Below are 111382 nucleotides of genomic sequence, written 5' to 3' on the forward strand. Positions count from 1 at the left end.
GTCCTCGTCATTTTTTCCTCTCCCACGTGGCCATGCAAGTAAACCTGGGGATTTATAATCTATAATGGGGAATTGTAGCTTGTAAATCAGCCCTCTTCATCCCTTTTTACCCCCTTCCTCTCTACCTGGGATCTCTGCTCTGTTATTTTCTGTTACTTTCTCCGATTTCTCTTCCCTTCCTACCTGAATAAATTACTGGCCTAACTCACCTACCATGTTCTCGAAATTCGTTTTTGCAGCATAGCCAAGAACCTAGATAAAACCCAGTAATACATTTACCCCACTCCCCACACTCCCCACTCCTCTCACATCAACAATTAATTTCATTAGTGTGGTACATCCATTGCATATGATGAGTACGTTTTGGAGCATTGCTACACAGCATGGATTATAGTTTACGTTGTAGGTGACACACTCTCCCATTCCATTCAGTGGGTTTTGGTAGGATAAATAATGTCCTGCAGTATCATTCAGGACAACTCCAAGTTGCAAAAATGCCCCAATATCACACCTCTTCCCTTTCCCTGCACTCAGAAACTTCCTTGGCCACCGTCTCCACATTAATGATATAACTTCTTCCATTGGTTAAGCTTCAGTTTGCTGATGTGGGTTTTAGCCTGGGGGACTCCATGTAGGGCCTACTTTATTTAACAATTACTCCCATTTTGATTTGACTTTCAGCCATTGAGAGTTGTGATCAAATTTAAAGTGTTGAGCACAATTTTCAGTTACTGCCTAAGGTATTGTAGAAGTACTTGCAGATTGTTTGCATGTTGGGCTCATAGGTGCTCATGATGTCAATTTTTCCTTGATTACCATTTTTTTGTCATCCCAGAAATAAATCATTTGTTGGTTCATAAGCAGATGGTGACACACATTCAAAACTCTTGGGAGAAAACAGTGAACCAGGGAGACTATAATGAGTACTATAAATGATAAAATGCCCAATGCCCACCTCATAGTATGGTCCTAAACCCAGGCCCCCATGATTTGAACCAACTGAAATCAAAGTGATCAAATCAGGGCCTACGGAAAACCTTACCTGTTTAAGCCATGTGGCTTTTAAAATTATTGCATGCAGTCACATCTTAGCATACCCAGAAGTGTTTATCCAAAGAAAACACAAATGCACCCCTTTTCAGCTAATAGGTAATCCAGTACAGCAATGCTATTGTCTAAAATAAGTTTATCTAATAAATATAATGACTTGCTGTGCAGCTATGGCTCTAGTAGTAGATTCAGTATTTTCTCCTATTGTGACTGATTTTTTTAAATCAGATTTTCATTTGTGTTAACCCCAAGCCAAGGTAGCAATAATCTGCCCAAAGAGGCAAACCCAGAATCATTAACTCCCTGGGTAAATCCTGTTTTGCCTAACAATGTAGATTGAGGGGAGTAGTCCAGTGAGAGTTTCAGATTGTTTATAAACTCCTAAGAGGCTGTGAGGAAACCAAGTGTACATTGTCCAGACATTTACCAGCTATTAAGGCAATTTACTTTCCAGGCAAATATCTTTATCAAAACCTTCACAGTAAAAATATACCCTGGCAGAGCAATATAACTGCAACCAAGATGATGATGCTTATAGATCCACTATTAGGAATACTGTCATTTGTCCTTAGTATCCAAAGGTCTTTGATATTCTGAGTACAAATTAGGAGCAAACCAAAATGTGTTTGTGCTGTCAGTCTTTTGCAGAGGCAGGGTCTTAAACCTGAATGTGAACATGCATTGTTAAGGTAACCTGTATTTTGTGGAGGCATGTGGACTACTGTAGTAAGGTCTCCAAGCTCTTCTATGGTATCTGTATAATAATCTAGACCAGTCTGCAGTGAAGATGATACTGAGCAAAAGCAGGTTCTTTCCCCCCAATGTAATTTTTTTAAACCTTATTTTTAAAGAAATATTAGATTATAGGAAAGTTACATAAAAAATATAGGGTTTTTCCATATACCCCATCCCCTCCACCTTTCACATTTTCTACCGCTATTAACATCTTACATTAGTGTGGTACATTTGTTACAACTGAATAAGTATTGAAGGATTGCTACTAACCATGGTCTATAGTTTACATTGTGGTTGATCTTATATCCTACCACTTTACTGAACTCATTCATCAGCTCTAGAAGCTTTGTTGTATATTTTTCAGGGCTTTCTACAAGTAGGATCATGTCATCTGCAAATAGTGAAATTTTTACTATTTACTTTCCAATTTAAATGCCTTTTATTTTGTTTTCTTGCTTAAGCTCAAGCAAGTACTTCTAATGCAATGTTAAATAAGGGTGGTGACAATTGGCCACCCTTGCTTGTTCACGATCTTAGAGGGAAAACCTTTAGTATTTCACCATTGAATATGATGCTAGCTGTGGTTTTTTCATATATACCTTTTATCATCTTGAGGAAGTTTCCTTCTCTTCCTATGTTCTGAAGTGTGTTTATCAAGGTTTCCAAGCTTTTCTGTGTATCTGTATAATTCTCTAGGCCAGGTGTGTCTATAGTGAGGTTGATACTGAGCAAAAGCAGGTTCTTTGCTCCCAATGTATTCTAAAGACCAATCCCTGAAACACCAGGGTTTCAAAGAAAGAAAGAAAGTTTATTTCTAGTTTAGCAAAGGAGGTCAGTGGTCTAAAGCCTAAAAATCTGCTCCCTAATTTTGGGGAGTTTAGGGTTTTTATGAATGTAGATGAGAGTGGCAAATAACCATAAGTAACCATCACCAAATCAGTCAAGAATAACCATAACAATAGTAGGTATATACAAGGGTGAGCCAAGTTTGAAATAATGATAAACAAGGGTGATGTTGATATGGCCAGTTTCATTAATTTCAGGCATTAGCTTTGGCTCTTCTATAATATACTCAAAAATCAGAAAAAAAGCATCTAGATAATAATTCAGTAATCATACTCTTTTATTTCTTAAGTCTTGGTTTCAAGGTCCATGAAAGTTTATAGCAGAGTAAAGAGGATGTTGGGTCTAATATTCATAATTGATTTGAAACAAATGATGCAGTTTGTTCCAAAGAGACAAGCATTTAAGATAAGAAAGAAATTTGTTATCAGTAGAAAAATGGGGTCCCCTGCAATGTGCCTAGATCATGGGTATGTCCCTTTGAAATATCTTCAGAGAAGTGGACAGTGACCTTTCCAGGCCAGTGCAAGGACCAATTATAGGGAAACAGAAAGGATTTAATGTATTATAAGTGTTAGTAAGGTAAAGTCTGTGTGAAGATTTGATCTGCCACCTTGGAAAGAAGAGGTCAGCCTCATGACATTGTCTCTTTCACTTCCTGACTAATTTGATTTTTAAGCTTCCAGAGTTTAGAACAAGTCCAGGAGTTTGATGGAGCTTTTTTTAGGTGAGTGATGTGGACCCATGGCTCAGCACCTTGTAATTTTAAGTTGCAGTGTCAGAAGTTAGGAGTACTTTACAGGGTTCCTTTTAATGAAGATCTGGGGCCATCTCTTGTCTGTGTCATTTCCAGTAGATCCATTATCCGGGTGCCAGATCATGATTAATGGGATGTCTGTTAGAGTCAGGAAAGGTGTACTTTACCTGTTGAAGATTTGGCATAATGCATTAAGGATTTGCAAATTGGGTCATGTCACACAGTGTGACAATAAGATCAGTTCCCATTTTTATTTCCAGAGACAGGCCTTCTAGTAACAAATTTATATGGGGGGAATTTGTGATTCCCAAAGGGAACATTAGGACTAAAAGTATAATTTTGATAGGTTCTTCTATTAATTTAGATGGTTTAAGGTTATAATCTAAGGTGTTTTCACATGAAAATATGCAAGGGCATTTTTTAAAAACATTCAGGCTCAGATCTATTTGTATGAGCACCTATCTTAATGATGGCAACCATAATGGGAGAGAAATGGGTGGAAGGAGATAATTTACTTGTCCACCATTTTCTATTGGCATACCAGAAGGAGTGAGCAACCACCCTCTTTGTTCCCATAGCATGCTGGCTGAAGTCATGAATTGTACCAAAAGTATACCTGTTAACATGATGCATGTTAACATAATTTCCTTCAATAAAAAACAGACTTGGGCAAGAGCATAGATTTGATCCTTTATGGCAGAAAAAAGTTTGGAAGCCTCTCACATTCAATTGTTCATATTATGTGGTAACTGCATAGCCTAATTGGCATTTATCATTGACGTTTCTACTATGATAACTATTAACAAATAGAATGACATTTGGGTTGATCATAAGAGCATATATGGAGTCGTACATTTTGTAGTTCCAAGTTTATAGTCATTGAGTTTGCCCTCATCAAATAGGGGTAGCAGAGTAGCAGGGTTAAGACCACTGTAGTATTTAGGTAAAGATTAGGAGGTAAAGTAGGAGGGTGTCATAAGAAGTCAGTTTTCTGGAGGAAAATGTTGGATCTGCTCAGAGTTAGGTTTGCTGAGGCTTTAACTAATTTGGCAGCTTCTGCTATAGAATTAACACAATTTGGGTAAACACAGGCAACTGTATCAAGATGCGGGCTCTAATACACAATAGATTTGGAATTTCCCCTGTGTTGTTAACACTCTTAAGACTTGCTTATATAACCATCAGCTCCAATTTTTTCCTTTTAACAAGGAAGACAGTTCCTGATTGAATATATGCAAGTAATAATGTTTCTGTAAATATAAGAATATTCAGTAAGAGTTTTCACATTCTGGACAGGTCAGACAGAGATAAAGATGAATGCTTTATGAACTTGAGATAGCTAAAGGTAGTAAGGGACTTGTATCTAGAAAATAGAACAATAAAACATTAGGAATGACCCAAACAAAACTGTAATCATTCTTTATCGGTTCATATAGCCCTAGGTAATTAATCTTTGTTTCATTAGTTCTTCTGTTAGAAATCCCATGAACCTATCAGCATCTTCACTAGAATTCTGGAGATCTTGGTTCACTCCAGTGGTATGCTGTCAGTGTTCTTTAAGGAATGTCATTAGAAGCTGGTGCCTCAGAGAACTTGGCATAGTCCTTTCCATAGGTCTCTGAGACAGTCGTTTTAGTTGAAGATGAATCACACTTGCCTATAGCTGATTAGAAGTGTTTTCAGAGAAGCATAAGAAGAAAAACTATTTGTAGACGACAAAAAACTTAAAATAGCCATGATCAACATATTGCTGTTTTACAAAAGTGAGAGATCTGATGAGAGTTCATGAAACATTATTTTGAGAACAACTGAAATTATGGTGAATAACACTACTTTTTCCCCCTAATATCAGACATATCAGTACTTGGCACAGCTCATGGACAGTGAGAATATTGACAAGTTTCTAAGAACTTTATATAATTTCTGAACTATTTAAATTAACAATATTTCATCCTATAAATTTAACCAACAGAAATTTACAAAAGCCTTTTTAATTTGGTAATACTTCCTATGCTACTGATAACATATGAAGTAAAACAACTTTTTGTACCTCTTTTTTTACAAGTGAAAGAAATGATCCTTTGTGATTTTCCAAGGTCCTTCTGGAAAATCCCAATGAGAGCTCGAGAGGAAGAAGATGTCTTTTATGGTTCAATTTTGGGAAGCAAAGTGATAAAAGTCAGATTTTCACATTTTGTTAGATAGGATCATGGGTAACTAAAACAATATTTAGTTCCCTACTTAATGAAAGTAACAATACTAGATAATAGATTTTAAAAGTAAAGAGAGAAGGTCATGTTACATTAAGAAAAATGCTTAATTATTGAAAAAGTGAGAATACTTGTTTTCTAAAACAATACAGATGGTAAGGCCAATATAAACACAGGAGATTATTCTGATTAGATACAGAATCTGCTTTCTAAACAGGTTACTCAAATGGTTATGAAATAGCTTTTATAAATTCTTTAGAACATCTCAATAATCTAAGAATACTTTGCCATTTTAACAGAAGGAAAACAAAATACTAGTTTTGCATGAAGATAAATGATAAGACTACTCTTTAAAATTGTATAAGCCTATCAAATCCCAACCAGCCTTGTCCATGGCAAATAAAATGCCTTTTCTACAAACCTACAACTTTCTATATCCATTCAGGATTGTCTGCCGTATTCCTGTTTCTCATTCTGCAAAAGTCATTTTACCTTAAGACAAAACTGTTTTCTTTCCCTTAACAAAATACATCCTGTATACCTTTTATATTTATTATAAGAAAGATCTTGGAAACTCTTTTAATGTGCTGTTGGATTCTATGTATATATATTTTGAGAATTTCATTAGAGAGATTGGTCTGTAATTTTCTAGTAGTTTCTTTATCTGACCTTGGTTTTAGTGTGATGTCGGTGTCATAAAATGTACTGGGTAATTTTTTCTCTCCTTCAATTTTTTTTTGGAAAGGTTTAAACAGGATTAGTGCTTATCCTTCCAGAAATGCTTGGTAGAATTCACCATGAAGCCAAATGGTCCTGGACTTATCTTTGTTGGGGGATTTTTAATAATTGACTCAATCTCTTTAAGTGTGATTGATTTGTTTAGTTTTTATATTTATTGCAGAGTCAATGTAGGTTGTTTGTGTGTGTTTAGGAATTTGTCCATTTCATCTAGTTTGTCTAATTTGTTGACATACAGTTTGTCGTAATATCCTCTTACGATAATTTTTGTTTCTGTGGGATCAGTTATAATGTTCCCTTTTTCATTTCTGATTTTATTAATTTACATCTTCTCTCTTTTTTTCTTTGTTAGTCTAGGTAAGAGTTTGTCAATTTTACTGATCTTCTCAAAGAGTCAACTTTTGGTTTTATTATCTCTTGTTTTTTTTTGTTCTCAATTTTATTTATTTCTACTCTAAACTTTTTTATTTCTTTCTGTATGCTTTGGGATAGGTTGCTATTATTTTCTTGTTCCTCCAGGTATTCACTTAGGTTTTTTTTTTAATACTATTTTTTTTTTAAGATTTATTTATTTATTTATTTCCCATTTCCCCCACCCCAGTTGTCTGTTCTCTGTGTCTTCTTTTGTCCGCTTCTGTTATTGTTAGTGGCATGGGAATCTGTGTTTCTTTTTGTTGCATCATCATGTTGTGTCATTTTTCCGTGTGGGTGGCGCCATTCTTAGGCAGGCTGCACTTTCTTTGGCACTGGGCAGCTCTCCTTACGGGGCGCACTCCTTGTGTGTGGGGCTCCCCTGTGCGGGTACACCCCTGCGTGGCAGGGCACTCCTTGCGCTCATCAGCACTGCACATGGGCCAGCTCCACGAGGGCCAAGGAGGCCCGGGGTTTGAACCACGGACCTCCCATGTGATAGACGGACGCCCTAACCACTGAGCCAAGTCCGCCGCCCACTTAGGTTTTTGATTTTAGGTCTCTCTTTCATTTTTATATTTTTATTTTTTCAGTATCTAATTTTTTTGTCTTTATTTATTTTTAATGTTACATTAAAAAAATGAGGTCCTCATATACCCACCCACCCCCCTTACTTCTCTTTTAATAAAGGTTAAGTTCCCTCTCAGCACTACCTTCACTGTATACCATGAGTTTTATAAGTTGTGTTCTCATTTTTTTTAACAAATCAATTTTATTTTTACATGCTAATAAAGCCTAAATCCATCCAAAGTGTACAATCAGTGGTATTCAGTATAATTACTTAAATGTACATTCATCACTTCAGTCATTTTTAGAGCATTTCCATTATGCCAATAATAATAAACAAAATGAACAAACAAAAAACTACCTCTCAATTTCTCTATGCTTCCCCTGCTGTTCTGTTCTTGTTTCATCTCCCTAGTTTATTTGTATTTATATTTTGTAAAAACATGCTTATATATATAATATCACTATTCATATTTCACATGTGGTTTCACTATGTTATATATTTCCATGTTACAATTTTTAGCTTTCCTTCTAGAAATATACATGACCTTACATATAACCTTTCAACCAGTGTCATACCCATATAATAACTCTGCTAATTTTAAACACTATGATGTGCTTTCACCATTTCTAATCATTTCCAAAGATTTACAAACAACCTTTTTACCAATTCTGCACAGATTAACCCTCATGTTTCCATTCTTTACCCTCATTTTATTTTCTGGTGACCTATATTCTAATTATTAATTCCTTGGGTTTACACAATATTATTTAGTTCATAATAGCACAGTCATACAGTATTTGTTCTTTTGTGCCTGACTTGCTTGACTAGACATAATGTCCCCCAGGTTCATCCATGTTGTCATGTTTCACAATTTCATTTCTTTTTAGCATTGCATAATATTACATCATGTGTTTATACCATAATTTGTTTATCCACTCATTGTTTGATGGACACATGGGGTGTTTCCAACTTTTGGCAATCATGAATAACACTGCTATGAACATCTGTGTCAGATGTCTGTCTGTATCACTGCTGTCAGTTTTTCCATATTCATTTTCTTTTTTCATAGTATATTTATCTGGATTTTGTATTAGGTTGATGATGGTTTCAAAGAATAAATGTGGTAGCATTCTTTCCTGTTCAATTTTTTGGAAGAGCTTGAGCAAGATTGGTATTGAATCATCTTTTAATGTTTGGTAGAATTCACCTTTGAAGCCATCTGGTTCTGGACATCTGGGAGGTTTTTGATGACTGTTTCAACATTACTTATGATGGGTTTGTTGAGGTCTTTTATTACTCTTAGGGTCAGTGTAAGAGGTTCTGGGAATTTGTCCATCTCATCTACATTGCCTTGTTTTTTTGGCATATAGTTGTTCATAGTATCCTCTTATGATCTCTCTTATTTCTGCAGGGTCAGTCATAATGTCTCCCCTCTCATTTTTTATTTTATATATTTGCATCTTCTCTCTCTTTTACTTTGTCAGTCTACCTTAGTTTTGTTGATTTTGTTGATCTCAAAGAATCAGCTATTATTGATTTCCAGCTTCATTCCATTATGATCTGAGAAGCTGCTTTGTATAATTTCGATTTTTTATATTTACTCTGTCCTACTTTGTGACCCATGTGCTCTATCATGGGGAAAGATCCATGAGCACTTGAGAAGAATAGATAGTCTTCTGGTTTAGGATGCAATGTTCTATTTATGTCTTTTAGTTTTAGCTCATTTATCATATTGTTCAAGTTTCTGTTTCCTAGTTTATCTTCTGTCTAGTTCTATGTATTGATATGAGCGACATGTTAAAGTCTCCAACTGTTGTTATAGAGATGTCTATAACTCCTTTCAGTTTTGCCAAAATTTGCCTAATGTATTTTGAGGCACCATGGTTAGTTGCATATATATTTATGACTGTTACTCTTTCCTGGTGGATTATCCCTTTTATTTTTATATAGTGGCCTTCCGTCTCTCATAAAACTTTTTTGCATTTAAAGTCTTATTCTTCCAATATTAATATAGCTATCCCTGCTGGGTTTTTGTTTGGTTACTCTTTGTGTGAAATATCTTTTCCCAATCTTTAGTTTTCAGTGTTAATGTGTCTCTGGGTCGGTAAGTCTCTTGTGGACAGCATATGGATGGCTCATTTAAAAAAAAATCCATTTTGCCAACCTATATCCTTTGGAGAGTTTAATCCATTCACATTAAATGTTATTACTATAAATGCCTTATTTACTTCCATTTTCTCTTTTAGCTTTCATATGTCATATCTTATTCTCCTCTGTCCTTTTACTCTTTTTACTCTTTTGAGTATCCTTTCTGATTGTCTCCACTTCTATACTCTCCTCTAAGCCTCTTTCTCCTTCCTTTCCTTTTGGGCTGTAGAACTCCTCTTAGTACTGCCTGCAGAGCTGGATTCTTGTTTACAAACTTTTTTAGTTTCTATTTATTTATATTTTTAATTCACCTTCAGATTTGAAGGATGATTTTGCCAGATAAAGAATTCTTGGCTGGCAGAACCCCAACAGTTTACCATACAGAAATAGGAAACTCAGTTACTAAATTTATTAGGAAGGGAAAGGGAACCTGAAAAAGAAGAGGGAAGTAGCAGGACTTACACTTCCTGCCCTTGAAATGTATTACAAAGCTACAGTGGTCAAAACAACAAGGTATTAGTGTAAAGATAGACACATTGATCAGTGGAATAGAATTGAGAGTTCAGAAATAGAACCTTATCTCTATGGTCAACTGGTTTTTGACAAGCTTACTAAGTCCACTTTCCTGGGACTAAACAGTCTCCTCATCAAATGTTGCTGGGAGAACTGGATATCCATAAACAAAAAAATGAAAGAGAACCCCTCTCTCATGCAACTCAAAATAGATCAATGATCTAAATATAAACTCCTAGAAGATAAAAAAAAAAAATCTTCAAGATATTATGGTAGATGGGGTCTCTTAAACCTTATACCCAAAGCATGAACATCAAAAGATAAAATAGATAAATGGGACCTTCCCAAAAATAAATACTTTTTGTACCTCAAAAGATTTTGTCAAGAGGCTAAAAAGGCATCTGACTCAATGAGAGAAATATTTAGAAACCACATATCCAATAAGGTTTGATTTACATGTTATATAAAGAGATCTCACAACTCAACTTCAAAAAGTAAATGACCCAATTTAAAAAATGGACTAAAGAATTGAATAGATATTTTTCCAGAGAAGAAATAGAAATGGTGAAAAACACATGAAAAAATGTTAAACATCTCTAGCTATTAGGGAAATGCAAGTCAAAGCTACAATGAGATACTATTTCCCACCTATTAGAATGTACACTATTAAAGTGACAGAAATCTACAAGTGCTGGAGAGGATGTGGAGAGATAGAAATGCTTATTCACTATTGATGGGAATGTAGAAGGGTCCAGGCACTTTGGATGACTGACAGTTTCTAATGAAGTTAAATATAGATCCGCCATGTGACCCAGCAATACTACTACTAGGTATATACCCAGAAGAACTGAGAGCAGTAACACAGACATCTGCAAACAAATGTTCATGGCAGCATTATTCACAATTACCAGAATATGGAAATATCCTGGGTGTCCATCAACTGATGAGTGGACAAATAAACTGTTGTGTGTGTGTGTGTGTGTGTGTGTATGATGGATTATTATTAAGCTGTGAGAAGAATTTAGTTGTGAAGCAACACACCATGGATGAACCTGTAGGACAGAATGTTTAGTGAAGCAAGCCAGACACAAAAGGACAAATATTGTATGATTGTGCTATTATGAATTAAATATAATGAGCTAACTCCTGGGATATAGGTCCCCCCAGAAATGGAATGAGTATAAATAATAGAAAGCTGAGTTTTAATCTGTGCAGAATTGGCTAAAAAAATGTTGTTCATAAATCTTTAGAAATTAATTGAAATGGTGAAAGCACATCATATTGTTTGTAACTAGCAGTGCTAATGTATGGGTGTGATAGTGGTGGAAGGGGAAGGTTTAAGGCCCTGTATATCACTAGATGGTAAGCTAAAAATGAAATATGGTACTGTATAGCATAGCAAACACTCATGTGAAAAATGAGTATGGGTAATATTACATATATAGGTCTTTTTTTGGTATCAGAATAAATGTACATTAATATCAGATGACATTAATACCAGGGTGATAGTTGGGCAAAAATACAACCAAAGCAAACTATGAACAGCAGTGTATAGTGATATATTAATAATCTTCCATCAATGGGGAAAAAAGGTAATATGCTAAGTGAAAGAAACTGGACAAAAGTCCTACATATTGTTTGACTCCATCTATACAAAATATAAATACAAATAAATTGCAGAGACAGAACTAGAATCACAGTTATATATGGCCGGGGCAGGAGAGATTGAGAGGTGGCTACTAAGGAGTAGAGGTTTTTTATTATTATTATTGGAGTAATGAAAGGACTCTAATATTGAAGTGATGAAAGCATAAATGCACAGCTTTGTGATTATACCAGGTATTATTTATTGTATACTTTGGATAGTTGTATTCTTTATGAATATGTCTCAATAAAACTGATTTAAAAAAATATTTTGGACACCATCTTATCCGAACATCCTGTGAAACACAATTTACGTTTTTGATCATCTTAAGGATCTAGTAGATATAATGCTATATTATTTGATTAGAAAACCTATATAAGTTTAGGAAGAACACACTCAAGTAGAATAAAACTGTATGATTATATTGTACTTCATATTGTTAATTCCAAAGACATAGCTATTTTTAATTTATTTATAAAATTAGTCCTCTTTGCCTAGGGTTTACCTGAATTATGTCAAATTTAATTTTCTTCAAAATTTTGGATTTAGTTCTATGAATACCTGTACTTGAAATAGTAGAAGTTTGGTTTCCTTAATTTCTGAAACTATATAATTTACATATACGTGCTTATTTATCTTTAAGCCAACTTACACAAAGCATCTTTAAGGAGTTTCATAATTTAATTTGTTAATATTCAGTGGTAGGGAAATATTATACACCAAACACACAGGCACAAATAGAGAGCTTATATGTTCAATTAAAAATAATTTAGCCATTTGTCAGATATAGAAACAGAAATAAAGATAATATAAATATTGCATCCTTTGATGAAACTATTTTTTAATCTTGCATTTTCTTAGTAAACACTGAGTACCAATTAAAGTACGTATTCCACTCAGCTGTTTAGTTTGGGAGCCGCTTTTCTGGAGTGACCAGTATTGTTGTCTAATTGTATGCTCTTCAGAATGGATACTGAAATTCCTCATTGTCTTTGGTGAAATTTTTGCCATTTTGTTAGATTGGCACAGCTTCCAGCCCCATAAAGCTTGAAGATGTAATATGCCAGAGCACCAGCGTGTAGAGAGTCAAAGTTTTTAAATAAAGAAGAGGAGCCCATCTTTATTTTTTCACTTCTTGCCTTGTGCACAGGACACTGAAACCAGTAGTAGCAGAAATGAAACTGGTCTGTACCAAATGGCTCGGGACTTAGGCTCAAATTTTTAACTTTCTTGTCAGTAAGATTGACCCACCAACTTTGGACCGAGAACTAGTGAGATCAGAAAGCTCAAATTCAAAAATAATGGTCCTCAGATCTGAGAGAGACTCATCTTTGAGCCTTGGAGATAGTGGGGAAGAAGGAGAGCTCTATGTGTCCAGCAGGCACTTTTGTCTGTCTTCTTATCTCTAGAGTCATCAGCAGTCAACTTCAGATCCTGTACTCATAGCCTACACTGCCAAAAAAAACACAAAAAACCCCAACAAACAAAAACCAAAATCCAAAAGAAATTTTTTTCTGAAACTCACAGCTTTATTAACTGATTCATGATTCATGAATAAAGCAACAGTCAATCCGTAAAATGGAGGGGAGCTCAGAAAAGCAAGAGCAAGAAAGCTTCCATAGGCAAAGCAAGGTAATCTTAAAGAAATTGTTCTTATTGATTGATACAGGATAGTTTTCCTTACCTGGCTTAGCTTTGACTTGGAGAAGCTACGGTACAGAAGAAAAAGGGAGCTGGTGAGTTATGATTGGCTGTTTTCATGTTTCAGGTTCTGGGATAGGAGCACTTAGTGAAAAGAACTTAGTTAAGCTTTGGTTTGCTGACATGGGGCTTAGCAAGATGGAATCCATGTAACTTATTTATCATCTGTTAGACTATATCTCTTCTTATTTTGACAATAAAATTTCTTACTAATTTCTCAGAGAAGTAGAAAAACTTCAGTTATTGAAAAAAATATATACTAAAGTACCACATCTTGCAAAAGAAATTCTACCTTTAAAGAGCTTGTGGACCCACTATACAAATATTTCATACAATAGGATAGAGGAAAACCTCAAAAATTTGAAAGGGATAAACAGTATTTCCAATTCATAGGGAAATGAAACCAGAAAATAATGACAAATATGGAAAATATAACATATGAACTGAAAATTAATGGGGAAAGCTCTTCTAAATAACCTTGTCAAGAATTAAAAAAATGTACATTATGAAAACAGCCGTAATAGTTAAATACATTACCAGATTCACAAATCTAAACCAATATTCCTGAGAAAATTTTTGGTCTTATACTATGAAAAATACTTACATAATTAAAATAAATGATTAAATGATATAGGCACCTACATTAAAAAGTATAAAAGATACAGTAAAACATTATTTGAGGAAAGATGTAGAAGGGAATTAATAGGCAAAAGATCACTTATAAATGGAAAAGATTTGAAGAACTATATAGGATTCAGATCAATATGATTAATAGTACTCGCAGCAATGATTATAGTGTTCTGTATCTGCACAGTCCATTATAGAATACACTATCCACATGTGGCTATTGGGCACTTGAAATTTGGATAGTGCTACTGAAACACTAACTTATTTGTTTTATATAATTGAATTAATTTAAATTTAATAGTCAGATATGGCTGTTGCTTTCAGTATTGAACATCAAGTACTTAGACTCTTGGAGGAATCAAAAGTAAGGAAATAGATTCAAAACAAAAATGGATAAAGGGTGCAAATAGTTAAAAATAAGAAATGAGTATGGTGAGGCAGAAGTTCCACAGTATGGAAGACATTTTCTTTGGTATAGAAAAATGTCTGAATATAGACAGGACTTATAAAAGTGCAAGTAAATTAGGCCTGCTCACATCTATTGTTTGGAGAACTCAACAGAACCCCAAATTGGAAGACATGGGAAGACCAGGTAGGTTCCAAAAGAAAGGAGGACTTTGCTTACGTCCCAAAGTCTGCCCCTGTTCATCTTCTAAAGGTGAATATAACCTATTTTTGCATAACGTTTTTTTAAATCGTATTTTTTTGAAGATATATACATCACACAAAAAAAGTTACATGAAAAAATACAAGAGGTTCCCATATGCCCCCTCCCCACCCCATTCCTCCCACACCAACAACCTCCCTCATCTTTGTTCACACTCATCGCACTTGGTGAACACATTTTGGGACACTGTTGCACTACACAGATAATAGTTTACCCTGTAGTTCGCACTCTCCCCCAGTACGTTCAGTGGGTTATGGCAGGATATATAAAGTCTAGCATCTGACCCTGCAATATCATTAAGGACAACTCAAAATCCCCAAAGTGCCCCCACATCACATCTCTTCTACCCTCACCCTGCCCACAGCAAGTACTGTGGCCACTTTCTCCACCTCGATGCTAAAATTTCTTCTATTACTCATCACAATAGTATTATAGTAGAATATCAGTATGTCTGCTCTAGTCCATATTTTGTTCCTCCATTCTGTGGTCCCTGGGATGGTGATATCCTCTCCACCTCTAGATCAAGAGGGGGCTTAGATTCCACATGGATGATGGATGCAATTCCTCTGCTTACAATTGTAGGCACTCTTGATTGCCTGGTGTGTGGTTGGCCATCTTCACCTCCCTGTTAACTGATCTGGGTAAGACCAAAGAACCAGAAAATAGGAGTCACCACTCTGCTGAGGCTCGGGGCCCAGCTGGTACATGGCCAGTCCAGAGATTGAAGTTTCCTGAGTATAGATGATCCCTAGCGCCAACCACAGGTTCAGTAAAAGTGTCAAAAGAGGCATGTGTGGAAAAGTCACACTGAGTCCAGCTCCATCACACTCAGGAGCACAACTTCCAAAGTAGGGCCCTCTGACATGGCACAGAGTTCCAAATCCATCTGCCATGACTATATACCCTGTGGATCTCTGGAGCCTTCAGGAGAAAAAGTACCTAGGATTGTATCTACTTTGGCTTTTTCTGGGATCCTGCTGAGGTGTGCATAAGCGCGACCCCTTTGATGACCTCCCGACTCTTTTTGGAAGACTCTTAGCCATATCAACTCATTTGTCTTTGCCATTTCCCCCTTTTATTCAAGGTCAAAGAGCAGTTTTTAATACTTGATCCAACTTGTAGGCTGAGATATTCTGCTGGTCTGAGTTGACCATTTTATTCGAGGTCTCTTTCTAGTTGCTTCTCCAGTTAGTAATTGGTAGTAATCCCTTGGCGCCAGGGAGGCTCAAAAGAACTGTATTCCAGAAGTCACACCCTAATTACATAGATAATAAAATTAGTCAGGCTTTATTCTGTGGGATACACACTGTTCATCTTGGTTGGATTTACCATATGATTTCAAAATTATAACCCTCAGATGATTTTGGACATGTAAGGCTATTGTGATGAAGAATAATGAAGAGTCATTCATTTCTTTATTCATTCAAAATTTCTTTTGATTGCATTATGTATACTAGGAAATATTCCAGGTCCTGGAGATACATCAGGAAATTATAATAACACACTAGTTCTCTATAGATAAAAGGCTGAAATTCTCTGAAATAATCTGAAAATAAAAATAAATGGAGGATAAATAAATATCAATATTTTCAGCAGGCCTACTGATGTGACAAAATGTAACAGGGTAGGGACATGTAGAATGGGGGATGGTAGTGGTAGGGTAAAAGCTACATAGTGCTCTAGAACAGGGTAAATATCTGAATAAATATTGAATGCCAATTTTATACTTGTTTTTGGATAAGAGGAAGTTATGTAAAAAATTATGGCACATATCACAGTACGGACATAATTTTGTCATTTCATTCACAATTGAATTGTGTAACTATGTACTGTTTGAGAGGACATTCAACACTAATGTTTGATAGGAATTCAAGGGTTTCCTTTATTGTACAGTGAATATGGTATCACTTATGTGTGAAAAATATGAGAAAATAAATGTTCATTAAAATTATAACTATTAATGATTATATTCACATTTATACATTAAAATATATGTTTTAGGTTTTAGAGAAAATTTGATTTCTTTGAATAAAACCATGCAATTTCTGTGGTGGACATTACCTGCACACTTGTTATTGAGGTGAAATTCACATAACAAAATTAACCACTTAAAAAGGAGTAATTGGCATTTAGTACATTCACAAAACATCAGCTTTATCTAATTTCAGAGACTTTTTTTTAAGGAGGTAATGGGGTTTGAACCCCGGGACCTTGTACTTGCAAAGCAGGGGCTCAGCCTCTGAGCTACATCTGCTTTGCATAATTTCAGAACATTTTGACCATCTCTAAAGGAAACCTCATTCTCCATGTTCTCCACTAATCTTATTTCTGTCCTTATAGATTTACTTATTCTGGATATTGCATATAAAATGAATCTTTTTAAAAATGTGACCTTTTGTATCTGGCTTCTTTCATTTAGCAGGTTTCCAAGATTTTTTCCACTTTATAACTTATACCATTACTTCATTCCTTTTCATGGCTGAACAAAATCCCAGTGTATGGACACAACATATTTTGGTTATTCATTCATTAGGTAACAGATATTTGGGTTAACTCTACCTGTTAGATATTGCAAATAATGCTGCTAAGAACATTTGTGTACAATTACTTGAATATCCCTCTTCAGTTTTGGGGTGTATATATCAAGGAAGAGAACTGCTGGATCATCTGCTAGTTTTGTGTATAACTTATTGAGGAACTTCTCAAATATTTTCTAAATTGTTTCACCATAGTACATACCCACCAGCAATGTAAAATGATTCCAATTCCTATATATCCTCACCAACAGTTATTTCAGTTTTTCAAAAAAGTATACCCACCCTGGCAGGTATGAGGTGGTGTCTTGTTGTGGTGTTGATTTGTGTATCACAAAAGATGAAAGATGTTGAGCATCATTTCATTGTCTGTCCAAATGCATATATTTCTTGAAGAAGTGTATATTTAAATACCTTGCCCATTTTTAATTAGATTGTTTTTTGTTAAGTGCTGCAGGACATATATATTTATATATATTCTGGGTATTAAGCCTTTCTCAGATTGGCAAGTATTTCCTCCCATTCTGTAGATTGTTTTTTTACTTTATTGAGAGGGAATTTTGATGAACAATAGTTTTTAATTTTTGTAAAATACAATTTTCTTTAGTTTCTAGTTCTTTTATTGTCATATCTAAGCATCAATTGCCATATCAAGAGACATGAAGATTTATCCCTGTATTTTCTTATGAGAGTTTTATAGTTTTGCTCTTACCTTTATCTCTAAATGAGTTAATTTTTTGTAAATGTTGTAAAGTAAGGATCAAAATTCATACTTTGCATGTACATAGCCAGTTGTTCCACCAACATTTTATGAAGAAGCCATTCTTTCCTGCATGGAGGATCTTGGTGCCATGTATGTTGAAAATTACTTGACCATAGCTGTAGGATTTATTCTTGGAGTATCTGTTGTATGCCATTTTTTATATGATTCCTTTTTCTTCTTTTTCAATATAATTTTAGATATTCAGGGTCTCTTAAAATTCCATGATTTTAAGGGTGAGCTTGTACATTTTTTTTAATGGCCTAAGGGATTTTGATAGGTATTGCATTATATCTCTAAATCATTTGAGAAAGTAACACTACCTTAATTATGTTAAATCTTCCATTCTAGGGGTACATGGGAGGAAGTTCACCTGGGGCATATCTATAAGGCATATAAATGTATTCAAGTGTTCATGGGGCATTGTTACAGTGGGTGGAGATTCATACAATAACTGAAAGAATATCAAATTCCCATCCTGGGGAGCTCTGCCACATTCTCTAATGGAACAGCAAGAATCGCCCAAGTATAGGAACAATGACCAGTGGAGGAGGATGGACCACTGATACTGGGCTCTTGATATTGATGACTGTACTTATGAACCTTTAGTTTTGAAATAGAAACTTATCCTAGTATTATAGGATGCCTAAGTGTTACCTGCTGAGAGCTTCCTTGTTCCTCAAATGTGGCCTCTCTCTAAGCTGAACTCAGCATATAAATACATTACCTTTCCCCCAGCAAGGGACATGATTCCCAGGGATGATCCTCCCTGGCACTGAGGGATTGCTACCAAGCACCATCTAGCAATGTAACTGGAAAAAAGACCTTGACCAAAAGTGGGGAAAGGCATAGACAAATGAGTTTATGTGGCGAAGAGACTTCAAAGTGAGTCGGGAGGTCATTCCAGAGGCTACACTTATCCACATGCCAACAGGATCTCATTGACTGCCAAAGTGAATTCTACCTCCTCAAATAGCAGGACTCCTGAGGGCTCTGAAGACATCCAGACAGTACAGGCATGGCATCCAGCTCAGGAGTTTGGTGTCCTGCCAGTGAGCCCTGCTTTGGAATTTATGCTCCACACTGTGACAGAATTAGACTCAGTTGTGGTTTCTCTACACATGGCTCTTCTGCCTCTTCTAGTTGAACCTGTAGTTGGTACTAGAGTTGACAGGTGTATGTCCACGAGATTTCGATCTTTGCTTTCCATGTGCCATCTGGGCCCCAAATCTCAACAGTTGCAACACCTCTCCAATTCATTGTACTCACCCAGGACAACTAACAAGAGGATGATGATGGACAATGCCCATCCCAAGGAACAGAGAGAGTCTGCAACTGCAAGGAAGATAGTTCCATCCATCTCCCCCATGGGATCTAAGCCCCCACTTGATTAGAGGTGAAGTGGCATCACCATTCCAGAGTCCTCAGGATTGGAGAATGATGGACTAGAATAGATTTACTGTTATTCTACTAGGAACTTAATGTGATTCTAGCAATAGAAGAACCTATATTAATGATATGGAAGCAGTGGCCACTGGAGGTTCTGGGGGAGGGAGAGGGAAAAACAGGTTTAATATGGGGGAGTTTTTGGGACTTGGGAATCATCCTGAGTGATATTACAATGACAGATACAGGCCATCATGGATATTGTCATAACTTGAAAGACTGTGTGGGAAAGAGTATAAGCTGCAGTGTAAACTATAGTCCATTCTTTATGGCAGTGCTCCAAAATGGGTTTGTCAGTTGTATGAAATGTATCACACTAATGAATGATGTTAACGTGGGCAAAATGGTGTGTGAGAGAACTGATTTGGGTATCGGTTGACCAGGAGAGTGCTCCTGACAAAACAGGATTTAGGACAACTAGTCAATGACAAACAGAAATCTCCTAAATCAATTCAGAGTTATGACTAAAGAGATGCAGGCTATTATGAAGACACTGGATGAGTATAAAGAGCAATTTGTATGCCTGCAAAGAAAAGTAACAGAGCTTACGGGAATGAATTACACAATGGGTGACACTAAAAACACATTACAAAAGGCAAAACAAAACAAAGCAAAAAAACAACAAAATTACAGGCATATAGCAATAGGCTTGAATTGGAGAACAGAATTGGTGAATTGGAGGACCAAGCACCTGAAATTGAAAAGATAATGGAAAAAATGGAACAGGGTCTCAGGGAATTGAATGACACTGCAAAAAGCACAAACATAGTGCTCTTGGTGTCCCAGAAGGAGAAGAGAAAGGAAAAGGATCAGAAAGAATACTTGCAGAAATAATAACTGAAAACTGTCTGACACTTGAAAGATATAAATATCAATATCCAAGAAGGACAAGGCACCCCAAACTGAATAAATCTTAATAGATCTACTCCAAGACACCTACTGTTTAGAATAACAAATATCAAAGATATAGAGAGGATTTTGAAAGCAAGAAGAGAAAAGCAAACCATCACATACAAGGGAACCTTAATAAGACAAAGTGCTGATCTCTCATCACAAACTGGAGGTGAGAGGAAAGTAGTATGATGTATTTAAGGTACTTTTAACTGAAAAATGGCCAGCCATGAATTCTTTATCCAGCAAAATTGTCTTTCAGAATCGAGGATGAGTTTAAAGTCTTCACAGACAAACAGAAACAGAATATTCTACCAAAAGACTGGATTTACAAAAGATACAAAAGGGGGGGGGGGGGGGTGGGGTGGACGACTACAGCCTGAAAGGAAAAGACAAGGGTGAGAGACTTGGAGAAAAGTATAAAAATGTTATTATTACGGGTAACTTAAATGCTTAAATGGTAAAAAATAGACAATAGTAAGGTATGACAGTGGAAAGCCAAAGGATAAAATGAACAGTAATAACATTGATTGCTAATGGATTGAATTCCCTAATTGAAAGACATAGACTGACAGTAAGGATAAAAAATATGAGTCATCTCTAGGCTGTCTACAAGAGACCCTCCTCAGATATATAGGCACAATGAGGCTGAAAGTGAAATGTTGGGGGAAAAAAATTCCATGCAAATAGTAACAAAAGATCTGTAGTAGCAATGCTAATATCAGACAAAATAGATTTAAAATGCAATACTGTTTTAAGAAGTGAAGGTAATTATATATTAATAAAATGGGAAATTCACCAAGAAATAACTATAATAAATATTTTTGCACCTAACCTAGGTACCCCAAGATACATGATGCACACACTGACAAAACTGAAGGGAGAAATAGATGTCTACAATAATAGTTGAAGACTTCAATATACCACTCTCATCATTTGTAGGACATCTGGACAAAGGATAAATAAGGAAACAGAGAGCTTGAAAAATAGGATAAATGAACTAGATTATCAGACACTTAGAGAGTACAACACCCCAGTAGAGCAGGATATATACATACTTGTCAAGTACTCATGGATCCTTCTTCAGGATAGATCATATGTTTGGACCAAGATGGGTCTCAATAAATTAAAAATTTTTGAAATTATATAAAACACTCTCTTTGATCATATGGAGTGAAGCTAGAAATAACAACCAATGGGAACAGGAAAAACTCACAAATAAATGGAGATTATATCAACACACTCTTAAATTATCAGTGGGTCAAAGAAGAAAGTGCAAGAGAAATCAGTAAATATTTTGAGATGAATGAAAACAAGAATACAACATATGAAAACTCTATCAGGGGGGAATGGATTTGGTTCAAATGATGGACACCTTTCTATCATATGGGAGGCCCTGGGTTCAATTCCTGGGGCCTCCTGGTAAAGGCAAGCTGGCCGCGTTGCAGCCCACACTGCAGAGAGCTAGCACAGCAAGATTAACAAAGGGAGATGAATGGACACGGCAGACAGTGAGCAGACACAAAATTTTTTTTTAAAATACTATGGAATTAGGGTGATGTAAGCATGATAGAATGAGTTAGGCAATATTCCCTCCACTTCTGTTTTTTGGAAGACTTTAAGCAAGATTGGTATTAGTTCTTTCAGGAATGCTAGGTAGAATTCACCTGTGAAGCCATCTGGTCATGGGCTCTTCTTAGTTGGAAGGTTTTTGATAACAAATACAATCTCCTTATTTGTTTGGTCTGTTGAGTTCATCAATTTCTTCTTTCATTAATGTAGGCAGCTCATATGTTTGTAGAAATTTGCCCATTTCATCTAAGTTATGTATCTTGTTGGCATACAGTTTTTCAAAGTATCCTCTTATGATATTCTTTATGTCTGTGGGATCAGTGATGATATCCCCTTTTTCAAATTTTAATCTATATATTTGCAACTTCTCTCTTTTTTTTTTTGTTAGTCTAGCTAAGGGTTTGTCAATTTTATTAATCTTCTCAAAGAACCAGCTTTTGGTTTTATTAATTTTTTCTGGTGATTTTTTTTCTCAATTTCATTCATTTCTCTAATCTTTTCTATTTTGTTCTTTCTGCTTGCTTTGGATTTGATTGTTGCTCTTTTTCTAGTTTCTGCATATGTGCAGTTAGGTCTTTCATTTTAGCTCTTCTTTTTTAATATAAGAATTTATAGCTATAATTTCCCTCTCATCACTGCTTTTGCTGCATCCCATAGGTTTTGATATGTTGTGCTCTCATTTTCATTTGTTTCAAGATAGTTACTGATTGCTTTTGCAATTTCTCCCTTGACAAGCTGATTATCTAAAAGTGTGTTGTTTAACCTCCATATCTTTGTGCTTATACTATTTTTCTGCTCCTTATTAATTTCCACCTCATTCTCTTGTGGTCTGAGAAATTACTTTGTATAATTTCAGTCTTTCTGAATTCATTGATACTTGGTCTGCCAAGCATGTGGTCTATACTGTAGAATGATACATTTGTACTTGAGAATGTATATCCTTCTGTATTTGGATGTAATGTTCTGTATGTATTTGTTAGGTCTAAATCTGTTAATTGTTCAAGGTCTCTGTTTCTTTGCTGACCCTCTGTTGAGATGTTTTGTTTAATGGTGATAATGAGGTATTAAAGTCCTCCACTATAATTGCAGAGGCATCTATCTCCCCTTAATTTTCCCAGTATTTGCCTCATGTGTTTTTAGGCACTTTGGAAATGGAGGGAACATTGTCTAACTTATTCTATCATGCCAACATCATTCTAATACTAAACTCACATAAAGGTGCCACAGGAAAAGACAACTTCAGACCAGTCTTTCTAATGAACTGAGATACTAAAATCCTCAACAAAATATTTGCTAATTTTATACGACAACATTTCAAATGAATTATACACCATGATCTAGTGGGTTTCATCCCTGGTATGCAAGGATGGTTCAACATAAAATCAGTGCAATACACCACATTAACAGATTGGGGGTAAAAATTACATGATCATCTTGATGCAGAAAAAACATTTGACAAAATACAGCACCCTTTCTTGATAAAAAACACTTCAAAAGAGAGGAATAGAAGGAAATTTTCTCAACACAATAAATGATATATATGAAAAACTTATAGCTAGCATCATATTCAATGGTGAAATGCTAAAGGCTTTTGCTATAAGATCTGGAATGAGACAAAGATGCCCACTGTCACTGATCTTATCTAACATTGTGTTAAAAGTACTTGCTCAAGCACTTAGACAAGAAAAAGAAATAAAAGGCATCCAAAGTGGAGAGGAAGAAGTAAAAGTCTCACTGTTTGCAGATGACATGATCCTTTATATAGAAAGCCTTGAAAAATCTACAGCAAAGGTTCTAAAGCTGATAAATGAGTTCAGTAAGGTGACAGGATATAAGACCAATGTGCAAAAATCAGTAGTATTTCCATACACCAATAATGAATGTTCTGAGGTGGAAATGAGGAAAAATTCCACTTATAATAGCAATTTAAAAATTACACAACATTGTAAAAAGGAAATCAAAGAAGACCTAAATAAATGGAGGAATATTCCATGCCCATGGATTGGAAGACTAAACAACATTAAGATGTCTGTCCTACCCAAATTGATTTACAGATTTAATACAATACTAATAAAAATGGCAGCATTTTGACTGAATTGAAAAACCTAATTATGAAATTTATTTGGAAGGGCACGGTGCCCCACATAGCTAAAAAAATATTGAAAAAGAAAAACAAAATTGAAGGAGTCATGCTACCTGATTTTAAAGCATGCTACAAATCAACAGTGTCAAAACTACATGGTATTGGGACAAAAATAGACATACTGACCAATAAAACAGAACTGAGTATTCTGATATAGATCCTTGCATATATGGTTAACTGATATTCAACAAGGCCACCAAGCCCACAACTAGAACAGAATGGCCTCTTCAACAAATGGTGCTTGGAGAACTGGATATCCATATTCAAAAGAATGAGAGAGGATCACAATCTTATGCCGTATATGAAAATCAACTCAAGATGGATCAAAGACCTAAATATAAGAGCCAAGACCATAAACCTTCTAGAAGATAATGTAGGGAAGCATCTGTGAGATCTTGTAGTAGCAAATGGTTTCATAAACTTTACATCCAAAGCATGAGCAATGAAAGATAAAACAGATGAATCAGATCCCCTCAAAATTAAACACTTTTACTCTTTAAAGAAGTTTGTCAAGAAAGCGAAAAGGCAGCCTACTCAATAGAAAATAATTGGTAACCATGTATTTAAAAAGTGCCCGATATCCAGCATAAATTTAAAACATATCCTACATCTGAAAAATATGACAAACAATACATTTAAAAAATGGCAAGAGTTTTGAGTAGACAACTCTCCAGAGAAGAAATACAAATGACTAAAGAGCACATGAAAAGATGTTCAACATCATTAGTTATTAGGGAAATGCAAATCAAAACTACAATGAAATACCATCTTGTACCTATTAGACTGCTGACTATTAATAAAATAGAGAACTACAAGTTTTGGAGAGGATGTGGAGGGGAGAGAACACTCATCCACCACTGGTGGTGCCATTGTGGAGGTGCTGCCATTGTGGAGGACAGTGTGGTGGTTCCTCAGGAACCTAGCTATAGAATTAGGATCTATAGGATCCAGTATTCTCACTGCTGGGTATACACCCAGAAGTACTGAAAGCAGGGACGTGAACAAATATATGTACACAAATGCTTATAGCCATGTTATTTACTATTGCCAAAATTTGTAAGCAACCCAAGAGTCCATCAACAGATGAATGGATAAGCAAATTGTGGCATATACAAACATGTAATATTACTCAGGTGCAAGAAGGAATGCAGTATTAATACACAGGATAATGTGGATAAATCTTGAAGACCTCAAGACCTCAACATAAGTGTTGAGTGAAGTAATCCAGGCACTAAAGAACAAATATTACATGACCTCATGATATGAAATAAGCAAATTGAGCAGACTCACAGAGCTAGAGACTTGGAAATAGGGTATCAGGAGACAGACGGGATAGAATGTGGTGCACCTGCTCAATATGGGTAAAAGCTATGATGAGGTGGGATGGAGTCGTTGTGCAGTGGATGGGCGTGATGTTGGTGCAGGGATGTGAGGGGGGTCAATGATGCTGGAATGTGAGTAGAGTAGGGTAAGGGCATTTGGTTGGACTCTCCATGGAACTGGGGAGAGCACAGGAGGAAGGAACACATGGACTCTGGTAATTTGTAGGTATGTGGATAAAACTACAATGATGGGAATGCTCTTTTGACAAATATGGCAGGGGAGGGTTACTTGTGCAGAGTGTTAGGGGTGGGGGAATATGTGGAATAGGGCACACCTGGGTATGTTTCTATGTAATATGAAAAGTTTTGCCTTGTCATAGTGTGTTATCTCAGTGGGTGGCAGCCCACACAATACACATGAAGATAATAAACTCCCATGCTGGGGAGTACTGCTGTCTTCTCAGAGGGGCAAGAATATTTTGAGAATATGGGCAGTGCCTAATAACAGAAAACAGACCAATATGTTAAGTCCTCAATATTGCATGCAACTATGAACCATATTCTTCAAAATTTGAAATATACTGGTTACCATAGGTTCCAAGGTGAAGAAGAGGAAATAATAAAATAGATGCAACACAGGGCATTTTTAGTGCAATGGAAGTGTTCTGCATGATCTTGTAATGACAGATAAAGGTCATTTTAAAATTTGTCAAAACCTATAAAAATGTTCTGTTCAAAATCCATAATGTAAACTATTGATCATGGCTAGTAGCAATTCTTCGATATTTGTTCATCAATTGTAACAAATGTTCCATACTCATGTAAAATGTTATCAATAGGGAAAATGTGAGAAGGGATGCAGTAGGGTTTAGGAGAATCTACTATATTTTCTATGTGACTTTCCTGTAACCTAAAGCTTCTTTGAAAATAAAGGGAAAAAATAAGACACTGGGAATTATTCTGAATGATATTGTAATGATGCATACATCACTATACATTATATATGTTGTCAAAACCTACAAAAAGATACAGTATAAAGTGTGAACTATAAGGTAAACTATTGACCATTGTTAGTAGCAATGCTTCAATATGTATCATCAATTGTAACAAATGTACCACACTAATCAAAGATGTTAATGGGGAAAAGTGTGGGAGGGATAGAGGGTGGAGTATATGGGAATCTCCCTATATTTTCAATATATCATTTATGTAATTTAAGCTTCTTTAAAAATAAAATCTAAAGTATGGGATACAGCAAAGTCAGCACTGAGAGGGCAATTTATATCCCTCAGTGCTTCCATTAAAAAAGAAGAAAACTAGAATTGAAGATCTAACTGCACACTTGGAGGAACTTGAAAAAGAATAGTAAACTAATCCCATACCGAGCCTAAGGAAAGATATAAGACCAGGGCAGAAATAAAAGAAATGGAGTAAAAGCAAACAGTAGAGAAAATCAATATACCAAAAGTGGATTATTTGAGAAGATCAATAAAATCAACAAAACTTTAGCTAGACTGAGAAAGAACTGAGACTGAGAGAAGATGCAAATAAGTGAAATCAGAAATGAGAGGGAGTACATTAGAACTGATTCCACAGTATAAGAGAGATCATGTGAGGATACTAGGAATAACTGCCAAGAAAGTAGACAATGTAGATGAGATGGATGAATTTCTAGAAACAATGAACCTGCACTGACCATAGAAGAAATAGAAGACCTCAACAAACCAATCACAAGTAAAGACATTGAAATAGTCATCAGAAATCTCCTACAGATAAGCCCAGAATCTGATGGCTTCACAGGTGAATTATACTAATCATTAAAAGATGATCTAATACCAATCTTTTCAAACTCTTCCAAAAAGTTGAAAAATAAAGAACACTACCGGACTCATTCCATGAAGCCAACATCACTCTGACAGCAAAACCAGATAAAGATACTATGAAAAAAGAAACTTACAGACAAATATCACAATTAATATAGATGCAAAAATTCTCAACAAGTACTTGCAAACCAAATAAAAAAAATATTAAAAGAATGATACACCATGATCAAGTGGGTTTTATCCCAGTGCAAGGGTGGTTCAACACAAGAATATCAATTACTGTAATAAACCCAACACATTGTAGAAGAAAAATCACATGATTCTCTCAATTGATGCAGAAAAGGCATCTGACAAAACACAGCATCCTTTCTTGGTAAAAATACTACAAAATATAGGAATAGAAGGACACTTTCTCAACATGGTAAAGTATACATATGAAAAACCCACAGCTAACATTGTACTCAAATATGAAAGCCTGAAACCCTCCCTCTGAGATCAGGAACAAGATATGGATGCCTACTGTCACCATTGTTCTTCAATATTGTGATAGAATTTCTAGCTAGAGCAATTATGCCAAGAAGAAAAAAAAAAAGACTCAAATAGAAAAGGAAGAATTAGAACTTTTGCTATTTCTTGATGATATTATCCTATATCTAGAACATCCCCAAGAATATCCACAACAGTTACTAGAAATAATAAACTAGTTCAGTAAAATGGCAAGATACAAGATTGATATGCAAGAAATCAGTAGCATTTTCATACACTACTGATGAACAATTGAGGAAATCAGAACAAAATTTCTTTATAATAGCAACTAAAACAATCAAATATTTAGGAATAATTTTAACTAAAGACATAAATAACCTATATTGAGAAAACTATAAAACATTGCTATAAGAAATTTTTAAAAGACCTAAATAAGTAGAAGGATATTCTGTGTTCATGGATTGGAAGACTAAATATTAAGATGTCAGTTCTATTCAAACTGATTTACAGATTCAGAGCAATCCTAATAAAAAATCCCAACCATTTTTGCAGAAATGGAATAGTCAATTACCAAATTTATTGGAAGGATAAGTGGTCCAGAAGAACTAAAAACGTCTTAAGACAAAGTTGGAGGACTCTAATTTCCTGACTTTAAATCATATTACTTATGTACAGTGGTAAAAACAGCTTAGTACTGACATAAATATAAACATAGTGACCAATGGAACTGAATCACAGACTCAGAAATTGACTTTCACATCTATGGTCAAGTGATTTTTGACAAGGCTGTCAAGCCCACCCAACTGGGTCATAACAGTCTATCTATATGGTCCTGGGAGAATTGGATATACATATCCAAAATAATAGAACAGTATCCCTATCTCACACTGCGTAGAACAGTTAACTCAAAATGGATCCAGGACCTAAATATAAAAGCTACAACCATAAAACTCTTAGAAGAAAAGATAGGGAAATATCTTCAAGATCTTTTGGTAGGTAGCTGTTTCCTTTCTTAAATTTTTAATTATGAAAATTTTATTGAAGTATTAATATATGAACTTACATAAAAGATAAGTGTATAAAAAAACTTGTTAACTTAAACAAATGTGTATATCATACAGGGCTCCCATACATCTCCCTACCAACAACACCTTCTTTGTTGTATAACTTTTGTTACAAACTATGAAAGAGTATTATCAATATATTACTGTTAACTATAACTCATATCTTATATATCGTGTATTTTTCCCTCAACCCACTTGATTATTAACCCTCCATTATTATTATATGTTTGTCATCATTCATGAGGGAACATTCTCATATTTATCCTGTTAACCAGAGTACATCTTCTACCAATGGTTTCCCTGTGTTATACATCCCCATATTTTGTATAGTGCATTCAATGTGTACAGTCAGTGGCTCTCATCATCACAGAATTGTGCTGCCATCACCTCAGTCAATTTTAGAACATTTTTATTACTCCAAAAGGTAAAATCCCATACCCTCTTATATCCCCCTATTTTTGTCCCTTAGTGTACATATATATATATATATACTCTCTCTCTTTATATTATATACTATATATATATAAATAAATAAAGATTTATTTATTTCTCTCCCCTTCCCCCACCTTCCCCCATTGTGTGTCCATTTGCTGTGTGTTCTGTGTCTGCTCGTATTCTCATCAGGCAGCACTGGTGATCTGTGTCTCTTTTTCTTGCATCATCTTGCTGCATCAGCTCTCCATGTGTCTGGCACCACTCCTGTGTGGGCTGTGGTTTTGTGTGGGGAGGCTTTCCTTGAGCGGGGTCCACTCCTTACATGAGGGAAACCCTTGTGGGGGCATCCCTGCATGGGCCGACACTCCTTGCACAGCAGCACTGCAAGTGGACCAGCTCACCACATGAGCTCGGAGGCCCTGGGTATCAAACCCTTGGACCTCCTATATGGTAGGTGGATGCTCTATCTGTTTAGCCACATCCACTTCCCTGAAATTATATATTCTTGCCATTGCTTCAAAATATTACAATATTTCTATCATCCATAAATTATATAAGTTGTAATTTTCCCATGTGTTACCATATTCTTAGGACTTTGTAAAAGAAAAGCATTCTTATATTCACACTATTAATCCCGATCTTCATCCACCACTGAAATCACTGTTATACATCCCCTATTATTCCCTAGCTTCCTTTCAATTGATATTTATGTCCACAGACTGTCCCTGTCAGCCACAATCACATTTATAAATCACCCATGTTACTTATACTCAATTTAATGTGTTACCATCAACTCTATTCATTTCCACACTATTACAGTAAACATTATTAAAAATTCTACAGTAGTAGTAGTATTTTCTTAAACCTTACACTGAACTCATGAGCATTGTAAATAAAAATGGATAAATGTGACCTCCCCAAAATTTGATGCTTTTGTTCTTTAAAAGATGTTGTGAACAGGGTAAAAATGTAGACTATCCAATGGGAAAAAATATTTGGAAACTGCATATTTGATAAGGGTTTGATATCCATGTTATGTAAAGAGATTGTACAACTCAAAAAGACAAGCAACCTAATTAAACAGTGGGCAAAATACTTGAATAGACATTTTTCCAAGGATGAAATTCAAATGGTTTGACATTTTAGCTATTAAGGAAATGCAGATCAAAACCACAATATACCGTTTAACACCTTATAGAATGCCCATTATTTTTTTAAAAAACAGAAAAGTGCAATTGCTGAAGATGATGTGGAGAAATAACACTTCTTCATTGTTGGTGGGAATGTAAAATGGTGCAACTTCTCTAGAAGACAGTTTGGTCGTACCTGAAGAAGCTATATGTATAAATGTGTATTGTATAATCCAGCAACCCCATTACCCTGAATGTATTCAGAAGAATGGAAAATAAGAATGTAAACTAATTGCACAGTGATATTTGCTAAAACATAGAAACAGCCAGTGTGTCCATGAACCACTGAAGGGATAAACAAAACATGGTATGTACATACAATGGAACACTATTCAGGTGTAAAAAGAAATGAAATCAGGATGTATATGACAACATGGATGAAACTTGAAATTACATGGAGTGAAATAAGGCAGATGCAAAAGGAAAATATTGGATGGTCTCACTAATATAAAGTAAATACTTAAAGTAAACTCACAGAGGTAAACTCTAGAGAATAGATTACTAGGAGATAAAATGTGGATTGAGAATGGGAGCTGATGCTCAATGTATGCAGAATTTTTAACAATGCTTATTGTAAAAGTGTTGAAAATAGTTGATTGTAACAGATTACAGAGTATAACTATGCTTGCTTATAAAATGTGATTTTAGCTGAAAAGAGTAGTCTGTGAATGTAAATATTATTTAAAAGGAAGCCAAAGAATAACCTAGGGACTGTATAATGTGGTGATTTCAGTGGTGGATGAAGATTGTGGTTAACTATTAACAAGTATAAATAAATATAATAATATATAAATATTAATAAGAATGTTAATAAACATAAGAATGTTCTTGTACAAAGTGTTAAGAATATGGTGATAAATAAGAATTTACTTGTGTCTTATGGACAGTAGTTAATATTAATATTTAATAATTTTTGCAGCAATGGCAAATAAGATATAGAAATACTAAGACAAAATTTGGGGGCACGAAAGGAGGTATGAGATTTTCTTTTGGAGTAATGAAAACATTCTAAAATTGAGTGACATGATGATAGCAGAACTGTGATGAAAATGAGAGCCACTGATTGTACACTTTGAATGCATTGTACAAATCGGGACTGTATTAGCTAGTGAATCTTGTGGTGGAATATGGACTGTGCCTTACAAAACAAGTGAAAACATTCTCTCATGAACTATAACAAATATATAAAACAAATACAGAATTTTAATAATCAGGTGAGTTGGGGAAAATAAACTATAAGATATGGGCTATAGTTAGTAATATATTTTGATGCCCTTTCACTGTTTCTAACAAATGTTTTATAAAAATATAAGGTTGAGAAGTGGATGTGGCTCAACCAGATGGGCTCCCATCTACCATATAGGAGGTCGAGGGTTTGATATCCAGGGCCTCCTGGTGAAGGCAAGCTGGCCCATGTGGCGAGCTGGCCCGTATGGAGTGCTGGCCTGTTTGGAATGCTGCCCCATGAAGGAGTGCTAGCCTGCACAGGAGTGCTGGCCCATGTGGAGAACTGGAGCAGCTAGATGATGCAACAAAAGGAGAAACAGAGGAGAGAATAAGAGGTGAAGAATATGGGGAGCTGAGGTGGTGCAAGAGAATGATCGCCTCTCTCCCACTTTGGAGGGTCCCAGGATCGGTTCCTGGAGCTGCCTAATGAGAATACAAGCAGACTCAGGAGAACATACAGCAAGTGGACACAGAGCAGACAATAGAGGGAAGGAGGGGGAAGGAAGAAATAACTCTTATAAAAAAATTCAATGTGTTGGTGGTGGAGTGATGTATGGGAGTCTTGTATGATACACATTTTTGTTTTGTAACTTCACAACTTTTACTATATACTTGTTTGTATTTGTGTATGTGTATGAATTATATATACAATAAAAATTTTTAAATGGAAAAGATTTCCATCTAATATCTTTTTAAAATACAGTTGCAAAAATTCTCAACAAAAGTACTAGGAAACTAAATCCAACATAACATTAAAAGAATTATACATCATGATCAAGTGGGATTTATCCTAGTCCTGGTTTGAGTCTTTTGTGGACCTCAGAAAATTATATTCCTGTGCATATGAAAGTGTTGTATGTGGTGAAATCTTTTGGTTAGACTCAATTTAGGGACCTTTTGACTAGATCACTTTTCATTAGATCCTTTCAGTTAAGAGCTTTTGATTAGATTATTGGTGTGGGGCACTATGATTGGATTGAATACAGTTGGGGCCCTTTGATTGGAGTACTTCAGTGAGGCAATGACCCAGGGTGAGTCATATCACTCTTGCTGGAGTCTTTTTTAAATAGTAGGAGAATTATCCAGAGACATACAGAGAAAGGGAGCTGCCATTTATTCCTTGCATGTGAGAAGGGACTCCATGATTGCCTACAACTGCATAACGACAGAAAAACCCTGAGATCCTGAGAGACGCTGAGAGAAGCCCCAAAAGGCTGAGAGAGAGGCTGAGAGAAACCCCAAGAGACTGAGAGAGGCTGGAAACTAGAGTAAGTGGAGTAGCTCTTAGCAAGGATAAGAGAGAGATGACCCACGTGCCTGATCACCCACAGCTCAGCTTGGGAAGAAAGTGAGTCTGGAGGGGAAGGCAGAGACCTTGCCAGAGAATGGCCTCCATTTTGACTTGTCACATATCAGGATTCCAGGATCACCAGTAGCTGGCTTTGGTGAGAAAGCATCTCTACTGATGGTTTGATTTGAATATTTTTGTGGCCTCAGAATTGTAAGCTTTTACCCTCAAAAGTCCTTATTTTAAAAGTAAATTCATATCTGGTATTTTGCTCCCAGCAGCTTTAGCAAACACTCAACTGTGCACGTGTGGTTCAACATGAGAAAATCAATTAATTCAATATATCACACTGATAGAAAGAAGGAAATAAAGACCACACAATCATCTCAGTTAAGACAGAAAAAGCATTCGACAAAATCCAGCACCCCACTTGATAAAAATGCTTAGAAAACTTAAGAAGAAGAAAACTTCCTTAGCATTATATAGGGCATATATGAAAAGCCTATACCTAACATCCTACTTAATGGTGAAAGACTGAAAGTTTTCCCTCCACAATCAGGAAAAAGACAAGGATGCCCACTGTCACCACTGTATTTGACATTGCACTGAAAGTTCTTGCCAGAGGAATTTAGCAAGAAAATTTAAATAGACATCCATACTGGAAAGGAAGACTATAGCCATTCCTATTTTTAGAAGACATGATCCTCTATATAGAAAGTCCTGAGAAATCTACAATGAAGCTACTAGAGCTAATAAACAAGTTTGGCAAAGCTTCAGGATATAAGACCAACTTGTAAAAATTAGTGATAGTGTTCCTAAACACTAGTAATAAGCAATCTGAGGAGTAATCAAGAAAAGAATTCCATTTACAATGGCAACTAAAAATAATCAAATATCTAGGAATAAATCTAACCAGAATATAAAGAACTTGTACATAGAAAACTACAAAGCATTGCTAAAAGAAATTAATGAAGACCTAATTAAATGGAAAGAATTCCGTGTACATGGATTGGAAGACTGCTTGTTGTTAAGAAGTCACTTCCACCCAAAACAACTTACAGATTCAGTGCAATCTTAAAATTCCACCAGTCTTCTTTGCAGAAATGGAAAAGCCAAACATCAAACTCATATGGAAAGGCAAGGGACCCCTAATATCCAAATTTATTTTTAAAAAGAAGAATGAAGTTGGTAGGAACTCATATACTTCCTGATTGTAAAATTTATTATAAAGGAACAGTAATCAAAACAGCATGGGGGAAACGGACTTTGGCCCAGTGGTTAGGGCGTCCGTCTGCCATATGGGAGGTCCGCGGTTCAAACCCCGGGCCTCCTTGACCCGTGTGGAGCTGGCCATGCGCAGCGCTGATGTGCGCAAGGAGTGCCGTGCCACGCAAGGGTGTCCCCCGCGTGGGGGAGCCCCACGTGCAAGGAGTGCGCCCGTGAGGAAAGCCGCCCAGCGTGAAAAGAAAGAGCAGCCTGCCCAGGAATGGTACCGCCCACACTTCCCGTGCCACTGACGACAACAGAAACGGACAAAGAAACAAGACGCAGCAAATAGACACCAAGAACAGACAACCAGGGGAGGGGGGGGAATTAAATAAATAAATAAATCTTTTTAAAAAAAACACAGCATGTTACTGGCACAAGGACAGACTTATAAACCAATGGAATTCAATGGAGAGCTCAGGAATCATCCCTCCCATTTATGTTTAACTGATTTTTTATAAGAAAGCCAAGTTCATTCTGGGGAAAGAATAGTCTCTTCAAAAATTGTGCTGGAGAAACTGCATCTCCATTTGCTGAACAATGAAAGGGGACCCCTAGCTCATACCTTATATAAAAATCACCTCAAAATGGATCACAGTCTTAAATATAAGAGCCAGAACTAGGAAACTGGAAGAAAATATGGGGAAGCACCGTGTTAGGCAATGTTTCCTTAGATTTTACACCCAACCACAAACAATGGAAGAAAAAATAGATAGAAAGGACCTCATGAAAATTTAAAACTTTTGTGCATCAAAAGTTTCATCTTAAAAACAAAATTAAAATAAAATAAAAGTTTTATCTTGAAAGTGGAAAGACAGCGTACCAATTGGGAAACAATATTTGGAAACTGTATATTAAATAAGGATTGATATCCAGAATATATTTTTAAAATCTTTCAACTCATCAGTAAAAAGACAACCCATTTTAAATATGGATAAAGTATTTCAAAAGATATTTCTATAAAGAATTTAGATGTACAAATGACTTAAAAGGACATGAAAAGATGCCCAACATCATTAACCGGGTAATGCAAATCAAAAACACAATTTGACGCCATTTCACACTCACTAGAATGACTATTTAAAAAAAAAATTCCAAGTATTTGAAAGGATATGGATAAATAGGAACACTCAATCATTGCTTTTCGGAATTTGAAATGGTATAGCTGGCATGGAAGAGAGATTAGCACTTCCTCAGAAAATAAGTACAGAATTACTATATGATCTGGAAATCCTACTAATAGCTATATACAAAAAAATAATAATTAAAAGAGGGCCTTGAAGAGATATTTTCACACCAATGATCATAACAACATTATTCTCATGTCAAAAGATGGAAACATTCCAGGTTCCCATCAACTGATGAATGGGTAAAAAATGTAAATACAACCAATGAAATATTATTCACCCCCAAAAATCAAATTATAATACATATGACAACATGGATGAACAATAAAGACACACTGAGTAAAATCTCAGACACAAAAGGACAAATATTGTATGATCTCACTGATATGAAATAATTAGGAAAAGAAAACTCAAAAAATTAGAATCTAGAATATAGTTTAATATGAAATGGGGTAACGGTAAGGAATTAGAAGTTAAAGCTCAATTTGTTTGGAGTTTTTATTAGAGTTGATTGTAAAGTTTTGTTAGTGGATTATGGTGATACTGTTACAACATCATGAATGTAATTAACAGCTCTCTATATGTGTATGTGGTTAAATGGGAAATTATAGATTCTATATATACAATTGGAATAAACATTTAAAAAAACACAGGACAGTACAACAGAATCTGTGAATCCTATTGTGAATGATGGACTATATTTAACAGTACAGTTTTTCAAATGTTCTTTCATGAATTGTAATAATTCCAACACTCATGAAAGGTGTTAACAATAGGGTGATATATCCGAACTCTTTGTTTTATGCATGATTGCTTTCTAAACCCACAACTTCTCTAATAAAAATAATTTTTAAAAAATTAAACTTGGACAAATACTAAGAGAAAGTTAAGGCATTCCCACAAAATTAAAAGTTGTGGGACTTTGGGACCACTATACCATTCCGAAAGAAATGCAAGAGAAATTTCTTCAAGTTCAAAGGAAAGGACAGTTGATAATAGATTGAAGTTGAGTGAGAAAATAAAGATGTCCAGTAAAGGAAACAACATGAATAAAAATAAAAGCCATTACTATTTTTTTCTTGGTGTTTTATAATTCCACATTTTACACACTATAGGATCTAAAATGCAAATGCATGAAAAGTAATGACAAATCAATGGTTTTGGACTAAGAATATATACATATATCAGTAATTTGTGTCTGTAACTGCTTACAGGATAGAGAGGTATAGAAATATATCTTGTTTAATATTGATGTTGAGTTGGTATAAAAACAAATGAGATTGTTGTAGATTTAGGATGTTCAATTTAAGTCCTGTGGTAACCATAAAGAAAATAGTGAAAAATCTGCACAAAAGTAAAGAGGTTTTCTAAAATGTTCACTATTAAAGTGGGTTAAGGACTAAAATAGACATTTATATGTAAAGGATGTACAGATGGCTAAAAGCTTATGAAAAGGAATTCAATGTTTTTGGCTAATGGGGAGATGCAAATCAAAGCCACAGTGAGATACCACCTCACACCCAAGATAATGACTATTATTAAAAAATCAAAAGTAACAAGTGCTGGTGAGGACACAGAGAAATGGAAACCTTGGTGAGAGCAGACTGACCAAGTTAAAATAAGCAGATCAGAAATTTCACATACATACCTTGCACAGGAGAAAACTCAGCTTCAGATTCACCTTCACACAAAGTGCAGTGTCTGTCCATGGCATAAATGTCGCTCAGAACCCCAATCCTCCTTCCTCCAGGAAAGTCCCTGGGCAGCTGCTAGGCATGGAGCTGAGGGATCCAGGGAAACCCCACAACCAGTAAGACGTGGATCAGGGCTCTCCACAGGGCTGCATCCCAGAGCAGTATGGCTCTTGGCAAGCTTGCCAAATTGTTACCATAAGCATGGCTATTTCTTATAGACAGGCCCTCCCAATCTGGTGCTATAAAGGACAAACATACCTCTCAGTGAGAAGGTGATTTATTGTGAGTGCACTAGCAAGGAACTGGGGGAATTTTCCCAAATCCAGTTCAAAGTGAGAATAGGAGTTAGGATTTTTAAAGGTAAAAAAAGAAAGAAGGGGGGTAGTTGAGAAAAAAATAAGTGGAAAAAAAAAAAAAAGACAAATGATGCCAGGCATCTTGTGAGTATGGTATGTGCAATTTTTCAGTCTGTGTTATCTCAAGCATGTTCACCTTGTGCTTGGTTTCAGGGACTGATAAGCTACAGTTTAGATAGTGTTGTGCAGGTGCATGTTCTCCATGGCTATTTCCCAGCCAACTGCTCAAGCATATCCAACTTTTTGTCTCTGAGAAAAATTATAGGTTTACACCATTCTGTCTGGTTTTGCTTTGAGATGTTATCTTCTTCCTATAAGCAAAACTGAGAAGGCCAGGTTAATATCTTTCAGGGAACTAAGTGTAAGGAGTAAACTTCTAAAATTAGATTGATAGAAAACCAGCTTGATTAGTTTTAGAATTTTCAGAGCTGCTTAAGGGAAGAAATTTTTATAACTGCATTTTCTAGCTATCTGAAAAACAGGATTTCAATTGGAAACATTCAGCTTAATCAAGTATAACATGACCTTTCAGTGAGATAGAAGGATAACTAGTAGGCATGAATGTGGGAATAACTGTAGAGATTATAGTGCTAGAGTGAAGTCATTTGTAAAATTATATCATTCATTGATAATTACAAGGTTATCCAATCTGGTAAAAGCAATGTGAAATGTGATATTATGTAATATTCAAAACTATGGAACTTGAAGTGATTATGAAACATATGAGAGTGATTCAATTATCAAGACATAGTCAGTTTGCCAGGTATATTTTATAGCACTAGTAGTCCTGATTCTGCATTTAGTCCTAAACGAATAACTTAGTAATTTATTGTGTCAGATATAGCAATGAATAAAAGACGAATTAGAGTCACCTCCTATGAGGGCAGATGTGGTAAGTAGTCAGATATTTATTGATAAATGGGATAATTACAGCAACATCAGGAATGTTCATGGGATGTATATTCTGAAATGAGTGTGCATGGATTACACTGGGCAGTAACAAGGTGAGATTGAAGCTGTGGTTTGGGAAGCAGATTCAATGCAATGGAGGTTTCCTTGTGATAGCAGAAACTGGGTATAGGGTACAATTGTGTGAACAAAGTATAGGAAGATATAGTTCTGACAGGAAATTTAAGACTGATTATTGAAATGAGAAGTGACATTCCAGGTAAGAACTAGGGGTAGCATGTAACTCTTTAGGAATTTGAGATTGGATGAAAGAAAAAAATCAAATGCTAGCTGTGTCTTTTTCTAGCCATGCAATTTTCTCTCTCTAATTTTACTAAAGCTTTCTGAACCTCTCTTTGGAACATTTGTTAAATGAGCAGGAAGATTAAATTAGTGGGAAGATTAAGTTTTTTAAAAAGTTTAATTGTCCCAGCATATTTTTTTTCTTTTTTTTTTTTTATTGACTTTGTAATAATATTACATTAAAAATATATATGTGAGGTCCCATTCAACCCCACCCCCCCCACCCCACCTCTCCCCCCCCCAGCAACACTCATTCCCATCATCATGACACATCCATTGGATTTGGTAAGTACATCTTTGGGCACCTCTGCACCTCATAGTCAATGGTCCACATCATGGCCCATACTCTCCTCCATTCCATCCAGTGGGCCCTGTGAGGATTTACAATGTCCGGTGATTGCCTCTGAAGCACCATCCAGGGCAGCTCCATGTCCCAAAGACGCCTCCACCTCTCATCTCTTCCTGCCTTTCCCCATACCCATCAGCCACCATGTCCACTTTTCCCAATCCAATGCCACCTCCTCTATGTGGACATTGGATTGGTTGTGTCCATTGCACCTCTATGTCAAGAGGAGGCTCAGATTCCACATGGATGCTGGATGCAATCCTCCCACTTTCAGTTGTAATCACTCTAGGCTCCATGGTGTGGTGGTTGTCCTTCTTCAACTCCATCTTAGCTGAGTGTGGTAAGTCCAATAAATCAGATTGTAGGTGCTGGAGTCTGTTGAGGCTCAGGACCTGGCTATCACATTGTCAGTTTTTCTTCCTGGACTTAAGGTACAAAGGGCTAAGTTAATCCTAGCTCTTTTTATGATACCGTATCTTAATTGCCCATGAAATGGTTATAATTAGTAATGATATTTTAGAGGAGAATTTACAGTATAGACATTCTTACACATAAATCATGAAATGTAGGGAGGTTAGAGCTGATGATCATTAATATAGGACAAGATTTCAGCTACCTTTTCACTAAAATATCAGACAGTTCAAACAGATTTTTCTCTGAAATCCCTTCATTCTGTATCTTCTGAGCCTCCTGATCCTATGAGGATTGTGGAACATGACAATGATATGACCCATACACTTCTATTTTCTGAGGCAGGGGATTTTCATTACTAGATTGGCATGATGGTAGCCACTGACCCTTCCAATTATTCAAGACCTTGACTCTATCCTCCCCATTATAAAATATATGCTTAAGTTTCTTGGTTTATAAACAAATCCATTGGGGTGATATCTAGAACTCAGTATTGAGGGACCTCATGTGTGCAAGAATCAAAATGATTTAGAATAAGTGTATCCAGAAGGTCAGATTTAGGGTAAAGCAGGAAAGAAGAGTCCAGAAGACAGGGATAGATATTGGAGAATCAGTGCTAGTGCAAAAACCAAAATAATTATATCTGAGAAATTCCAGACTGCTTTCTCTAATGGTAGAGATTGATTTCTAGATGTGACATAGATTAAGGATTCCTGTGTTTTGGAATCAGGGATGAAATTGAAAGTCTTTGAACATTATGGGCTAATTAATGAAATTCAATGATTTCCATGTACTTACCTGTACAGTGAAAGTATTCATATCACCTTTATTTACCACAGAAGCAAGACTTCTGACCTCTTTTCCCTGGGAGAGGAGAGTCTTTCCCTATTTCTCTTGGAGTGCACACCATTTTCCTGTTGATTGGGCGGGGTTGCTTCCATGTCAAGGGTTTGGGATTGATGTCTGGAAATTGTGGTCAACACTTGAGTTTGATGGCTTCTTTCTCCAATCTCAGCTTTGGTCACGAGTAAAAATCCAGAGGAAGACAGTTGTCAGGGGAACCATTGACAGCCTAGAGATGAAGGTTCACTTTTCCTTTTTATGATGTTTCTGGCTATTTAGAACTCCTTACCCCTCCAAATAAATTTAATGATCGTGTTTTCAGTTTTTTCTTTAATGCTGGTGGACTTCTTATCAGGATTGCATTAAATCTCTATATCATTTTGAGTAGAATTGACATCTTAATGATATTTAGTCTTCCAATTCATGAGCTTGGAATGTTTTTCCAGTTATTTAGGGCTTTTTTGATTTATTTTAACTTTGAGTTGCAGTTTTCTGAATAAAAGTGCTTTACATCATTTGGTTAAATTTATTCCTGACTATTTGAGTTTTATCTGTCATATTATTTTTACCACTCTTTTGACACTTTTAGTTCCTTTTATTGATATAATCTTCATTTCTAGACCCTCTTCCAGGCCCGTCTCTCCTGTCTTTTCTTTTCAGGCTCTAGCACACCCTTTAGTATTTCTGAAATTCTGGTCTCTTGCTTAGAAATTCTCTCATTTTCTGTTTATCTGTGAATATTCTAATTTCGCCTCCATTTTTGAAAGACGGTCTTGCTGGATATAAGATTCTTGGCTGGAATTTTTTCTCTTGTAGTATCCTAAATATATCAGACCACTGTCTTCTTGCCTCCATGGTTTCTGGTGAGAAATCAGCACTTAATCTTATTGGATATCCCTTACATGTATACATTGCTTTTCTCTTGCTACTCTCAGAATTCTTTCTTTGTCTTTGGCATTTGACATTCTGATTAGTATGTGTCTCTGAGTTGGTCTATTATTTGGATTTTTTCAGATGGGAGTATGTTGTGCTTCTTGGACAGGGATAGCTATGTCCTTTAATAGGGTTGGGAAATTTTCTACCATTATTTCTTCAGATATTCCTTCTGCACCTTCTCCCTTCTCCTCTCCTTCTGGGACCCCATGACATGTATGTTTGCATGACTTTTGCTGTCATTTAGTTCCCTGAGACCTTGTTCAATTTTTTCCATTCTTCATCTGTTCTTTTTTTATATGTTCACTCTCAGAGGCCATTTCTTCAAGCTCACCAATCCTTTCTTCTGTCTCCTCAAATCTGCTATTAGATGATTCCAATGTTTTTGTGTTTTTTTTTTATTTCATTTATTGCACCTTTCATTCCTGTAGGATCTGCTATTTTTCTATGTATACTTTTAAATTCTTTTTTGTGGTCATCCAATGTCTTCCTAATATCCTTAATCTCTTTATCCATCTCATTGAATTTATTAAGGAGATTTGTTTGAACATCTCTGATTAGCTGTCTCAACTCCTTTATGTCATCTGGAGGCTTATCTTATTCCTTTAACTGTGCCATTGCTTCCTGTTTCTTGGTGTGGATTGTAATTTTTTGTTGGTGTCTTTGCATCTGGCTTACTAGAGTATTTTTTTCGGGGTGCAGTTTTTCTCTTTAGTTTAGGGATTCCTGTCGTTTTTCCATTACTGGTTGTGCAGTAGGAGCCAAGCATGTAGTTGGTGCTGTAAGTTGTGAAGGCTCGAGCTGCCCTCATTGCACCAGGGACCAATGAAGCTTCTTCCAACTTTCTCCTTTGCCAGGGATAGGGACAGAGTCACAGCTGTGTGGAATAATCCAAGTGCAGGCCTAGACTCTAGTTGCCCAGAGAGACTGATGAAGCTTCACATCCCTCTGTTCTTTCCGTGGGGCGGGATGGAGCTGCAGGTGTGGGCAGCAATCTATGTGGTATGGGTCCAAGATGACTGCAGTTGCCCTGGTAGACTTCTGATTTTCAGTCTATGCCAGCCAAAGTTATCTGCAGTAAGTTGTATAGGCTCCTCACCCTCCTCCCTGCCAGAGGCAGGGCTGAAGCCTAGGCTATGGCCGCAGGCTGATATGTGTGAAAGAAACTGGTTCCTGTCGACCACTGAGAGTTTCAGTCGGCCCGGCTTCCTGTCAGGCTGGGGGTGGAGTCAGAATGGTGGCTACTGGCCTCTTTCTAACTTGGACTGGTTCACACCACAGCTATTCCCAGCGTTATATCTTAGACAGCAAAGTGTACCAATCAGTAGCCGAAATCGGCAGCCAACCATCTCCTCCCCTGTTTCTGGGAAATGGAGCTTCCAATTGCAGCCACAGAACAGCTCCTGGGGTGCCTCGTGTTGCCAGAGTAGGATAATCACTGGCCTCCGTGGCTTGGCTGGTAATTTCCAGCAGAGGCTGGTGCAGGTCCCTGCAGCTTTCTCCCTGCTGGGGGTGGCACTGGGACCTAGGCTAGAGATGCAATATGATCTGGATGGAAAGAAGCCAGCCCCCACCAGCACTGGGATTCTCATTCTGCCCCACTTCCCCTCAGGCCATGTGTGGAGTTAAGATGGTGGCTCCTGGCCTCTTTCAGTCTTGGACAGGCTCAAACTTAAGCTGTTCTCAGGATTATACTTTCGCCCACTGAATTTACTCATCAGTAGCTAAAATTGGTGTCCAGCCGTCTCTTCCTCCCCCGTTTTGGGGAAGTGGAGCTTTCAATTACAGCCACGGAACAACTCCCAAGGTGGTTTATGCCACCTGTGGAGGATGGGCTCGGCTTCCGTGGCTTGGAGCGCTCTGCTTATGAGTCTTCTCTGCAAATAGGCAATCGCCTCCTTCCATTCCTTCAAGGATGTTGCAGGATGCTCTTCTGGTTTCCTGGAGCCCCCAAACAGGTGCTTCAGCTAGCTCCAGAGAGCTCTGGGTGTTTGCTAACAGCCCTGTAGCAGGAGCTGACTCTAGGAGCTCCTTACTCCACTGCCATCTTGCTGGTTCTCCCCTACTTGTTCATTTTTAATTGGAGTATCAGAAGATATGAGGAAACCTTTTTGTTTCCATAGCAAGCTGATTATGGATTGTACCAAAAGCATATCTGTTATTGTATAGATATTTTTTTCCCTCTCTTTATTTTTTTTAAATGTTACATTCAAAAAATATAAGAGGTCCCCACATACCCCCCATCCCCCTCACCCCAGTCCTCCCAAATCAACAACGTCTTTCATCATCATGGGACATTCATTGCATTTGGTGAATACATTTTGGAGCACTGCTGCCTCACATGGATAATGGTTTACATTGTAGTTTACACTCTCCCCCAGTCCACCCAGTGGGCCATGGCAGGACATACATTGTCCAGCATCTGTCCCTGCAGTACCATGCAGGACAACTCCAAGTCTTGAAAATGCCCCTTCATCATATCTCTTAACAGATATTCCTTCAGATAGGAATTCAGGTGCAGGTAAGAGCATAGAGGTCATCGTGTTGGGCAGGAGAAAATTTTGGAGAGCTACCTCTTTCATTCGGTCCATAGTGAGTGGTAACCACATAACTAGATTGGAATTTACCATCAGAATATCTATCATAAAAAACAATAACAAATAGAACAACTTCTGAGTTGGTTAAAAGAGTATGTATGGCATCATTAAATGTGAAGTTACCAATTTACAGTCATGAGGATCCCCCTCATTGGCTGAGGAGATCAGAGTAGCAGGGAAAAGAACATTGCAGCACTTCAGGTGATGATTAACTGAAAGTAGAAGGATCTTACAAGTTTTTCATTTTGTGGGGGTAAAATGTTTCCTTTGCTCAGAGTTAAGTGTGCTGAGGCATTAACAAATTTGGCAGCTTATAGCTTTTATACAATTTGGACAAGCACAGGCAACTGCATCAAGCTGCAGACTAAATGAGATAATAGGTTTGGAATTTCCTCTGTGTTCTTGACTTATCATTCCTAAGTCTTGGTTATTTAATCAGTGCCTCCAATCATTTCCTGTTTTCAAGCAGATCAGATTGTGATTAAATTTCTTTGAATAATTATATTTTCATAAAAAATAACAGTAAGAGTTCTCCAATTCTGGAGGGATCAGGCATGATCCCATGAATATTTTATGACTAATAGCTTAGGGGAAAAGTGTAAGGGATTCCTTTTATCTAGAAAAGAGAACAGTAAAACATCAGCAATAATCCAAGGAAAACTATAATCATTCTTTACCAGGTCATTTAGTCCTACATAATTAATCCTTGTTTCACTTGCTCTTGTGTTAGCAGTCTCATATCCCAGCAGCTCTTCACTTGGTTTCTAGAAATCTTGACTCAATCCAGTGCTATGCTTTCAAAGTTATTAAATCAATGTCATTAGAAGCTGGTGGCTCAGAGAACATGGCATAGTCCTTCCAAAGGTCTCTGAGATAGTCCTTTTTGTTGAAGATGCAACACACTCACCTGTAGCTAATTGCAGATGTTTTCAAGGAAGCATCAGCCTATCTGTAAAACAAAACCACCTATAGATGACAAAAAACTTAAAATGTCTGTGGTTAAGATATTGCTGTTTTACAAAAGTGAATGATCCGATGAGAGTTCATTAAACATTATTTTAAGAGTAACTGAACTTAGGAACCATAATACTATTGCTGTTCAATATCAGGCTTTCATAAGTACTCGGACATCTCATGAACAGTGAGGATATTGATAAATCTCTAAGAACTTTATGTAACTTCTGAAATGTTTTTATTAAGATTTTTCCTATAAAATTAACTAACAGATGGTTAGAAAATCCTTTTTAACTTGTTAAACTACTAACCATACAACTGATAGCATATGAAATAAACCTAACTAGTTTTAGTATTTCTCTTTTTACAAGGTGATTTTCCAGGGGCTTTGTGATTTTCTAGGGGGCTCCCTTGAAAATCCCAACAGTTTAAGTTCAAGAAGACATCATTTTGGGTTCCATTGTGGGAAGACATTATGTCAAAAGCTATCAGAATTTAACATTTTGTTAAATAGGGTTGTGTGACACTGAAGCAATATTTAGGTGCCTAATTAACTAAAGTGGCACTAAAATATTTTAAAAGTTAAGAGAGCAAGTAACCTGATTTTTAAATATGCATAATTATTTCAAAACTGAGAATACTTATACTCTAAAGTAGTAAAAGATGATACGGTCAATTTAATTTTCTTATTAGAGAAGCTGTGGTTTTGTAAAACGATCATACATAACATAGAATTCATTCACACCACTCATGGCAGTTTGAGATTTATGAACCCCCAAAAAAGATAAGGATTATGTTTGTAAACTGGTCTGCTTTTTTGGGCATGATACCCTTTGTATTAGATTCAGCTGGCATGTATTGATTATATTACCTGTTAAGATTAGGGCTTTGATTCTGCCACATCGGTTTGAGTCCTGTCACCTTGGTGGGCTGATATAAACGGATACCCCCTCAAGAAGACACAGGAAGAGAGAGAGCTCCATAGACCCAGAAGAGGAGAGAGCTTTGTCATGTTTGATCCTGGGGCCCCTGGAAAGAGCCTGAGCCATTCATCTGATAGTTAGCACCTGAAGAGTATGGAGGCTTAAGAGGAAGAAGGAAGGAGAGACCAGGCAGAGATCGCCTACCATCTTGCTTCAACAGTGGCAGCTGACTTTGGTGAGAAAAGAGACTTGAGTTGGACTCTTTAGGGCCTTGTAACTCTTAAGCATTTATCCCAAATAAAAGCCAATAGATTTCTGGTACTTAGCATCAGCACCCCTTTGGCTGACTAGGACACCACCCCACCACCAACACCTTGCTTTAATGTTGAACATTTGTTATAATTGATGATAGCCTTTTTATAATTTTACCATTTTTTAATTAATTACCTTTGTTATATAGATGACATATTGTTAAAATATTACTGTTAATTATTGCCCATACTGTACAGAAGATATATTTTTCCCCATATAACACCCTATTATTAACACCTTTTATTAGTGTCATTTGTTGTAATCCTTGAAAGAACACTCTTGTACTATTGCTATAGCCCATCATCTACAATAGGATTCACTGTGTTGTATAGTCCTATGTTTTATCTGTCAATTTTTACTCTAGTAACAAATGACCAGAAGTTCCGCCTTTAATCACATTCACCTTTATAATTCAATACTGTAAATTACACTCACAATATTACGTTACCATCACCACTATCCATTTCCAAACCTTTACAAACAACCTAAATAGAAATTCTGTATCAATTAAGCGTCACTACCCCATTCTCTAAAGCCTCTCTGTCCCCTGGTAGACTATAATGTAGATTCTAACTGTATGAATTTACTTATTATGATAAATTTGTATCAATGAGTTCATACAATATATGTTCTTTTGTGTCTGGCTTATTTCCCTCAGCATGATATCATCAATGTTCATCCATGTTGTTACATCCATCAGGATTTCATTTTCACAGCTGAATAATATTCTATTGTATGTATACACCATATTTTCTTTATGACTGATGGACACTTGGGTTGCTTCCGTCTTTTGATAGTTGTGGAAGGTGGTACTGTGAACATCAGTGTGCAAATATCAGTATGAATCTCTACTTTTAATTATTCTGGGTATATTCCTAGTAGCAGGATTTGCCAGTTAATATGGCATATTTAACTTTCTAAGGAACTGCCAAACTGTCTTCCATAGTGGCCGCACCATTTTACATTTTACATTCTTATCAGTAATGAATGTATTCCTGTTTCTCCTATTTTCTGTTTTTTTAATAGTAGCCACTCTATTGGGTATGAAATGATATCTCATTTTGGCTTTGATTTTCATTTCCCTACTAGCCAGTATGTTGAGCATCTTTTCATGTGCTTTTTAACCACTTAAATCTCTTCTTCAGAAATACGTCTATTCAGGTCTTTGCACATGTTTAATTAGGTTGATTTTTTAATTGTTGTGTTGTAGGACTTCTTTATATAAACTGGATATTAAACCCTTACTGAATATGTGGGTGTCAAATATTTTCTCCTATTAAGTTGTCTTTTCACTTTCTTTTTTTTGTAACATGTTTTTTAAAATTAAAGTTAATAAATCATACAGAACGTTACACCAAAAAAACCCCACTAGAGATTTCCATACAACACATTCCCCACCCCCATCATTTTTGTAAATTGTATTGATCTTTTCATTTTCATGAGGTCAAGTGCAAAATTTATTTAAGAAAGTCCCATTCATCTGTTATTTTTCTTTCATTACTTTTGCTTTCAGTGTAAAGACTGAGAAACCGTTGCCTAACATGATATCCTGAAGATGCTTCCCCACATTTTCTTCTAGGAGCTTAATAGTCTTGGTTCCTACATTTATGTCTTTGATCCATTTTGAATTCAATTTTATATATGGTGTGAGTTAAGAGTCCTCTTTCATTATTTTGCATATGAACTTCCAGTTCTCCCAGCACAGTTAGTTAAAGGGACTAGTCTTGCCCAATTGAGTGGACTTGGCAGTCTTATCAAAAATAAATAGTCAGGTTGAAGTCTAATCTTCAGACCCCGTCTGCTGAGAGAGCTTCTCAATTAACTTCCTGCCTGCAAAAAATTGTCCATTGATGTTAGGGTCTATTTCTGAACTCTCAGTTCAATTCCACTGGTATATCTATGCCTTGTGCCAAAACTGTGTTGTTTTTTTTTTTTAACAACAAAGCTTAGTTATATGTTGTTTAAAAGACAGGAAGTGTGAATCCTCTGACTTCATTATTCTTTTTAAAGATGCTTTTGGATATTTGTGTCCCTTACCCATCTAACTAAATTCATTAGCTTTTGCATTTCTCCCAAATAAATTATTGGAATTTTTATTGGGATTGCATTGAAACTGTAAATCATTTTGCATAGAACTGACATCTTAACAATACTTAGTCTCCAATCCATGAACATCAAATATCCATCCATTTATTTAGGTCTTCTTTTATTTCTTTGTAGCAGTGTTTTGTAGATTTCTCTGTACAGGTGATAGCTGGAAAATGTGCTTACTAAATATTTCTTTACTTAAGCAGCTCTGAAAATTCTAATATGCTAATTGAACTTGTTTTCTATTAATCTTATTTTAGAAGTTTACTCTTTGTACTTAGTTTGCTGAAGGATATTAATCAAACCTTTCCAGTTCTGCCTAAAAGAATAAGATACATCTCAAAGCAAAACTTGACAGAATGGTGTCAGGAGCATCTTATGACCGAGTAAATCTATATCATTCCTCAGATACAAAGAAAGCTTGATATCCTTGAGCAGTCAGCTGAGAATGGAGCCATGGAGATCTTGCACAAAGGCACCCCTACAACAATATGTAGACTTTGGTTAATTAGCTGCTAAAACCAAGGATAATTTTGAAGTCCTTGAGACAATGCAGGACAATGAGAAATTGCACATACTCTCCTCATAAGACCCCTGGAAGAGCTAACATCATCACTTTTTTGTTTTTCTTTTCTTTTTTTATTCTCTTTTACTCACTTTTTGTGGTAGTTTGATATTATATTAGCCAAAGGGGTGCTGATGCAAAATACCAGAAATTGGTTGGTTTTTATAAAAGGTATTTATTTGGGGTGGGAGCTTACAGATACCAGCCCATAAAGCATAGGTTACTTCCCACACCAAAGTCTATTTCCATGTGTTGGAGCAAGATAGCTGCTGACATCTGTCAGGGCTCAGGCTTCCTGGGTTCCTCTCTTCCCAGGTCTTTCTTCTCTCTGGGCTCAGTGTTCCTCTCTTCCCAGGGCTGGCTTCTTTCTAGGCTCAGGGTTCTTCTCTTCCTGGGGCTTGCTTCTCTTTCCTCTGTGTGCTTACTTCCTGGGGCTCCAGCTTAAGACTTCAGCATCGAAGACCAACATCAAAACTCCATCATTGAAAATCCCTCAACTCTGTCCTTTGCCATGCCTTTTATCTGTTCTCCTTGGTTGAATGTTTATTTATATAGTCCACCAAAAGGTGGAGACTCCACATCCTACTCACATGCCCAGTCAAAGCACTAATCATGACTTAATCATGCCTAGGTTCAGACCAGTTTACAAACATAATCCAATGTCTATTTTTGGAATTCATAACTATATCAAACTGCTAAAGATATTATTTATGAATTCCCAAAAGAGATATAGGTTATGTTTATAAACTGCTCTGTTCCTCTGGGCATTATACCCTTTGATTCAAATTCAAGGACTTTTATGTTTACTTGATTAAACCAAGATTAGAGCTTTGATTTGGCCATTTCATTAGGAGGTGTGGTTGAGTCCCCACCCTTTGGTGGACTATATAAATAAACATTCAGCCAAGGAAAACACAGAAAGAGATACACAGGGGAATAGAGAGTGCTCCAAAGACATGGAAGAGGAGAGAACTTGTCAGCATTGATCCTGCAGCCCCAGGAAAAGATATGACCCATTTGACTGATAGTCTATAGCTGACCTTGTGAAGAGAGCAGAGAAGCTGAGCCCAGAAAGAAATGAAATGTCATGTTTTGCTTTGAGATAGTATCTTATTCTTTTAGGCAGAACTGAAAAGGTTTGGTTAATATTCTTCAGCAAACTAAGTACAAAGAGTAAACTTCTAAAATTAGATTAATAGAAAAGCTCAATTAGCATATTAGAATTTTCAGAGCTGCTTAAGTAAAGAAATATTTAGTAAGCACATTTTCCAGCTATCACCTGTATACAGGTGATCAGAAGCTGGGCCCCTTGAGCTTTAAGAGGAAGAGGAGGCTGAACTCTTGCAGACATTGCCCACCATCTTGCTTTAATACATGGCTATAGACATTTGGGGAGGAAATACCTTTTATGGTACCTTGGGTTGGACTCTTTAGGGCCTTGTAACTGGAAGCTTTTACCCCAAATAAATACCCTTTATAAAAGCCTTTGCATCAGCACCTCTTTGACTGACTAATACACCTTTCTTTGCCTTTAAAAACCCTAACTCCCATTCTTATTTGAACTGGTTTGGGGAAGATTTCCCCAGTTCCTTGCTTGTGTACTCACAATAAATCACTTTCATCCTGAGAGATGTGTTTTCCCTTTGTGGCACTGGATCTGGTGGCCCTTCTATTGCAAATAGCTGTGCTTATGGTAGCACAGTTTCTTTATATCCTTAGTTAAATTTATTCCTAGATATTTGATTGGTTTAGTCACTATTGTAAATAGAATTTTCCCTTAATTTCTTCCTCAGATTGCTCTTTTTGAGAGCACAGAAACTTACTGATTTTTGCATGTTGATCTTGCACCCTCAGGTTTTGCTGAATTCATTTATTAGTTCTAGTAGCTCTCTTGCAGATTTTTTTGGGACTTTCTATATATGAGATCAGGTCATCTGGAAATAGTGAAAGTTTTTCCTTTTCCTTTCCATTTTGCTACTTTTATTTCTCTTTCTTGCCTAAGTGAAGTGGCTAGAACTTCCAGTATATTTTAAAGTACAGTGGTGGCAGTGGCTGTCTTCATCTGGTTCCTGGCCCTAGATGGAAAGATTTCAGTCTTTCACCATTGAGTATCATGTTGAGGAAGGTTCCTTCTGTTCTTGTCTTTCAGAGTGGTTTTTATCAAGAAAGGATGCTCTTATCAGGATTTTTCATTTGATCCTTTTGCTGGGCCATATCTTCCTGTTTCTTGGTATGGCTTGTAAATTTTTGCTGACATCTAGGCATCTGGTTATGTTGGTGAATTTATTCTGATGGTCAATTTCTCTCTCTTGCCTAGTGGTTTTGTTCACAATCAACTTATTCTATTGAAACAAGGCCAGAGATCCACTAATGGGTACAGACTAGATTCAAGATTGCCTGGACGAGAGACTGCAAAAAGCTTTTTTACTTATTTCAGTCTCTTGGCCTGTCAACAGATGACATTCTTCAGTGAACTTTTCTATGGAGGTGTATCTTCCAACCTCCACAGGCTGGTAATTCTGGTCTGGCCAGAGCTGATATTCAAAATGACTCCACTGGCCAAATGTACTAAAGAGAAACCACTCTACTTCCGGGAAGCTGGCAGACTAGAAAGACATGGGATGCGCTTCTCCTCCAGAAAAATAGGTAGAGGACAGGCTAAAACAGCCTAGACAAAGACCTTCTAGGGTTTAGGACACCAGGTGAAGGCTGAACACCACCCAAAGGAGAGCGGGACAAAGGAGGGAAACTACGATGACAGAACTATGAGTTGAAACCAGTGACTGCTGCTGCCGGCACCAACCCCCACACAGAAGATACATTAGAACTCTTGGCCTCTGGGCTTGTGAGTACAGTCAAAAGGGGCTCCAGTGAACTAACACCCAAGGAACAGGAAGAGAGAGGGACACAACCTAAGGCCGACTCATCTTCTGACCCACAGAATTGGACTGCTGTGTCCCAGGATCCCTTCCAGGCCAGGTAGAGCTGTACCATTGTTTGCCTTGGGAGCCAGCAAGAGGCTAAAGATACACAACCCTCCCAATTTCCTCTTCTACTAACAGGGACTGATTGTTGAGTACTCAGAGGGCAGTGGAAATATTTCTGGCATGGGAAAAGGGAGGGTACTGCTGAGAAGGCTGGACAACTGTCTCAGAGAAAGTTTGAATTACAAGGCTCATAGCCTCCAGACAGGAAGCTCTATCACATTGATCCTGTCTGTGTTCCAAAAAATATACTCTGACCAGGTATTGAACTGAGAACTGTCAAAGAGTGCCATCTGATGGCAGACCAAGGAAGTGCATTCAGGAAAATTAAAAACAAGTAGGAGAGGGTTTTTCTGTCCTCTATAGCCTCTCTCCCCAAAACCCTAAGAAGCAACCCTACAAACAATTTGTGGGCCCAGTGCCCAGTCTGGAGCAACCAACAAGACAATCCTAACGATCCTGGTTGAGCCAAGAATCAAAGAGCAGTGGTAACTCACAGCCTACTACCATTAAGACCCTACAAAAGAGAAAGAAATTGAGCATTTGAGTGAACTACATCCTAATTAAATGCCTAGATATCAGCAAAAAATCACAAGCCATATTAAGAGAAAAGAAGACATGGCCCAAGAAAAGGAATATATAAAAGCCCCAGAAAAGATGCAGAATTTGAGAAAACTAATTAGCTAGATGTGCATAAATTTCCAAAATCAAATTAATGAGTTGAAAGACAATCCAGTTAAAGAGATAAATGATATCATGAAGACATTGAGTGAGTGCAAAGAAGAATTTGAAATCCTGAACAGAAAATTTAACAGAGCTCATGGGAATGAAAGACACACTAGGTGAGATCTAAAATACATTTGAGGCGTGCAAGAGCTGACTCAAAAAGATAGAAGAAAGAATAAGAAGAAAGAATAGTGATACTGAAGACAGTACAGCTAAAATTGAAGAGAGAAAAGAATGAAAAATATTAAGTGGGGGTTAAAGAGTTGAATGACAACATGAAATGCAACAACATACTTGTCCTGTGAGTTCCATAAGGAGAAGAGAAGGAAAAGGTACAAAAAGAGCATTTGAGGAAATAATAGCTGAAAATTTCCAAACCCTTACAAAAGAAATGAACTTACATGTCCAAGAAGCACACCATATTCCAATCAGAATAAATCCAACTAAACCTACTCCAAGACACATACTACTCAGAATGTCAGATGTCAAAGATAAGGAGAAAATTCTCAGAGCAGCAAGGGAGAAGCAAACCATGTAGAAGGGAAGTCCAGTAAGATTTAGTGTAGATTTCTCTTCAGAAACCATGGAGGTGAGAAGACATTGATATGATACTGAAAGAGAAAAACTGCCAGCTGAGAATTCTTTATCCAGCAATACTGTCCTTCAGATGTGACGGTGAGTATAAAATATTCACAAACAGAAACTAAGAGAGTTTTTAAAAAAGAATCCACCTTTGCAGGAACTATTAAAGGCAGCCTTGGAACATGAAAGAAAGACAGGAGAGACAGGCTTGGAGGAGAGTATAAAAGAAAGAATGGCAGAAAGGATAACCAAAAGTGTAAAAAGACAAAAATAAGGTATGACATATGAAAACCAAAGATTAAGATGGAGGAAGTAAATAGTGCATTTACAATAATATCATTGAATGAGAATGGATTAAACTCCCCAATCAAAAGATACAGACTGGCAGAATGAATAAAAAAATATGAGCCATCCACATGCTGCTTACGAGAAACTCACACTAGACCAAGCGATACAAACCAGCTGAAAGTGAAAGGCTGAAAAAAGATACTCCATATGAATAGTAACCAGAAAAGAGCAGGGGTAGCTATACTAATATCAGACAAAACAGACTTTAAATGCGAAAGTATACAAGATACAGAAGGCTATTATATATTAATAAAAGGGACAATCCACCAGGAAGACATAACAGTCATAAATATCTATGCACTGAATCAGGGTGCCACAAAATACATGAGACATACTCTGGGAAAACTGAAGGGAGAAATAGACGTCTCTACAATAATTGTTGGAGACTTCAAAATCCCACTCACATCATTAGATAGAAAAACTAGAAGATCAACAAAAAAAACCAACTTGAACAGCATGATAAATGAGTTAGCCCTAATAGACATATAGAGAACACGGGATCCAAACTCAGCCAGATATACATTCTTTTCAAGTGACCATGGATCTTTCTCCAGGATAGACCACATCTTAGGGCACATTGCAGCTCTCAGTAAATATAAAATGATTGAAATTATACAAAGAACCTTCTCTGATCATAATGGAATGTAACTGGAAATCAATAATAGACAAGACAAAAGTAAAATGCGTGGAAGCTGAACAACACGCTTCTAAATAATCAGTGGGTCAAAGAAGAAATTGCAAGTGAAATCAGTAAATATATTGAGACAAATGGATATGAGAATACAGTATCAAAACTTATGGGATACAGTGAAAGCAATATTGAGGGAAATTTATAGCCCTAAATGCCTATATTAAAAAAGAAGAAAGCGCTAAACTCAAAAGATTTAACTGAACAGTTAGAGAAACTAGAAAAAGAACAGCAAGTCAATCCCAAAGCAGGCTTAAGGAAAGAAATAATAAAGATTAGAGGAGAAATAAATGAAATTGAGAAAAAAAAAACCAATAGAGAAAATCAACAAAACCAAAAGCTGGTTGCTGCTTCTTTGAGAAGATCAATAAAATTGTCAAGCACCTAGCTAGACTAACAAACAAAAAAAGATAGAAGATGCAAATAAATACATTCAGAAATGAAAGGGGGCAAGTTACAACTCACCCCACAGAAATAAAAAGAATCATAAGAGGATATTAGGAGAAACCATTTGCCAACAAACTAGACAACCTAGATGAAATGGACAAATTCCTAGAAATGTACAATCACCGTACACTGATGCTATAAGAAATACAAGAATTTAACAAACCAGTCACATTTAAGGAGATCAAACCTGTCACCAAAAATCTCCCAGCAAAGAAAAGTCCAGGACCAGATGGCTTCACAGGTGAATTCTACCAAGCATTTTGAAAAGAACACCAATCCTGTTTTAAACTCTTCCAGAACACTGAAGAGGAGGGAAAATTACCCAACACGTTTTATGAAGCCAACATCACCCTAATACCAAAGCCAGATAAAGGTACTACAAGAAAGGAAAATTACAGACCAATCTTTCTAATGAACATAGATGCAAAAATTCTCAACAAAATACTTGCAGATTGAATCCAACAGCATATCAAAAAATTTATACATCATGACCAAGAGGGATTTATTCCTGTTATGGAAGGCTGATTCAATATAAAAAAATCAATTAACATAATACACCACATTAATAAATTGAAAACAAGGTTATCGCAATAGATGCAGAAAAGGCATTTGGTGAAATCCAGCATCCTTTTTTTTTTTTTTGATAAAAACTCTTCAAAAGATAGGAATAGAAGGGAAATTCCTCATTATGATTATAGGCATATTTGAAAATTCCACAGCCAACATTCATACTGAAAGAGGAAAGGTTGAAAGCTTTCCCTCTAAGATTGGGAACAAGACAAGGATGCCAGCTGTCACCATTGTTATTCATTATTGTACTAGAAGTTCTAGCTAGGGCAATTAGACAAGGAAAAAAAATTTAAAGACATCCAAATAGGAAAAGAGGACGTAAAACTCTCACTCTTTGCAGATGACATGATCCTGTACTTAGAAAATCTTGAAGTATCCACTATAAATCTACTTGAGCTAATAAATGAGATCATCAAACTGGCAGGATATAAGATCAACATGGAAAAATCAGTAATGTTTTTGTACATTAGTACTGAAATCAGAAGGAAATCAGAGGAAAAGTTCCATTTTCAGTAGCAACAAAAAGACTCAAAGACTTAGGATTTAATTTAATGAAGGAAGTACAGGATCTATGTGCAGAAAACTACAATACAATGCTAAAAGCACTTAAAAACGACCTCAGCAAATGGAAAGACAATACGTGTTCGTGGATTGGAAGAATAACTATCGTGAAGATATCAATATTACGCAATAGATTCAATGCAATATCAATCAAAATCCCAACAGCTTACTTTACAGAATGAGCAAAGGCAATTACCAAATTCATTTGCAAGTGAAAGTACACTCGAATAGCCAAAAGTATTCTAAAAAAGAAGAGTGGCATTAGAGGCATTTCTCTGCCTGACCTTGAAACATATTACAAAGCTACAGTGGTCAAAACTGCATGGTACTGGCATAGAGATACATCGATCAGTGGAACAAAATTCAGAACCCAGAAACAAACCCTAACCTATGCAATCACTGGTTTTTGACAAACCTACCCAGTCAATATTAATTGGACAAAACAGTCTTTTCAACAAATGGGGCTGGGACAACTGAATATCTATAACCAAAAGAATGAAAGAGGACCCCTATCTCACTCCCTATACAAGAATCAACTCAAATTGGATCAAAGACCTAAATATAAAAGCCAGGAGCACAAAACTACTAGAATAAAATGTAGGGAAACATCTCCAAGGCCTTGTAGTAGGAGGTCTGATTTTGGACCTTACATCCAAAGCATATGCAACAAAAGAAAAAATAGATAAATGGGACCTCCTCAAAATTAAACACTTTTGCTCTTCCAAGGACTTTGTGAAAAGAGTGAAAAGACAGCCCACTCAATGGGAGAAAATATTTGGAAATCACATGCCAGATAAGGGCTTAGCAGGATCCCAGAGATAGCCAAGGTAGATACAAACCCAGGTACTGGTGCTCCTGAGGGGTATAGAGACACACAGGTTCTATGGTCATGGCAGTTGGCTCTGGAGTTCAGTGCCATGTCAGTGGGCCCCACTTCGGAATTTGTGTTCCTGAGTGTGATAGAGTTGGACTCAGATGTGACCTTTCTACGCATGCATCTTCTGTTACTTTTACTGAACCTGTGGTTGGTGCTGGGGTTGGTGTATACCCAGGAGACTTGAATCTCTGGACTGGCCATGTGCCAGCCTCAGTAGAGTTTCAGCTCTTACTCTTTGGTTCGTTGATCTTACCCAGGTCAGCTAACGGGCGTGAAGATGGTCAACCACCACACCAGGGAACTGAGAGTGTCTACAACTGCCAGCAGGAGAATCGCATCCATCAACCATGTGGGATCTAGAGGTGGAGTTGGACATCATCATCCCAGGGTCCACAAGACGGAGGAATAAAATATGGATTAGAGTGGACTTACTGGTATTCTACTATAGAACTATTGTGACTAGTAATGGAAGAAACTGTAGCACTGATGTGTGGAAAGTGGCCATGGTAGTTGCTGAGGGTAGGGAGAGGGAAGAAGAGATGTGATGTGGGGGCATTTTTTTCTAAATGATATTGCAAGAACAGTTGCTGCACATTATATACCCTGCCATAATCCACTAAATGTACTGAGGGAGAGTGTAAACTACAATGTGAACTATAAATCCATGTGGTGCAGCAGTGCTCCAAGATGTATTCATCAAATGTAATGGATGTGCCACAATGATGAAGGAGGTTGTTGATGTGGGAGGAGTGGGGGGTGGGGGATATCTGGGAACCTCTTATATTTTTTAATGTAACATTTTTTTGTGATCTATGTATCTTCAGAAAATTACAATAAAACATAAATGCTCATAAAAAAGAAAGAAATGTTACAACACAACAATAAAAAGAGAATCAACCCAATTAAAAAATGGGTGAAAGACTTGATTAGACATTTGTCCAAAGAAACAATACAAATGGCAAAAAAATACCCCAAAACAACAACATGAAGAAATGCTCAGCATCACTAATGATTAGGGAAATGCAAATCAAAACTGCAATGAGATATCATTTCACACCTATCAGAATGGCCACTATTAAATAGACAAAGAACTACAAGTGGTGGGGAGAATGTGGAGAGATAAAAACACTTATTTACTGCTGGTGGGAATGCAGAATGGTACAGCCACTGTGGAGGACTCTTTGGCAGTTCCTAAAGAAGTTGAATGTAGACTTGCCACGTGACCCTGCAATACCACTACTGGGTATATACCAAGACGAACTGAGAGCACCGACACGAACAGACATTTCCACACTGATGATTATCAGCAATGTTATTCACAATTGCCAAAAGTTGGAAACAACCTAGGTGTCCATCAACAAATGAATGGATAAACAAACTGTGCTATCTTCATATGATGGAGTATTATGCAGTTGTAAGAAGAAATAAAGTTGTAAAATATATGACAACGTGGATGAACCTGGAGGACATTTTGTTGAGTGAAACAAGCCAGACACAAAAGGACAAATATTCCATGATTGCATTACTATGAACCAAATATATTGTGTAACATATTGTATGATTCAAAAAATAATTCATATGTACCCAGTACATTTAAATGAGTAATGTATGTTTTTTGTTTTTTTTTGAAATCTCTTTAATATTGGCATGACTTAATAAAGATGCATGTTACCACAACAAGATTTACACAATACTAAATATTTTTAGATTGATTTCAACAAGAGAGATTGGAAAACATTCCTTCAGAAGTCTAAGGAGAATTGTTTTAGTATTTTTTAAAATAAAGATTCATATGCACATGCAAAACTACCTCAAATGTAATATGTAATGTATGTTTTTATTCAACTATGTTTTCTTTTTAGTTTTTAATTATTTATATTTTCAATTATTAAATGTACAAAATAAAGTTAAAGAAAAAACAGGGAAAACATTCTCTGCCCTCAATTGTACCCTCTCTCCTCCCAGGGATGAAGATACCCATTCCTTTCTCAGTTCACCACAGTGAGCCACAGGTTTTACCCAGGCTGTTTGCTGTGAGGATAGGGGATGAGTGCTATCTCAGCTGTGGAGTCTAGTAACTCATGGTTTACATTTTAACTTCTTCCTATCTCTAGCCCTCTCTCTCCTCGATGATGTGCAACACTCATGGTCTGCAGACCCTCCAAGGCATCTTCCTCAGATAGTGTTTTGCCCTTCTTCCATTGATTTTGCAAGGAAGTTGAGCCCTGCCACCCTACTCTGATGCCATCTTCCCAGAAGTTCTCTCAAAACTCTATTATTATCCTTCCATATATTTCTGGACTTTTCAATTCTCCTGTTATTGGTGTACATCTTCATTGCATTATGGTTATAGAAGATGATTTGTATAAATTCAAACTTTTAAATTTATTGAAACTTGTTTTATTACCCATCATGTGGTCTATCCTAGAGAATGATCCATGTTCACATGAGAAGAATGGATATTCTCTTTTGGGATGCAATGTTCTGTATATGTCTGCTGGGTGTAGTTTATTTATTAATTTATTCAAGTTTTTTGTTTTCTTATTGATCTTCTGTCTGGTCTCTCTATTGATGAGAGTTGTCTATTGAAGTCTTTCAACTATTATTGTAAAAGTATCTATTTCTCCCTTCAGTTTTGCTAGTGATTGCCTCATATTTTTGAGCATCATGTTTAGATGTATAAATATTTATTATTATTTCTTCTTGACTAGTTATCCCTTTTATTAATATTTAGTTTCATTCTTTGTCTCTTAAAACTGCTTTTGACTTAAAGTATATTTTGTCCTATATTCATATACCTACCCCCAGCTATTTTTTGGTTACTATTTTCATGGAATATCTTTTTCCAACCTTTCACTTTCAACCTATTTATGTCTTTGTGTCTAAGTTGTGTTGCTTGTAAACAACTTATAGTGGATCATGCTTTTTTATCCATTCTGGCAATCTTTGTGTTTTGTTTGGTGAGTTTATCAATAAACATTCAGTAAAGGGAGTACTTATTTCAGCCATTTCTTCCTTTGGTTTTTAGGACATATGGATGTCTAAGACATATCTTTTTTGCCTCTCTATTAGTTCATTGTAATCTCCTTTTGTGTATATATACATATTCTCTGAAATTTCATTTCTTCACACTACTCAAAGTCACTCTTTCCTCTCTTTTCCTTTCAACCTATAAAACTGTGTTTAGTTATTCTTGTAAGGTAGGCCTTGTGTTGACAAACTCTCTCAGTTTCTATTTATCTGTGAATAGTTAAAACTTTTTCTCGTTTCTGAAGGACAGTTTACCAAATAAAGAACTTGGGGCAATATATTTTTTCCTTTCCATACATTAAATAAATCCTACCAATGCCTTCTTGCCTCCATGGTTTCTGATAAGAAATCAGCTGTCAGTCTTATTGAGGATCCCTTGTAGTGATGAATCACTTGTTGCTTTTCTGATTAGGATATGTTTCAGAGTAGGTCTATTTGGTTGTATTCTGTTTGGAGTACATTGTGATTCTTGGACATGTATAATTATATCTTTCATAAGAGTTGGGAAATTTTCAGCCATTATTTCCTCTAATATTCTTTCTGCCCTTTTCCCTTTTCTTCTGGGATACCCATAAGGTGTATGCTTGGTTCACTTCATGCTATGACTCAAATCCCTGAGACACTGCTCAATTTTCTCTATTTTTTGTATTTTTGGTGGTAATTTTTTATTTTGTACATTTAATAATTGAAATGATTAAAAAAATAAAAAGAAACACAGTTGAATAAAAGCATACATTTCTCAAGTATTTGATACCTATAATTTTTTAAAATCATACACTATGTTACGCAATATTTGGTTCATAGTAATGCAATCATATTGTATTTGTCCTTTTTTGCCTTGCTTGCTTCACTCAACGTAATGTTCTCCAGGTTCATTCATGTCTTCATATGCTTTATTACTTCATTTCTTCTTATAGCTGCATAATATTATATTATATGAATATAACACAGTTTGTTTATTCATTCATCTGTTGAATATTGAATTCCTATCCTGGGGAATTATGCCACATTCTCTAATGGAACAGCAAGAATTCCCCAAGTACAGGGATAGTGATTAGTGAAGGAGGACGAACCATTGATGGGCCCTTGATCTCGATGACTAATTCTGAACCTTTTCTTTTGAAATTGAAACTTAGCCTAGTATTATAGGTTGCCTAGAGTTACCTAAGAGCCTCCTTATTGCTCAAATGTGGCCTCTCACTAAGCCAAACTCAGCATATAAATGCATTACCTTTACCCTGGCATGAGATGTGTCTCCTGGGAATGAGCCTCCCTGGCACTAAGGGAGTACTACCAAGCACCAACTAGCAATGCAACTGGAAAAACATCTTGAGCAAAAGGGGAAAGGGGAAAAACAAATGAGTTTATATGGCTAAGAGACTTCAAAGTGAGTCAGGAGGTCATCCCAGAGGTTATGCTTATTCAGGATCCTGTTGACTGCCACAGTAAATATTACCTTAAGTAGTGGGGCTGCTGAGGGCTCTGGAGACATCCAGACACTATAGGCAGAGCTGATAGCTCAGGAGTTTGGTACCCTGCCAGTGGGCCCTACTTTGGAATTTGTGCTTCCCAGTGTGACAGAGTTGGACTCAAGTTGTGGTTTCCCTACACCATGCATGGCTCTTTGCCTTTCTGTCTGAACCTATATTTAGTACTAGAGTTGAAAGGCTTATGTCTAAGAGACTTAAATCTTTGGGCTTTCCATGTGCCAGTCAGGCAGGCCCTGGATCTCAACATTGTTGCAACACTTATTCTTCAGTCCATTGGACTCACACAGGACAACTAACAAGGAAATGCTGATGCACAACGACCATCCCAAGGAAAAGAGTCTACAAGTGCAAGCAAGATAGTCTCATCCTTCTTCCCCATGGAATCGAAGCGCCCTCTCAGTTAGAGGCAGTGTAGACATCACCGTCCCTGAATCCTCAGGTTTGGCGAATAAACGATAGACTAGAGTAGACTTATACTTACTCTACAATAGACTTACTGTTGTTCTAGCGATGAAAGAACTTTTATCATTGATGTGGAGGCAGTGGCCTTTGGAGGGTCTGGGGGTAGGGAGAAGGAAAAATAGATGCAATATGGGGGTATTTTTGGGTCATTGGAATTGTCCTGAACGACAGCACAATGACAGATACAGGCCATTATATATCTCGTCATAATTTACAGAATAGTGTGGGAGATTGGGTAAACTATAATGTAAACTATAACCCACACTTAGTGGCAATGCTCCAGTATGTGTTCTTTAATTGTAACAAATATATCACATTAATGAAGAATGTTGTTAATGTTGGAAATGTGGGCATATGGGAAACCCCTACTTTTTTTAATTGTATTTTTTTGAAGATACATAGATCACAAAAAATGTTACATTAAAAAATCTGAGGGGTTCCCATACACCTCAACTCCTCCCCACTTCACTCCTTCCACATCAACAACCTCTTTCATCATTGTGGCACATTCATTGCATTTGGTGAATACATTTTGGAGCACTGCTGCGCCACATGGATAATAGTTTACATTGTAGTTTACACTCTTCCCCAATCCATTGAGTGAGTTATGGCAGGATATATAATGTCCAGCATCTGTCCATGCAGTATCATTTAGCACAACTCCAAGTCTTGAAAATGCTACCACATCACATCTTTTCTTCCCTCTCCCTGCCCTCAGCAACTACTGTGACCACTTTCTCCACATCAATGCTACAATTTCTTCCATTACTAGTCACAATAATTGTTTAGTAGAATACCAGTAAGTTCACTCTAATCCATATTTTATTCCTCCATCCTGTTGACTCTGGGATGGTGACATCCTCTCAACCTCTATATCCAGAGGGGGCTTAATCCCACATGGTTGATGGATGCAGTTCTCCTGCGTACAGTTGTAGACTGTCTCGGTTCCCTGGTGTGGTGGTTGACCATCTTCACCTCCCTGTTAGCTGACCTGGGTAAGAACAATGAACCAGAGAATAGGAGTTCCAATTCTGCTGAGGCTCAGGACCCAGCTGGCACATTGCCAGACCAGAGATTCAAGTCTCCTGAGTATATACCAACCCACCACCAACCATAGGTTCAGTAAAAGTGACAGAAGATAGATGTGTAGAAAGGTCCCATCTGACTCCAACTCTATCACACTCAGGAAACAAATTCCAAAATAGGGCCCACTGACAAAGGCACTGAACTCATACATTTTTAATATAGCATTTATGTAATCTAAATATCTTAAAAAAAATTTTTTTAATAAAAATTTTAAAAATTGCAATTTCTTAATATACTCTGAGAACAAATTAAAATAGGCATGCATTCATCTGGTTTGGGAGCTCCCTTCCTGGAGCATATTTCTGAGAATAATAATTTTTTCTATTTGGAATGTTTCCCACAATGAACACTGAAATTCTAGGTTGTCTTTGGTGAAATTTTGCTATTTTTTAAGACAGGCACAACTTCCCATCCCATAGTTTTTGAACACACCTACAGTGCCAGGTGGTGGAGAATCAAAATTTTAAGAGTGTGAGGATCCTATCTTGATAAATTCCCTTCTTACCTTCTTTGTGGAGCAGATAAACCAGCAGTAGCAAAAATGAAACTGTGGACTTCATAAGGCTAGGGATTTTGGTTCTAAATTTGAGTTTTCTCACCAATAAAATGTATCCAGTAACCATTGGACTGTGTGATCTAGTGAGCTCAGAGAGCTCAAAAACAAATTGCATGGAGGTCAGATCTGAGAGGGACTCACCCATGAATCTTGGAGATGGTAGGGAGGACAGAATTCAAAGGACTCAACAGACGCTTTTTTCTGTTTTATATCCAGAGTCCTTGGCAGTGACCTTCACCAAAATCTTGAAACAAAGACTCCCTGGAAATTAATTTTTTGGATCTCACACCTTTATTGACTCATGAATTAAGTGACATCCCACTCAAAGCAAGGCTTATATAGACAGAACAAGGTAGTCTTATAGAAAGTAATCTTATTGATTGGTAAGGAAAGCTTTCCTTATTTTTTTTTTTTTAAAGATTTATTTATTTATTTATTTAATTCCCCTCCCCTCCCCCGGTTGTCTGTTTTCTGTGTCTTTTTGCTGCGTCTTGTTTCTTTGCCCGCTTCTGTTGTCGTCAGCAGCACGAGAAGTGTGGGCAGTGCCATTCCTGGGCAGGCTGCACTTTCCTTCGCGCTGGGCTGCTCTCCTTATGGGGTGCACTCCTTGCGCGTGGGGCTCCCCTACGCGGGGGACACCCCTGCGTGGCAGGGCACTCCCTGCGCGCATCAGCACCGCGCATGGGCCAGCTCCACATGGGTCAAGGAGGCCTGGGGTTTGAACCGCGGACCTCCCATGTAGTAGACGGACGCCCTAACCACTGGGCCAAGTCCGTTTCCCAAGCTTTCCTTATTGAATTAGCCTTGACTTAGGGGAATTAATCTACAAAAATAGAAAGGAGCTAGCAAGTTATGATTGGTTGTTCTCAGGTTTTTTAGGTTCTCAGAGGAGGTGCACTTACAAGACACAGGAACTTAGATCAGCTTTGGTTTGCTGACATGAGAATTTGCATGAGGGACTCCATTTTGGTCCAACTTAACTTATTTAATATCTTTAATGTTTATATCGCTTACTTGTTTTATAATAAAAATTTCCAATTGTTTCTCAAAAGTAGAATGAATTTCATAACTATTCACCAAATGTATATATACAAATAGCCCATCCTGAATTAAAGAGCTCATGGAGCTAGCATACAAATTATTCATACAATAGGACAGAAGTAAACCTCAAAAATTTGAAATGGTAACCAACATTCTCTATTTAAAAGGAAATAAAATCAGAAAAAATTGTCAACATAAAAATATTATCTATGACCTGAAAATTAAGGCAAGAAACTTCTAAAACACCTTGGCACAAATTTAAAAATTTCATTATAAAATAGTAATAGTCAAATACATTATATAAAATTGCCATACAGAAAGTTAAATATTCCCAGAATAAATACATGGGCTTATATTGTGGGAAATAAGTATAGTAATAAATATAAATAATTAAATGATGTAAGCATCTACTTTAAGAATTTTAAAGATATAATAAAACATCATTTGAGAAAAGGCATAGAAGGGAATTAATAGTTAAGGGCAAAAAAGTCATTTATAAATGAAAAAAAAAAATAAAGGAAATATCTAAGATCCAGATCAGCATACCTAATTATACTGGATCATCTGTTAATTCTGTGTAAAACTTCTAGAAGTATTGCTCAAATATTTTCCAGAGCACCATTGTACATTCCAGCCAGGAGTGTATGACTGTTACCATTTCTCTACATCTTCATCAGTAGTCATTTTAGGTCTTAAAAAATTATTACATCCTAGTGGGTGTGAAGTAGTTTTTCATTGTGCTTTTTACTTTGTATATCCCTATTTACTGAGGATGTTAAACATCTTTCCATGTGCTTTTTGGTCGTTTGCATATATTCCTTGAAGAACTTTATATACCAATCCTTTGCCAATTTTTAATTAGGTTATTTCAATTTTTATTAATTTGTAAGAGATTTTTTCTAGGTAGCCTGAATATTGGGTTCTTTTCAGATATATGGTGTGGGAATATTTTCTCCATTCTATCGGTTGCATTTCCATTTTCTTGAGAAGGCCCTTTGATGAACAGTATTTTAAATTTTATGAAGTCCAGTTTATCTCTTTCTTCTTTTGTTTCTAGTGCTTTTAATGTCATATCTAAGCATCAATTGCCAAATCCAGAGTCATGAAGGTTTACCTCTATATTTTCTTGTAAGAGTGTTATAGTTTGCCACCACATTTAGTTCTCTAAATGACTTGTTTGTAAATACTGTAAGATTAAAGATCAAACTTCATGCTTTGCATGTGCATTTCCAGTTTTCTTGTCAGTTTAGTGGTGAAGTCACCATTCTTTCCTGAGTGAAAGATCTTGGTGCCATGTTGAAAGTAAGTGGGCCATAAGTACATGTGTTTATTTCTGGAGTATAAATTTTATTTCATTGGTCTACATGCTTACATTTATGCCAGTATCACACTATTTTTATTACTGTAGTTTTTGTAGTATGCTTTAAAATAGAGAATTGGTTATTCTCTAACTTTTTTTTTTTTTTTACAATTTCATTTTAACTATTCAGCGTCTCCTAATTCCATATGATTTTAAGAGTCAGTTTTTATATTTCTTTTTTAAAAATGGCAATAAATAAGAAAGAAGAAAAAACAAACAAACAAAAATGGCCTCTGGGATTTTGATAGGTATTGCAATGTATCTCTAAATCATTTGGGAGTATTGCCACGTTAACCGTCTTAAATATGCCAGTCCATTAAATGTATTTCCATTCAAGTCCTCTTTAATTTCTTTCAGGGCTTTGTATAGATATCAATATAAAAGTTTTGCATAACTTGGTTAAACTTATTCCTAGGAATTTTATTCTTTTTTATGTTGCTGTAAATTAATTTAAAAAAATTTTCTTTTTGGCTCCTTCATAATTGATATGTAGAAATGCAACTGATTTATGCATGTTAATGTTGTACCCTGCAAAATTACTGCATTCATTTATTAGCTCTAAAATTAAGGGGTGTGTATGTTCATGAGAGTATGTGCATATGTATGTGCGTTGATTCTTTAAGGTCATGTAATCTCAGAATAGAGATTCTTTTACTTCCTCCATTCCAATTTGCATACCTTTTTCTTCTTTATTAGAGAAGATGTGCATTTATAAAACAATCATGCATAAAATACAAGATTCAATATACCACTCTATTATTAATGCTTTGCAGTGGTGTGGAATTATTTTTACAATTGATGATAGCACATTTTTATAATTGTACTATTAATGATAATCCATGGTTTAACTTAGGTTTCATTGTTTGTATAGTGTCTTTCCATGGATTAATGTTTTATTCTATCATATGTATAATCTAACTCTCCCTGTAATCACATTCAGATATACATTTCAATGTTGTGTTATAATCACCACCATCTGTTACTAAAATATTTCCACCATTCCGAATAGGAACCCTGTACAATTTAAGCTTGAACTTCCCATTCCTTTTCCCCACCCTGTCCCTTGGTAACCTATTTATATTCTGACTTTGCTTATTCTAATGGTTTCAAATCAGTGAGATCATACAAAGTTTGTCCTTTTGTGTCTGGCTATTTCATTCAATATGATGTCTTCAGGGATCATCCATGTAGTTGTGTGTATTAGGAAAAAAATTCCATTATATATATTTGTATATATATATATCATATTTTATTTATCCATTCATCTGTTGATAAATGCTATTATGTACAGCAGGGGAAGGTAGAGATTGAGAGGTAATTATTAAGGGGTAGAGTTTTTTGTTGATTTTTTATTATTATTAGAATAATGAAAATGCTCTAATATTGATTGAAGTGACGAATGCACAACCTATGATTATAGCAACATTGATTATCCACTTTGGGTGGATTATATGCTTTATGAATATATTTCAATAAAATTGATTTTTTAAAAATCCTTTGAGGCTCAAAAGGTGTTAATATTGATGAAGTCCCATTTATCTATTTTTTCCTTTGTTGCTTTGTGCTTTGGGTCTAAAGTCTGAGAAACGATTGCCTAACACAAGATTCTGAAGATACCTCCCAGTGCTTTCTTCTAGGAGTTTGATGGTTCTGGCTTTTATATTTAGGTCTTTAATTCCCTTTCAGTTAATTTTTATACAACATGTGATGCAGGAGTTCTCCTTTCCTTTTATTGCAAATAGAGACCCAGATTTCCCACCTTGATTCCTTCCCAATTGAGTGGTTATTTGCCCACTTGTCAAAATCAGTTGACCGTAAATGTGAGGGTTGGTTTCTGAGTTTTCAGTTTGATTACATTGGTCTATATGTCTGTTCTTATGCCAGTACCATGCTCTTATTTTCTTTTCTTTAATTTTCTTTTATTTTTTTTAGGTACCAGGGCTGGGGATTGAACCTGGGACCTCATATGTAGGAAACCAGCACTCAACCACTGAGCCACATGAGCTCCCCTGAGTTCGTTTTTTTCATTTGTTTTGCTTGTTGTTTGTTTTTGTTTTTTAGAAGGCACCAGGGACTGAACCTGGGACCTCCCATGTGGGAAGTAGGTGCTCAACCACTTGAACAACATCTGCTCTGTCAGGCAGTTTTGATTACTATGGTTTTAAAAGATCAGAGGTATGAGTCCTCCAATTTCATTCTTTTTAAAGATGGCTTTAGCTCTTTGGGCCCCCTACTCCTTCCACATAAATTTGGTGATTGACTTTTTCATTTCTGCAACAAGGATGTTAAAATTTTGATTGGTATTGCATTGAATTTATACATTCCTTTGGATACATGTCTTTTATTTCTCTTTATAATCAAATTTCTCTGATAAGAATATCCAGTGCAATCATGATTACCAGAAGTGACAATGAGCATCCTTTTCTTATTCCTATTCTTAGAAAAAAAGCTTTCAGGCTCTTCCCCATTGTTTATGATGCTACCTGTAGATTTTTCATAAATCCCTTAATCAGACTGAAGAATTTTCCTTCCATTCCTAGTTTGTTGACTGTTTCTCTCTTGAGATGTGTTTTTATCAAATGCTTTTTTCTACATCAGATTAGATTATTTTATTTTGCTCAACTTATTAATGTGCAGGTTTACAGTCATTTATTTCTATATGTGGACACATATCTTCCATTCTTAAGTTATATCTCAATTGGTTATGATGAGTACTCCGTTTAAAATTCTGCTGGATTTGGTATGCTTGTATTTTGTTGAGAATTTTGGCAGGTATATTCATGAGGGATAATTATCCATAACTTCAGTTCTTTTGTCTGGCTTTTGTAAGAGCACAAGGCTGTACTCATAGACTTAGGAAAAATTATCTTCTATTTTTGAAATATTTCTAGAAGAATTGGTACGAACTTTTCTTTAAAATTTTATAATTTTCAACAGTGAAGCCATCTTGTCTTGGACTTGACTTTATAAACTTGTATTAATATACATACATGCACATACATAAACAATTAGTGTACAGTAAAAGTTGTGAAGTAACAAAACAAACACGCATATCTTCATATGGGAATTCCAACCGTGACCCCACCACCAACACCCTGCATTGTTGTGAAACATTTGTTACAACCTATGAAAGCACACTGTCAAAATATTACTACTAACTATAGCCCATATCTTACATTTGGTTTCTTTTTCTTCCAACCCACCAATTATTAATTCCCTGTATTAGTGATACAGATTTGTTATAGTTTGTGAGAAAATGCTCTCATATTTGTTCTGTTACACAAAGTCCTTCCACCACTGGATTCCCTGTGTTATACAGTACCATGCTTTGAACAATCCATTCAAAGTCTGCAGTTGGTAGCTCTTATTTTCATAACAGAGTTGTGCTGTCATTTACTTCAGTCAATTTTACAATGTTTTCATTATTTCAAAAGGAACAATCCCATAAAATTGATGAAATATCTTGTTTGCCTTTGCTGCAAAAATGTTACAATATTACTGTTAACTATCATCCATAAGCTACAACAGTTATAATTTTCCCATGTGTTAGCATATTCTTAATGCTTTGTATAAGAGGAACATTCTTATATTCATACTATTAAGAACAATCTTCACCTACCACCAAAAATCGCTGTTATACATTCTCTAGATAATTCTCGAGCTTCCTTTCAATTGACATTTATGTCCACAGACTACCCCTTTCAGCCACAATCACATTTCTAAACCAGTTATGTTAGCTATACTCACTATAATGTGTTATCAACTGTATTCATTTCTATACTTTTACAATTAACCTTATTAAAAATTCTATGTATGTCAAGCATCAGGTCCTATTCTCAACCTATATTCTATCCCTTAGTATCCTATACTCTAGAGTTTATCTCAGTGAGTTTACTCATATTTGGTTCATATTAGTGATACCAATATTTGTCCTTTTGTGTCTGAATTATTTCACTCACCATAATGTCTTCAAGGTACATCCATGCTATCATATGCATTCCAATTTCATTTCTTCTTACAACTGAATAGTATTCCATGTATGTATATACCACGTTGTGATTATCCATTCATTGGTTGATGGACCCTTGGGCTGGTTCCATATTATAACAATTGTGAATACTGCTGCTATGAGCATCAGTGTCCCAATGTCAGTTCATGTCCTTGCTTCCAGTTCTTCTGAACATATTCCTAGTAACAGGATTGCTGGATCATATGGCAGGTTCTATATCCAACTTCGTGGGGTAGTGCCAAACTGTCTTCCACAGAGGCTGCACCATTCGACATTCACAACAACAGTGAAGGACTGTTTCTGTTTTTCCACACCCTCTCCAGCACTTGTTGTTTCCTGGTTGTTGTTTTTTTATTGTCTCTTTTTAAAAAGATAAATAGATCACACAAAACGTTAGTTTAGAAAACATAAGAGGTTCCCATATACCTTACTCCCCACCCCACCGCAAGTCTCCCACATCAACCTCCCTTTCATCAGTAAGGCACATTCATTGCATTTGATGAATACACCTGGAGCACTGCCACATCATATGGACACCAGAGAACTAAGAGTATCTATAACTGCAAGCAGGAGAATCGCATCCATCAGCCATGCCGGATTTTAGCCCTCTCTCGATTTAGAGGTGGAATGGACATCGCCATCCCAGGGTCCACAGGATGGAGGAATATAATATGGTTTGGAGTGGACTTGCTGGTATTCTACTATAGAACTATTGTGACTCTAGTAATGGGAGAAATTGTATCACTGATATGGAGATGGTGGCCCCAGGAGTTGCTGAGGGCAGGGAGACAGAGGAAGAGGTGTGATGTGGGGAATTTTCGCGACTTGGCATTGTCCTGGATGAAATTGCAGGGACAGATGCAGGACATTATATATCCTTCCATAACCCATTGGATGGACTGGGGGACGGTGTGAACTACAATGTTTTTTTTTAATATTGGCCATTCTATAGATGTGAATGATATCTTGTAGTTTTAGTCTGCATTTCCTTAATAGCTAGTTATGTTGAACTTTTTCTCATGTGCTTTTTGACTATTTGTATTTCTTCTTAAGAGAAATGGCTGTTCAAGTCTTTTGCCCATTTCTTAATTGGGTTGCTTATCTTTTTATCATTGAGTTGTATGATCTCTTTTATAACATGGATATTAAACCCTTATTGGATATGTGATTTCCAAATATTTTCTCCCATTGAGTCGGCTGCCTTTTTTACTTTCTCAGCAGTCTTTTTTTTTTTTTTTTAGGCCAGTAATTTATAAAGGAGTGGAGAGAAGAGAAACGGGAAAAAATAACAGATTATGGATCCCAGATAGGAAGGGGCTGAAAAGAGATAAAGAGGGCTGATTTTCAGACCATAATTTCCTATTACAGATTACAAACCCCCAGGTTTACTTGTGTGCTAATCCAGGCAGGGAGAAAAAGGGCAAGAACAAGGCTGGTTTGGGTTTTTTTGCTTGCCCTTAAAACCATTAATTATTCTGTCTTTTTGATAATGTAGGAGGAAGAACCCCAGTTGTTTGCTGTTTTGCTTGATTACCCCACCCCTCAATCCCTCAGGTTGGCCCAATGACAAGGCCCCTGGACACTATCCAGAACTTCTCCTTTATTCTTTCCAAATGGAGGTTCTTACAGCTTCTTCCAGCAGCCATATTGTGGGGTGTCTGTGGCCATGAGGGTTTCCTGCCAGGTTCCAGATCTGTTTATAGAGTGCCTAATTTACTAGCCTCTTCATTTGCCCCCTCAGAGGGTTTACATCATTATTCTTAAAGGGGTGCTGAAGGTTCATGGTCATTGTTCTGTAATTACTTCCTGCTGGATAGGGGCAGTAGGCCCTACCTGACAAGGTGTAAAACCCTCTTGCTATTCTATCATGGTTAGAGGAAGATGAATCTGGCATCCTCGGTGAAGCTGGATGAAATCCCCATATGGCTAACAAGATGTTGATTCTGGAAGAAATAAACTTAATTAGAATTTTGAGAACGTATGGTTGCACTAAAAGGATACTGGGCCACACAAGTAGCAAAGGCCAGGTGCCTCTAAAGTCTGCATTTTTCCAAAGTTGGTGGGCTTTAATTTGGAGGTTGTGCATGCTATTTAGGACTATTTCAGAGTGCTTTACATAGAGATGACATTCTTCCTTAAGGAAAAGACACGTTCCTCCCTGTGCTGCAATTAGCATGTTAAGTGCCCTGGAATTTACAGCACCACAGCAGCAAGAGAGTCAGCTGTTTTAGAGCTTCTAAGGCATGGCTGGTTCTCTATGCTGTTAGTTAGCTCTAGGGAGTGATTGTAATGGATAACAGGGTTTGGTATAAATTGTCAATCCCAGGTTTCCATGATGGTGGTTATGCCTGAAACAGCTAAGAGGAGGATGAGAAGAGGCATTTCCCTTTTAGTTATTGTATAGGAAGAAACTATTGGAAATGAAAACCGACAAGATTTCTTAAGGAGTGCCTGGCTTGCCCTCCCCCTAGCAATAGGTGTTTAGGCTAGAATGAGAGGGAACAGCTTGCTTTGACAGAGACACTACTTAGCTTTGTTTCTTGAAGAGGTATTTCAGGCCACCTAATGATTGGCACTTATATGATCCATCAGGTGCTATTGGTGACCTGGCACTTCCTTGGACAGCTGGTGTCACTCAGGATAAGTGCACCCAGCTAGTAGCTTCTTTAACTTTACCTGATGCAGGAGTGATCAGAACCACAGAATAAGGTCCCTTCCATTTTGGCTCAAATTGAGAGTGAGGTCTGTTGTCCTGTTAGGTTTTGATCAGAACCTTGTTTCCTGGTCCTGGGTGTTTTTACTAATGTAGCTAAGGAATATGCTTTAAAGTCATGGATTAGTTGTTCCACATTCTGAGTGTCCTCCTGCTTTTTAGTTCTTTAGAATGGACTGTGTCTTCCTGTTTCTTAGTATGGCTTGTAAATTTTTGCTATTGTTTTCTTATCTGTAAAATGGTTAGTACTGACTTCAAAGTGAGGATGAAGGATTTTTGATATTGGAGTTTTGATGTTGTAGTTCAATGCTGAAGTCTTAAGCTGGAGTCCCAGGAAGTAAGCACACAGAGGAAAGAGAAGCAAGCCCCAGGAAGAGAGGAAACCTGAGCCCAGAAAGAAGCAGACCCTGGGAAGAGAGGAGCCCTGAGCCTGGAGAGAAGCAAAACTCGTGAAAGGGGAACCCAGGAAGCCTGAACCCTTACAAACATTGGCACCCATCTTGCTCCATCACATACAAATAGAGTTTGGTGAGGGAAGTAATTTATGCTTCATGGTCTGGTATATGTAAGCTCCTACCCCAAATAAATACCCTTTATAAAAGCCAAAAAAATAGTGAAAGTGAGGTTGGGAAGATTAAATGGCAGTGTGTGTACAGAGGCACTTTGTAAAATATAAAGAACTATTCCTATGTATTTATATTTCCATTATATTTATTCAGTGCATATTTACTAATTACACATTTCATTCCAGGAACCTGCCTGGCAGTGGGGATACATTGGTTTCATGGGGCTCACGCTTTATGGGATGGTAGATGTTAATCCAATAATAATTGAAATATGATTGATGTATGCTGTAGAGGAGATATGCACTGAGAAATGAGAGCATATGGTGGGAGCATACCTTATTAAAGGGTACTTGGAAGGATCTTCTGGAAAATGAGGTTCAGAGAAAGGTAAGAAGGCAGAGTGAGGAAGGAATGGTCCAAGAAAGGGTATACCAGCATGTGGTGTATGTAAGGGATAGGTTGAGGCCAGTGGGCTGAAGTGCATAGGGGGTGGTGTATATGGAAGAATATGAGACTTAGGTGTCAGAAGGAGCCATTCAGGCACACGTAGGTCATGTTTGGTTTATTTGCTCTCTAAGAGCAGAGATATTATCAGGAGTGACAATGGAGTGGAAGGGCCAGAATGAATGCCTGGCACTGGTCAGCAGGCCAGTGCAAGGTCCAGGAGAGGGATGCGATTATGGTTACTTGAATGAAGATGGTAGTTGTAGAGATGAGGGAAAGTTAGCAAATTTCATACATAGCATAAATATAAAGTCTAAATGCATATCCTAGATTTAAGAGATGTGGATGTGAATAACCCATCATATTGCATTGAAAAGGGTGATTTGTTGGGTACCTCAATGGAATGCAGTCTTTAGATGTGGACACATTGGGTTATCTACCATAAAAGGGCCCTGAAATGCTGTCTTTCATGCATCCTGGGTCAGAAGATTGCAAAGCTGCTGATCTGCTGGCCATGACGTAAGCCTTACATCCCAGTCTGACACATTAAGACTAGGAGGAGCCTTCATTTTATTGGAGAATTTGTCTTTTCTGATTACTGCTTCATTTGACTTAATTTTCCTTCTTTTTATTGTGATTCAGTACATCTGGAGGCTGGTTGTATGATATTAAACATTTATTAAGCCTCATAAATAATATCCTAATTGCTAAAAACATTTAATGTGTAAAAATCTCATGATGATATTTCTTGATGAATGGAAGACTTCCTGTGAAGTTGAAAATCATGCAGAAACTTGTAAAACATGTTTCTGTTAATAACCCAAATGTGAGTAATTAGACATTAATTTTAACTGTCTAAGGAATAAATAACATTTGGGATCAGGAATCCTGGTGGGTTATATTCAAAGTGACTACATGGGCATAGCTTTCTGGGAAAATGTGCCAGTTATTTATCAAACTTGATTCTTATTCTTGCTGGACAAAGAACCAGACTATATTCTAGTTAGTTAAAGCCATGTAACTGAATTCTAGCCAATAGAGTGGAACTGGGATTAAAGAGGATCATCTCCAGGACTATCCCATGAAAACCTCCCACACAAGATCCTTGATCATTTCTCACATATGATGACTGGCCATTGACTCCATGAATGACTCTGAGCTTCAACTGTTGGAGATGGCAGATGCTGTCAGCCTTGGACCCTGAATGACTATGTGGACCATGCCCCACCTCCATTTGGATTTTATCTAAGTGCAAAGTAAATAACTATGACATTCAGCCCCTGACATTTGTGTATTTGTCTGATATAGCAGTTAGCTACAGCAAACACTACTGTGCTTGACTAGCTCAGTGCAATTGAGCCAGGTTGTCACATTCTGAAATTTACTTTAAAAGGCATTTTTTGTTTCCAAGCATTTGTTTTGTGTGTCTGTACATTCTCAATCCCCTTTTCTGTCAGTTTTCATTGACTCCAATTTTCTCTTGGGTTACTAAAATACCACTAATCAAGAAGGAGAATGACTTTTATCACCAGAAAACTCTGGGGTTTCCTCAGCCTGCCCACTGCTTGAACTTTCATTCAAAGTCATGTTATATCTCAGAGTTCATGCTGGACTCTGGGGAGCCACTCCCAGTGAAAATAATTTTTCTTTCCCATACTAGTCTCTCTGCTCTTCTCCTGAGCCACAGGACTTTAGTTGAGATCTGGGTGCAAGGGGACCTTTGTGGTCTCAGGAAATCCCTTGGGGGAAGGTTGAACTAATTATTTCTGGGTCTCCCTGATCTCCCCGGCCCTGGGAAGGCCAAGAGACATTGAAAAAGTGAGGTGACTTCTGAAGTTGGAAAGGGAAGCATTATACAGGTGCCTCATCAAAGGATAGAAAGCCTCTGCTTTTTGGATCTAAACAGGATGACAGTGCTTGGTCTTCTAATACCTCTGAGACTATCCACTTCAGTGTACACAAGATCCAGTGAGCCAGTAAAGGAAGCTAACAGCCCCTGTAAGGAACCTTGGTCCAGATTGAAGACGATAAGGGAGAAGACACAGAGCATTTGGAGGTGACACAATACATTTTGAATAATAATAAGGACTAGAGTATTTAAGGAAGTTTAAATGTAGCACAAAAAGCATTTCTGGAGCTAAAAATCAAAATTTTCTAACTAAATGCAATTCAGTAGATTTTGAAAGGAAGGAAGATTCCTCTGGAGACCTGAATTAGCATCCTAGAAAAGCAAAGGGAAGGAATATCTTGAAGCAAACAGCAAAGGTAAAGATATGGAAGCAAGTGGATAAGGTAAGTATCATGGAGGACAGATCCTAAAACTCTGACCTGTGAATAGCGGGAGCAGCAGAAAGAGAAAAAGTGTGTACTAACAATAGAAGAAAGTTTTACAGGACAGAAAAAAAAAAAAACGTGAGTTGGAATTTTTAAAAGAATTAGCCAGGTTTTAGGCTGAATTGATTAGGAAAGGCACATGCCTTGGCATATCCTAGTAAACTTACAGAACTCTAAGGACAAAGAAAAATATCATGAAAGTGTCTAGGCAGAAAGAATTAGGAAAGAGTGAAACTTTTCCTGGACTTCTCATTTGACATTATCAATCATTCCAACCTCACTGAAAATTCTTTCATTGACTGCTGGTTGCTGCTCTGTCTTGGTATCCCTCTTTCATCAACTTCTAATAGATATTTATATATTCTGGATATAAATATATGTATATCCTTTGACCCAACATTTGTCATTCTAGTCATTTAATCCATACAAATAAAAGCACATACATACAATGATGTATGTGGGGACTTTGGGAAAATAGCATTGAAGTAAGTTGGCAGAGTCCAACTCTTTCATAAAAAAGAACAGAGAAAGGGCAAAAATCTACCTGAGGGAGCTGCTGTGGATATATATAGAAGAGAAAAGTGCTACACATCATCCATGAGGTAACTAGACAGTTAAAGCAAAAGAAAACCATGAGTTACTTGCCCCGGTAGCTGGAAATGGCACATATACCCCATCCTCTAGGCAAATAGACTTGTTAAAGCTCCTGACTCACTGCAACTGCAATCAACTGAGTAGGACGGATTGTTCCCTGGGAGGAAGACGGGTCTGGCAGATGGTGGAGAGTGGCTTCTTTTTGGTGAGTTTGGCCAGCCAAGACCCCTTGGAATCTTGGCAGGGATCCTGACAGACACTGAGACTGTTGTGCAGAGAGGGAAGGGATATCTGATCAGGCACAGGCTTATCAGACCCAATCAATCTGAATGAGAGAGAGGAACTAAGGTTTATAGGGGGCAGAGACAGGTACCTAAACAGCCTGGCTTGGCAAACTGTTAATAGCCTAACTTACCCAAGGGAACAGAGTCAGGAAGACAGATAACCTCTCAGAAGACTGTTAAAGCTGTGGAGCTGGTGTAGCTCAGTGGAGTAATTCCTGACTTGCATATATGAGGTCCCTGGTTTGGTTTCTCAATCTCCTTAGAGAAGTAATCCATAAAGTGATCCACCAGGTTATCAGGCACCCAGCTGGTACCTTATGACTGGGAACATATAGACAGATTGATTTTTGTTTTTGGTTTTTTAAATCTGTTAGTTTTACTAATTTGTACCTTATATCAGTTCCGTTTTCTTTTCCTTACTCACTAAAACGTGCTACATCACCTGTAGAGGGCATGCTGAAGGGTGATTGATTGATGAGCACCAGCAATCTGAGAAGTTCCTCAGGGGCTTAGTAGGGAAGGCTGTTTTTCCTAGGTTTTTTGGTTTTTTTTTTTTTTTTCTTGTTGTCTTTCCTCTTTCTTTGTTTCCTTTCTTTTACTTATTTTTTCTACCTACTTTATTTCTTTTCCTTCCTTCATTTTCCTTTCTTCTATTTTCTGTTTTCCTTCCATTCCACTTCTTTATGACCCATGTGGAGCTGGCCCATGCGCAGTCCTGATGTGCGCAAGGAGTGCCGTGCCACACAGGGGTGTCCCCTGCGTAGCGGAGCCCCACATGCAAGGAGCGTGCCCTGTAAGGAGAGCCGCCCAGCGTGAAAGAAAGTGCAGCCTGCCCAGGAATGGTGCCACACACATGGAGAGCTGACACAACAAAATGATGCAACAAAAAGAAACACAGATTCCCATGCCACTGACAACAACAGAAGCGGACAAAGAAGACGCAGCAAATAGACACAGAGAACAGACAACTGGGGTGGGGTGGGGGGGGAAGGGAGAGAAATAAATAAATAAATAAATCTTTTTAAAAATTTTATTACTATTATTCTTTTTCTCTTATCTTTTTCCTTTTTCTGCTTCTAATATTTTTTTCAAGGGAACACAGACAATTGTAAGGAAGTAGAAAAAGAGGAACCAAGTATCAAAAAGGTACATTACCATACACACAAAAGACAACAAAATAAAACTCTATAGAGTATAAAGAGGAGCTAACCAACAAATAAGCTCATCATGATAAAGAGATGGCCGAACACCAAAAAAAAAAAAAAAAAAAAAGTTTCAAGCTATACTAAGAAAGCGGAAGCATGGCCCAGTCTAACAAACAAACTAAAAACAAAAGGAGAGAGGACAACCAGCAAGATGGCGGCAGAGCAAGGACCTCCTAGAGTCAGCTCCTGCTACAGGGCAGTTACTAAACACCCAGAGCTCTCTGGGGCTAGCTGAAGCACCTGTTTGGGTACTCCAGGAGTCCAGAAGAGCATCCTGCAACATACTTGAAGGAATGGGAGGAGACTGCTGAGAAGATTTGTGAGTAGAGTGCTCCACACCACGGAGGCTGGTTCCTATCTTCCACTGGAGCCACAAACTGCCTCAGGAGCTGTTCAGCTGGACTCAAAAGCTCCACATCCCCAAAATGGGAGCCAGAGAGGGGGCGGGGGAAGAGATGGTTGGTCACCAACTTCAGCTACTGATGAGTAAATTCAGTGGGCTAAAGTATAATTCTGAGAACAGCAAAAGTTTGAACCTGTCCAAGTCAGAAAGAGGCCGGCAGCTGCCATCTTAATTCTGTGCCAGGCATGAGGGAAGTGGGGCAGACTGAACATCACAGTGCTGGTGGAGACCGACTTCTTTGCATTCAGATCAGATTTCAGCTCTAGCCTACACGACAGTACCACCTCCATCATGAAGGAAGCTGCAAGGATCTTCACCAGCCTCTTTGGTAAATCACTGGCCAAGCCATGGAGGCCAGTGATTATCCCACTCTGGCTGCATGAGCCGCCCCAGGTGCTATTCTGTAGCTGGAATTGCAGCTCCATTTTCCAAAAATGGGGGAGGAGGAGATGGTTGGCTGCCAACTTCAGCAAATACATAGAAATAAACTTAAGAAATAAACAAATGACTTTTCGAAGGAAATAAAAAAATTTCTAAATAAGTGGAAAATATTCCCTGTTCATCGATAAGATGATAAAACATCAAGAAGATATATGTGCTACCTGTATTAGTCAGCTGATGCAAAATACCAGAAATTGGTTGGTTTTTATAAAGGGTTTTTATTTGGAGTAGGAGCTTACAGATGCCAGGCCATAAGGCATAATTTACTTCCCTCACCAAAATCTATTTTTACATGTTGGGGCAAGATGGCAGCCAACATCTGGCTCCCCGGGTTCCTCCCTTCCAGGGTATTGCTTCTCTCTGGGTTCAGGGGTCCTCCCTTCCAGGGTCTTGTTTCTTTCTGGGTTCAGGGTTCTCTCTTCCTTGGGCTTGTTTCTCTTTCCTCTGTGAGCTTACTTCCCGGGCCTCCAGCTTAAGACTTCAGCATCAAAATTCCAAATCAAAAACACTCAACTCTGTCCTTTGCCATGCCATTTATCTCTGAGTCCCTCAGTGCCCTAATGATGTGGTCCAATCAAAGCCTTAATCATGACTTCATCACACCCATGTACAGATCAGATTACAAATATAATCCAATATCTATTTTTGGAATTCAAAACCATATCAAACTTGTACACTCTACCCTCTGAATTCCAGAAAGACATTATTATAATATTTTTTAAGAAAACCTTAAATCAGTAACAATGCAAGTACTAAATCATATCACAATCAATTTAAAGAAATACAGTGTGTCTTGGGGCAGAGTCCCACCAGGATGTAGACCTCTGAAATTGCAAGGCAATTTATTTGCTTCCAATACACAAATGGACAGAAAAAGATAAATATTTTCATTATAATGAGAAATTGGGAGGGAAACATAAGTCATGGTGTCCCTACAATTCAGTAAACCTGCAGGGCATCCTCCATTCAATTTCAAAGTCTGAGAGTCATTCTTAAGAAGATGGTTTCTTCTCTTTGGGGCCTTATATGGACACACCCTTTCCACTTGCTTCCCCAATGGCCATTTTCTTGGTTCCATCCTCATCAAGCATCTGGTTGTTGACCAAACTCCAGATCTTTCCCTCCAAGAGTGTTGGGGTGATTGCCACATCTTACCCAATCTTTGGGTTAAGAGTCTTAGCCCCTCTAGCACAGTCATGTGAAGACAACATTCCACTTAACTTTTGGCATACAGGCTCAACCCTCTCAGAATGAGTTGATCATCTAGCTTTCCCTAACCTTTGGAGTAGAGGTCTACCCCTCTCAGATCAGTGGGTTGCTGACCTTAACCACTCTAATTCTTGGGGAATGTGCTCCACTGTCTCTATATCCTGGGGCAGCAAAACTCTCCCAGAACATCAGACAGGAACATCCACCCTCTTCAGCTGCTGGGGCAAAGTCACCCTCTCTGTACACATGGGTGGGGTTCCTCTCTTGGTCCAAGGTGATGTCCTAACTCCAAATCTCAGCTTCCATGGTTTTCCTCTTAAAGCTGTTTCTCCTTAAATCTCTCCTTTCCATGTCCTTTTTATTCCAGGCTGACTGGTTTTGTTCATACAGCTCTCTCAAAAACCTTGTTGGTTTAGCATGCAGGAAGCAGGGGTCCAAGGCATCAGACATTAAGACTTTCCATAAGTCTTTCCTAGATAACTGCATCTTAAATCTTGATTTACCAATTCCAAGTTTAGTTAAATTCTCCAATGGAGCATTTTCATCTGGGAGCTTGATTTCGAGAGGCTTGGAATTTCCAGAATCAGTTTCTGTTTTCTTTGTGCCCAACAGTTCAGTCCTCAGCATATCTCTCTCATCTAGCATTTTGTTAGAAGCTGCAAGGAGAAGCCAGGCCACATTCTCTGGGTTTCCTCTGGAAATTTCTAAAGCTAAATGTCTAGGCTTGCCATTTTCAAATTCTTCCATAAAACACCAGGAGTTAATCTTGCTAAGTTCTCTGCAAATTTAAAACATGGATCCCCTTTCCTCCAGTTTCCAATAATAGTTTCACCATTTACTTCCAAGGCATCGTAAAATGTTTCTTTAGCATTCATATTCCTACCAACAGGCTCTTTAAAACACTGTAAGGCTTTTCTTCCAAGCATCTCACAATTACTCCAAAAAATACCCCTTAACCATTCATAAAACTGTCCCAGCATTTTGGTAATCGTGAAAGCACTTCCCCATTCCTCGGAACCAAATTCTGTATTAGTCAGCCAAAAGGGTGCTGATGCAAAATACCAGAAATTGGTTGGTTTTTATAAAGGATATTTATTTGGGATAGGAGCTTACAGATACGAGGCCACCAAAGGGGTGGTGATGCAAAATACCAGAAATGGGTTAGTTTTTATAAAGGATATTTATTTGGGATAGGAGCTTACAGATATGAGGCCACAAAGCATGAGTTACTTCCCTCACCAAAGTCTATTTTCACTTGTTGGAGCAAGATGGCTGCTGACGTCTGCAACTTTCCTGGGTTCCTCCCTTCCAGGGTCTGTCTTCGCTCTGGGTTCAGGGCTCCTCTCTTCCTGGGGCTTGCTTCTCTTTCCTCTGTGAGCTTACTTCCCAGGGCTCCAGCTTAAGGCTTTAGCATCAAACTCCAACATTAAAAACCCTCCAACTCTGTCCTTTGCCATGCCTTTTATCTGTGAGTCCCCAGCCACCAAGAGGTGGGGACTCAATGACCTAATGCCCTGGCCCAGTTAAAGACCTAATCATAACTTAAGCATGCCCAGGTACAGACCTGATTACAAATTTAATCCATATCTATTTTTGGAATTCATCACCATAACAAACTGCTACAGATAAGTTAATATAAAAGGTTTATAGGTATACTTTTTCTTGATTCTTGTCTTCTTTAAAATATATGACAGTGTATACATTAGCAATTATAACATATGGTACATTTATAGTATATAAACAATATATATGACAATAGCATAAAGATAAGGTGGAAGAAATGTACATTGAAGCAAAGTTTTTACATTTCTAGAATTGTTAACATTGATCTGAAGTAGAGTGTCATAAGATTTCTTCCATACTTTCCATTAGAATCCTGAAAGAATAACTAAATGAAGTTAAAAGAAATTAATTTAAATGGTACACTAAAAAAAAAATAGCTTACACAAATAAAAGTCAAGAACAGCAGAACAAACAAGAGAGGAGAGAGAAAATAACCAGCAATGCGGGCTATATAAATCTAGGCATGCCAATAAGTACATTAAATGTGAATTGCCTAAACACTCCAAAGCTGGAGATTGACAAACTGGACGAAATTGTAAAATCCAACTATGTACTGTCTACATGACACCTACCTTAGTTCATAGATAAAAATAGGTTGGAAATAAAATGATGGAAAAAGATATAACATTCAAACAGTAACCTGTAGATAATTGGAGTAGCTATATATAAAATTTTAAAATGGAGACTTTTATAACAAATTACTAGAGACAAAGAGGGACATTTCATAATAGCAAGAGAATACATCAAGAAAATATAAAATTTGTAAATATATACACACCTAACACCTAAATACCAAAAGATGTGAAGTAAAACTTATTCATGTATGTAAGAGCTACCCCTATAAAGAGAGGGCAAGATTACTGTATCTCTATTTTTTAAATAGTTTATTTATTTTTAAAAGATACATAGATCACACAAAATGTTACTTTAAAAAATATGCCCCACTCTAGTATCTCTTTTATATATATACTTAATTTTTTAAAAAGATACTTAGATTATATAAATGTTACAAAAAATATAGGGGATTCCCATATGTCCTGCTCCCTACACCTCCCACATTTTCCCACATTAACAACAGCCTTTATTAACGTTGTACAGTTACAATTAACAGTTTGAATCATTGCCACTAAGAGTGGATTATAGTTTACATTGTAGTTTACAACTCTCCCGCACAATTTTGTAAGTTATGACAATATTTAATGGCCTGTATCTATCATTGCAATGTCATTCAGGACAATTCTCAAGTCCCTGAAATGTCCCCGTATTGCACTTGTTTTTCCTTCTCCTTCCCCTCAGAACCTCCAATGGCCACTGCCTTCACATTAATGGTAAAAGTTTTTCCATTTCTAGAATCACAATAAGTAGAATAACAGTATTTCTACCCTAGTCCATTGTTCATTCCCCAGTCCTTAGGATTCTGGTGTGGTGATGCCCACTCCCTCTAACTGAGAGGGGGCTTAGTTCCCAAGGGGCAGATGGATGGAATTATCTTGCTTGCAGTTGCAGACTCTCTTTGTTCCTTGGGATGGTCATTGTCCATCATCATCATCTTGTTAGTTGTCCTGGGCGAGACCAATGGATTGGAGAGTAGATGTTGTATCTCTTGAGATTCAGGGCCTAGCTGGCCCTGTATGTCTCTAGGACATACACCTATTAACTCTAGTACTGAATATAGGTTTAAATAGAAGACGTAGAAGAGCCATGTGTAGGGAAACTACATTTGAGTTGAACTGTCACACTGGGGAGCACAAATTCCCAAGTAGAGCCATTGGCAGGGCCCCAAACTCCTAAACTGTCTGCCATGCCTATAGTTTCTGTATGTCTCTGGAGCCCACAGGAGCCCTGCTATTTGAGGCAGTATTTACTGTGGCTGTCAATGAGTTCCTGCTGAGATGTGCATAAGTGTAATCTCTGGAATTACCTCCTGACTCACTTTGAATTCTCTTAGCCATATAAACTCATTTGTCTTTACTCTTTTCCCCTTTTGGTCAATGTCTTTTTCTAGTTGCATTGCTAGTTGGTACTTGGTAATAATCCCTCAGTGCCAGGGAGGCTCATGCCCAGGAGTCATGTCCCACACTGGGGAAGAGTACTGTATTTATATGCTGAATTCAGCTACAGAGAGGCCACATTTGAGCAACAAGGAGGCTCTGAAGGGTAACTCTTAGGGACTCTGTAATTCTAGGCTAAGTTTCTATTACAAGTAGTTTCACTGAAGATTAATTTGAGCTCCTGGAACATAATAAAAAATAAAGGCTCATAAGTACATTCATCAATATCAGGGGCCCATCAATGGTCCATCCTTCACTAATCACTGTCCCTGTACTCAGGTGATTCTTGCTGTCCCATTAGAGAATGTGGCAGAGCTCTCCAGGGTGGGAATTTGATATTCTTTTGGTTATTGTTTGAATCTTCACCTATCATAGCAATGCCCCATGAACACATGAAGACATTTATATGCCTTATAGGTATACCCCAGATGAACCTATTACTGACACCCCACAGCAATGACCCTACCCTGCCCCAGTTGGAGCCCTTCTGTGATCCAAAACTTCTTCAAAAATGAAGACAACAAAATAACCAGTACAATTAATAAAAGGAAATAATGATAGTTTAAAAAATAAATACAAAAAATTTAAAATTTTGGAATAAAAAAACTTTATGTGTCTTTCATCACTCTATCTGTTGTATTATATGAACAGTGACATTTTCTTTGTTTATTCCCCCAGTGTCTTATTTTTTTCATGTTGTTTTCAAAGAAGCTTTAGGTTACAGAAATGTACAGAACCTAGAGGATTCCCATATACCCAACATCCTCCCCCTTTGCCCCTTTCCCCCACTAATGATGGATGGTACATTTGTTACAATTGATGTACAAATACTGAAACATTGCTACTAACCACTGTAAATGATTTACATTATGGTTTTACATTTTGGACCATACTCTTTTATAAGTTTTGATGAAATTTAACATGGCCTGTATCCATCATTGCAAGATCATGTTGAACAATTCCATTGCCCCAAAAATGTCCCATGTTCTATCTATTCAGTTCCTGCCTCACCCTCCCCTTGGCACCCATGGGAACCACCACGCTTCACTCCTTGAAAAACAAGATTCATAGTTACTTCCAATAACGTTGACAGCTTAATATATTGGCCTGTCCTCCCCTATTAGGCACTGCCTATGTGTTTGAGGGATTCCTGCCTCTGTATTTGAAAACCTTTCAGGACTCCCCAGGATAGGAGTTCAATACCTATCAGCTCATTATGTGGGTCTCTGCCCATGATACATCACACTATAAGATGAACACTCATGTATTCCCTAGAAGCCCGAACTCAGTTCCTACCCCTTTATGCTGCCAAGTTCACAGCATTACCTGATCACTTTTAATCATATGTTTACTAATTTGGCTAACTAACACAGAGCATGTTCTCCCTCTGAATGTCCAGCCTATACTTGTTTTTAGGAAAAATAGTTGATGTACAATGACAGTTTTTTAATGAACAAAGTAATGAATGAAGAATGGCACCCCGGTCAGAGGTGGAGAAGAAAGGGAATATAGCCAATTCTAGGACTATTGTAAGTTATTCCAGATACCTTCAGTAGCATTTTTTAAACTGAATACCTAGAGATGATAGTGAGTATTCACTGAGAAACTGGATTAAGTACTTAAACTTTCTTGGATATTATCAATGTCCATTACTGTCTTTAAGCCCATTTTCCCATTTTCACAAACCTAAACTATTTGATAAGAATTTTATTAATATCTTGAGAATTTCTCCTTAGAACCCTGTTCGGCATATGCTGGTTTCTAGTGAAAATAGCTCTGAGGGTTTGGTTGGGAGATAGCCCGGAGAGGTGGATCATGGCCAGGACATGTTATTTCTGGTTTAAAATGCTGAGGAATTTGACATTTATTGTGCAGGCTACACAAACCATTGCAGGATTTCAGATAAGGGGGTTATCTTGTCTAATGTGCATTCTATAAATATCCCAGCATCAGTATATAGGATGAAATGGAGGGAGGCTTGGCAAGAGGTATTGGAACTATTTGGAAGTTGGTGACAATAATCTAGACCATGCTTGAAGACTTGGTCTATGTCAAGAAAAATGGAGAGGAGGAGTGAAATTAAGAAAACATATATAAGAAGTACAGTTCAAATATCTTCATGACTAACAGTTTGAAAGAGTGCAAGAGCATGAGGTGTCAAAGAAACCTTCTAGCTTTTGTCTTAGGGAATTGGTCGTGACATTCATCCTGACAGGGAAGAGGAGGAACTTTGGTGAAAGAGTTTTAGCTTGAGGTACTTATGAGAGTCCAACTGGAAATTCAGGTATGGGGCTCAGGAGGGTATTCTGGGCTAGATTTGGCGAGTCAGGGACCATTTGGATACAGCTTCAGTTGAAACAATAGATTTGGATGTGGTCACTCATAGAGGATGTAGTAGTAGAGTGTGAGGGAAGTGTGCAGGAGAGTGAATCTTGAACAACATCAACATATAAGGGCTAAATAGGGGAAGTAACACTGAGAAGAATGAAATCTAGGGGGTAGGAAGGAAACCCAAAGGATGATTTGGGAAGCCAAGGTTCTGGTAGGGAAGAATATAAACAAAGCTATAAACAATCCTGAGAAATAAAGAATAAAAGATCAAGAATGATTTTTTAAAAAAAAGGAATGTGTCAATTGCATTTGAGAATTTGAATGTGACTGGTAGTTTTAGGACAGCAGTGTAGATGGAATAGAAGGCTGAAATGTGGCAAGGTCACAGTGGGTTGAGCTGGCAATCAGTACATGGTGCCAGATAATGGCAGAAGCCTCATCTAAGAAGCTTTGCTCTGAGAGGAGTGTAAGAGGGCAGTACCTAAGTGGTGGGGGCCTCCAGAGAAGCTTTTATCGGTGTTGAGTGAGACTTAAAGAGACAGGAGAGCATTCTTATGTGCCAAGGGAAAGACAGAGAGGGTGACAGCTGAGGGAAATGAGTAGGTTGTTTAGGCTAGACAAGAAGTGACATAGTCAAGACCAACTGCATTAGGTCTAGCAATATTTACTTCCTCTAATCTCTTCTCCATCAATTCATAAATTTCCCTGACACGAAATTTAGGGTAGATTCAGTACATTAGATAGAAATGTCTTCTTACACATTAGTGTTTTCCCTGCCATGAAGTTAGACACAAGTATTTATTTACCTTCCCACAAACATGCCTTGCTTATCCTGTTGCTTCTACCCTGCTTCTATACCATCATAGTTTCCCTTCTCTCTTCACATATTCTTTGAATAAAATCCAAACTTATCAGGTCCTACCAAAGTTCTATGTGACCTGACTTCTGCCTAACTCTCCAATTGCATCCCCATCTATCTTCCCCCTCTCTCTCTTCTGTTCCTTGAATTGGGGAATGGCTTTCACACTTTAGGTATTTGCCCATCCTGTGGCAACTGCCTGGATTGGTCTTTCCTTAGTACTTTACATGGCCACATCCTTCTTCAGGTCTAAGCCTGAAGTTCACTTCATCTCCACCACCCCTTTCCTTTGTTAGTAATCATAATATTCTTTTTAGTTCCTACAAGTCCTTGAGTGGAACCATGATGACCTTTTTCTTGCTTTTAATTAAGCCTACCCAGAGAATCTCAAGAATTTTTTTTACGGGGAAGCAGTTGTTACAAACTTTTATTTTTATTTATTTTTTAAGATTTATTTTATTTATCCCCTCTCCCCCCTGTTTGCACTCACTGTCTGCTCTCTGTGTCCATTCACTGTGTGCTCTCTGTGCCTGCTTATCCTCCCCCTAGGAGGCACCAGGAACTGAACCTGGGACCTCCCATGTGGGAGAGAGGCACTCAATCACCAGAGCCACCTCAGCTCCCTGGTTTGTTTTGTCTCTCATTTTCCTTCCTCTTTGTGTCCCTTTGTTGCATCATCTTGTTGCATCAGCTCACTGCACCTGCCTGTCACACCAGCTCGCCTTCTCCAGGAAGCCCTGGGAACCAAACCCAGGACCTCCCATGTGGTAGGTGGGAGATCAGTCACTTGAGCCATATCCAGTTCCCTGTTACTGCATTTTAAAAGATGGTTCTGGAATATTCTGTCAGATGGAACAACCAGCAGGAAGGAAATCAGAAATAAATCTGATTCTGAGAGTCCTACGAGTGGGACTGGGAGGCGGGGTAGCTGTAGAAAAAGGTGGCTGAGGTCTACCTGGCCAGCTGGCCTTGTGCGGCTAGCCTGGGGTTGGGGTTTAAGCAGGTCAGGCCTGGATGCACTGAAGAAGGGGTGGTGGCCCTTCTTCACGGGATCTTCAAGGAAGAATCCAGAGTTGCTCCTATTAATGAAACTGGTTACGCTTTATCATTGGGTGTTCTCTACCCTCCATACACTCAGGCTGTCTTTCCCACCTGGTGACCACTAATTAGGCCTATTGGTAATAAAGCACCATCAGGATGGCCATAATTTACCATAATGTCAGTTTTTCAGTGTTAATGTATAGATTTCCAGATTGAGAAGCGAGTTAAGAGCAAAGATGACATGACTTGTGTCCCCTTCATGCTGGGGTGTATAAATAATCAACACTCAAAGAGCACTGAGTCTCTCCTCTCCAATGACAAGTAGGTCATGCAGAACAGCTATCTAACAAGTCTGGCCTAAGTAGATGGTTTCCTGGGAAACTGGCTATGATGGAATATTTTCCGCAGCTCTTTGGACCCTTTGTGCTAATAAAAAGTCTTCATTTACTAAACATTTTTGTAGTATCTGAGTCTGTGTTCCCACAATGCACCATAGAGCAATTTAATCCACTGATTTTGGTGCTACAAGCTGAGTACCTTGTGAAATATGGAATGGAGTGGGTTGATTTTTTGGCCATTACTTTCATCATCCTTGCATACATTTTGTACAGCACAAGGGTGTCCTGAACAAAGCAGAACCAATGGCTATGTGGGCTAAACTGAAGGTTTCATCCCTGCTGTAACAGCCTGTATAGAGATAACAACCCATGGGCATGGTTGTCTACATTCTGTGGAGGAAGGGTGGCAATAAATGAGACTTTGAGAAGATCACATGAAATTCCAAGGAGTTGGCTAGAAGGTCCCAAGCTGAGAACAACGAGGTTGGGGCTTCCACTGCCCAGCATACACTTCCCTGGCTTCTTCTATCTGCTCTCATTCTGGAATGAGGATTATCTACTATCAGGCCACCCAGGCTGACCTTGAGGTTAGTGTGAGGCCAGTCATTATTCAGAAGACTATTAAAAATAAACATGGGGACCCAGGGTGAACACAAAATTAGGAGACTCCAGGGGAAGATGGCAGAATAGGGAATTCCAATACTCAGTCTTTCTATCACAACAACTATAAGAGGCAGGAGCTGCCTGAAACAATTATTTTTAAAGTCCAGAAGCCAGAAGAACACTCTACACCATCCAGGAAAGAGCAGGAGGAAGAGGCCAATAAACTATAGTAAAGAACTGTAAATTGCTTTCTCCCCATGGTGGCTACTGGTGCTTAACTTCCAAACTCATGGTAGGTCACAGTGGGGTCCAGATCCTGGCTAGCTGGCTGCTGAATATAAAGGAATATAAAGATCTTCGCAAAGAATAGGGTGGCACAGCTGATCACTGATCTCAGCTTTTTTTTTTTTTTCCTAGGAGGTACCAGGGATTGAACCCAGGATCTCATGCATGGGAAGCAGGTGCTCAATTACTGCAAAGGAATTATCTTAAAGAAACAAACAGTTTGAGAGAAAGGGATGGAAAAAATATACCATGCACGTTTTAACCAAAAGAGAGCTGAGGTAGCTATCTTAATATAGGATAAAATAGACTTAAATTCCAAAACAGATATGAGGGGGAAAGTTGATCATTATGTACAGATAAAGGGGACAAATCAATAGGGAGGTATAACAATTAAGAATATACACGCACTTAAAAGCAGAGCCCAAAAATATTGAAGAAAATACTCTCAGATTTGAAGGGAGAAATTGAGAGTTCTACATTCATAGGACACTTTAATATACCACTCTCAATAAGAGATAGCATACCTAGTCAAGATCACTATAGAAGGATTTGAATCATAAGTAAACCAACTAGATCTAACAGGCATATATAGAGTACTTCACACAACAAAAAAAGAATGCATATATTTCTCAAGGTCACATGGATCAATCTCTAGGATAGACTATGATGGGTCACAAACAAGTCTCAACAAATTGACAAATATTGAAATCATATACTGTATATTCTCCTACCAATAAGAGAGAGAGAAAGGGGAAATTCACAAATATGTAGAATTTAACAATTTACTCTTAAAACAACCAGTGGGACAAGGAGGAAATCAGAAGCATAATTATGAGATATCTTGAGCTGAATGAAAAATGAAAATATAATATACTAAAACTTATGGGATGCAGTGAAGGAAGTGCTGAGAGGGAAATTTATAGCTCTAAATCCTTATAATTGAAGAAGGACAAAAAATCAGAGACCTAACCTCTCAAATGGAAGAATGAGAAAAAGAATAAACTAAACCCAAAGCAAGTGGAAGGAAAGAAATAACAATAGAACAAAAAAATCAAAAGTTGGTTCTTTGTAAAGATAATAAAATCAACAAGTATTTAGCTAGACTGACAAAGAAAAAAAGAAGATAAAAATAATGAAAGCCAAAAATGATGAGGGGGAAATTACTATTGTCCCTGCTGAAATGTAAAAAATGAGCTATAGGTGGATACAATGAAGACCTCTATGTCAATAAATTAGATAAGCTAGAGGAAACAGATAAATTCTTAGAAACACAGAGATTATCTGTATTGACTCCAAAAGAAACAGGAGTTACCAACAAACCAAGAACTAGTGGAAAGATTGAACTAGTAATCAAACATCTCCCAACAAAAAGCCCAGGACCACATGGCTTCACAGGAAAATTTTAACATTCAGAGAAGTCTTGTGCAGTTTGAGATTATTTATGAATCCCAAAAAGAAAAAGATTATGTTCATAAACTAATCTATTCCTCTGGGTGTAATACCCATTGAATGCATTAAATTCAGCTTACATGTCTTCATTAATTTACATGTTAAAATTAGGGCTTTGATTTGACCACATCAGTAGGTCATGACTCAGATTTAGTCTCTGGGCTGATATAAATGGATGCTCACTTAAGAAGACATGGTGAAGAGGAGAGAACTTTTTATCACTTTTGATCTTCCAGCCCCGGGGAGAGATGAGCTATTCGTCTTGTAATTTGCAGCCAAAGAGAAGAGAGCAGCTAAGAAGGCCTTGAAAGAAATAAGTCCTATGCCAGAGATTGATACAGGAAGCCCTGAGAGACCAAGCAGAGATCACCTGCCATCTTGCTTCATTACATGGAAACTAGCTTTGGTGAGAAAGGAGCCTTGAGTTGGATTCTTCAGGGCCTTGTAACTCTAAGGTTTTACCTCAAATAAATACCCTTCATAAAAGCCAACAGATTTCTGGTACTTTCCATCAGCACCCCTTTGGCTGACTAATATAAGACTTAACTCCAATTCTGCTCAAACTCTACAAAAAAACTGAAAAGAAGGCAAAACACCCAAAATCATCCAATGAGGCTAACATCACCCTCACACAAAAGACAGAAAAACATCCCGTATTAAAAGAAAATTACAAATATCTGTTCTGAACATAATTGTGAAAAATACTAGGAAATAAGGGCTAATCTGTGCAGAATTGGTACCAAGGTTGTTTGTAAATCTTGGAAATGAATAAAAATGGTTAAAACATCATGGTGCTTATAACCAGCAGTACTATTGTATGGGTATGACAGTGGTTGAATGGAAAGTTTAAGGTCCTGTATATTACTAGAAGGAAAACTAAAAACTGTAACATGGGACTCTCTAAGAGAGTAAAACCTCATGTAAAGCGTGAATATGGTGATATTGCATATGCTAGTAAAAGACGTTACAAAACAAATACAAATATACTAGAGAGAAGAAAAACGAATAGCAGCTATGTATGGCAGGGAAGCAAAAAGAGATTGAGAGATGATGAGTTTTGTTTTTTTCTTTATTACTGGAATAATGAAAGTGGTCTAAGAATGACTGAAGTGATGAATGCAAAAATATGTGATTACACCGAATACCATTGACTGTACACTTAGGATGGACTTATGCTTTATTAATATGTATCAATAAAATTGATTTCTTTAACTCATCAATTTTATTGATACATACTGTTATTTATTGAGCCAGTAATCAAAAACCTCCCAATGAAGAAAAGCCCAGGTCCACATGGCTTTACAAGAAAATTTTAACAAATATTCAAAGACTTAACTTTAATTCTGCTAAAACTCTTCCAAAAAATCGAAGAGGAAGCAAAATTCCCTAAATCATTCCGAGGCCAAAATCATCCTCACACAGAAGTGAGATAAACATACCAAATAAAATTATAGATAAATATCTCTTCTGTATATAGTTGCAAAAATTTGCATCAAAAATACTTGCAAACATGGGAAGCAGATGTAGCTGAAGTGGTTGAGCTCCTGCTTCTCATGTATGAGGTCTCATGTTCGATCCCCTGTATCGCCTTAAAAAAAAATAGTACCAAACTGCATCCAACAGAACATTAAAAGAATGATAAATCATGACCAAGTAGGATTTATCCCTGATATGCAAGTGTGGCTCAAATATAAGAAAATCAATAAATACAATACACCACATTAACAGAATCAAAGAAAATAGCCACATGATCATCTTAATCACTGCAGAAAAGACACTTAACAAAATCCAGCACCCTTTTTTGATAAAAGCATGTAGAAACCTAGGAATATAAGGAAACCTCTATACAACAAAGCGTATATATGAAATGCCCACAGCTAAGATCCTACTTAAATGCAGAAATGGAAAATCCAATCAGCAAAATCATATGGATGGGTATGAGGCCCCAAATAGCTAAAGCCATCATGAAAAAGTGAATTTGGATGACTCACAGTTCCCAATATTAAAACATATTACAAAGCCACAGTAATCAAAACAGCATAGTAAAGGCACAAGGATGAGCATATAGAATGAAGGCATCGAATTTAAATAACAGAACTCAATCCTCCCATTTGTGGTCAACTGATTTTTACCACTCAATTGGGAAAGCAAAGTCTCTTCAAAAAATGATGCTGTGAAAGCTGGATTTCCCTGGGCAAATAAAAGGTGGACTACTACCTCAAACCATATACAAAAAATCAGATCAAATTGGATCAAAAACCTTAAAATAAGAGCTAGAACCATCAAACTCCTAGAAGAAAACATAAGCAAGCATCTAAAGGCCTTTGTCTTAGGCAATGGTTTCTTAAGACTTTACACCCAAAGCATAAGTAATAAAAGAGAAAATAAAGGGGATCTCATCAAAATTAAAAATTTCTGTTGCTCAAAGAACTTAATCATGAATGTTCAACTACAATCTACACATGGGAGAAAATATTTGGAAACCACATATCCAATAAAGGATTAATATAAAGAAATCCTTCAATTATAAACAAACCCTTCAATTAAATAACAAAAAGGCAAACAAAATTTAAAAATGGACAAAAGACTTAAAAAGACATCTCTCCAAAGAAGATATGTGATAATTACTGATGACTGTCTCACATTGATGTCATTCATAGGGATTTTCTCCAATATGTGTAATCTCATGTTGTCTAAGTTTAGAAAAATTAAGGTTTTCCCATATAGATATTATTATGGTTTCTGTCCTGCATGCATTCTCATGTTGCCTAAGGGAAGTATGGTTTCTGTCCTGCATGCATTCTCTCATGTTGCCTAAGGGAAGGAAAATGTGTGGAAGTTTTCCCAGATTACTGGGGTTTCTTTCCAGTGTGAGTTCTCTCATGGACTCTAAGATGAGAACATTGACTAAAGGCTTTCCCACATAGATGACATTCATGGGGTTTCTCTCCAGTGTGACTCCTCTCATGCTTTTTAAGAGAAATATAATAAACATAGGCTTTCCCATATAGATGACATTCATGGGGTTTCTCTCCAGTGTGACTTCTCTCATGTTGCCTAAGATTAGAAATCGTATAGAAAGCTTTCTTGCATAGATGACATTAATGGGGTTTCTCTCCAGTGTGATTTCTCTCTTGTCGTGTAAAACGAGACCTACAAATTAAAAGCTTTCCTGCATAGGTGACATTCATGGGGTTTCTCTCTACTGTGAGCGCTCTCATGTTTTATTTTTTTTTATCTTTTCCAAAAAATTTTTTGTCCTTATTTTTTAAATATTACATTAAAAAAATATGAGGTCCCCATATACCCCCCACCCCCCTCACCCTACTCCTCCCCCCATAACAACATTCTCCTCCATCATCATGAGACATTCATTGCATTTGGTGAATACATCTCTGAACACCGCTGCACCTCATGGTCAAGGTCCACATCATAGCCCTCACTCTCCCACATTCTACCCAGTGGGCCAAGGGAGGACATACAGTGTCCGGTAACTGTACCTGCAGCACCACCCAGGACAACTCCAAGTCCCGAAAAATCCCCCACATTTCATCTCTTCCTCCCATTCCCTACCCCCAGCAGCCACCATGGCCACTTTCTCCACACCAATGCCACATTTTCTTCGATTACTAATCACAATAGTTCATGAATAGAATATCCTTAAGTCCACTCTAATCCATACTCTATTCCTCCATCTTGTGGACCTTGGAATGGTTATGTCCACTCCACATCTATATCAAGAGGGGGCTTAGATTCCACATGGATACTGGATGCAATCCTCCTGCTTTCAGCTGTAGGCACTCTTGGCTCCCTGTTGTGGTGGTTGACCTTCTTCAACTCCACGTTAGCTGAGTGGGGTAAGTCCAATAAACCAGAGTGTAAGAGCTGAAGTCTGGTGAGGCTCAGGGCCTGGCTATTACATGGTCAGTCCAGAGATTCAGGTCCCCTGGGTATATATTAAACCACAGCATCAACTATAGTTCTGGTAAAAGTAACAGGAGAGGCTTGTGAACAAAGATCACATCTGAGTCCAGCTCCATCACACAGAAACACAAACTCCAAAGCTCTCATGTTTTAGAGATAAGAACTTTGAATGTAGGTTTTCCCACATAGATGACATTCATGGGATTTCTTCCCAGTGTGAGTTCCATTGTGTTGTCTGAGGCCAGAGTTTCTCATCAAGGATTTACCACTTTGGGACATTCATATAATTTGTATCCAGTATTAATCTGGTGATAAAAAGATGGTCACTGAGGACTTTTGCAAATGGTTTGCTTAAATATTAATTATTAATAGCAAATATACAATATTAATATTATTAAATATAAATTAATAATATTAAATATAGATATATTAATATTAAATATATTTTTTTGTTATGTGAATTAATGTAGGATGAGTTACTGTGGATCTGTGAGAGGAATCTTCTTGTAAGTATATTTAAAGGAATTCTTTTCAGTATGGGATCTTTTCTGTGGGAAATTAAATAAAAGATGGTAAGACCTTTGTTCATATACATAAATTTCTTCATTCCCTTCCATATTAATACTAATCTAACCATCCAGTGATAGTCACTAATGAAAATTTTCCCATGTTAGTATCATATACACATTATTCTTCATGCACAGATATTTTATCTATTATAGCAATCCAAGTGCAGAGCTATCTGATGAATTTTGAACTCTAGAATTTTGTCAGGTTAATTTTTCCCTAAATTCAAACCATGACAGATTTTTGGTGGATTAGCATTTAATCCAACATAAATTACAGTTAAGTGATTGTAATGAATTCCTAATTTATTTCATCCAAGATATCTATTTGGAAAACCAAAGTTTACACAATGAAGATTACCAATGAAATGATGTTGGATGTGTCTTTCCTGCAGATAGGTGGGATGAATATCATGTGTTTTTTAAAGACATGTTTCCTTCCTGTAGTAATGGAAAAAACACGATAAATTGCTAGAGTACCATGGGGAAATGAAAACGTTGGAAAGTTCCAAATAGCCTTGTCAGTGTGTTTCAAATATTCCAATATAACTGAGAAAGAATATCAAATGAACATTCTAGGAAGAAGAAAACCTTACAGGAAATTATAATCAGAAAAGATTTTCAGGATTGAAATATGAGAAAAGAAAAAGAATATGGGATGTCAGGGAGGTAAAAAAAAGGAAAACCTCCAAACGTGAGAATAGAACAATGATAATTAAATGAAAGTTTAATTCCAATAGCAAATGAATATCCCTTTGCCAAAGTCAGACACTTGAATAGAGCTTGAGAAGTGTATGGAATAATGTCAATACATGGTGAAAATTTCCCCAACACCCTCACCTGCCTTTTAGAAATCATAACTCACTTCAAGAAACTGAAGTTGATATTTTCAAGCACCTACTCACTATCACTGATGCAGTTTCTTAGAACTCACCTGGACTCTGGTTTTGAGGAAATCCTATTTCTTCTCTCCACACTTCTCCTTTTTCCCACTGAGAAAGGACATCTGAATTGCAGAACTAATATCCTGTTTGTATGAGAAAATATACCTGGATTTTGAGTTTTATTTGTAACAGTGCACTATCAACTCACTGGCAGGCTATCAAAGAATTAGCTAAACATTGAAAGTCAGCAGTGTAACATTACTCTGAACACAGAACATTGAAAATATTTCAACATGAAAGATATAACTCTTGACCCTGTACCCATTTCATTGGAGATTACTGGTTTTTGTTGCCCATGCACCAATTCAAAGACACACAGCAGAATACTCTATATTCTAAACGTGGAGAATTTCTATGTTTGCACAGTTTTGTTTATGTTAAAAAAAATAATCCAATATAAATAAACTACACCAGAATTATCTAAATTCTATCTGGAATAGGGATATATGTGATGTGCTTAGTACAGTGTTCTTTTTTTTAAAAGATTATTTATTTTTATTTATTTCTCTCTCCCTTGTTGTTTGCACTCACTGTCTGCTAGTCTTTTTAGGAGGCACCAGGAACCAAGCCTGGGGCCTCCCATGTGGGGGAAGGTGCCTAATCACTTGAGAAACTTCCACTCCCTGTGTCTCTCACTGTGTTTCCTTAATGTCTCTTGGTTGCCTCATCTCACTGCAGCAACATGTTGTGTCAGTTCACCATGCCAGCCTGTCACATCAGCTCGTTGTCTTACTCGTCTTCTTTGGGAGACACTGGGAACTGAACATGGGACCTCCCATGTGGAAGGTGGGAGCCCAGAAGCTTGAGCCACATCTGCTTCCCACTATTGTGTTCTGATGCTTCAGCATAATCCTTGATATAGAATACTCATTTGAAAATAGTCATTTATTACTTCTAAAAGTATTCATTGACTTCTTAACACTGCCCCATGTGTTGGAAATTGAGATTCTAGAAAGACAAAATTGTGCTCAAGAAAAATAAATTTCATTGGTGTGAAATAGATATAAGTAAAAAGTAAGGAAATAATTTTACTTAGGTAGTTGTGTTATAAAATAATTTGAATACACTAAAAATATAAAATATAAAAATATAACAGAATCTAAAGATTATATAACAATATGGAGAATCTGACCTAGATACTTGAATAAATGAAGATGACTTATTATAGATATATAGGTAGATAGTAGGTAGTTTAGATAGAAGGATGGATAGGTAGATGGTAGGTAGATAGATATTGATGTAGATGATGTATTAATTTTGAGAGAGTTACCCACTGAGTCAAGGTGCTTGAGATTCTCCAGCATCACTTCTCTGAAAAGCTTTCCTTGGGACTTGTTTTACAGGGCCCACTCTTCCTGGGTGACGTCTGGTCAAATCTTTGAATATCATTAAGTCCTAAAACATCACAGAAGTTTGGGTTCACACAAGGCCATCCTTACCAAGGTCCTGAGTGTGATGCTTAAAATGACAGCACTGAGGAAGCAGAAACTATATTAAGCTCAAGGTTTGGAGTTCCAGTCAGATCACTCTCAGTGCTGAACTGCCATCTGCCTTTCAGGTACACTCACAAATACATATACACACTGAATACATAAAAATCCATTGTAAAGGAATATCACTGGACTTGTGGTGTTATATATATCTGGAATTTTCCTGGTAAACATATAATTATGACCTCCTGATGCTGATTATAAAACTTTCACTTGAGCTGTCATGAATATAACACTCCTTGCCACCAATTTCAAGCAAGTCTACAGACTCATCATATGGGAAGCAATATCCATGATATGTCATTATTAAACAATGAGTAATGTCAGATTATTCTGATATACAGATGACCTCACTTATCTCTCATTTAGAGAATTGTTTAACAATATGTTGTAGATTGTGACATAGCCAATCAGTTAACTGTCAAGTGCTTTCTCTCTACATTCAGTACACATGTTTATTATTGACTAAAATGAACTGAGCATGTGTCATCCAGAACTCAGGGTCAGGAAGTGCTGCCTCCCTCAACTCTACATGAGTAGGTGTCCATTATCAAATATATAAGTACAGTTCAAGATCACATGCCAGGGACCTGTGAGACTGTTGTACTGAAAGATGTCCCTAGCCTGACTATTCCTGTGGTAGAAGACCTCCCATTCTCAGCTTTTTCTGGGTCCTACAAATACCAGTCTCCATTATCACTCTCATATCTAATCTCATTTGTCTGTGAAAGATTAAAAGAAGGCACTTCATTGCTTCTGGTCTCTTCAAGTCATCAAAAATTTCCACAGAACATAAATTTTGTTCTACCTACTATATACTCCTGAATGCACAGCCACAATTAGGAAAAAATGCTTCCCATTATTATATACATTTATAAAATTTGAATAAAGTTGATTTATAAAAATTAACATTGGGGAATTGGGAAAACCAGTGGTAAGGAGAATTTTAGGTTTCTTCTAATATTTCCTAATATAAAAATATATTCCATTAAAACTTGAAAAAAATTAAAATTGGGGTAAATAGATGATTCCTTATTTCCTTTTATTTACTAACCTTCTCTTAACAATGCACAGTCCTATATGCTAGCACCTATAACATTGGATTGATTGAAAGCACCTCCTGAAATGTGAGCCTCCTTACTGACTGTAAACCTCTGCTTTTATTAATCTCTGTCACCTCTGTTCACCATACATCTAAGTCAATTGGAGGCACTAACATGATCCATGAGTACATTATTTCTCCAATGAGGACGTGGTTTTTGCAAGAAAAAGAAAACTCTCATCTCTTCAGAAAATACAAAGACTTAATGGAGGTTGGAGGAAATAACTGTAATGGTTGGAAGGAGATGACTTTAAATCATAATGCCTACCTACAGTGGTAAAAACAGCATGATACTGGCCTAAAGACAGACACAATAGCCCAATGGAACCAAATTTATCGTTGAAAAACAGACCCTCAAAGGTATGGCCAAGTGCTTTTTGACTAGCCTGTCAAACTCACCCGGCTCTGGAAGAACGATCCATTCAACAAATAGTGCTGAAAGAACTGGATATCCATAGCTGAAAGAAGGAAAGAGAACCCCTATCTCACGCCTCATCCAAAAATTAACTCAAAATGGATCCAAAAACTAAAAATAAAAGCAAGAACCATAAAACTTCTAGTAGAAATTACTGGAAAATATCTTCAAGACCTGTTGGTAGGTGGTGGGTTTTTAAAGCAGATAAGAGGAGGACTGAGTGAACTACTGATGTTTAATGTATGTAGAAGTTTTAATTAGCCTTACTGTAAAAGTATGGAAATGTATAGAGTGGATGGTAACACACAGTGAGTAACAGCCAGTTTATAATGGGGATGTGACTGAAAATGGTAGTCTAGTTATGTAAATGCCAAATGACAGAGTGCTAGAGAATAATCTAGGAACTGGATAGCACAGTAAACCGAGAGGTGGATGAGAATTGTGGTTGATGGTACAGATGCAAGAGTTTCCTTTGTTAGCTAGATTTAATGTATATTACTCCTGCAAGGTATTGGGAATGTGGAGAACATGGGGAAAAAATACAGAAGTGACCTATAGACTGTGGTTAGTAGTAATAATATAATGTTCTTGCATCTATGCAAAAGGTGTACTGTATTGATATTGAGGCAGTACGGAAAATGTGAGCCAAATGTACACTATGGACATGGCAATAATCAGATGATATTATTTTATCTGTAGCAAATGACACACTACATTGTGGTGTGTTGATGGAGGAGTGTTGTTTGGGAATTCTGCACATGCACATGATTGTTTTATAAGTTTATAACTTCTGTCATAAAAAATATTTAAAAAATAATAAGGTGGGTTGGGGGAAAACACACCAAATGTAAGAGAAGGACTGATTAGTAGTAAGATTTTGACAATATTCTTTCATAATTTGTAACAAACATCTCATGACAATGCAAGGTGTTGGTGGAGGGTTGAAGTATGGGACCCCTGTATGATGTTATGCATGTTTGTTTTGCAAGTTCACAACTTTTACTATACACTTAATTGTTTATGTATGTTCATATATAAATGATACAAAGATAATAATAATCAGATTGGTTGGGGGAAAAATACTTTGTTTAGCAGTAATATTTTGACAATGCTCTTTAATCATTAGTTAAAAAGGGTTAATAACAATGCAAGTTATTGGTGATAGGATGAGTTATGAGAGTCCTGTGTGATGTTATGTATGTTTGTTTTGTAAGTTCACAACTATTATTTTACATTTCTTGTTTATGTATGAGTAATATAGGTCAATAAATTAAAAAAAAAAATGAACAAGCAATAATCTCCTTCCTTGCCACTTTACTCCATCTGTGGTTGCCATCATTAAGATGGAGGCTTACACAATAAGACCTGAGCTACATATAAATTTTTAAAATTCCCTTGCAGATTTCATCCAAAATCATCAACTATTAAACCAGCAAAAATATAGGCTTAAAATATAGCTAATATAACTGAAGAAACTTGCCTTCCCCGGCCCAAAATCTCACCTTTTGCCCTGATGGTCACTAAGGACACTCCCTTTGGGAAACATAAACTCTTCCCATAGGAAATTGTCACTGGCAGACCTATGTCTCTAATAATAAAATTGACCCCTGATCACGTACTGTCACATCATGACATGACCCAATTTGCAAATCCTTCACACATTAAGCTAAAGATTATCTCCAGCAGGTAAAGGACACCTTTCTGACCCATACGACAGACACGACATAATTATAATCTGGAACCAGGAGACTGGGTCTCCTGGAAATGACACCAATGAAAGAAGGATCCTACAACCTCATTAAGAGGGACCCTACGAACTGCTCTTTGGACTCTGTACCTAAATCAGAGTGTTGAACCATGGGCTCACATCTCTCAACTAAAAAAGGTCCCCCCTTTTTTGGACTTGTTCTAACTCTGGACATTTAAAAAAATCAAACTAGCCAGGAAGTGAAGTAGACAATATCATGAGATAAACAACTACTTCCAGAATGGAAATCACGTCCTCACATAGACTTTATCTTACTAGTACTTATAACACATACAGTCCTCTTTATCTTATGCTTTCTCCTTGCACTACCCTGGAAAGGCAATGCCATGGTCTGCTTCCCCCAGGATATTTCAAAGGGAGGTAACCTTACAAAATGTTGGGATTTGTCACCATAAACCCCGATCTCTGCACAATGCAGGGGCCCCATTGTCCTACCCATACCAGGTATCTTTTCTGTCGCAAATGCTTCAGTCCCTTTCAATTAAACTGGTTTCATATCAACAACGAATATAAAACCAAGACTCTCTTTACCTCACTATATAGGTGCACAGCAATGATCGTTTGATTCATTAGCTAAACTTGTTTAGTATTGCTGAACTTGGTTGCTCATTGCTGAAAACGGGGCATTCAGGACATTGCAAACACCCTCTACCATACTCTGGTAAACATTATCGGGGAAGGTGAGACACAATTTCATGAAATAATTAAATAAGCCACATGGCTTTAGCACGTAAGGCCTTCCTCAGGGTCCTGATTTGATCACTTCGATTTCAGGTGTTTTGAATCAGGGGCGCCAGGGCTTGGGAGCATACTAAGACATGGGCATTCTGGCTTCTTATTACTTATACAGTACTCATTATAGAGTTCCTGGTGCACTGTTTTCACTCTGGATATTTGAAAGTGTGTCACCAGTCTCTTGTGAACCAGCAAATTTTTTTAAATGTCTGGAATGATATAAAAATGATGATCAAGGAAAAACTGACACCATCATGACCACCTATGACCCAATATGAAAACAACCGTAGGCAGTAACTGAAAATGGCGCCAACACCTTCAATTTGATCACAACTCTCAAAGGCTGAGAGCCAGATCACTATGGGGGAATTTGTCAAATATATTTAAGTAGGCCAGGGGAGTCCTCATATTAAGCCCTGCATCAGCAAACTGAAGCTTAACTAAGTTCCTGCCCCTTGTAAGTGCTCATCACCCAGAACCTGAAACCCAAAACAACCGGTCATAACTACCTGGTTCCTTCCCTCTCTTCCTTCTCTGGACATCTTGATGTGCTGTTTGTTTTTGTGCAGAATTTTCCCCCAGCTCCTCCGATTCTTTTAAATTCTCTCCCTCACTCAGTGCCCCATTTTCCTTCCACTTTTCAATTCTAGGATGCTCCAGGCTTACAGCTGGATTGGTTTAACTCCCCTTCCTGCTCTTTTCTCCGGGAGGCTGTCTGCCTCAGGTTTCTTCCCTGCTAGGTTATCCTGCCCAGGAGGCCAGGCGGGACCGGTCCAGGAAGCTGGGTCCCTCCGGGAAAGCCCACTCCGCGCTCAGAAAGCCGCCACGACAGTAACTGCACCGAGGGAGGACGCCGCTCGGCCGCAGCCTTCCTGCGCGGTCTCTCCCGTCCCACCCCAGCCTGGTTCCCGGCGCTCCTCCGTGCCTTGTTCCGCCGTGGAACCCGCGGACTCGGGTCCTGGCCTGTACGAGCGGGATCGAGCTCACTTGGTGGTTCCCCTGAAGTCTGCGCTGCGAGGGCCCCGGACTGCGCGGCCTCGGACCCCGGGGAGGGGGAGGGCGGCCGCTGCCGACGGGAGCTTCCTACCTGACCTTTCTCTCCTCAGTTCAGCTTTGGAATCCTCCTCTAGTCTGGACTACTCCAGCATTCTCAGCAAGCAGATGTCGTCCTTTATTCGCTCATCTCCAGGTTTTCTCAGCTGCGGTCTTCCGGCACCGTGCTGATGACGTCACCAGCCGCCAAGGGCTTTTGTGGTTTGCGTTTCAATCCTGCCCAAGCTCCTTTTCCTCTTAATCCCACACCTTTGGGAAGGCTACAAACACAAACGAAATGCGACAAACTTCCTGTCCTTTTCTTGTTTCAAGACAGCCTGTCTCGTCTTCATGTTTACTAGGATTCTGCTCATGAATATGGATTTTCTATCTGTTATTGAGCGTTAAGAATTAAGAAATGGTTATGGTTTCTGAATCGTTTTATAGGTGCTTTTTTCTTATTGTGGTAAAGGGTTAAATTTAATTTTCACAAAGGGGAAGCCAGAGCCGGCTCTGCCATTGGAGGAGGGAGGGAAAGCGCTTCTAGGGGCTTTGGCCGGCCAGGAATTTGGAAAGTGGCACCAAAGCAAGGGGGGGGGGGGGGGCAAGCCAAGAAGGGCGAATGGTGAGGAGTGGGGGTGGGGTCAAAACTAGAAGGGCCAATGGCAAGAAGTGGGGACGTGGCAAATAGTTAAAGTGGTTCCAAATTTGAAATGTGTGCCAGGAGTGAAAGCTCCGCTGAGCCAGTGAATGTTGGAGTGCAGAGCCCTCAGAGCGTCAACCGAGAGCCTAAACAGTGGAATTTAGACGTCTTGGATCGGCTCTAACTCCCGAAGTACCCAATCAGCGGGCAACAGGGGAGCAACCTGCATGTTAGGTTTAGGGTATAAATATCACTTTCATTCTGTTTGGCAGTGCTGGCCATTTTATCCAGGTCAAGCCTGTTCTTGTAAGATGGTTAATGAAATTGTTTTCCTCTCCACAATTGGGTGAGCTTTTGTTTTCTCACAGGTGCAGCTTTCTTTCTAACATTATTTTTCTAGTGTATTGTAGAATAGACAAAAGCTAAAACCTTAAGTTAAGGAGAGTGGCTAGACCTGGCTCATTTATTTATGGCTATTTTATTTATTTTTATTTATTTATTTTTAAACTAGAATGCTTCATTTTGGGAGAAACTTAATAATTTAAAGCTTCGTGTGGCAAGATATGTTCCAATTTAAAACACTAAGAAATAGTACCATTGATGAAAAGGGAAATCAACATCTAAGTGTACCAAAAGGCTATAGGGGGAGGGAAAAAAAAACAGAAAAATTTGCATCTGTTGAGGTACAAATAGGAGTTTTCCGTAAGAGGGGCATTGATTATTATTAATGGCAAACCCTGCAAATACAAAATAAAATCCAAATCACTAGTCACATAATTAAAAAGTTACATGTAATAAAAGCAAGGCAATAGACTCAAGTTATGGCCTGTCACATATTTACTCCACTGACATTATCTACAGAAGCACTTGACCAATTTGTACACAATGATTCCTTATGCACTCCAAAAGGATTTCTTAAAAATGACACTATATACAAATCTGTACACCCATCCACCAGAGCAAGTCTCCATCTCCCAGGGGAGTTATCAACTTAAAACAGGTTATCTGAGGTTTCATTTTTTCAGTTGCCTTATCATAATCCCAAATATACATTTCAGGGTTTGTTTTTGTTTTTAAAGAAACTTTCCTTCACTATGTGTACTAAAGTAAAAATTTAAAATAAGAATAATAATATAAAACGATCACTTACAGGAGCCAACCCGACCTCCCCACCCACATGAGAGACTTGGTCCTGCTACGAGGAAGTTGTGTTACCCTGGGTGGGTGCTTGTGGCCCCGGGGAGCGCCCCCTTGAATGTGCACCTCTCCTGCGGAGTCAGCAAAGGGCTCTGGTTAACTTTTTAAAAGGAGGAGGATAAAGAAGAAAAAAGGAAAAACAGAATCCCAAATGCCAAAGAAATTTCAGTGGAATGAAGTTCCTCCACCACTTAGAGAATCTCTCTGGAGCCGCTGCACATGCTGGACCACCACGATGTCAGAGATCCCAGGGCACACTTCTTCTGCCGGGTGGATGGCCCCTCACAGTTCTTCAATGGACCCCAGGTTCCCACCGCATGCCTGGCTCTTCTTCAACTCTGTAAACAGAGGAGAAATAATTGTAGGTAAACACTGAGAGAAAGGTCTCTTTGGGATGTCTTTCATCTTATTTCTTTCTAAATCTGACAGCTGAAGAGCTCCCTTCTCAAGATTGTTTGGATCTTTTTCCTGGATGGTGATGATCCAATCTCCAGAGTCACTGCCTCCAGATGCTTGGCCATCGGTCTCTGTATCTGAATCTTCTGAGCTGGAGTCATCATGGCTCTGCTCAGCTTTCCATTTCTTGTACCTATCAATAAGCTCAGTCCAGCAAGATGTCTTCTTTGCATTGCGTATTACAAACTTGTGCTTTAAAAACTCCTTAGCAGTGGGTTTAAAACTTGGTTCCTTATTCAAACAGGCCTCCACAAACTCCTTGAGGGGTTTGATATAGTTTCCTTCCTACGTTGGTGGGTTTTTCTTTGGAATGAGGAATAAAACATTCATGGGATGCAGCTCAGAGTAAGGTGGCTCCCCTTTTGCAAGTTCTAAAGCTGTTATGCCCAGGGACCAGATATCCATCTGCCTTTGAGTCAATAGGCCGACTGCTTAATGACTTCGGGTGCCATCCAGACGGGTGTGCCCACGAAGGTATTTCTTTTTATCTGGGTATCCGCCAGCTGGCCCTCCACGCCAAAATCGGCCAGCTTCACCTCTCCATGTTCAGAGAGCAAAACGTTAGCAGCTTTAATATCTCTATGAATCCTCTTCTACAAATTCAAATATCAAGTCCTTTCAGTATTTCTCTTAATATAGTAGCAAATCTGAGCTTCATCCAGAGGGCCAGGTTCTAATAGACCTAATGCAGAGCCTCCACCAAGATATTCCATTATTATCCACAATATGGTATCCTTCAGGTAGGATCCATAATATTTGGTTACGTCTGGACTGTCACACTGACTCAGCACTGTGATTTCTTGTTGAATGTCCTCTATCTCATCGTCAGCTTCTTCCAGATCAATGATTTTTATGGCAACTACTTTCTGAGTTCGATTGTCAATGCCTTTGAATACCTCACCAAAAGAGCCCTTCCCAATTTTCTCTAGTTTTGTAAAAAGCTCTTCAGGATCTGCTTTTAGGTTCTGCATCCTGGGCAGGCCCCAGTGCACTGGGGAGTGAGCCCTGGCGGTCGGGACGACCTCTTCCTGGGACGGGACGGCCGGGCCGACGCGGGTACGCAGACCTCGAGTGACGGAGACGGCCGGGGAAGCGGAGTCCAGCTTCGTCCGGGCCCGCCCGATCCTGAGCCCACCCAAGCCCCGGCGGTTCCTGGTCCCAGCGTCGGCGCTCAGCGGCGGGCAGGGGGCCGCGTCTCCATGCACAGTGCCGGGGAGGGGCTGCGCGGACGCGCGTGGAGCGCGGAGCCTCGCCGCGAGCTGCTGCTGCTGCTGCTGCTCGGGTGGAGCCGGGGCAGCCTCGGTCCGCTCGCGCCGGCTGCCTGGGAGCAGGAGTCCTAGAGCAGCAGCACCGGAGCGCGGAGTGCGCCCCACCTGGCGGCAGCTGTGCGACCCCAGTTTATGGCTGTTTTAAAACGAAGCTTACACTTCAGTGTACTTAACTGTTGTGATGGTAACCTCTCAGCCTTCCCATTTGAATCCATGAAAGCCCTAAACTCCTCAAAATTGGGGAAGGCAGATATGAGACAACCTGTCTCCTGCCCAACAAACAAGAGTGCTAACTCGTACCACTATGCTTTTCCACTACCAAGTCACAAACAGGTATTCTGACCCTCCACGCCTTCACAGTTATGTAAATTTAATCATTGTCTCCCACGCAGCCAAACATTTATGACACGCTACAGGCATACCTATAATTTTGTTATATGCAACACATTTGATACTTCCTTGAATGAGTACAGAGACCATTGCTCTAAACCAACTATCAAAAATCATTGACATCTGGGAAGCATATGTGGCTCAAGTGATAAGGCCTCTGACAACCATATGGGAGGGACCAGATTCTATCCCTGGGGCCTCTTGGTGAAAAAGAAGAGAAAGCGTGCCTGCGCGGTGAGCCAGTGCCTGTGTGGCGAGCCATGTACCCACATGGTGAGCTGAATGCCCATGTGGTGAGCCAAGTCCCTGTGTAAGTGCCTGCGTGGTGAGCCATGCCCGTGTGATTAGCTGAGTGCCCATGCAGCAAGCCAAGTGCCCATGCAGTGAGCCACTACCTGTGCAAGTGAGGGGAAGGAAAAAAAGTTGGTCAAATCAATTCATCTCTTTAAAAAATCAGACGTTCTAATTATGGGTGTCTACAACTGTAGTATTTCACATTCCTATTCTATAACAAGTATTAGGCCTCCTTAATCAAGGTCAGGTAATGCCTGCCAAAAATGTCATTTGACATTAGATTGACTTTTATTAAGTATTAGATACTCAGACTTTTATAACGTTAACAACACTTGTATGTGAATTAATAGCACTGGTAAAGAGGATACTTTAACTAAAAACCTGGACCACGAACTCATCACCAGAGAAAGCATAAACCATCCCTTTAGCACACTCCATAATTCAACCAGAATATTATTATAAGTCCCTGTCCCTGCCATACATGATTTTTTCCTCCTGGTTTTTGCTAAACAATTGGGGAATCCTATAAGCCAGCCTCCAGGGACTTTTCCTGTTTTTAAAGATTTATTTATTTCTACCTCCCTTGTTCTTTTGTGCTGTTTGCTCTCTGTGTTCATTCACTGTGTATTCTGTGTCTCCTTGTCTTCTTTTTAGGTGGCACTGGGAACCAATCCTGGGACCTTCTGGAGAGGGAGAGAGGCACCCAATCTTTTGTGCCATTTCCGCTCCCTGGTCTGCTGCATCTCTTACTGTCTCTCATCTTTTTGTTGCATCATTTTGCTGTACCAGCTCTCTGCTTGGGCCAGCACCCCACATGGGCCAGCTCTGCCCTTAGGCCAGCTTGCTGTGCTGGCCAGCTTGTCTTCACCAAGAGGCCCCAGGAATCGAACCCTGGACCTCCCATATGGTAGAGGGGAAGCCACAGCTGCTTCCCTCCAGGGACTTTTTATTTCTACTTTTGATATAAAAAACTTACGGTGTGTTCTTTGGAAGTCTACTGTTTAGGCCACTCAAATATGCCAAGTAATCAATCTCAAAACTGAGGTCAAGATATCAAGGGGTCCATTGTAAAATAGTTTCTTTGAAATGCTGTCTTGGCTCAGTTTAGAGGTCCTGGTTGGACCTTTCAGTTCCCACTCTTGAGCAGTTGAATATGTCCACCAATACCAGCCACTTCTTTTAAGAGTCTGGGGCCACCATACATCCAACCTAATCTCCTGAGAACCTGGTACCAAATACCTAGGTACAGCCCCTATGCTCCAGAGTCCACAGAATTATTCAGATTAGCCAATACAGAGAGCCCTTTAATGTTAGCTACTCTACCTTGTCTGTTATCCTTAACTGCCTCCCCTCGCTCCAGCATATGGTTATCTGCTCCTGAGCTGAACACCCCTGTGTGGCCATGTGGGGGAGCCTTCTCTTGTTTGGAGGTATATGTAACAAAGACTTTCACTTTCACCCTTCCAAGTGTTTTTGTGTTGCTATAATCATACTTAATAACTTATAATTGTAAATATGTCCATATGGGGCATGGCTCTTTGGGAATCACCATGGGAATGTGAGGGGTGGTTTAAAGTCAGACATGTCAATGTCCATTGGAAGAACCTTATCCCAGGACTGGAAAGTGATTGGAACCCATGAGTAGATATCCTGGTGTGCTCACTTAAAGTGTCCACCTGGGTCCATGGAATGAGTGGACATTGAGGGACTACAGTATGTAGAGATGTGCTGAATTTAGACATAATCCTCTTGCACTTTCTGAAGCACAGAATGACAATAACAACTGTTCTACTGCCAACAAGAGAACCTGCAGGTGGCTATGGGACAGATTCCCTGGGGAAAGGTTCTGCACATAGTTGGCAAATCACAATGATGCCAGTAGAGCCCAGAGACAAGAAATGGATCTTTGCAGGAATAGACACTAAGATGGACTGGGCTTTGCTTACCCTGTGCTAGATGCAAATGCTCAAAACACTGCTTTGTCCTTGGCATTGGTCAGGATGATCAAAAGTGTCTTGCTAGAGATCTCTTTGCCTTTATTTTGTTTGGCATTCATACAGCATCTTGGATTTGTGTATTCATGCCTTCCACCAGATTTTGGGAAGTTTTCTGCCATTGTTTCTTTAAATTTTTTTTCTGGCCTCTCTCTTCCTGTATTAGTCAGCCAAAGGGGTGCTGATGCAAAATACCAGAAACTGGTTGGTTTTCATAAAGGGTATTTATTTGGGGTAGGAGCTTACAGATACCAGGCCATAAAGCATAAGTTACTTCCCTCACCAAAGTCTATTTTCACGTGTTGGAGCAAGATGGCTGCCAACGTCTGCCAGGGTTCAGGCTTCCTGTGTTCCTCCTAACCTCAGGCTTCTCTCTGGGTTCAGGGTTCCTCTCTTCCCAGGTCTTGTTTCTTCCTGAGCTCCAGCTTAAGACTTCAGCATCAAACTCCAACATCAAAACTCCAACATCAAAAACCCTCCAACACTGTCCATTGCCATGCCTTTTATCTGTGAGTCCCACCTACCAAGGGGTGGGGACTCAATACCCTACTGACATGGCCCAATCAAAGCCCAGATCATAACTTAATCACGCCCAGGTGCAGACTAGATTGCAAACATAACCCATATCTATTTTTGGAATTCATAACCATATCAAACTGCTACAACTGCCCTTTGGCAACCAAGGACAATGTGGATGAGAGTCAGAGGGCACCCTTGGGTAGGAAGGATGGGGTCCCTGGGCAGGAGCAGCTGCTAGACAGGCAGAGAGAGGAGACAATGGGAGACATGGCAAGTGCATCAGTGCCCAGGCAGGTGCCACCAGAATACGAGGGATGTAATTAATTTATGGATTATAGTTAACAGCAATATTGTAATATTCTTGTGTCACTGTCAAAGAAGGTACTATATCAATGCTAAGGGTCAATAATAGAAGGAATGGGACTTTTTCTTTTGGACTAAGAAAAACAGTCAAAAATTTACTGAGGCAATGACTGCACAACTCTGATGAAAGTGAGAGTCATTGAGCACATACTTTGGATAGACTGTACATGCAAGAGACTATATAACACAGTGAAACACATGGTGGAAGATGGACTGTGGTCAACAGTATAGTATTTCATGAAGTATAAATAATACTGATACATGGTGTTAATAATAGGGGGTATGGAAAAAATATACCAAATGTGCACTATGGACCATAGTTAGTGGTAAAACTCTGATGATGTTCTTTCATAATCTGTAATAAATGTTCCACAACAATGTAAGGTGTTGGTGGAAGGCTGTTGCATGGGGATTCTGCACATTATACATGATTGTTTGTAAGTACACAACTTCTCTAATAAAGAATATATTTTTAAAAAACCAGCAGCAGTAATGGATGTTTTGAATATGCAGTAAGTAGAACATAAGCAGTGAATGCTTTCATGTATTATTTTCTGTTGTGCCATTTTGAGAATACTTTTGTGAATCCTAAAAAAAGAAAGCTTATGTTTGTTTCTGATCTGTTCCTCTGAATGTGATACCCTTTAATTGTATTAAAGTCAACAATTTTAAGTCTACTTGATAAAATCAATTTAGGGCTTTTGATTCAACCACATCAGTAAGACATGACACGGGTTAAGTCCCCACTCCCTTGGTAGGCCTATATAAATGGACACTCATTCAAGGAAACACACAAGATGAGAGAGAGCTCTGTCATGTTTCATCCCTGGGAAGAGAAGAGCCGTGGGAAGAGAAGAGCCGTTCACTTGATAGTTTGCCTCTGAAAAGAACAGAGCTGAGTAGCTGTGAAGGCCCAGAAAGAAAGAGCCCTATGCCAGAGACTGATACAGGAAGCCCTCAGAGACAAGACACAGATTGCCTGCCATCTTGCTTCAACACAAGGTAGCTGACTTTGGTGAGAAAATACAATTTATGGAAAGTCTTTGAGTTGGACTCTTTAGGGCCTTGAAACTGTAAGTTTCTACCCCAAATAAATACTTCATAAAAGCCAAAAGATTGCTTATATTTTGAATCAACACACATTTTGCTGACTAATGCACGTAATCTTCACAGCAACCCTATGTCACAGAAATATTATTATTTTACAGATGACGAAACCAAGAGGGGTTAAGTAATTTGATACAGGTAAGTAGCAGAGCAGGGGTTCAAATTTTAAAAATCTGAATCCAGTCCTGGTACTATTAACCATTACACCATTCTCTCTCCATCAGAGTCGATCCTCTGCTTGGAAATTTTGTACATTCAGGGAGTATTAGCAAAGCAAGGAGAGCCAATGTTTCCTTTAATTTTAAATTGTCAGCAAAATATGTTGCATGACAATATATTAAGATTTAAATAAACAATATTAAGACAATAAATCTTAAAAAAAAAAAAAAAAGTCCCTGGAGGCTGGCTTATAGAGGGATCCCCCAATTGTTTGGCATTAACTGGGAGGAAAAAATCATGTATGGCAGGGACAGGGGCTCCTAGTAATATTTTGGCTGAACTATGGAGTGTGCTAAAGGGATGATTTATGCTTTCTTTGGTAATGAGTTCGTGGTCCAGGTTTTTAGTTAGTGTCCTCTTTACCAGTGCTATTAATTCACATACAAGTGTTAACATTACAAAAACCTCTCTGATTATCTAATACTTAATCAAAGGCCAATCTAATGTCAAATTCCATTTTTAGCAAATGTTACCTGACTTTGATTAAGCAGGCCTAATATTTATTATCTAATAGGAATGCGAAATACTGGAGTTGTAGACATCCATAATTAGGTGTCAATGATTTTTGACTGTTGGGTAACAGCAATGGTTTCTGCAGCCATTCAAGGAAATATCAAATGGGTTGCAAATACCAATATTATAGGTTTGCGGGTGGCATGTCATAAATAGTTTGGCTGGGGTGGGGGGAAGATTGATTAACATTTACATAACTGCAAAGGCCTAGGGGGGTCAGAATACCTGTTTGTGACTTGGTAGTGGAAGAGCAAAGTGGTACGAATTAGCACGCTTGTTTGTTGGATAGAAGACAGGTTGTCTCATATCAGCCTTCCCCAATTTTGAGGAGTTTAGGGTTTGTATGGATTCAAACAGGGAAGGTTGAGAGGTTACCATCTCAACAGTAAGTATACTCAAGTGCGAGCCTGGGTTTCAAACAGCCATAAACAAATGTGAGCCAGGTCTAGC

At 37.8% G+C, this 111382-nt stretch overlaps 1 long non-coding RNA gene and 1 pseudogene across 4 annotated transcripts; both read right to left on the reverse strand.

Moving 5' to 3' along the window:
- Nucleotides 1-41406: 41406 nt before the first annotated feature.
- Nucleotides 41407-102151, reverse strand: LOC105745042 (uncharacterized). Of its 4 annotated transcripts, XR_009185743.2 has the most exons (5): nucleotides 101447-102140; nucleotides 96702-96822; nucleotides 95418-95510; nucleotides 69231-69640; nucleotides 41407-44570 (listed from the first exon to the last, which is right to left on the reverse strand). It is a non-coding gene; the product is annotated as an uncharacterized lncRNA (long non-coding RNA). The 4 variants fall into 4 exon arrangements; XR_001117912.4 differs by lacking the exon at nucleotides 41407-44570 and having other exon boundaries at nucleotides 102025-102151; XR_011648781.1 differs by lacking the exons at nucleotides 41407-44570; nucleotides 69231-69640 and adding an exon at nucleotides 80635-83268 and having other exon boundaries at nucleotides 102025-102151.
- A 1748-nt stretch (nucleotides 102152-103899) lies between these two features.
- Nucleotides 103900-105246, reverse strand: LOC101425408 (serine/threonine-protein kinase 24 pseudogene; annotated as a pseudogene).
- Nucleotides 105247-111382: the final 6136 nt, after the last annotated feature.

This window comes from Dasypus novemcinctus, chromosome 5 (assembly GCF_030445035.2).
Source record: "Dasypus novemcinctus isolate mDasNov1 chromosome 5, mDasNov1.1.hap2, whole genome shotgun sequence".
NCBI lineage: Eukaryota > Metazoa > Chordata > Mammalia > Cingulata > Dasypodidae > Dasypus > Dasypus novemcinctus.